This window comes from Cervus elaphus, chromosome 15, assembly GCF_910594005.1.
Source record: "Cervus elaphus chromosome 15, mCerEla1.1, whole genome shotgun sequence".
NCBI lineage: Eukaryota > Metazoa > Chordata > Mammalia > Artiodactyla > Cervidae > Cervus > Cervus elaphus.
The window spans coordinates 51,954,888-52,076,977 of record NC_057829.1 but is presented as its reverse complement, the minus strand read 5'-3'; the positions used below and the strand labels follow the sequence as shown (position 1 = coordinate 52,076,977).

At 37.5% G+C, this 122,090-nt stretch overlaps 1 protein-coding gene across 6 annotated transcripts; it reads right to left on the bottom strand.

The window, feature by feature from the left end:
- Positions 1-548: 548 nt before the first annotated feature.
- A1CF (APOBEC1 complementation factor) lies at positions 549-83,193 on the bottom strand. Of its 6 annotated transcripts, XM_043926623.1 has the most exons (13): positions 83,118-83,193; positions 65,867-66,062; positions 56,488-56,631; positions 40,440-40,574; positions 38,509-38,639; positions 33,219-33,457; positions 27,227-27,391; positions 21,610-21,707; positions 16,706-16,979; positions 14,534-14,739; positions 11,497-11,633; positions 10,648-10,799; positions 549-7,728 (listed from the first exon to the last, which is right to left on the bottom strand). In XM_043926623.1, exons 3-13 carry the CDS (start codon positions 56,584-56,586, stop codon positions 7,577-7,579), a joined length of 1,788 nt encoding a protein of 595 aa, XP_043782558.1. In that variant the 5' UTR covers positions 56,587-56,631; positions 65,867-66,062; positions 83,118-83,193; the 3' UTR covers positions 549-7,576. The 6 variants fall into 6 exon arrangements, with proteins under 6 accessions (XP_043782558.1, XP_043782559.1, XP_043782556.1 ...); XM_043926624.1 differs by lacking the exon at positions 65,867-66,062 and having other exon boundaries at positions 83,118-83,183; XM_043926621.1 differs by lacking the exon at positions 83,118-83,193 and having other exon boundaries at positions 65,867-66,173.
- Positions 83,194-122,090: the final 38,897 nt, after the last annotated feature.

Below are 122,090 nucleotides of genomic sequence, written 5' to 3'. Positions count from 1 at the left end.
AAACTTTTTGTAAAGGGCCAGAGAGTAAAGTCTTTAGTCTGTGTGGGCCATCTATGGTGCTTGTCACAAATTCTTCCTTTTTCTTTTTTTTTTGTTATCAAAACAACTTTTTAAAATGTAAAAACAGCTCAGTCCTTTAAACAACAGCAACCACCCATAGCTCAAGGTCCAACAAAACACAGGCAGCTGGATTTGGTCTCCAGAGATGGTGTGCTGACCTCTCTGCTCTTGTCCTTTAAGGGAACAGTAGGAACCCCAGGGTAAATGTTGACTTCAGGGTTCACTTACCTTTCTGGAGCCATGTTTTCTCATTATTTTTTGTTTCTGAGTATTCTTGTTTTCTTTATTGATTGGAAAATAATGCATTCAATCATTAAAAGTTACGTTTACTCTCAGAAGTTGCACCAGAGGAAACTTTTATAAAAGATGTCAATGTAAAGAAGTCACCAGAGGGACACTGCAACTGTGGATCATTAATATTAAGGTATTTACTAAAAAAAAAAATTTTAATTTTCAGGAAAGGAAAATGAATCAGCAACACACGTTGATACTTTTTAAAACTTTATAATGGTACTTGAAAATTCAATTAAAATCATTTTACCATCCTGGAATTATACTAGTCATTACAATATCACATTATTAATTATCTTATGAGATTTATGCTTCTATAGTGCACATTATATCTTCCAAACCAATGATTACTTTCCCAATGAATGAATGTTGTAATTTTACTCAGTATATTTAGATAGATCACAGAGTTTTATAAAACATTGTACGCAAAGTACAAAAATAAGTGCCTTATGCACACTCTTTAATACTGTTTTCGTTTCTTTGGTACCTCAGCTAACTAACTTCACATAAATAATGTCAATAATAGCAAGAAGGAAAAAAAGCAAGAAATTGCTTAACATCTAGAAACTAGAGATACATTTTGCAGACATCATGCTTTTTATCAAGAGAAGAGATAATATCTGGCTATATTGTAGTCAGAAAAGTAAAAAAAAAAAAATGAACTCATGAAGAAATAGGGATAAAATGCCAATAATTACATCACATCTTTCAACCACTGATAATGACAAATTGATTTAAACAGACTGATCTTTACCCTAGGAGCTCAAATATCTCTTATGAATTAGATTGCAGAAAATGCAAAGTTTCAAAATTTACATTTGGAAAAAGTATGTATACTTCATTGTAAATCGTCTACTAGAAAGTAATGAAGGTATAGACAAGGCTTGTTAAACATTGTTAAATTTTATAAACACAGGTATATTTAGAAAATAGAAATAGTTAATAACCACAATGTTCTCAAGTAAATAAAAAGTATGGATCCCTGCTCATTAAGATCATAAGTCAATATGTGAATTTGTCAACTCCATGTATTAAAGCTCCTCTGGATATCTAACTGTATTGTTTTCTTCTTTTAAAATTTTTGGGTAGTCTGTTATGTTTCTTTTGGGGAAAATATTTGAAAACTCATTTTTACTTAAGTAGAAATAACAACAGATCGAGTTAAATTTGTCTTTAAAAAGGTTTACTCTACCAACCCTAGTGTTTGGCTGTGATAGTGGAAATGAAGTTTAGAGCAGAGTTGATTTATTTTGGGGATTCTGACTAAATGACAAAACCTACGAGCTGATGCACTTAAATATATGCAATTATATTCATTTTTAAAAACTGCATATGGATCACTAGACTGTGTACCCCACTGAGGGAAAAAATTTTTTTAAAAATTTGTATTCACAGTTTCTGGCATAAGAGTAAGTGCATAGTAAAAACAGACTGATCATACATTCTATGAATATTTTTGTTGGCTCATAGCAATAGAGACTAATAACACTCAATATTAGTAAAGAGAATAAAGGAAGAGTGAAAAACTTTCCTTTTTAACAGGAATTTCTGTCTATTAATATTATTTTCCATTACAAATAATAAAATCTTTATATGGGATTATATGAGGATTGGGGGCAAAGAATAGTTGATGAATAACCATAATGGTGAATTTAATGCAGGGGAGTTAGTGTTTGAGCAAGTCTGTAAGACACAGAAGGAGGGGAAAAGGCAACATGCCTCTTAATGTGAAGCTTTATAGAGGAAATCCTTTCTGTTTTTAGGTGCAGGTAACTTGGTGAAAGAAAGAAACCAGCAAGGGCTCTAAGACCTTGCTAATGCCCTCCGGATTTTGACAGACCAAGCACATGCCTCTAAGGGCTATTTTTCATCTTTTCTGCTTCACTCTTTGGCTAAGTGGCTGTGAGCTCAGTGAATGAAAGGCAGAACTCAGAACCCAGCACCCAGGGGCAGTGGGAAGAAAGCAAGGGCCAGAATGGGGTCATAGAGACTCAGCTAGATGGACTGTAGGTCGAGGGTAACCCTGGAGGAGAAGATGATGGATTCTTGTGTTCACCATGCTCCTACCCCAGTCAAAAGAAGTGGTCAGGTCTTTTAGTTTAAGCTATATCTGCTCTGGAGAGAATAAAGCCGTGTTGACAACATTAAGAAAACAAAAAAAGCCATAAAGATGGTCACTGTATAATTTGTTGTCTAAACTGAGACACACTTGAGAGTAAGGGGGGCAATTGTTTAATTGTTGATAGTTAATATTTATAATGGGACAGCAGACGTAAGCCTACATTGTCCTGGCAAACCAGGATGTACGGTCACTCCAGGGAGATGCTATTAAACAATGAGTGGCATGATTGCTCATTGGTCTCTAAGAAGTTCCTGCTGGCAGCTTACTTTCTTTAAAGAGCTGTGTCTTGCTATTTCTCCTCCCTTTAGGCAAAGTAACATATGTGAAGAGAGAGTGGGGGCATCTTCTTTTCTTGATATCTCCCTCAAAATAGGGGCAATATCCACAAGAGAGAGGTAGATGCAGAAGTGTTCTATATTTTATTCCAGGCATTTTTGAATGAATGAAACCTTCTGGTTTCATATTGTTTTTTATGTCAAGATTGGTTATGAACTTCTCTTTACTACTAGCTGAAGTATAAGGTATTGTTTTATCTTTCCTATGAAACTGAGGGCAACTGAGGATGTGTAAAGCCCGCTATCTCCCATAAATGAGTCTCTGTGTTCAAGGTATACATTGCTGTCCCTATTATACCTGTTCATTCTATATTCTATATAACATTGCAAGAGAAAGCTGGCTTTTAAAATGTTGGCATTTGAGGGGCAATAGAATATTCTATACCCATTTTTTATTGAGTAAAAAAATTTTTAATGTTTTACCCCATAAGTAAAGAGATACATATGGGGGCAGTCAAAAAAAAATCTTATTTTCCTAGTAGTTTCACTAATTATAGCAGGATATGTTTGGCTTTGTTCTAATGTTGGCAAATACAAATATACAGCCTGGTGAATATTTGACATGTTTTATGACTATGTCCTCATTAAACTGAGAGTATTTTCAAGATATTACTAGAATGAAGTGAAATATCAACATCAGATTTGAAAAATTAACAAAACCACCATACAACTGTTGCTTGTCAGGTAGGAATGTCTGTTGCCTTGCTTCTCTTTCAATAAGTATATTAAAATTCCTAAGTTGTGCTATTAATATTTTCTCTTAAAAGTGTTCATCACAAAGTTCACTTATGGTATCACATTTGAAAATTAGTTTGTCTTTAATAGATGTCTTTACAATATATAAAAATGTAGCTACAAAATATAAAAAGTACAGATTCTCTAGTTTAAACTGTAGCTACGTTTTCACCTCCTGGAAACTTCTGTGTGAGTTCAAGGGTGTAGGGGATACATGACCATGGCCTTGTATTGTTCCCTTTTAGTTGTAAGTTACTTTTGGGAAATCTGGGATGGGGCTGGAGTTGCACAATAATAACAAACTTTATCAAACTTTGTAGCTTTGAATACAAGACAATTTACTGAAAAATCCTAGCTTTCTTTATTGACACTTATTCTGCCAAGGTACCCTGAAAAAATCTCCCTATCCCCATGAATTCAAATTGTGACCCAGTTGCCCAAGAAAGAACTATAAAATAGTCATTTAAAAATACAGTGAAAAAGAACACAAGTTAAAAATTACATCGAGGTAATATTTCTGAAAAGCTGATCTATATGATTGGAAGAATATTTTGTTTTATTTTTTAAAAAAAACTTTTAACTTTTAAGTAAGATAAAGTAATTTCCTGCATATCTGTTATCAATACATAGCTATAATTTAATTTCCATCCACCATTAAAAAGTTAAGTATCTGTGGTTTGGAAATATGTTCTCATTTGTTAGATATTTTTTGAAGTTGATGTTTTCTTAACATGAGGTAGCTTCGTAGCAGCATTTTGGGTGCTGTCACCCGAATAACAGTGTGCTTTGGCATGATACTAGGTTTGGGCAGGGTTGGCTGGGTGTGGGTAGTCATCTAGGAAAATTATATTTTGTGGCAGTTAAGGGCAGTTCTCGCTGTATTAATGGGGTCGGAGAGAAATTCAACAATTTAAGAAGAGGAGTATTTTTACAGAGAAGAAAAACTGACATCTAATCTCACTGCTATTTCATTTCCTCCTAAGAACTATAGGACTGATTTTAATTCTCACTAAGCTATTAATACCCAAATTTAGAAACCCAATTCTAACTTACTAGAAATTTCTAAATTATTGGCTTGGGTATTTTGTTATTATCACTTGGTAGGTTGATTTTAAATTTTTCCATGAAGACTTTTTTTCTACTAAGCAATAATTTAAGAAATGGGAAAATATCAATACACAAAGAATGATAGGTATTAGATAAGTGCTAATTTCTGTAGTCCAAAAACATAAACATGCAAAAAGAAACTTTGGTTCTACATTTGCTTTTTTTCAAACCTCAAGTTTTAAAGTTTCAGATTCATCATAGTGGGACTTGTTCTACATTATTTAATTTGGGCAAAGGAAATGAAAACATATGGCATGGTGAACACACTGAAACTTTCATGATTTATGTTCTAAATGGGATTCCCTAAATTTTACTAGAATAAAGTTTTAGCAAAAAAATAAAACTCTATCTGCTTACTTAAATAAAATTAGTACTCAGGAAGTAAATGTCATGAATACTTATTTTCCCTTGAGCAAGAATGAGGTGATATTCCAGTGGCAATTTTCTTTATACTTTGGTATTATTGTATATATACGTTTCTGCTCTTAACCTTTAAAAAAGTGATTATGATTTCATTTGGAATAATATTTTTTTTCTCATGAAGAGATTCTTGTATTAACTAATTGTCCCTTTTGATTACATTTTAAACTACTCTGAATCAGACCTTATATTGTACATTGACTAGCCATGCAGAGTGATTTTTTACGTTTATTTTCAAAGATTTTAAAGAGCATTAAACTTTTGTCCTTGGAATTTGAAATGATTCTTTGGACTGAGTAGAAATTTGCCTGCCTCACTGTAGTTACTCTCCTTGAGTATGAAAGCAGGTCCATGGGGGAGTATAAATTTAAACCTAAGAATTGCTTAAGGAAATGTTTTTCACTTTCTTCTATTTAGAATTGGTTTGGCCAAAGAGTTAGTTTGAAGCCAGTATGAATTATAGTCACATCCATACTTCTCATGAGGTGAATATATGTAAAAATAAGATCTGGCTATTTGTTTTCATTTAGACTTTTTTTTTCTTGCATCTTTCTTAATGAAAGTGAAATTAAAAAAAAATTAAAACAGAGTGGAAATACAAAGAATACAGCAGTTCCCAGATTTACCTGCATACTTGAATCACCTAAGGATCTTAAAAAACAAAATGAAACAAAACTACTGATGTCAGGCTCCAATCCCAGGACATTCTGATGTAATTGGTATGAGGTGTGACCTTGGCTTTGGTGGGTTGAAAAGCTCTCCAGGTGTTTCTAATGTGCAGTCAAGTCTGGGAAACACAGTCCTTGGAAACAGGAAAAGTAAAATATAGAACTGAAAGCACAAGACCTTTCAGTGTTTCAGCTGTAGCCTTGAAGCCTTCGATACCTGATTGGAGTTAACAGAACTTTCAGGTTACAAGGACTCTTAATTGTTGTTGGAATTTACCTGATTTTGACTGGAATCTGGCCTGATCATTTGGATCATAGAATTCCATTCAAGAGTTGACAAATTTTTCTACGCTTTGGTGTCTATGTTTGTCCTTTAGTCTTGCAGAATTTTACAAAGGCCAAGGGATTTTTGAAATGAAAATTGAGTATTGAATGTCTTGCACCACTAATGAGACTAATGGTTCACAATAGGTATTCTGTGTTTGGACTTTGCTTATTTCTGTTTTGAACAAAAAGCCATCATTTACAAGTACAAAAAGAGAGCAGCGCCTTCTACTCCCATCTCCATCCCAGAGTCTGTAGCACTCTCACCTCGGGTGTTCTAGAGAAGAGGCCCCACACTCTGGAGATTTTGATAACTAGCACCTTTGCTGAGTATCTTTAGACTCAGCTTCTAATATTCAGTGATGGACATGAGGTTCTCCTGTGATAATTTTCAAGACCAAAGGACTCAGATATGGTAAAGCGGTCTGATACTTACTGAAAGTAAAAGGAAGAGAAGTCAGTGGATTTCTCAGCAGATTTAGTACAAGTGGGTTAGAGAGTCCATGGCTGAACATAAGATGATATAACTGTCTCTGAATGCTGGAGGGTGGGCTAGGTGCTGCAAAAACATCAAAGAAATATGAGTAAATCTTCTCTCCTCTCTTAGTTTGAAGTGACTTTTCAGCCAATTTGAATAGGAAAAAGTATCATAAATGGTATTCTGTAGATTTGATTTAAGTTTTTACAATATTGGAGATGAGCAAAATGAGACTGAGAGGAAAATAATATGAACAAGTCAGGATGTTTAAAATGAGAAAAAGTCATTTCATGTTGGTATGACAATTATCTTCTGGGGATCCTTCGGATTGGTAGGAGTTCTAGGGAAAAAGAGGTGTGAGCTAATGAGTTAAACAATGGGCCTGGATTTGTTTTTAACAACAGCTATAACAGATCACATCAATTACCAAGTCCCCAGGGGATGGAGGGGATGAGAAGATCCTGACCTACAACAAAATGACTGGATGGAATTTTCAGACTGACATGATGCTGATTCCTCTAAACCATGGACAATCTTTCACAAGCTCCAGGCTGTGAACATGCTCCGTGCAGTGGGCAATGGGAAATGTACTTGGAAAGGCATCTCCTACTGTCCCTCTGCCTTTTGTGACTGTGCCTTAAAGCTGTAAGCCAGGGGCTAAGACTCTGGAATTACTTGGCTCCCTTGGTTGTTACTGGTTGCCCAAGTCTTTTTAGCTCCTGAATTCTTGCTGGCTAAAAGGTGTCTCTCTACTTTGTCAAGGTTTGTAAACATGCTCCCCAAACCCTCAGGAACCCTGAAAGAAGAACTTTTGGGGACAATAACTCCTTAGCTATCTGTTAGATAAATGGCTCCTTAACATTGCATTTCATTTGGAATAAAGTTCTCTTAACATAATTTTACAGTTAGTATAAGCTGTACAGTCTCAGGACAGGCATCACTTTGGGACAAGTATTGTGATCACTGGGGGACTGAGTTAGAGGTTAATTTCTTCTGGACTGAGTTTGTGTGTTTTACTCTTAAGACAAAGATGTCTTCAGAAGGTTCCATATCCATCCCCTCGGGCAGTCACTGCAAAAGTAGGGTAGACCTCATACGCTGCATATGCTGCTAAGTCTTGTCCCAGGGTCACCGCCTGCTTGAGCTGGGCTGCGGACACAGATGCAGTTGGACTGGGGACAGCGTAGCCTGGAGGAGGAGGCAGAGAAAACTTCATGAAAGGGGGTTTAGATTTGCTCACTTTTGGCTTGTTGTCTTCTTTTTGAAAGATAACAATTTAGCATGGTTGCTTAAAGCCCAAAATTAATATGTACATTTTAAAAGGTGCCCTCTGACGACACAATATCTGGACTCATGCATTAGGGAACAGTGTTTCTCAGAGTAGGGTCAACCACCTATGTCAGAATCATTTCACTCTTAGAACACTAGACACATTGGGGATAGATCCCAAGAAACAGACACTTCACAGGATGCTGAGTTGAGCAAAGCTTGAGGTTCAGAACTTTTTCAGAGGGTCTCAGAACTTGTAAAGGAGGGTAGGCAATTGATGGGTTGGCAAGGCATGGGGGGTGGGCTCTGTGGGTCCGGTTCTGCTGCACCCCACCTCACCTAAATAGAATATTAAAAACCATTGCTATACTCAGGATTGTAAGGACTGCATAGACCAGTAGGATAAATATTTAACATTTTAGCACATTTCTATGTAGCAGCATAAAAGCAAATACCTAGTGTGACCACATTTTGACCTAACTGGACAGGACCGAAAATACCTAACCCCACCATCAGTCTGTCTTTGGTGTATGTGGAGGCCATGATGCTCATCCTAACTGTCAGAGAACCAAGGGATTTGAGTAATAAGGACATAATCATGTATGTTCATATTACTGTTTTTCTAGCTGATCAATATTCCCTTTTGAAGAAAAGAGCATAATGACTATTATCTACAAGCAATATTTCCCTGTTATGTTTTAGATCAAAACCTGGTTCTTCCTGAGATGATCCCCAAATTGTGAAAGATAACAAGAAAAAGGGAAAAGTGTGCTTAAGCAACAAATGGGGACCTGATTTTTTTATTTTTTAAAAAGCCCATTGGTTTCTGTGTTGTGGAAGTCTGCCCAACCCCAGACACATTGATTTCTTTCTGGTGGCTTCTCAGGAAGTGGTGGCAGGAAGCTGGCTGGACTAGTTTTTAAAAAATTGAATCCACTCCTTGGCGTGTGCACTTGGGCAGTAATGCTGACTAATGCACGAGTGGAGTTTGGTACATTCTCCACGGATATGAGAAATGTGTTAAGAATTACTTTCATAACTTTGGAAACAGTATTTCTAAAGTAAGTAAGTAAAATGTGTGTGTGTGTGTGCGTGTGTGTGCATGGAGCATAGATTTTATCTTTAGGGATTTTGAGTTTTCTTTTTCAATTTGGCTAATTTCTAAATAGCAAGAGTATTTGTGTTCCAGACAGAGTCTTCCCTTGGAGCCTGTTATTCTTTGCTTGACTTCATAATGAGTTATAAAAGATCATCTCAAATTCTTAGGCATTCCCAAGATGATTCTTCTGCTCTAAATAATTTTTTATTTCTTGTAGGGACAAATAAAAGTGAGGATAAGATAAAACATTTTTGAGTAAAAAGCAAATCCTTTCCAGTGTGAAAGCAAACTTTTAAAATTCTTCTGGCAGTGGCTCATTTATTTTCACAGTACATGAATTAGATGTCTTTGGGGTACAGCTCTCTGTAAGACAGGGGTTTAACTTGCTGCAAGAACTGAGAAGCCTGGCACAAGTCCCCAGAAGATGGATGAGTCAACACCCTGTTGTATGGAAAGCGAACACAAAGCTTATGGCCCCAGCACAACCCAAGAGGGACCTGGCCCTTGGCAGTGGCTGCTGTTGCCTTGGTAACCTTGAAGGCCTGCATCACACATCTTCTCCACATTCTACAGAACAAAGCTGGAATTGAGATCATACTTGTGCGTGAAGCGTGATTAGTTTTAGCCTCACTTGCCAGAATGGAAGACATATTGGCAAGTTTTGAGAAATAAAAGGAAATGAGAGCAGGCTCAGGTGTTATGGATGTGAGGAATACAGCAGTTCTCATACCCACATGCGATCAGCATATAAATTAATCAGTTGATGGGCATGTCCTATTTCTAGGTCTAGTCTGATTTGGGCTTGTTGTAAGTATGCCAACAGTGACAAGTCAGAATGACAGATTTCTTTGAAAGATACAAACTTTTATTATTAAGAGTGGAATTGCTCAGACTAACTGCTGAAGGAAAATTTCCAAAAGACATTTCTTGTCTGGTCCTCTTTAATCTCTAGAGGATTCATTTTAATTATTAGTATTTGTTGTGGGTATATAATAAATGGGGGAAAGTCTTAAATGTGACCCTGAAGGCATGTTGATCTACAAATAGGCTTTACTTTAAGTGATCAGCATACGCCCCAGACCTAAATTATACAACAGATAAAATGAGCCCGATTATCCCGTTATTGAAAGGGTCTCTCTCTCTCTTCTCTCTCCCTCTCTTTCACATACAGAATTTACTTCAAATAATATAAAAAAAAAATCAGCTGTACATGTTTTTTTCAGAAAGCAAAGTAATAAAAGTAGGATTGAGTAGAACTGAAGATTAGAACTGGGGAGGGAGTCCCAAGGATTGCTTCAAAGCTGATTGACCTTGGCCAATGGCTTAATCTTTCCAGTACTGGGTTTCTCCATCTGTAGGATGGGCATGATGGTAGAGTCTGTCTCTTGTGGTGTCATGAGCATTGCTGAGATAGGTGAGTGCCTGGCACATAGTTAGACTTCAAATAAATACAGCTATTCATAGACAGTTCTAAACTCTCCTACTAAAAGTAAAAGCCAACACAAAGCCAGAGGCAGAGCGACTGCTTCATTCTGCATCACACAGATGCTTATAGCCGAGCTAAGACTAGGTGCCCGCACCCCCGCCGCCCAGCTCTATTCTCTCGCCTAGACATTAAAGGCTCCCTAATCAGATTTAGAGTAGGTGTAGTCCACAGACAACTCTGTCAGTCCATGGTACCCAAGAGGGTCTCCCAAACACTCTGTAGGGCGTCATTTCTGGCGCTATTTTTTCCAAACCTGGAAACGCAGTAGCAGAAGCGGCGGCAGCAGCTGCCGTCTGGGCGTCGGCTCCATCAGTGGGGATGCCCAGAGCCTGCAGGGTGTACTCGGCCGCGTATGTCTTTGCTTCATCCACGTAGGCACTTAGCTTCGGAGGTGTGAAAGGATGGCTGGAAAGCACATGTTATTAATAAATGTGTGGTGCTGAGACAGATGAAAACCTAAGGTGCTGTATGCTTTTTAAGATGATTGGATAATGGAATTTTGTGTGGGTACTTATCTTTCTTTTTGCTTTTAAACCTTTTAAGTATCTATGCATGTCGGAATATTTGTGAACTTATTTAGAACATGGGTGAGATGACACTCCTGGAAGGTACTTGCAACTCATTATAAACCTTTTCTAATATATATGTGAAACATGATGGTTCCTAAAACGTGTAGAAATGCAGGTTCAAGGTAAAATTCTGAAGGTAATAACCACTAACAGAGAGGTTATGTTTTTCATCCAAGATTTAAATGGCAGAGTATGGTGTTATTAGGTGTAAAATGGTAATTTCGAATAGTTCAACCCAAGTACTACACAGATAAAAACATGGGCTATAGTTTTCATTTCTATTACACTTAATATCCACAGGTTTCCATTGGTTGATGAGAGTACCCAGTCTTAATTGTCTCTGAAATTTAGGGGCTTTGAGATGCTAGTCTCATAGCTGGCACATATATCCCAAATACACATCTCAACGTATGCTTTGAATAAAATGAGTCAGTAGTAAGCTTGAATATTTATCTTCTTTAGATAGTGATAAATATATACTACATTTACAAGAGACTCTTATTCTAAAATCTAAATGATGAGAAGTTACGTACATGGCAGGATTCTGGCTGGCCAGGGCAGGAATGGTTATTTTGTATAAGAAGAGTTGTCTTTGATCTTGTCCAATGGCAGAGTGAAGCTGATACACAGGTTGTCCCCAGTTATTTTTCTGACAAATTTCTTCCAATATCTACAAGAGTGGTGGGGGGGGGGGGGGAAGTGACTTTTCTTTCAAATGTCACATTTGCATTATTTCTCCAGCTTTCAGGTTTTTTAATTGAATCTTCACAGTTTAAGCAAATATAAGAAGATAAAAAATGCCAAATGGTTTAATGACTCATAAAATTTAAGATGAACTCAATTTGAACTCCATTTAAAATGTTATGTCTATTAATTCATAAAAATCATTTTCACACCATTTATTCTAATATGCTTTTAGTTTAGTCCTTTAGCTCTTTTTACCAATACTTTACGATTTGTTTGATATATTCTTTTTTTTTTTAATTGATATTCCAGCACCGTGTGGCTGGATTTACTCATTATTACTGTGAATCCTTCTGTTTATAATGGGTTAGAGAAAATAACCTAAGGATTTATTTCTATTTCATGGCATTTGTCATCGGGTTTTAACTTTACATTTTCACAAAAATAGAGTTAAAAAGTTTGATGGGTATTTCTTGATGGACGTGAATAGATGGGTGTTGATAGTTGCCATGTTTTTGTTTGGCAAAACACCACTTCTGGATATTTTTACAATGATCTGATTTTTAGAAGCTGCCTTCTGTCATTACTCCAAACCAAATCTTTCCTAACGGCACATATTTTCTTCATCCTGAAACCATTTTTGTTGGCCCACAAGCCCTGATGCTCCCACTGGGCAGCAGATTCAGCAAACTGTGCAACAGAAGGCATAAATCTGAAAAAATAACTCCTGGGGTAGAACTGTTCCCTAGGCTGTGTCCATGGATCTTCTTATCTCATTTGCGCAAACCCTCGTCCAGCAGCAACGGCACATTTTCCTGTTTATTAAACTTTTAGGTTGTTTCTGTTTCCTCTACTAACTTTTGCTTTTTAGTACTCTTAGTTTTGTAACATCTTTTTTCATCTACAAAGTGTTCTCTTGGGTTCTGGGGCAATAGTCAGTTACTTGAGCTGGTAGATATTTTGCCTGCTTGTTTATGCCTATTGTGCAGACACGTGTAAAGGATTTTAACTCTAACTCCTGACTCTTCAGGGCAGCCCTAGTACCTCTGCTCTTCTTGTTGGAAGTTCATAACCCCTCCAAGAATTTGTCAAGGCTCCATCTAGGCTGGTTGGTGGTGGCATGACCCTTAATTTCTAAGCCACAGTTGCAGAAATTCAGAGAGGTTAATTTTAAAAACTTTCATTAGTTCATAGAGACGGTTACTGATGGTACTATAAAGCATGATCAATTTCTCACCTGGGTTAATATAAAAGCAGAGATGATTACACATTCTATAGTATCTCTTAGAACTATTACGTAGAATTTAGGACAGTGATGGGGCTTCCCAAGTAGGGCTACTGGTAAAGAACCCACCTGCTAAGCAGAAGACATATGAGACGTGGGTTCAGTTTCTAGGTCAGGAAGATCCCCTGAAGGAGGGCATGGCAGCACATTCCAGTATTCTTGCCTGGAGAATCCCATGAACAGAGGAGCCAAGAGGGCTTCCATCCATGGTATCACAAAAAGTCGGACACGACTGAAGTGACTTAGCATGCAGCATGCACATGACAATGATTATTTTTTTTCCTTAAAATGTTTCTGGATATCCCAATACTTTAATTAGATTGCTTATTTTAGGTTTTAACCCAAGATATATTGGATGACTAGCTTTTGTGTTTCTTGAACAAAGCTCCATCATTGTACTTAATTAGATTTTATTGTAGTTATTTATGTGTCAGGATCCTCTCACTGGATTGCCATATGATTTTTGATGGCAAGGATTATGTTATATTTGCTTTTCCATCTTTAGCTCCTAGCATAATACTTGGTGCATAATGCTGGCCCCACAAATGATTTTAAACAGACACATTATTACTGTTTACTACTCTAATAGGCATCCTTTTAAAAAAAATTACCTGGGGAGGGTTGTAGAAACTATAGATGAGCTCCTTTTTATGTATAAGAAAACTATTAATCCTACCAAAAATAATCAACCAAAAAAAACCAAAAACCCACTTAAGATGAGCTTTTAGAAAATCAAGTTTTCTACTTCATTGTAATCATAAGGCTACTTCCATAAATTTGGGGCTTATACCTTTGGGGTGGGAGTCAGGAAGTTTCCTTTAGGATGTGCAAACTGTCAACTGGATATTGATTATTCAGCAAAAGTATCTTTGCAGAGTCCAACATGAAATGCACATCCAGAGGGAACAGTTTGAGGGTTAACATTGATCCTGTTTTTTATTTTTAACCCTGTGATTCAGTTTCCATACTGGAACAACTTTTATAGCTTTAAATTTTCCAGTAATAAAAATCATACCCTCGTGCAGGAATATGGAAACTTAGAACTGTGACTTGAAAGCAAAAAAATTTACCATAAAAGCCACTGCCCCAATATAATCACTGTAGAAGACTTGATATGACTGATGGCGTATCACAGCTAATATGAGTAATGACACACCATAGATTACACAGTGCTTTCACTTCAACAGTGTTTCCAAGAAAAGATGTTCTAAGGAATCTATTCATTCCCTGTTGTGAGTGCTCTTCATTTGCTAACTGACCTTGCTTTATTTTGTTTTCATTTAAGGTACTGGTTGATAATTCTTAGTAGTCAGGATTTTTGCATTTCAGTGGATGATTATTTAAGATGTCAAAGTATATAATTAAAAACAAGCAAACAAAAAAGAAAGAGTCTGAAGTGGACCAATGGTATTCAGTGCCCACTGTTGTCTCACAATGTTATATTGATTGGTCACTTTATCTAGGTAATAAAACAAAAGAAAACAAAACAAGACAACAGCCCAAGTAAGGATCAAATCAAATCCATTGATGAATGGTGAATGATGGTCTTTGACCCAACTTATGCAAACTATCCCAGCTACCTCTGGAATAACATTACATACCTGGGGAGCAAGTTTAATTCCTTGGGGCTTTAAAGTGACAGGATTCATTGGGGTGAGCTCCATCCCAGGTAAAAGGTCATAGAGTTTGTCTTCTCTCTTGTCTCCTTTGACCTGGTATCCCCGGCCCAGGCCTGTGTAAGCCAAATAGCCACGGCCGCCCAGTCCTCTCACTCCCGCAGCCCCTACAGGTACATTCATGTAAATTTCTAGGAATGTAAGAAGGCATTAAACTGAATCAAACCACCAGAAAATCACCCTGAATCTTACTGTAATGGAAAAGTTAGCCCAAGTCACATTGATTATTGCCCTGAAGATGGATAGAAAACTCCAGGATTCTAATGTAATGAAACTCAACATAATATGGCATTTACCATAGGCATCTTTTTTTTTTTTTTAACTGCATGTAGAAGAAAGCAATACTGTCAAAGCTATGGATAAGTACACATGCCACTTTAAAACTTGGATATAGAGAAAAATTTTGCAATTTCTCTCTTCAGTTAATTTTGTGTTGACATTTTTTTTACACTAATGTTGAGAGATATATATATTTCACATTTCACAGTGTAATATGACCACATGTATTAAAATAAGTCTTGCCTTTTTGTCTTTGACCAGTGAATTGGAAATGAATTCTAGTTTCCCTAATGTTCCATTCCTGATGACCTGTTGGAAAACCAGTGTTTAGAAAATGTGTTTTAAAATACACCATTTTCTTATATTCTATCAACGTGAGGCTTAAATGTCCGTTGAGTTTCATTAATAGATTACTTTTGATTTTTTGTTTTGCCACATTACTACTTTGATTTCCTATTAGTGTTGTAAAGAGATAAAAAGCTGATTACCCTTCATCCATGAATATCATTCATTGATTTCTTTCTTGTTATAAGACAGGTATTTTTCCCCTTGGAGTAGAGTTTGTTTTTTTCCTACATTACAACTGGTTGACAACTTATACTTAATGTAGGGATTGTTTAATGACGTGATTTTAGATGATAAATGTACAGTGGTTTAATGACATAATTTGTCATCAAACATATAAATAGATTGCCCTGAATGAATTTCCTTCAGGAAAAGGTTCCTAAAGGTTTCTTTTATATTACGACTTTGGGTGAAGTGATTGTATTATGAGAATGGAACTTTCAAGGCAGTTGCAGACTAGAACTCCTAGGATGGTCAATTCAGTTCTCCTGAAAAATAGTAAAACACAGTAAGATAATTGTTTCCACAATAATCTGGACATGCCCCTTGCTTCTAGTCAAACCCAAGAATAGATTTAAGTACACAGTTTGTTGTTGAATTGCCCAGACTGTTGTCATATTTGGAAGACAGAATTGAGATTCTGTTGGCATTGATTCCTAGCAGAACCATTCTGAAGGATCCCATTAGGCAAAATCAAGACAGTTTCTTGAAAAAATGCTTTCCTTATCTTTGACTTTTTTTGAAATAACTGAGCTCAGAGAACTGCTTGAACATTTGGAATTCTCATAGGATTCAGTAGGAAAGATTTGTTTGGCAATGAGATTGAGAGTTGTTTATTTTATTTTTTTTTCTATTTGGACTTTTACTATTTAGTTCCCCATATCCTGGAGAAACAAGTTGATTTACCTAGTAATGTGGCTTTTTGGAAGGCATTATACATATTTCTCAGGGGAGGTCAGATGAGAGCATCTCATGTATCTGTTAGAATATATTTATGATAATTTGTGATTTATATCTGGACATGATGGCACTGAGTCACCATCCAATACACATGTGTCTTGACATTTGAGGTAGTTGGTTTCCACTGAACCGTACTGCTCCCATTTGAAAGTTTTGTAATGAGTCACATATGTTTGTAATATGGTAGTACAATGATAAGGAAGAAACTAGTAATTGTGAATCTGAGTTTTAGTGTGTGCATATTTTATGGGCCTGTGCAGAGAGCAAATGCATACCTTAAATTCATTTACACTGTATTCTGACCAAGTTTTTCAATAACCAGTTGTAATGTGAAAAAAGATTCCTAAGGAAGGAAAAATATTAATGTAATATTTGATTTTCAATAAGCAATTTTCCAGTTCTTTTCTCCCAGTAGACTCATCCAGTTAGACATAACTTAGACACAAGTCTATTGCAATACAAATAATTTGAAACTGCAGAGCTTCATCTAAGGCAAGAGCTGATTAATGTTACCTCTAACAGAAGGGGCCCGGATAATGGCCCTGTTGCCAAGATGTCCTTTGGTGGTTGGGAAATGAAGGCTGGGAATCGCTGTATAGGCCTGGGGGGCATAGAAGACAGGTGCTCCAAGGTAGGTGGTGGTGGGGTCGTAAACATGGCCCAAAGAGTAGGTATACTCTCCCTGCAACATGGTGCCCCTTCCACCTGTTCCTCGGGTGTACCTAACGTAACTGTCCTTGTCCACTGGTTTGGCTAGGGTCACTTCAATGGGGGACCCGTCCAGCACCTGTTGTAGACAGTAAGGAAAAAGCAATGTGAGAAGATATGAAGACAACCAGGTGTGGCTTTGTCTTAGTAACACGCCTCCTTCTAAGGGTTAGTCTATTTGCTGCTATCTTTACTATTTCACTTATCTGTTTGAATGGAAAGTGTTGCCTGGCATGTCAGTAAACAAAGGATGTTGCAGCCATCAGGCCATCACATTACAGCTCGAAGGAACTCAGGATGGGAAAGAACAGGACACTGGCTGTAGATAGCTGAGGTGCATATCAAAGGAATGATTTCAATGAGCCCAGACTCTTGCATTTTCCCATATACTGAAAAGTGCTAAATTCCTTAACTTGAGATATCTGGTTTTCTTTACCAGTTATCTTTTGTTATTTTAACTACCTGGTCTTTATTGCAAAACTCCTATATATCTGGGTTCTCTCTTACCTCTTCAGAGCAGTCCTTTATAACTATTGAGAGGCTGTCTCCCAGGCTTCAAGTCCTCAGAATATCCTCAAAATGAAACAGTTCTCAACTTTTAGGTTGTGTAATTTTTCCAGTCAACATATGCACCATCTTTTCATAGGTTCTTGTTTTCTGTGCCCTGTGAGTTTCCCCTGAATGGTTTGTTGGTAAATTGCATATAATCTGTCAACAGGCCAGTAATTGGCCACTGTCTATTGACATATTAGTTACAAATCTATTAACTGAATACAGTCACTGAGACAGAATTATGTAATATTTTTATGTGATGTATTTTAAAATACATACTTATATAATTATATAATTCTAAGAAATTTTAGGTTAGTTATGGGTGGAATATAATCTCCAGTACCTAGCACAGTGCAATGAAGATGAAAGGAGATCAATAAAAGATCTTATCAATTGTTCACACTTTGTTATGGGCAGCCTAGTCAGGCCTTTCCAGTTGCCAGCCAGCTAAGTGTCTTACTCTTTGGAGCTACATAATAGCTGAGTTTTTAGTGGAAATGAAGAGAGGCTTAAAAGTAGGACCCAACTTAAGGAAGTGAAATCATTGAGGGTGCTGCATTTGTCCTCTATAGATACTTCCTTAAGAAGCAAACTTTTGATCTGCTAAACAAACAGGAATAGCAGGTCAGTACTAATGTTTCTCAAGTCAGGTGCTACTTAAAACTTGTCTTCAAACATTTTTGAAGTGGTTCTTTTCTGATACAAGTTTTTTACATTTTGCAAACAGATCTGATGTTGAAAATAATGGCCGTGTGTAGATCTACAAGTGTGACTTGCTTTCTTATGTGTTGTTTGCATACATACGAGACAGAAGATGGCTCTCAACAATTACTTGATACTTTGATATATTTACTATCAGAGACAAAGTGTTTTGAGGAGGCATTTGTAACTTCTTTCAAATAAGAGTATTATTTTTTTAATAAAGAAAAGAAATATTAAGTGTTCCTGCAAATATTCCCTTTCACAGCGGCTGATGATTTCATGGGTGATTCAGTGGTTCCTGGATCACTGATGTCTGCTGGATGAAGTTCATGCTTTATGATCATCCTGATCATTTGGGATCAGCCTCTTGTTTCTAGTTACATGTATCTGCCCTCCTTTTTAGTAGCAGGAATCAGTATCAAATATCTTCCGTCGAACACATGGAGAGAGAGAATTCAGCTCATATTCTACCATATTATATTGATGTTGATGTAATTAGAAGAAACAGACGGAGTATTAAAGAAACACCTTGGATGTAATCCTTTGTCTTTGTTCCTGTGTTAAGAAAGATAAGATACCTAAATAGGTCTGTACTTACAGGCACTTCTATATCAAGAGATGTTTTTAGTGGAATGATTCTTTACTGAAAAGTCAGATTTCTTACTGTAATAGACTTTGTTCTGCATGCCTCTGCTCCTTTACAGTTTTCTAAACCCAGTATTGTATTTTACTTATTTTGTTTAGGTGTTTCAAAGTCTAGGACAATATCATATTAACCTGTATATCCCCAAGCCCAGCAAGATTTCTTTCTCATTGTAGACATTCACAGGTATTTGTAGAATAAGTGAATAATCATGTGCAAAGCTCAGTTCATCACCCTTCTGTCCAAATAGGTTTCCCTGCTTGACTTCCCTAACATCATTATCCTGGTCCTCTATATTGAAAACCTAAAATGACTTATCCTTCTTTCCCACTGCTCTAGCCAATCAGTTCCTGGATCCTTTGAATTCACCCTGCATAGTTCTGTGTAGAGCTTTCTCCTACATTCCATTCTCACCCTCATTCAAGCCCTTATTTCTTCCCATTTGAGTGACTTTAATAGTTATTTAACTAGTTCCAATTACATCTTTCTCCCTATTCTATGAAACTTCAATTCTTTATAGGTTGATTTCCCTAAATTGTTAATGGGATCATTACTTCACTGCACAAAAAACATCAAAGCCTCACCTTGTCTAATAGATTAAATTTAAATATCCTTATGGATACTTAAAAACTTTCATAGTTCTAGGCAAACTTACTTTTGATTTTCCCATATCACATTACAGTTAAGTATTATAATATTTAATAATAACTTGAATATGTATTTAACTATATAATACATGTATACATTGTTGTAAAAATATTTAGCCATGGGTTTCCCTGATAGCTCAGTCAGTAAAGAATCTGTCTGAAGTGCAGGAGACCCAGGTTCAATCCCTGGGTCAGGAAGATCCGCTAGAGAAGGAAATGTCAACTCACTCCAGTATTCTTGCCTGGAAAGCCCTAGGGACAGAGGAGCCTGGCGGGCTACAGTCTATGGGGTAGCAAGAGTCAGACACAACTTAGTGACTAAACCACCATAAATATGCCAGCTGCAAAAATTAGAAACAGTTTGAATACTTTTCCACTATGATGATTCCAATGCAATTATTTAGCATTTAATTGATGATGGTCCCTTCTTTGCAAGCATCATGTATCCTCAGAAATGTTTTCAAATTGAGAAACTAATCTCTCAAATATTTTCAAAGAAATATTATTATGACACTAAATGTAATTATCAATGAAGAAGAAATAATATTTTGCTTTCTAGGCATATACTTAATATATATGCATTATATATATTTTTATATATATTTATATATATGCATTAATATTTTGCTTTCTAGTTTACTTTATGTGTGTTGGAGTCGGTAGTCTCCCCCACTATGCAGCCCCCACACCACCCTCCCCCCACAGCAGGATTCACACACTTCTGTAGATCAGAAATAGCTCCTAAGCCCAGGCCCCACTATGTCTGAAAGCCTTGTGCTGGAAGACCCTCTATTTGCCCTGGAGATCTGCTCCCCATTGGCTGCCAGCCTCCAAGCTCCCACAGGGAGTTCTGCAAGGCTCCCCTTCAGGGCTCCTGGGCCTTCCAGATTATGATTGAATTTAGTCAGTGGGGAGGGCTGGCCAGAGGTTGGAGGAGAGAGAGCAGCAAGTGTGAGCTATTACTTCTCTTGGCTCCCTCCCTATCAGGTGACCTTGGCCTGAATATGTCCATTGGCCAAAGTTCATTACTTTTCTCAACAAGATCTGCTCTTGACAATCCTCTCTCCTTTAGGTTTCCTGTTCTCTAGTCCTTTGTCTCCTTGGCTCCAGGACTGCCCCAGGCTCCTGCCCTGTCTCTTTTAATTCTCCTGCCCCAGGCTCATACCTTTATCGTTAGTCCTTTTGCCAGCTGTCTCCTATTAGGACTGACCAGTGTGAGGCCTGGCAGGTGAAACAGCCCTGTGCTCATTCGATTCAGAGCAAGGCAATCCATCTTTACTGTTCTCCAATTATACTTTGTTCTTTACAAATTCTGTGCCTCTGTCTGAGGTTACCTCTCCTTTGCCATTTTTTTTTTTTCCTTTTGAAATTCTTCCCAAGTATCATGGCTTCTCTTAAATATTATCTTTCACATCTATGAAGATTTTCTGATTCTTAATAACCCACCTCTTTGAATATTGTCACCACTTCTTATCCATTTTTTTTCTTAAACAAAATTTATCTGACTGGACTTTGTAAAGGTATTTGAGTACTTGTTTTAATCCTCAGTTGACTTTTAGCTCTTTGATAAGCATCTTGGTTTGATCCTTTAAGTATTCCAAACAATATTTAGCATGATAAATGGTTTACAGAAGATTGTCAATATTATGGGATTAATAAGTAAACATTATACTGGTTTCTATATATAAATCATAAGTTAGAATATAATATTACTAGTTGTTTTCCCCAGAGCTTACTCTTGGCAAGGTGAAGAGATTCCAAGCTTTCCATACTTGTAATATCAAACTCTAAATGCAGAATGATAACTTTGACATCTTCTCAGGTCATCAGTCTCCAAAATACTGGACTACAAAGATTACAATTTCTTTGAAATAATGAGAGAAAACTGAAATTTGGAAAATCACCTTGGGATACTCCATTCCAACTCTGTATTTCTAAAAAAATTGAGGGCCAGTGACTTGTCCAAATCAGCCAAAATTAAAGATAGAATTGGACATCTCCATTGAATTTTCCATCACCCTTTTGTTTGTCTTAGATGGACTAAGGCAGCCATGTCAGAGATGGAGGAAGCCTGAGTGAGATGGACTTGCAGGACTGTTCTCCTGGGTAAAACCTCCACAACAAACTTTGGTGGAATCTACATAGGTTTCTTTGTCCTACATTACCTTCCCATTTAAAGCTTTCATAGCCTCCACTGCATCTTCTCGGTTAGTGAAATGCACAAAAGCATAGTCTCGGATTTTCTTCACCCTTTCCACAGCACCTGGAAGCAGAGTGAAAGTAGCTCCATTAGCAAACCTGATGTACTTAAACATTTAGCTTGCAAGAATCTTTTTTTTTGGAGATTCACTATTTAAAGAGCTCATTGAGAATATTTCCTGTGTTCAGGTTTAAAATTCTGCACATTCAACAAAAGATTTTGTTTGTAATTCTGTAATAACACTTATGTTCTGCCTTATTATTTATAGATTTATTTATGGATTTGTTTTTCCACTTCCTAGATTATTATCTTTGAGGATAGAAGGGTATGTTTTTCAGTATATTATATAAAGGATAGTAATTTATTCATGGTAAAATATTTGTTGAGTTGAACTCAATTATTGGTCATCTTATATATTTAGGTAATTACCTTTTTAAATTTTATGGCTCTTTCCTCAAAGACATCTTGACTCCTTTGATTTGTACAATAAAATTTTAAAGTTAGAAGAGACTTAGCAATAATTTAATTTTTAATTCATTTTACCTTTATTTGTTTTCAACTTAAAGATTCTGAATCTAAATCTCTGACAAAGTAAGTGAAATTTATGAACTCACATAGCTAAGAACTAGAACTCAGATCTCTCATCTGCTTCTCTCGTTTGATCAAAACAAACAAACAAACAATTCTGAAAGTACATCTGAGAACCAAGATAGTTTCTTACCATGCTGGTTTAAAATATCAAAGGTTGGAAACAATGTACATATCTACTAATCCTAGTAGAGGAATCTCTTTAATAGAAGTATTCACACATGTGCAAAAGGATCATGCTTAAGAATATTAATAACACTAGTCAGTTGAAATAGCAAAATAAAACAACTTAATGTCCATTTTCATGAGCATGATTAAATACATTTGTATTAAATAATACTAAGAAGTCTTTAAAGAGAGCAAATAGGCTCATGTATACTTACATGGAAACCTTCAGAACCTGTTGTTAAATCTAAAAAGTTACAATATAGTAAGTATAATATTATAGCATTTATATTTATAAAATCCCAACCCACATATATATTGCACATAAATATAAATATACACACAGAAAGAGAACTGAAATGATCAAGATTGAATTGTTAATAGGGGTTAGTTCAGAGGAAGATCCTGATGCTGGCAAAGATTGAAGGCAAAAGGAGAAGAGGGCAGCAGAGAATGAAATGGTTGGAAAGCATCACCGACTCAATGGACATGAACTTGGACAAACTCCAGGAGATAGTGAGGGACAGAAAGGCCTGGAGTGCTGCAGTCCATGGGATTGCAGAGTCAGACACAACTTAGTGACTGAACAACAGCAACGACGGGAATAGGGAAAAAAGTTGGGGAGAATAAAGGGGACTTTCATATTTTAATGTGCATTCTTTGGTGTTTTTACAAATATTTGCAATATTGATATATATTCTTTGTGTAATAAAAAATAACAAATCAACCTAACCTATTATTATGTAGAGGGATTGCTGTACGTGTTGATGGACATTTGTAAAAATAAAGTTCTACCAAAACGGTTGAACTTTAGATTTTACATTTTATTATTAAAATGTCCTTGCTTACTCAATTTTAAAAATAGAACTTTTGCCTAAAGATAGAAACTTGCTTAATATTAACTTGTTAGTTTACCATGCAAATTATCCTTTTTCAGTTAGTCACTTGGGTATATTTTGAGCACTCAGGTTTTCTTCCATCCTTAGTTTCCAGGGACAACCGAGGATGGGACCCTATGCCAGGGAGGATCAGAAAAGGATATATCTTCTCCTTTTTCCCTCTCACTGTCAAAGTTCAGTTATTTACCCTCTTAGATTCAAGGTCATGAAGACAATTTGAGTTTCTATCCTGCTACATGTTTCAATGGCTATAAACTGTCTTCCTTTGGAATAATGATAGGGTGCTAATGTAAAGATAATTTTAAAACATTGTGATGCTTCTTTTCCCCCCTCAGTATTTGATTCTTTACTTCTTATGACAGTGGGTGTACAGAACAAAGTTATATGTCTAAGTTGAGAAAATGAAGGTATTTGAGACCATGAACCATGCAGACATGTAATTAACAGCATTGCAAACATGGTCTCTTTATTCCTTCAGTATCAGGTTGGAGTAATTATTGTGACTTAACTTCGTGCTTCTCTTGGGTATTAACAGGTAAAAGATGGGCCAGTGAGGACCTCTACCTTCCCGGTCTTTGCCCCATTCACCCTGCAGTGCCATCCTCCAGCCGGCTCCACTAGTCTGTTAGCCCCCAGAGGCATCTTGGTATTGTCCTTATCTAGTTCCTGCATAGTATTTTGTGCACAGGGGCTATTCAATAAATATTCCTGGAATGAGCAAATATTTTATTCAATTCATATTCTGTTATCATTCACATCAGTTAGGTGGCATTTCAGATGATAATAGATTTTGGCATACTCAAATTCTATTTGCAGATATTGAAATCAGCTTGCGTTTTTTGAACAATAATGTTTAGCCACACATGTTTTTAGAAATCATGGTATGTGAAAATGTAACCTCATTAAGCAGAAAGATTAGAAAGTGAGAATTTTTTAAATTATAAAAGCTGGTTTTCTTTACAATGCTGTTTATCATATGGCTTATTTTAATATGTTTCTTCTTGTTTATTGATCGATCATCATTTTACAGAGGGTGAGACAATAAAATATCAGTGGTCATCTGTAAGACTCTAATACAGCGAATTGGAAAACAAGGACTCTGTTCATTATCAACTTGTCAGCAGCCGTTGAATTACCTGAAGACAAACACATCTGCAGTCCCAAGGGGAGACTATCAGAAGGTCATGTTTCCCAAAGTGTGGTCCTCAGACCAGCGGTATCAGCTTCCCCAGAACTTAATGGAAATGCAAACGCTTGGGACCCATCCCAGACCTATTGTTTTTCAGTCGTTCAGTCGTGTCCTACTCTTTGCAACCCCATGGACTGCAGCATGCCAGGCTTCCCTGGCCTTCACTGTCTCCTGGAGTTTGCTCAGGTTCATATCCACTGAGTCAGTGATGCTACTGAATATGAAATTCAGGTGGGTGGGGCCAGTAATCTTTTAACAAGCCCTTCAGGTTATTCTGAAGGTAAACTGTTTTAAGAAAATCAGATTTTGTAAAATGATTATAATTGGAATTTTAGCAGATACTTTTAGGCTACACTGGGGAAGAACATACATTTTCTGGCTCTAGTTTTTATTTTAATTATCATTATTTATCTGAATAGCAATATAATCTTTTCAGTTTAATAAGGGTTAAAATAATATATTGATAATTATTTGCAAGAATACTCAGGGTCCTTTGAGGGATCCAACTTTCAATAGAATTTTTAAAAAGTTATTTTTTTCTCTAATTTTTCTAGGTAAGTATAAACTTATCATTTCCACTGGAAAAGAAACTGGTTAGCTCTTTTGTCCCCCCAATACAGCAGATGTCTGTGAGCCAACAACCCTCTGCAATTCATTTTTTCTTTTTTTGCAGAGTGCCAAGAAGCAGCAACCACATATCATTATGGAGTCCTAGGAGTTGTGCCACCAGCCTCAGAGAGAAACAGACCTGGCATTTATTATTTTCACTATAATTAAAAGGGCCTAGACACTTGTCTCTCTTCAACATGCAGACTAGAAAGCTGATAGCCAGTGACTATGAAAGGAAGCAGCCTTTTAGTAGTTTCTCATTCCAGCCTTTCTGCCTCCCTCCATCCCTAAGAATAATGTTTTAATTACACAAAATAAATATTATTCACTATGGGAAGGAAGAAAGTCAATGCTAAGTCATGGTGGAACAATGTTTATACATGCACATATCAGTTTCTATGCTCACAATTGCATCAACTTCCAGATCTGCAATTACATGTCACTTCTCCTAAATAACCTAACCCTAGGAGTTAGGTTGCCATTGCTGTTTAACTCCTTCCACACACACACATCCTACCTGTTAGTTCCTCCCACCGTGCCTGGCACCTAGGAGCTACTGAAACAATGACAGGTGAGTGAATGAGTGGGTGAATGGAATATGTGTAGGTCATGGGGGTCTTTGACTTGTTAAGGACAAGCTCTTAACCAGACCTGGATTTAAGCCCAGAACCTGCCACTTTCTGGTTGTATCACCCTGGACAAGCAACTTAGCTGCTCTGGGTCCTGGTTTCTTTAAAATAATGGAAGTAGTAAGGTACCCTACATCGCAGAGTTGTTGAACACACCATTATACTCAATTAGCAAGGAAGGCAGAGTTCCTGAAGTGTGGAAAAAGACAAGTCTCTGGTGAATCTTTAAAAAGAGAGAAAAGAGATCCTTACTAATTACCTTTAGAATAAACCATCCATTTATGCTATTACATTTGACAAAGCAGTCAGAGTTAGAAACAGTCAGCATAACTATGTGAAGTGATTATTCTCAGGCAGTTTTAAGGTGATGGTATTATGGCCCATGCTTATCAACAACCTAGGAAATTCTCATTTATGGAAAGATGTCACCACAGTGATAAACTTAGACTAACATGCTCTAAGGCATGCTAATCACACAAGATGGTCTGCCAAAAATATGGGATCCATGGCCCTCAAATTGGGAAGTGAGTCATTCTACATCTCCTCTTTTGGAGACTTTCAAAGCAAATTAGGTTAAGAACTATGATAAGTCCCACAGACAAATTTTTAATTTTTTTGAATCTGGTGTTAGAAAACTTATTTGACCATGGATCCCTTTTAAAAGTAACATCTATTGATAGTTTATAGAATTAGTGTCCTGCAGAACTGGCTTTGAGAAATACTTGTTTGGACATTGTTCCTGTAAAATGTTTACCTGTCTCAGTGTTGCAGTTCCTATATGAGGAAAAAGAGATAGGGAGTCAATCTCATGGCTTAAAACTGACAATGAAAAGTATTGACAAAATGAAGAGTAATCAGTTCTCCTCCACCATCCTTTTCCTTTTCTATTCACTCAAATGAGCTTTCTAGAACAAGCTGTTACTTCCTTTCTTAGACATCTAAAGTCATAATCATATTCCATTAGACAGTGGTTCTCAACTGGGGGCAATTTGCTCTCCCAGGCACAAAAAATTCTAGAGACATTTTTGGTTATGAAAATTGCAAAACATTACATTCTGGAATGCACAGGACAGACCCCCACAACCAGGAATTATTGGCCAAAAATGTCACAAATACCGAGGTTTAGAAACCTGCTTTAGATCTTTAGTTATGGTCATGCATTCATTACCACAGTAAATATTTATTGAACATCAACTAAGTCCCAGGCACAGAAGTAGGAGCTGAGGAGACAACAGAAAAAGAGCTCATGGAATTTATAGTTCAGTGAAGGAAATATGTATCAAGTAATCACACATAAGCATGTAAAATTATAATATTGATAAATGTTGTAGAACCTTACATCCACATTTTCTAATCCAAAGGTCGAAATATAGTTTTAATAGTCTGTATGTGATTATGAGAATGATACGTGAAAGCTATCTTATTTAAAGTTACGGGAAGTCAGCTCAAGCAGAAGTGTTTTAAATATATTTTGAAAAAGTGATCCTGTCTGGCATGTCCTACCTGGTTTAATATTATTGAATTCTTTCTCAATCATCTCTTCTGAGGTAGACAGCATTAGGTTTCTTACGTACAGGATTTTCACCGAGGACATCGTGTCTTCGTCAACTTCTACTTCTGGTTCTGCCCAGTCTACAGCAATAGGATGGCCCCATAACTGAATTCTTCCTGTTGGGAAAGATCAAATATGATTAATTATATAGAAATTAGGACATCATCTCAGTTCATACTAAAATGGCCTTTTAAATTGAACCTTGAGATGTTGATTGAGCAAGAATACTAATATTAAAAGAGGTGATGGTTGATCTTAAAAGGCATTTCAGGTAAGACCTAGCTATAAGCAAGTTCTGGGCTTTCCAGGTGGCATTAGTTGTAAAGAACCCCGCCTGCCAATACAGGAGACATGAGTTCAATCCCTGGGTCAAGAAGATACCCTGGAGGAGGAAGTGGGGAGGAAACCCACTCCCACATTCTTGCCTGAAAAAATCCCGTGGACAGGGGAGCCTGACAGGTTACGGTCCAGAGGGTCACAAAGAGTCGGACACAACTTAGCAACTGAGCACACACACAGACAGATGAGTTCTGAATGACAAGTGGCTTACTGTAATGATTGGGTATCAAGGGAACTAGAACATGATTTGAAGTGGAACAGAAAGGAGGCAGCAGATGTCCTGTTTGAATCTTAGAACAGTTCTCACAGGATGAAGGTAGTCACTGAAGATGGCAAAAAGGGGAGAAAGGAAAAGGATGAATTTAGGGCTCAGACATAGAGTCTGGCTTCATGAAGCATTAGAAAGGTCACTAGAATCTTTGTGATTAAGTACCACCACAGAACTGTCCAAAAAAAATGGTGCATGTGAAAGGGGTGTAGGTCTCAGGTACATTATCTGTCCCTTATACTCAGAGCTCTGATCAACAGGATTCTCTCCTAGTTCTTTGCCAGAACATAGAAAAAATTATTATGTTTCCAAATTAAGATAAAGAGCAATGGTGGAGTCTATGATGGGAAACTGAACTCATCTTAAAGAGGTAGCAGTTATCCTACATATATTTTGGTATTTCTATAATTGTGATTAATTGAACGTCTTGCACTCTATGTTTCCCATATTCTGTCTCACAGAGACTTCTCACAGTAACTCTGTGCGGAGGGGTATGACTTTCTCAGGTTTACAGAAAAGGAAATGAACTTTTGAGAGGATACGTTGCCCAGATCCACTTTACTTCTCCCCTGCTCCCTTTTGCTTTTCATTACTCAATCTTGTACCCCTATATAGTGAAGATCCATGCTGAAGTGATAAGAGGAGAGTGAGGGTCAACTCAGTTTCTAAGTTTGATTGGAAATATGTGTATTTTTTATTAGTTTTGGAACAAGTGATATCCTGGAAGCAATAAAAAGTGTGAGAAAAGTAAAATCAGAAATCCTCAGTATTGGTAAGAGTTTAGTTGTTTAATTATTACATGTTTAAGGCAATTATTGTCAATCAAAATGCATCTTTTTATCCTTTAAAAAGCAGTCAATGAAAGCATCTGTGGCATTGACATTCTAAAACCCAAACAAAAGATAGACGCGGCCTAATGAGTCAGCCAATCCTGGGGAGACTGTCTCCTATTCTTCCAGGTCTTCCTTGCATCCTAGACAGTTTTGTCCATCATCCTCTTTCCTCCCCACCCCCCACCTTCCACTCCCCTTCTATACCTCCGTCCCTTTTTGTACCATTCCCTTCCTTTTCTGTGCTTTACACAGACTTTGCTAAAGGTCTTATCCCAAGGTTCCTAAGGTTCCCAAGTGACTCTGGTTTCTGTAGCTCAGTGGTTCTTAGTCTTGACCCCACAGTAGAAGAGCTTAAAAACACATGGGTTCTACTAGATTTGTTGGACTGAGTTCCTTTCTACCTGCAGGGATAGACTGTTCAATTTTCACAGTTTTTTGAGTCAACTGATGTCACCTTGGTAGCTGGAAATGAGCCGTAGTGGGAGTGTTATACTAAGGAATCCCAAAATACTGCAACCAAGGCTTTTGATTTTCCCCTAGGAATTGCCTCATCTCTAATCCCAGGATCCTTCTTCCAAATTCTGATCTAAGTGGCCCAGTCTTCAGGATTTTGAAAAGCATCTCAGTTAATTCATCCAAAATTGAGAACACTATTCTAGCTCATTGACTTTTGCCTACCAAGACTGAGACCACATTAAGTCATTCATAGGCCTGAAGATGTGGAAAAGGTTAAAATAGATAGAGGTGGGAAGGGATGCTGGAAACAGTGATTTCCATAAACATTCCTGTGAAAATGAGTATTGGAAAGTGATTTGTGAATATGAACTTTGAAGTCAGACAGGTTCAATAATCAGATCAATGATCTTGGCTAAGAAACAACCCTACTAGCTTCACTTTCCTCATCTATAAAATTGGGATAATTAAAAATACCTACTCATTAAGGTTGTTGTGAAGACAAAGAAGATGATGCATGGAAGGGAGAATTTTCTCTTTTAAATGATAATTCAATAATGTACTTTCCTCTTGATACTTTTTGGTCTATTTTGGAGATGTATAGTTTATAAAGAATATGCGTTCTTTGAGTCTAATGTAAATGGTATCAAATTACAAATGATGTTTTTTTTAGAATCTCCCTTGTCCTTTAGAAGAAAACAATGTACATTGTAGATGCTTAATAAATGTTTCTATCCTGAGTCATTCCCCAGGTTTTCCTATATCTCCCATGCAAGTAAATGGCTAATATCATCAGTTGATGGATATAGCAGTGGATCACAAAATTTGGTGCCACAATAGAATTACCTTGAAAACTTAAAAATATCAGTGAGTGAGTGAAGTGAAGTTGCTCAGTCATGTCTGACTCTGAAACCCCGTGGACTATAGCCTACCAGGCTCCTCCGTCCATGGGATTTTCCAAGCAAGAATACTGGAGTGGGTTGCCATTTCCTCCTCCAGGAGATCTTCCCAACCCAGGGATTGAACCCCGGTCTCCCACATTGTAGGCAGATGCTTTCCCGTCTGAGCCACCAGGGAAGTCCACAAAAATATCAGTGCCTCAATGCTTCTCTCTGCTTCCAGAGAATCTCTAATTGATTAGAGATTGATTTGGATACTGGCATTGTTTAACAACCTCCTCAAGGGTTTCCTTGGCAACTCAGTGGTAAAGAATTCACCAGCCAAAGCAGGGACACGGGTTTGATCCCCGGTCCAGAAAGATCCCACACGCCACAGAACAACTAAGCCTGTGTGCCACAACTACTGACTGACCCAGCACTCATGGGCCTGTGTTCTGCAACTATGGAAGCCTGCATGCCTGGAGCCCATGCTCTGCAACAAGAGAAACTACCACAATGAGAAGCCCAGGCATCGCAACTAGAGAGCAGACCCCGCTCGCCACAACTGGAGAAGGCCCTCATGCAGCAATGAAGACCCATCACAGCCATAAATAAAATAAATAAAATCCTAAAGCCTTCTTAGATGATTCAAATTTGTAGCCCACCATGGACAATCCTTGATTTAAATGATCAAATCTCAAGCTTGAGGTCTCAGGGGCAGTCGCATCCTGGCAACTTGTTATAAATGCAAATGATCAGGCCCCACACCAAACCTGGGGTCACCAAGAGTCTGACACAACTTAGCAACTAACAAAAAACAATAACAAAACAAACCACCCCAGACCTACTGAATCAGGAGCTCTGGTGGTGGGGCCTCCAGCACTGTCTTTAACAAGCCCTCCAAGTGATTCTGATGGAGACTAAAATGGAAAAAGCACTCTTGGAACTCTTTTTCAGAGCATCCTTAGAATGCTTTGATAAACTCTGTGCTGGATGCATCATCTTTGCTCCATATATGCCTCGGCAAAGATGCAGTGTCAGGAGAGAGTTGCTACTGTTGAGAAGGTAGGTGGGGGGGAGAGGGAGAGTCAATACACCACTTCAGACCACAGTTTTCTCTCTGTCTCAAGTCTGGATCAATTAAGAAGGAAAAGCTTCTTGTGGTCCTCACTTATCGTGTTTCTGAAAGATCTCCTTATCCTTTCAAACTAGGCTCTCCAGAGGATTGCCCATTACTGAAATCCTGTTTTGTCCTTTAACGGTGAGGTCCAAATGGGTAACAGATTTTACTCTCAGGCTTTCGTAGAAATAAAACAGTTTGCTCTGACTGGCTTATTTGCTGCATCTTGTTAGTCTGCTGCTGAGGCACTCTGACTTAAATCCAAGGACTGAAACTCCAACAGCTGAGGCTAATTAAAGGGTCAGGCAAGGAGGGCAGCCTCAGATAATGAGGAAATGAGGAACACCTGGAGAGAGTGGGGCTGCCTCTATGTTGCTGCATCCTGGCCAGAGAATCATAGGGAAGAGTCAGGATCTTGGGTGGAAGCTTAACATGGTGCTTGAGAATTCTTGCAGCCTAGGTGCTCAGCCCTGACCCGACTAGTCAGCTCAACTCAGGAAGAGACGGAGGCTTTTTTTGTGACTTGGTATGCTGTTTTCTTTGAAGAAAGGAAGCTGATGGGAAGTTTTAATTCCCCAGGAACACTGGTTGACTTCTGAAAACCCTTTCTCCTATTTTGGATTCTCTTTCACTGCCATTCTCCCGCTACCCCTCCCAAATGATTGTATATATCTGTACAGGTAATAAAGGAGGAAAATAATTAGTGTGGGCTGCAACAGTGTAAGCTGGTTTCTTCACAAAGTGATGGCTAAGCTGGGCCTTAGAATCAGTGAGTCAGGAGACAGGGGAAAGGGTAAGTCATTCTAGTAGGAGACATAGCACTGGGAATAAAGGATACAAAACGAGCAAGGCATTGTCTAGGACATTGAGTTTGTCCTGGGAGAAAGGAGGGGTTTTTATTGGGAAACAGAAGGTACAAAATATGTTTGAAAAGAACTGGAACCCTGAGTGAAAGGTCTTGAATGACAGGCTCAGAGGTTTATGCTTTATCTCATATGCAGCAACAAGACAGTTCAAATAATATTTTTTAACTAGTGAGTGAGTGACAACATTCAGCCTGTTAACAAGGAGAGGCTGAATTTCTGCCAATACTAACAAATATTCCTCACGCTCAGAAGCCATATTTCAATTTTGAAAATTTTCAGAGGGCTAATCCTGTTAGTATTTTTTAAGAATGTGTATAGGGCAGCCTACATCTAGGTATTATTGCTGTTTTGCTTTGTTTCAAATTAAGGTGGTCTTCCATAGTGCTTAAGAGAAGCATTGATTCCAGTGTGTTCAATCAGTTATTCTCGAAATCCTTATCATTTTAATGTTAATTCATTTCAATACCTTACTTTGTGTAAGTTTTGGCAAATATTTTAAAATAAGCACAAGACTTTCAATAATTTTTCCTAAGTTGATCTGACTGAGAAAGTGTCTTGGTGGAAATTTCTAAGCCTAGGAATTTATGGTTGTTGCTCAGACAGGACCTACCTTGTTTTTATAGCACCTAACTAAGGTGTCCTTTTATGGACATCACCAACAGGGCCTCCCTGTCCATCACCAACTCCAGGAGTTTACTCAAATTCATGTCCATTGAGTTGGTGATGCTACTAGGGAGTCATAATAAAAGTATGCCACTTAATTGTCATTGGGATAATGTTTCACTTACATATTTATTATTTCCTCATTTTGATGGATAATATACCTTATTTCTAATAAGTCTGATAATGAAAATGATACATAAAGATACCTGTTGATTGATAAATTTAAGGAGATTCTTCAGTTTAAAAATTCAGTATAGGGTTTCTATAGCTCGAGGTTCTAGATTTCTCCTGTGCATGTGTATTGGATTTAATACACAGTGAATAGTTTTCAGAAGCTAATCTGTGAAAACTCTAAGGAACAGAATTAACTGTGAGAAAAGAAAGACGGAGAGTTTAAAATGTTACCTAATGAGAGATAAAGAGCAAAGAAACAGACTGCAGGGTTTTCTTCCTCTGCTAAGGAGCCCAGCAGCCGGAAGCAGGCAGAAGGGAGTGAAGCCTCCTCTCTGAGGATGGTCCTCACCTGGGAGAAGCTTCCTCCGGGCCATGGCTGCTGCCCGGTGATTCTCGTACTCCACGAAGGCAAAGCCGCGGTTTTTGGTTTTATCTGCAGCACTTGGGTAGACGATGACATCCACGACTCCTTCGGTGACCTTTTTCATCTCTGATAAGATTTCTTCTCTCTTTTTGGTCTTTGGGATTCCCCCAACAAACAGTCGGCAGTTGTCCACACTGGCACAGACCCCTAAGAGGCGCCCATTTCTGCCAAAAGAGCAGGTGTTTTGATTGGTGAGAATCCTTGTGTGGTTAAGGTGTAAGACAGAAGTCGAGCGCGTCTGGCCTTGGAACTTTTATGGTCTGTGGATGTGTGATGTTTGGCTACCTTTAGGGTTTAGATTGCTTTTGGAGAGTGGTAAATGCTTTTGAGAAATTCTGCTTTAAAAAAAATTTTTTTAAAATTGGAGTACAATTGTTTTACAATGTGTTAGTTTCTGCTCTACAAAAAATCAGATTAGCTGTATGTATACACATATCCCCTCCCTCTTGAGCCTTCCGCACGCCCTTCTATGCCACCCCCTAGGTCATCACAGAGCCTGGAGTTGAGCTCCCTGTGCTATGTAGCAGCTTCCCATTGCTATCTTAAAAAAGAAAAACAATTGAAGCTGGGTAGTATCTGCTGTCTTTAGACTCATTGTAAATTCGCTAGCTATTGCCAATCCTCAACCCTCCCAAATATTAATATATCACCAATCCTGAGGCCTTTACACCTGGCCCAACCTACACATGTAACTTGCCTGGCTGCCCTGAAGGTATCTGAGGTTGCAACCCCTGGTGCTCCCTTTCTTTTCCAACCAAATAGAAGCTATTCTGACAAGGTCACTATTCAAGATAGGCCATATACAGAATTGATTTTCACATATTATCTTATTTGATTGATACAAGGAGAATGTGAGATAGGCAAACTAGGTATTGTTTCCGTTTTGCAGTTGAAGAACTTGAGACTCCAAGAAATGAAATGACTTGCTTAAAATTTTGTAGGTTTTAAGATATAAAATTGGCCTCTGGGCTCAATTCAATCCCCATTTCTCACACTGTACAGTGTTGCTTATTAGCAAGTTGATGGGTATGTTTGCCAAGATGAGATCGGTTCAACTTTTCCAGGAGCATTTGGCAAAATGCATACAAAAAGTCTCCATTGTGGGAACCATAGGCCATATAATGGCCCTCTGGAGGGAGTGTCCTTAGAAATAGAGATGAGCACTAGAATTTTGTGTAAAGTTATTCGCTGCTACTATTTAAAATCTCTCCCAAATTGGAAATGAGCAAAATATTCCATCATAGAGAACTGGTTTAATGTATCTCAGCTGAGACGACATTGATTCTAGGGCTGGATATTTCCTCATTGTATACTGTGGTGTGTTTGTCCTCCCTAGTTCTCACCCACTAAACACCATTAGGTCATCCAAGAAAACCTCTTCACCATCTCATATCCCTTAGGGTAGACAATACAATACGGCTCCTGGCTGAGATGCACTGTTAAATAAAAGATGAGCATTCGTAACATAGAATGCTCTGTAGTCAATAAACACAGTAACATAGGAGAGTATTTGATAGTTGAAAACACCAGTTCACTCTGTGCTGTTGGGTTAAAAAAAAAAAGACTATAAAATGAATATATGAGAAAGCCACTTTGATTAAAACTGTATAGAAAGTCTAGAATGACTATAAGAATTCAACATAGTTATTATCTTATCTTTGGGCAATAGGGCAATGAAGGAATGGTTTGAACTTTTATTACTTTTTTTTTTTTTTTTGGCTGTTTTTGTGTGTTGTGTATTAGGCTATGTGACTTTTGTAATAACACAAAATTATTAAAAATGGGTAAATTTCCCGTAAAAGAAACCACTAATTCATTAGGAATAAAAAGTGCTTAAGGGGGAGATTGCTCTTAATTCTTGCTTCTAGTGGTTCTCAGTTGTGTGGCAGATGTTTGACCAGGGTCTATGCTTTGCTGAAGAATCAATAACTGCGTATCAGACCTGTGACAGGTCCGTCTCTGTTTGGTGAACATTGTCCTAGGAATGTGGTTTTTCTGGAGCGGTGAAAGTGCTGATAAAACGAACTTTCAGTTTTTTTTTTAAAAAACAACTTAAACCTTTTGCTTCAAGATATTATTTATTTAGAAAATGTATTATTGATCATTAAGGGGCTGGTCTTATCAGTTACCAGTAGGGGGAGCCTGGAGTCTCCATATCCAGTTTTCAGAGCTGTGTGATTTGTCAGGCAAACCACTGCAGTGTTCTTGCCTGGAAAATCCCATGATCAGAGGAGCCTGGTGGGCTAAAGTCCATGGGGTCACAAAGAGTCCAGCATGACTGAGCGACTAACACTTTCACTTTCCCAAGAATTGCTTGGAGATGAAAAACTATCTCTCAAAAGCTGAAGGCATGACTTTAATGTCACCAGAAGCCAGGCATTTAGAAGATACTCAGGGGATATTTGATGATGAGGAGGGTGACATGACAATTTTGAGTCTCTGCAAAGGTTATTCTCCTCTCTATAAGAAAGGTTCTCTCTCTGGCAGGACCCAGGCAAAAAGGATCTGGTGTCTATTGAACTATTTCACATTCCCTTTATCCTACTCATTAAAATTTAAAGTCACTCTGTGCCTTCACCTTGCTTCTGGCATCCAACCTGAACTTCAGAATTTTGGCCACCACTTTTCTCTTTCCAACTACTTTGTCGTATTTCTCCTCTTCCTTCTCACCCTCCTCCTGTCATCACCATAACCATCAGCAGACATTTATAGAGCATCTGACATATCAGGCACTGAGTTTTACATGCATTATCTCTCTCTCTCTTTTTTTTTTTCATTATGCCCCCCATGAGGTACAGATACTTTTATTTCTATTTTACAGATGAAGACACTGAAATTCACTGAGGAGAGTGTTATTTCTCAGTGGATCATGCTTATTGTTCATACCCTATCTATTTTCAAAAAGTATTGACAGGCTCCAGTGTGTAACAGTATCCTAAGGAGATCCAGCAAACATTGATTCCCTACCCAGTCAATTCTACATCAATCTCAATTTAAAAGCTCTTTTGGCAATAATCCTGACTGTCAAGATATCCAGATACCATGAGAGATCAAGGAATGGAGAATCCTCTAATTCCTGAGAACATATAACTAATATCAAAAGCTATACTAGGATATAGCTTTTTATAGTCCTTTTTGAAACAATTTGGTATGTATTATTTCATATGATGGATGCCCAGAATAACTCTGTGTGATCACATGATGGCATAACAGTGATGCTAAAAGAGGTCAAAGGATTTGTTCCAAGGAATCTGGACTAGACCTCAGATCTTCTGATTCTCATCCCCCAAAATTCTGCGCATAGCAGAAGTCTTTTGGATCCCCGGAGCCATATGTTGGGGGAGCCTCCTTTATGTTTTTTCTAAGACTCTGTTCTAAAATCCAGTCTTGAGACTGAATGGCTAGACCAGTAGCAGCTGCCAAGTCCAGTCAATCCCATTGTGGTCAAGGGGTTTAAGAAAAGTGATCCAGTAGTCGATTGACTTACACAATTACAGGGATAATGTGGAACTTATTTTGGGCCTATAACAAGTGAGAGAAAAATAATGGTAGGAAATCTACTGTCTTTGTACTCATCAAATTTCAGATTCCGTCACTTTTAAGGTGTGACTCTGTTACAGGAAGGAATGTCTTCCTTCCTTCCTGTGAAAAACAGCATCTCACAATTAATGTTGCTAATGTGTGACTTCTGTCATTTATTGACCTATTACTATGTTCTGAATACTGGGCTAAACATTTAAAAATCTTGATAACATCCCCATAATAAATCTATGAAATAAGTATTATTATTATTCCCACTTTGTAGATGAGGAAATTGAGGCTCAGAGAGGTCAAGTCAGTTTTTGACACTCAACTGAAACCTGTCTGACCCCAAGCTATTCCTTTTTCACTCGGTACACTAATCTTTGCTCTGGGTGACCCTGGGCTTCCTTAAAAAAGGATTTATGGCAGTTCCCTCTAGTTTATGTTTTGGAACTCAGACATTTTCATGAAGTTTAGTCCTATTGCCAATTTATTGACTGTATAGGGTCAGTTGTGTCCTGGAACCTTCTGCTAATTTCAAGTCTTCCAATATTACCTTTATTTGGCTGACCCCCAAGTTTATGCTCCAATCGTGACCATTCTCCTGACTCTAATGTCACACAGTCATCTCCTCAGTGTCTTCCCTGGGACATGTAATGTTCATCTCAGGTGTTGCCTGTCCCAAACATAGCGCTTCATGTTTTCCTGCTATTCTCCCAGCCTGTTCCATCTCAATGACACTATCACATCCAGAGAAACTTCAACCAAAATCCAGTTTTCTTCTAAATCCAATACTTAGCCAGTCTTGTCTATTCAACCTCCAAAATATCTCTCACATCTGCCATTTTACCACCTACACCACTAACCAGCCCCTTTGTCTAACCACCAGCATTTCCTGCCTCGTTCTAGACACAGTGGCAGCCTTGAAACTGATTTTCCCTCTTTTAGTCCTTACCCTGGGTCCTTAATAGCTGGAGGAATGTTTTAAAACGTATGACTCTAGTTAAACTCTTCTGTGATTTCCCCTTTTGTTAGACTAAAATCCAGATTCTTAAAGAGGAAATATGACTCTCCAACTAACTGTATTGCCCTCAATCCTCCTCGCTTCACTCTGTTCTGAACATTGGCTTTTTTTCTGTTCTCTAAAACATCATGCTTACTGTCATTTTGAGACCCTTTTTACTTGTTGCTCTTTCTTTCTCTGCAATGATCTTCCTCTAGGTCTGACTATCATGGTGGATTCTTTTCATTCAAGTCTCAGATCAAATTTTGCTTCCCAGAACTGTATTTTCTTAAATACATCAAGTTAGAACAGCAACCTCTTCACACAGCTTTATCCCATTTCCTGGTTTTATTTTTCCAAACTCTTTTGAATACATCCAGTTGCTTACTATGACTGGAGGAAAGTGCTCCCTGATACTTCTAATGGTTTGAACAGTGGCCAGCACATATTTATCAAATGGATAAATGAATGAATTTTGTTTCTTTGAATAGTTTACAGAACTTAGTCTGGCACCTTATATAATGTTGGCTAAATAAATTTTTCATTAGATTGATTTCCAAGGAAAAGAACTAACCTATTTTTTCCCTGATTTTGGCTATCTTTTGCATATACTAAAATATAGATAAACTTGATAGAACAATAGATAAAGGTACATTTATTCACTTTTAATCTAGAAGAGATAGATCTTACCTGATTTCATAATTATTAAGTTGCTTGATTGCATTCTTGGCTTCCTGTTTATTTGAGAATGTTACAAATGCATAGCCTCTATTGTTGCCATTAAAATCCATCATCATTCTCATTTCATAAATTTTACCAATCTACAAGTAATGAAAAGAGAGAATTCATATTTAAACACACATACACACACACATAATGTTTTGTGAAGTCTGCCTCTACCACATTTGGTATTTGCATCCCATATGAATGGTTCACATGTTTTCATGCTGGGTTCAAATTTGTCTTCTGACTCATCGGCAAAGTCAAGATAAATAAAGAAAACATGTGCGAGTGGCATTTCAGCCTGAGTTGCCAGAATATATATATTTTTGACAGAGCAAGTGACCTTTCATCACACAATTATCTGGGGATTTATACACTGTTTTAGGGACCAGAAAACACATTTGTCATCAGAAGTACAATTTTTCGATAGATTTGTCCTTATTCTCTACATTGACCTCTGAAGTCTCCATAGTTTTATCTTTACTTGGTTGTACTCTACCCTTAGTGTTTAAAAACCAAAACTAGGAACATTTATTTGGAACATTGCAAAACTGACTTATTTGCTATCTTTCCCCGCACCGTAATGCAAAGGTGAACAGAGCAGTGTATTTCAGAGGATGGTCTGGGAAGCCCTGTTTTCTGTAGGGCTGTAGGCGTCTGTAGGTGGAAGGCAAATGCTAGTGTTAATGCAACTGATCCGGGGCCAGACCTCCCTGGCCACGGGCGCGCCCTCTGTCCCTCGGTGCAGCTCCTGCTTTGCCTCTATGCTACTCTCTCCTGCTTCCCCAACCATTCTCCATGATCCAGATACAGTCGTTCATTATTGCTGGTTGCTGTAAAAGGATGGCCGACACAGATGTGAGGAACATGTGTGAGAAGAGGCACTATTCAGCAAATGCTATTATTGCAGTGCTGGCTCCCGCTCAGCTCAGCCCCACCCCATGCCACCCCAGGTATTTGCTGATGGACACCTCTTTCTCCTGGGCTCATTAGAAAAAAGTTCAAGCATGTCTCATCTGCATTTCAGGTGGCTTTGGCACTTATTTTCATGTTCGGTATATAAGATTCTTACAGGATGAAGTCCTCATAATTTGTGCATGTGCCAACTGATGTTGTTTGTATAAAATTAACAGTAGTTCTGAAACAGGCTGAATTCCACACACACACACAAACACACACAGCTGATTTGGGCATTAGGAAAAGAAATAGCTAAACTCTCGTTTTCACTACATTTTCTAGGAATGTAATTGTTTTAAACACCACCTGGTAAATTATCAAGAACGTCAATTTTGCATTTTCACTTTAACTTTGGGTTCAGTAACAAAATATAATTTAGAGTTAAAACTGAGGAAATTTATTCCTCAATTATGTAATAACTTTGAAAAACCATGTTATTAATCTTGCTCATCACATTCAAAGTTTTAGAAAGAAATTTTTTCATTCTGGATCAGTATATACAGGTACATGGTTGAGGCATGAGTAACACATACACATTTTTTTAATGCGACAGTCTTACACTTTATAAAACCATAGTAACATTTCAAGTTGAAACAATAGTTTATTTTAGACAGGTTGTTGTAGTGTTGTTCTAGACTGACAGATATGTTAAGCTTGCAGTAAGATGGCTTTGCCAGTGGAGATGGGGGGTTGAAGTACAGATTTAAAAGTCATCAGCAATGGTAGTTTCAGCTGTGAGTAATAGAGCAGAGAGAATTCAAGGCATTGATAATTAGAGGCAAATCACTAATAGCTAGGAAGGTTTTAACTTTGTCCATGATTGAGGAATGGCAATTGGAAAAGAAATCATCACTGACCAAGAAAAATGAGGGTGAAAGCAAGGTGAAGAGAATAGTATCTTTTTCCTTAAAAGATTAAAAAAAAATCATCTTCAGACTCACTTTTTCACATAGTGGGATAAGCTCATCTTCAAAAAGGTCTCGGGGGAGTTTTCCAATAAAAATTTCACAGCCCCTTTCTGGGGGTGCAGCATCCCAACCAGGTGGGGGACCACCATATTTTCTTTGTCCATTTTCCTGCAAATTCCATATGGAGTATAGGAGGGAGAAAAAAGCAATACAATCTTTAGTTTGAGTTCCTTGAGCATTTTCAAAATCATTTCTTAATAAGGAAGATGCTTATTGGCAAGTAATAGTAGTAGACTGGTCAGATAAAAATTGAAGTCTTCTCAATGTGGATTTTAACACCATGTTCTTTGTTTCAGGGACTTGCTCCAGATAAGCACAGTGAAAACTTATAAAGTGCTGGACAAATATAAGGGGTCATCATTATTTTTTGATTGCCATTCAAACTCACCAATGCCTGATCATCAAAGAATCTGACCATAATTTGAATCTGGGGTTCTGATTTAATGTTGAAGTCTCTGAGGGTTCTGGACCTGGACTATTTGGCTCTAGGATCCACTAGCTGTGGGCCTTTGGACAAATGTCTTGATTTCTCAGATCCTGAGTGTTTTTCAACTATAAAGTGGAGACATAATCAGTTTTTTATTAAAGGAGATAATGCATCGGATGTCCATGGCACAGGTCTTGGCATGTGATATATATAATAGTTACTAATCCTCTTCTTGCCTGCCTAGATGGAGATTGTTTCATGAGCAAGGCAATGTGAACCCCTAATTAGAAATATCATGAAGGTTACCATTGGAACTAGTTAATTTGGGAGGTCCCCAGGGAGGGACTTAAATCTGTCTTTGAAGTTGACAAGACTGGTGAGAGGTGTTCACTAATGTTTTATCTTTGTGGGGAACCAATGCTGTTCTCAGCCCAAGTATAATTAGCTTCTATTTTTTCCTTTGTCATAAAAAGACCTTTGGTAAATTCAGTGTCCTTTTTTTTTTTTTTTAATTGGAATATAATTGCTTTACAAAGTTGTGTTAGTTTCTGCTATACAACAGTGTGAATCAGCTATATAATGTCCTTTTCAGGGAGGAGTAACACAGGGTTTTCTGCCAGTGCTGTCTTTATTTTTCTGAAAGTTAATGACCTAAAAATAACTTCAGGGGCCCCAAAGTGAAAGATAGGCCTAATCCACCACTTCTGAGCTGACAGTTCATTTGCTAAAGAGGGATAAATTTACTGTTCACTTAGGCATAGCCAGAGCTCTTTGTTATTATACTTTATTGTGATTTTTGGAAAAAGGAAAATGTAAGGGACCAAATGTCTGTATTCATTACTAACTTCTACCATGATTACTTAAAAAATTTTTATACCATAAAATGATACATGATGTTGGAAAAAACATGGTAATGTATAAAGTAAAAAAGAAAAATTTCTCAATGTGCCACCCTACCTGTTTGTAGAAGCAGTTGTTGTTTGTCTGCCTTTCCAAATACTTTTCTATGTATATTTCTAAAAGACACATTTTAGTTATTGAAGGACATTGTTCTACGTGGTAGTTGTTTGTTAAAAATCAAAGTAAAGCAGTTTCTAGTTTCACTGTTAAATCTTTGTGAATACTAACTTGAGACTTTCTCAATTATTTTATAATTGATAATACAAAAGCTTTTTGGATTACAGTATTTAAATAATGTCTTTAATTGTAATCATGGCTAAAATTCCTAATAATTTAATCATGTTGCTTTAAATTAAAAAGATGTCATATGGGTGTTCGACCTTGCCTTGATTACTTTTTGCTATAAATAAGTAGGTGCTTCTCATTTTATTCCACAAACATGGAAATATTTGCCTCAAGGGTTCTTGTATTTTTTTTTCCTTCCCCTATATTCTTTTAGGATTATTCATTAAAAAAGCTTTCACTGAGAAATCTGAGAAATGAACTGTTTTATACTTATAGGAAAAAACTTAAGAATTCAATGATCTATGTCCAACCAAGAATTTCCTAAAAAATGAATTTGATATTTTTGGAGACATATTAAAGCTTTTATTTACTTAACAAATATCTATATAGTGCTTACTACATACCAGTATCTCTTCTAATTCTCAAACAGTATTATAGATTATGGACTATGACTATCCTGATTTTACAGAAGACATTGAAGCCCATAAAAGATTAAGTAATTTGCCAAGATCCTGTGGTTGGGAAGTGGGGAGTCAGAATTTAAAGCCAGGCAGTCTAGTGTCAGAGTCTATCAGCTTAATTTCTACTATATTTTGCTTTGTTATATGAAAGCCTATTCACTTATAACAGATTCATACATTCAGTTACTTATTTATGAAAAAATTGTCATGCCATTAAATTGCAGACTCTCTGTTGCTTTTAAAATCATTCCAACTTCCAATCATTTTACTACACAAATTTTGGAAAGAACATATTTAATACCTGCTTCTTACAGAGAGAAATATTTCTATTGCCCATTCTATAGTCCACCTCCTAGGACTTACTGTTACCGCTGAATTGACGCAGATCCCTCTGAGGCCATTTCTATTTAAGTATCTGGCGATATACTTCCCAATGGATTATTGGAATAAATTTACTATAAACTTGGCAATATTTGTATTATTCAACCTAAGGAAACAAAGTTTCATTGCATAATAGTGAAGTGGCTATTTCAGAATTTCTCATTTGACAAGTTTTGATAGCTTGAAAAAAAACAGGCAACCAGCAGATTGACCTTTAGAATTTCCTCCTCAAGTTTCTTGCTATTGCTAAAAATGTCACCAAACTGTTTTGTGCATATCATATATATCGGAGAACTCATGTGATTATGAGTCAAAATGATTGATTAGGAGAGATTATTAATTCTGTTGTTTCTGTAACACCAACAGTATTTTGGGGAATTGCCAAGAGTCTGACTGGTGCAGAGATGCCATGAAGTTCAGACACTGGGGGAGATTTGCCCTATGAACAACCCACTGGGCTCAGAATGCACCAACTAGTGGAGGTCCAGGCCAGTTTAAAACAGGCTCTGGGCATTAGTCATGGGGTTAGAATAGCTGTCCATTACTTGGACAGTTGGAAGCTGAATTGCTGGTATTTTAGGCACCATGCGTATAGTTGAGTTTAAAATAGATAAAGCACAGTTAGAGCTGCTCCTCCCTCTCCTGGCTGATGTCCTTCTTATGGGGTGCATTCTTCCAGCAGCATACATGTATAAATAGTTAGAGATTAAAAAATACAGGTTTTTGTTTTCTATGAGAGAGTGTTCATTAAACTTTGAGATCTTTTATTTTTCCATTCAAAGATGTGAATGTCACATATAAATAGATGAAAATCTTCAACTACATGAATTTCAAAATAAAGACCTAATTCTAACTATAAATCCAGTGTCTTTAATTTAGATACTGAATACTGAGCTTACCCATAACTCAGTTATATGTTAAGAGTATTTGGAAGTCCCTTCTGCCACAGATATTTTAAGCCCTTTCATGAAGGAACCTCAGAGTCTTTAAGAAATTTTATATACCATCTTCTTCTCCTTGGTTAAAACCATCCAACCTTTAATACATGATTCTGAGCAATAAATCTTTGCTTGAAGGACAAGCAGACTGAGTTAATTTGGGCCACCTGGCATCTGATCTTTGACTACATCTGAGAAATCTGGGCAAAACTACCTTTTTCCTGTAAGAGTTAAAAATGCCCAGATACTTGCTTCTTTAGTGTCCCTTGTAGCTGGGATAGTTCTGGTTATAATAAAGTTAAATTGGGTTCTGGTGCAGAAACTGTCATGGTGCTAATATTAGCATTGACGGTGGATATGTCTTATTACCATTCCAGATTTGTGTGTGGTTTGGGTTTCATTTCTAAGAGTTTACCCTTTTTGAAATTATTTTGTTTTAATATTATTATATATTTTTAAAGTTGAAACAGTTAATTTCCAGTGTTGTGTTATTAATAGTTTTTGGTGTATAACAAAGTGATTCCGTTATACATGTATATATATTTATATATATATATTTTTTTTTCGTAAAAGCTTACATCTTTTTTACTCTTGAATCTAGTTCTCCAAATCCAAAATTTCTAGAAACCAGTACCCTTTTAATAAACTTTTCTGCTTAATCAGCCAGAGTTTACTTCTAACACTTGCCCATAATAGTAACAGCAACTGGAAAAACAACAGCTAACCCTGAGTCAGGATCTGTACAAATGCTTTCCATGTATTAATTAATTTAACCTTCTCAACAAACATATGAGGATATTATTATTACTTTCATTTTGTGGGTAAGAAATTCAAGGCACAGAATGTGTCCAAAGATATACAAACAGTAAGTGACAAAGACTAAATTTGAATCCTGAGTTCGTGCTTGTAGTTTTAGCATTAGTTTTCTTTTTTAAAAATATTAACCTAATATGTTCATTTTACAGATGAGGAAGCTGAATCCAGAGATATTATGTGGCTTCCGTAAGGTTGCATTGGTTTAATTTATTGCAGAAAATATAGACTAAAAGTCCTCTGGTTCTCAGTCTGGTGAACTTGGCATATGTACTGTTCAGAATTCATGAGGACCTTTCTTCTCAGGCTTAGCAGTCTCACAATTTTCCATATTGTGTGCCACACTCACTTTCTTGTTCAACTTCATCAAACATGGATACCAGATGGTTGGTTGTCTTGATAAATGGACCCATTCATAAGGACATTAATTAATGAACCCTCATTCAGTCTATTTTCCTGAGTAGTAATTTCAACTCCTTTCACTGGTTCTTTGGAAATTTTATATTCCAAATCTGTAATCATCTTTGTGGTTCCCTCTGGTCCTTTGTTTCTTGCCAAGAGGGAAGAAACTGTGTATGTTTCCTTACTAAACTGCTTTCAGATGTTCCCCAACCCATTGTCCAACTGACTATGTTTGTATCTATTTCTGTTCCCGTTCTCTTAAGTGCTGGACAATCTCCCCAAGTTTGGTGGCATTTCTAGCCTTCACAAGCATGCCAGTCACCAGCGTCATACCAAGAACAATGGTTCTGTGGCTAAACTCCTGTGGTCTGTCCTCATGGTTGATGCCTACACATGGAGAACAGCTCTATGGACTGTGTCTATTGGGGTTCATACATCACTACCATTTTTCCTAGTTGCTGATTTGTGAAATTGAATAAAGGTCTTTATTAGACCTTATCATTATTATCTTCCACCTGTAAAGCATCTATATACCTCAACATGTGATAGGGTTCAAGGCAAATCTTAGGGGCCTTAAATAAGAGGTACCAAAAGAATCTCCTTAGTTGTGATTTTACCTTTGGTTTGCTAATGCTATTATTGTTGTGGAGGACAACAGGCAGTGCTATAAGGAATGTTTATTTTGTTAATTCTGTTTGAAAGATAACAGTCTGTTTTGTGTATTGTTTGTTTACCCACACATCTTAAGATCAGTGACTTCAAATTGGTAAAATCTACTTTAGGCTGAGAAGTTTTCCAAGGCAGAATTTATCTAACTTATATACTTTGGAAGTTGGCATTACCCTTGTTCGGTTTTTTTTAACAATCTTTGCAAGGCATACACAATATGAATGCCAGATATTTTTCTTAAAATAGAAAAATAACAACTGTAGTATAAAACTGAATAAGTGGGATGTTGGAATTTGTAGAAATATGGTACTATAGTTAGTAACAAAGAAGCAAAACCAGGGCATGACTATAATACATGGATATAAATTTAGTTTTTTTATCATACAGCCCAGAGTTTCTCAAAATATCATATGTGAGGTGATATTAGGTAGTTTATAGTCAATGTTTTATTTTAATAGTTATGTTTTATTTTAATAGTTATGCATTTATTTTATTGCACATTAGGAATGTAAAACTTTTCCTATTTACATAAGTTAGAAAAAGTCTACTTTTAAAACTAAACAGTATTTCTGTTCAAATTTTTTATTAAATTCTAAATATTATTGGTGGTGGTATGTGTTTATGGCAAAAATCACACAGATGCAAATAGATTTTGACTTTTGAAAATTTATCTATTTGTTTCAGTCTTCAAAAGGCTCTCACATTTGGTCTTTAAAAAGTGTATGGTTTGTCCATAGAAACAACTGTTAGCAAATTATGAATCATGTTTCTGATGTATCATTTTGGAAGAGTGACGGTTGAAATCCTATTGCCTAGGAAGAGTTCTGATGTCAAGTGGTTGGTTGTCTTATGAAGGTAGAACTAATTTGTTATCAAATGATGACTTTAATGGTATCTTCTAATATTTCCCCTTTATTTTTAAGATTTATGTGTGACAACCACCCTTTAGGATTTCAGTATTTCAGTAGTGGAAGTATTTAAAAGCAAACAGGTTTTTAAAAAATAACTTGTGTTTTATAAAGCTTCCTAGACATTTTTGGCTAATTCATGGGAATATGAAATTCAAGGTTATCCTTATACAAATTTAGAAATCAGAAAATATATTTTTTGGAGTGTATATGTGTGTTTCTGCGTAAGAGAACAAGGGAAATGCCAATTCACTTCTAAGACACTGTTTACATTTGCCCTGAGGTTCACTAATGTGGACTGCAAAGCATATATTATCTTGCGACTAGGATTTACTGTGCTCATGTTCACTTCTGGCTCTGGGTATGTGTCTCATCTCACCGCTCCAACCTGCAGGAACCTACAAATTATATCTAAGAAATAACTAGATGAAAGCTTTGGTGATTTCTTTATCTGTTTTGGGCTTGAATCATTTTGGAATGTGTAATTCATTCAATAGGCCCATCCAGCTTTTTATTATAGATACAGTTTGCCCTTTTGCATTGACTTAACTGGTAGTAGTTGGAGATCTGGTTAAACGACATAAAGATATTCACATGCAGATTTGACCTGATGACCTTATGTAGATAAAAAACATTTGTTTCAGGTTAATTGTTCTTCTATCCTTTTCTAGTTCAACGTATGCCAAGGAGAATTCCGAATGTACTTGTTCTTTTAGCAAGTGAGAAATCTTATACAGTAATTATTCTCCTTACCACACCCAGAAGAATTTTTGACAAGCTAAGGGACTCAGCAAGGCACTAAATCTTTCCTCAGGAAATTCTTCATTTAAAAGGGTAAAAGATTAATGAGGTGATTGCAGAGGTCTTGGGAGGGTATTAGGATGCTTGTGAAATGGAGTCTGACTTATGCCATATTTAAGTATGGAAACATATTCATAGAATGTGTTTTGAGTTAGTTAATAGGATCCTTAAAGGAAATATAGGGATTTTTAAAATCCAATTGCATATCCACTTAACACTTCGTCCATTAATTATTCAATACTTAATAACGTTCTTTGCATTGATTCACTGTCTTTAACTTATGCAAGAAAGTATCATTCTCTTAAGTGGTGTATAATTTCCCACAAATAGAAGGTCATTATTTAACACTACAAAAGAAGGAAACCGTGATCGAATTCTAGTCAGACATTGTTATCTACTAAAAACTGATCCCTAGTCCTGTTCTCTGTTTTAAAAGATTAGCAGGGGAAGGAGAGGTGTTTAAGATGTACCTCTAAAGACTTTCCTCGTCAGAAAACTTAGAATTGAAAGTGGAATAATTCTCTCATGGTGAAATTCAAGGTTATTGAATGCTCTGTCAATGTATTGTTCAACATCACTTCAGCTCTCTGCCCTGCATCTCTGAAACAATGTTTAAAAAAAGGATCATGGCTACTGAAATCCCACCCAGCTTCATGATTATACGCTTTTGTGATCTCATTTTTTTCTCTTTAGCTTATGTTAGAGAGTTCTCTTTGCATGTCATAATAAGACTTTAGGTGAAGATTAAGAGCCAATTATTTTTTGTTGCTGATTGATATTAAACCAACACGTAACAGTTTTAAAAGTCCTGAAGTTACCTGCAAACAATGTCTAAAGTTCAAAACTGCCATCAATGCTTCTGTGTGAGTCATGAAATTTACACTATTTTTTAAGGCAACAAAACAGAAACCGTCATGTCTTTCTATTTTAAGGGGAAGCACTATAGTTCATATTTTGCAAATATTTTGAACCTTATATCGAAGACCTCATATGTAACCCACTCCCTATTAGGCGAGTGGAGAAGAAATTCATTGCTGTTTGAAAATAGCTCCTGGAATGCATTTCTATTCCTTGGGATGCTGAAGTTCCCATCTCATGTCAGGTACATGCACTCTCCACAAAAGGATTCACAGAGCTGCTCCTTCATTTGGAGCTGTGGCATTGCTGGCTAGTAAAATCAAAGCTTCTTAGGACCTTGAAAATGAAGTTAGCCTATGGGTGGCTAGAGTGGTGACCTTAAGGAATTACGCCTGTGATGATCTAATGGTACCATCCTGTTCTCATGGTTACTGCCACCTATTTAAGGAATTAGCATTCATGCACTTGATGAATGACATAACTCCTTGAATAATGGGGACCGAAGCAGGTGGTAGGAACAGGCAACAAAAGAAAAAGGAGGACCCACGAGCTATATTTTGTCAAGGAGTCAAACTCTTATTTCTGTCCCTGGGATTTTTGTGTGGTGGTTGGAAAAGAATGTCAGTGCCACAGGGTTTTTCCATCTGCTTCTCGCTTATCTAGTCTAGTTGAAGCCAGTTATAAACTCTGGGATCCTAAGTTACTTATTTTTATGGCATTGTTTTTAGAAAAAGTTGCCATTTCAAAAGTACCCAAGGAAAGTTACTAAAGCACATTATACCAAACCAAAGAGATAGGGGAGTTAATTTGAGGCACATAAGCAGAGAATGGTCTTCTAATCAGATTAATGTTGATCTAGTGCCATCTTTTGTACCTTTTGGCTTGTAGATATTTATTTAGGAATTGAACAAATTAGAAAATTAAAATGTATAGTTGCAGTGAAACTCCAAATAAGAGAACACGCATGGAAAGGAAAGTTTGAGAAATGGGAATTAAAGTCTGTATTTTGTTCCTAGTTTGAGGGAATTGCTCCTAGGAGCAGACTGATGACTGATTGAAAAGGGAAGAGAAAGATGAAGCGCACTGATTTCTTATTTATCTGCTGTAATCTTACTGAAATTGAGGCACTCTATTGTCTTCACTGCAAGTCGTTGTGCGTTTTACAAATATTTTGGTTAATCAGTACCCCCCAAGTGGTCCCCTCTGCCAAAGATGCTGCTTTGTTTTTGGCTCCTGGCCACGTTTGTTTGCCCTCATCCTTTATGTCTCAACTTCAATGTCATCTTGTCTGAAGAAGGCCTTCTACCATTCTGTCACTTGACCTGATTTATGATATTCATAGCATTTAACATGCTATGCTATTATTTAATTTCTTGCTTACTTTCTGTCTTCCTTTGAGTAATTTTCATGAAGGTAGGCACCATGTCTCTATTTGTGGAATAAATAAATAAGTGAAGGAATGAGGGTTAGGCTTGAATTGGTGGGTAGAACAAGGAGGGATGCTCCTACTTCCTTTAAGGAATCTTAAACCCTCATCTATGTTATAGGGCATTTTCTTTGAGAACTGTGAATTAGAGAGCAGACTTGTGGTTGCCAAGGGGGAGGGGGAACAGGGAAGGATTGGATTGGGAGTTTTGGGTTAGCAGATGCAAACTATATATATATATGCATATATATATATATAGTGGGTAAGCAAGGTCCTATAGTATGGCACAGGGAACTATATTCAATACCCTGTAGTAAACTATAATGGAAAAGTATATGAAAAAAGAGAATATATATATATATACACACACACACACATCTGTATAACTGAATCACTTTGCCGTACACCAGAAACTAACATGACACTATTAAACACTGTAAATCAATTGTACTTCAATATTTTAAAAACCTATGGATTAACTTATAGAGTACTAAATTAAGGATATGAGTTGGGAGTTAACGAACTTTTTCTGTAAAAGGTCAGATAGTGATATTTTAGGATTAAAACAAAAACAACATTTTTAAAACTGTGAGAACCACTCATGTCCTTAAATCACTGCAAAAACAGGATGTGGCCACATTTGAGTCATGGATCAGTTTGCTGACCTCTGGCTTATGTCTATACTGAACTGTATAACTCTGGAGCTGGTTTTCCAACAGTGAAATGGGAGCGTTGGACTATATCAGTGTTAAATATGCATACAGCAAACATATAAAGAATTAGAAAGAATCGCCTAGTGAACCCAGGCATCTATCATCCAGCTTCAATAATGAAGTTTTCTTCATGAAAATTTCCTAGGTTTTTTATTCCTAACTGAATGCTTCTTAGAAATATTTTCTATTTTATGAAATTTTTTTCCTTGAAATAAAAATAATCCGTATTCATTATAAAGAGTTTGGAAAATAAAGAGCACAAGAAAGAAAAAGCTATCCTTATCAGAGATTACCTTTTATTATCTTCTAATATTTGTGTGTGTGAATAATTTCTTAAAATATGATCTGTAAGCTGATACATACAGGTTTGCTTTCTTATTTTTAACTAAATTTTAAAATTTGAACATTTTCCCATGTCTTTCTTTGAAATCACAGTTTTATATTACCATATAATTTGGAAATATAAAGGCAACATATTTTATATGACCAGTAATATTTTTTTGGACATTTATGATGTGTCCGATATTTCTAAACATTATAAATTCCACTCTGATGAACATCCTTATGTCTAAATATTAGTCCTTATTCCTTAGATCAAAGACTATGGTCAATTTTAAGGCTCTAAACAGAAATGTTATACCTGTTTAATGCAGTCTTATGTTGTCCTTTTAAATTCTAGATAAATTAATTTTCATTGCAATTACTTGATATGCATTTTAGGTCAGCTGCTATAATTTATACTTCTGTAATCTCAAGGACTAATACTAACACATTGTGTTTCATAATAAGGATTAGGGGGAAAAAGCAAAGAAAATTTTGTTAAAAACAACCACTGCATTAGACAAACAGTAAGAATGACAAACCACATAAATATTTGTGTTGTAATAATTTTTAGAAAATAGATTATCTATAGGGTAATTGAGCAAAGTATTAACACACACCATATTTTAAATCACTGAAAAATACTATATAACCATCGGGTCTTCTTTAAAATACATTCAGACTACTTAAGAGTGATCTTTATTAACTATATATTTAGATTTCATTGTAGTAGAACTGGTGTAAACTGACTCCACATTGGGTAGAAAATTATCTGAAAATATTCATCTATGAAAATGTGTTATTCTAGTTTTAAGGAGAAAATTCTGGATGAAAGGAGCATCAGATGTCACAGAGTTGATGACCCACACTAGTAATACATTCTGGAGGAAACGATCATCATAATGTTATTTTTTTCCCCTTTCGTGTCTGAAATATATGGTAGTTTTGGAAGATCTGGGAAGTACAGTTAAGAATGGAAAAGTGAAAAAAAAACTCCACATCTAATTCCATTGCCTAGACAAATTTTATTTACAAGTTAACATTGCAGCACACATCTGAAATCTCTCTATGTGGCATAATGTGACTAAGGTGAAAGTTTAGCTTGTCAACATTACACAATTTTTATAATAATATTTATTTAACCTCTATTCATTAAAATTCTTTTATCATTTAAAGAAATTTGATAAAAATTTTAGTTATCAATTCTAAAGATATCCAATTATTATTTAAAAAGAATATCACAAGGCATATTTTCAGATCCTCATGAGCACGTTTTATTGCATCAGTTTGGATATAAGAGACTGACTCATGTTATTAAGTAACCTGCAAAATTCTATTTTTGGCAGTTGTATTTGTCCTGCTAGTGATAAGAAAGCACAGATTAGTCACACTCTCTTTTTGGAATTCTTGTTTTGCAAGTATTCAGCATTCAATATCAGAGACTGCAAACGTACAGCTGAAGCAAATCCTTCAAACCCTAACTTAGCAAATACTGTAATATTTTAAAATATCATTATATAGGTACAACTCCCTCAGTTGCATTAATATACTTATTAATATCTGCACTTTTGAACAGAGACTTTTTAAAAAGTACATCTGATGTTCTTTTATTTGATGATGATGTTAATGTTTTCTCTAATCCAGAGTAGGAAGGCTGAAATAGAAGGCGGAAGGGTTTTCCCTAAACTGCAGAGTTTGAAGCTATGTCTCAGTACATGCTGGTTTGCTTTTCCAATTAAACAAGTTTGCTGACCAATAACTAGACTGAGCATATGCTAGAATAACAAAACCTTGTCTAAGAGTGGAGCAGGTCCTAGCCAATCATCTGGGAAGTTAAGGCCGAGAGCTGTTAAGGGACTTGAGTTTGGGGTTAACATATACACACTAGTATATATAAAATAGGTAAACAAGGACTACTATATAGCACAGGGAGCTATACTCAATATATTGTAGCAACCTACAAATATATATACTTACATATATTTTTATATATAAATCTTAATCACTTTGCTTTATACCTAAAAGTAATACAACATTGTAAAGCAATGATAGTTCAATTTAAAAAAAGAACTAAAAGAGAAAAAAATGATTATTGTGTGTGGTAGACACTGGGTTAAATAACAGGTCTCTGATTTGAAGTCTTGGGTGACTTTCTACACTTTGCAGTCAAAATCAGAAAGGATTTTCCAAATCATTCAAAATGATTGAACTGAATCATGTGCATATTTACATCTTGATTAGAGGCTTTTGATCTACATAGCAAAGGTTTCAGAACTTTAGGTTTCTACATCAGGAGAAAATTTCTGGTCCAGTAGTCATTCTGCTAATAAGTGATTACTTCAAGCGAATCATGTTACAAAGTTTAAGCTCAACCAAGTGCTTTTAGCATGCTCTGGCATGCTAATCTCTCAAATAGCAATCTTAAAGATAACATTATAATAGCACTTAGTTCTGTAAATCTTGCTGGAAATTTTAGCCAACTGCAGTGGAATTATGGCCCATAAATCTTGGGCAAACTATCTAACTCCTTGAGCTTTGTTTTCCTTATCTAGAAATTGGAGATGATCATAGTAACTACCTCACAGTGTTGTGGTTAGGACTAAATGAATTAATAGACATAAGCAGTTGGAATATAAGTGCCCAATAACTGTTTGCTATTTTGTAATTGCTATTAACTTGTGATCTAAATCCTTATTATTAATATTTTCTGAATGTAATTGATTATGTAAGACCAAAATGATAGGCAAATAGGCCATATATTTTTAGGTGTATTTTATTTGAAAATGCTTTACACAATAAGGGTAAAATAGCCCTATTATTTTTTTCCTTTTAAATGAAAATGTTCTTAAATTATTAGGTTTATGAAAAGGTCTCCATTGCTATTTGAGCCTTTTAAAAAAATGTATTATTTGCAAGCTTTTTACATTGCTTTAATATGCTAAAATTTTCTAAATGATTACTTAGTGACTTTTTAAGTTTCATTTGTAACAGGATTTAAAGATGGAATGGAATTCTTCTGGCCTCTGATGTGGATATGAAACTTACTGGACCAGCAAGCAGGACAAGGAGGTAGGAAGAAACTATTTAACAACTTTAAGTGAACACCTCCTACCCCTCCCCATCTGTGAGTTAGAAAAAGTATTGAATAGTTTAAGAGGAATTTTTGGAATTGATTCAAAGATCTCTGAGCCCACTGCTGGTGTGTTGTGAATCCTAGTTCCCCCTAAGTGGGATGAATCTTGAGGTGCCTCTCAGTTCACCTAAAGTAGAGGAGGGGAGTAAGGAAAAAGCTCATGGAGCTTGCTATGTACTCCCTGCAGTTGGGAACACCCCAGAATGGTAGGTCTAACTCACCCCTGGAAGTATCTCATGGTGAGCAATAAGCTGGCCATTTGCTTTGATGTTGGTGAGAAGGAGAACTGGTTGCTTCATCTCACCTGCGCTTGCAGGTTTTACTGGGTCAGAATGTGAGTTTCCAGGGGTCTAGAGTTTGGCCACATGTAGGAATTAGGGTTGAAGTTCCATTTCCTCCAAGAGGGAGGAGTGTCAAAAAGAGCTCTGTCGGAGGAGACTGAGTCTCAGGGAAATAGCCTCTACCTAGAGGGACCCCAGGCAGTGGAATTCAGGGTGTCTCTGGTGACTCTCGAGAGTACCTAGGAGCCTAACACACCTGCCAGGCTCAGAGACCAATGCCAAAAATAGTCAAGAGAAAACTTTCCTGTCCCTTCTCCTTTACTTTCATCCCTTTCTTCTGCTTCACTTGAGTCAGGAATTCTAGTTAGTACACTGGTATAGGGAACTAGGCTTCTGAGAGCATAAAGAGAAAAAAATAGAAATTGCCTTCCACCCTGATATGCGTGGGAAAGGGAAATAGCTTTCACTTTGAATGAAGTTAAGTTTTTATTCTACTGGACTAGACATATTCATTATTTAGTGGCTGATCTTTTATTAGCTGAAAGTTACCAGAAAAGTCATGAGACTTGCCCTGAATTTCATCTAGGGGAAATGAAAGAACAAGTGCCCAGAATAAAGTTAAATGGACAATTTATATTGTTTTAGGGTAATTTCTCATAAACTTCTGCTTATTGAGGGTAATTATATATTCACAGTTAAGACATTGATATTAGAAATAGTGTCACACTAGAAATATTTATATATATTTTCATCATTATATTTCAGATCATTAGAAGTTTGTTTCCACAAGGAGAATACCCTTATGTATGAATATTGACAAATTGCTTTTCAAAAGGGTTTAAGTGCTTTTCACTACCACTGTTCTTATATGAGTGTTTAAGACACAAAGAAGTTAAAAAGATAAGCTGATTTAAAAAGTATTGATTTTATAACATTTATGAGACTGCTGTTTACAAAAGAAAAAGAACATTTTTTTCAGCTAACCATACATACCTGAGCAAATGTAAAAAATTATCCTAAATATTTCTGTTTTATAGACTGTAAATGCTATCACATTTTCTCTTTGGCTTATGAAAACCCCTTTATGTAGGAAAAGACTGCATAAAAAATTTGTCAGGCATTAATTTTGAAGCACATTAAATTTGGAGGTAAAGGCATTTAGATTATTAATGATCCTAAAATAGACTAAGTATTAAAAACTAATAATAGATTAGTATCCCCCTTGGCTTAAACTTTTAGGAGTCTTCTGTGACATAATACTTTCTGAAATCTTAAAAAAGACTAAATAAATACTCTTCATTAGGATGAAAAATTAGAAATAACTTTGAGCATTATCTCTAACAAAGTGTGTCATGACTCATAAGATTATTACAAAGTGTGCTGCATTTAGTTTTCAATTGATCTGACAAATGAACTTGCAATAAAGGACACTACTGTATATGTTATTGTTATCCATTTATGACTTTCATTCTCATAATAGCACAAAGTTTTGGTTAAGTTGGGGAAGTATGTAGGAAAAAGATAATAGCTGAGAATTAAAATATTAACACTTTGTTGTACTGTAAAAAGAGCAACATTAAAAAAAAGAGCAGTGTTATTTCTTCAGATAATTTATATGTATAATACTCATTTGCTTTTCAATGTATCATAAACTCTCTAACAGAGGTTATCATAAAGATAATAATATGCAGATAATTCTGAACAACTAGTGACTATGAATAGTTTTAGGATTTTTTTCTTCTTTCCTTTTCAAAAATGCTGGACATGGAGAGAAATTATTATATATCCTAAATGGCTTGAGTAGTTATTTTGAGAAAACATCCTGGAATAGCTATGCTGACCAAATGGTCAGTTCTTGGATCCTTCATCTACAAGTTGTCATACATCCATAGTCAGAAACCTCTCTGGAAACCAAAGCAAGTCTCTGGATAGTTTGCTTTTTGCTGATTTCTTGAAACACCAACTTGGTTCTACTTCACTGACTGCTCTCAGTGGTGAATTCCAGCTGCATTTTGTTATTCTAAATTGGCCTTTCAGAACTGTGATAGTCTTCATGACTGTGAACACTAGTTCAGTTTCCAAATGACAAGGCAAAATTGAGTTGATAACCCAGAGTAGAGAGAATATCACCTGTAAGGTCCCCTGAAAGACCGAAAGGATCCAACTTCCTCTGCCCCAGGAAAGGAATGTCCATTTTAAGAGTTACACAGCTGACCAGTCACATTTTACATGCTAGGATCACCGATATTCCCACCACTCTGAGTTCAGTGGTGAGCCTCAGCAGATGGCACGAGAAGCTCCTACCTGGACCAAGCTATATCCTGTGCGCTGGACCAGTGCGCGGAGGGCTGCTTCCTTCTGGGTTCCGCTCAATCCATCCCCGGATTTGTGATTTGATTCCATTGAGAGTGATTATCAGCAAAAAATCAGGTTAATTAGGGTTGCTCACTGAAACCAAATTTAAGATAAATTAAGTAAATTACTATTACCTAGTCCAAACGTGTTCCCTTCATGAAGGACATCTTCAGGAAACATTTTCTATAAATGAGTCACTAAGGATAGAGTAACTGACAGTCACCCACAAACCAGACCAGTTAAATGTCCTCGTTAAAAAAGAGCTTTTTAAAAATGTTCAATTTTAGTTGAAATTTAGAAGTAAATATTAATAACTTTTTTTTATACTTAGAAGGCAGACCAGTAATTCTCAGTCCAATTATCCCAGAATGTCACCAAATGCTTGGAAACAAAGTCGTTCTTACCAATTAAAAGAATACATAGAATGGTCCTTGCAAATGTGGGGAGAGTGCACTGTTACTAAGTCAAATCAACTAGGATATGGTATGAAGAGCCTGAAAGTTTCAATTTCATTTATCTGTTCTGTTACCTAGGACATTTACCAACTTATTCTTCAAAGATAAATTTCTAGACCACAGTGTGCTGGTACCAGATATACAAAAGTCATGCAAACTACTCTGTAATAAAAGTGTCATGTAGGGTTTAGCAGAACAAGGACAATGGATCCTTTTGAGTGGTGCTGGAAGTGCCTACTGACACCTGGATCATATACGACATGGACCGCTCAGGAAAGGATGTGAGGCCTTTGTAAAATCTAAGAAATAACAAAAATTTGCATATGTCAGTGTTGATCTATGTGGGCTTCCCTGGTGGCTCAGTGGTAAAGAACCTGCCTGCCAATGCAGGGGACATGGGTTTGATCCCTGGGTCGGGAAGATTCCTTGGAGAAGGACACGGCAGCCCACTCCAGTATTCTTGCCTGGGGAGTCCCATGGACAGAGGAGCTTGGTGGTCTACAGTCCATAGGATTGTGAAGATACGGACACGACTGAGTGACTGCATATTGCTGCTACAAATAGGAAACTTCAGCATTTCATTGTCTATACTTTCTATCTGGGAACAGGATTTGAGCCCCATTCCCAATTTGATAGTTGCTCAAATCTACAGGTTCCCAGGGCAAGGACACATCCATGGTGAAGGTCCCGGTTCAGACTGGTGAGAAGCCCTGGAGGTTTTCATGTGCAGAGAGGGATGAGCGGGAGTGACTCTGAAGCGTCTGTGCTGGATTTTTCACTCTGCCTGATGTACTCTGCCAACCAGGACAGAGGAGGCTTGTTTTACACTGATTTGAATTACATGCAAATATTATGCATTTCACTATAGGCCCTCTAAAAACTTCTCTGTCCTATGTATTGGGGTTTCCTATACTACTTTGGTTTTCATTTAAAGATTCAGAGTAACTGTACCATTAACAATACAGGGAATGGGTAAAAAATTAGGTGACAAAAGTGAAGCTGAGATAATCATTGGAGTAAAATGCAGCTTCAAAGTATTCTATTATTAAAAGTAATAAAATAAAAATGTTCCCAAACTAATAGACAAATATCATCTAGAATGTAATATTTTTCATATAATTTAGAAAACTCAATCGAGATTCCAGTGAGAATATTCATTAGCTGTTAAAGGGATAGAACAGTTTCTTGTTCTGTATATAAGCATGGCCATCCTTGCCCAGAATTTTCTGATACTTCTTGCCTGCTTCTGACCCAGATCGATTCGGTCCTCAACCATTCATTCTCTCAAGAAGCAATTAGTTAGTGCTATCTGTATGCCAGTTTCATTTTCTGCCCAGCTTTAGGGCATTGTGTTCTATGGACAGTTGACTAAGTTTCTGTGTCTGTTACTTTACAAAAGGCAGAATTTTGTTTGTTTCCATTTTAATTTTGTATCTTGGCTAAGACAAACTGGAATGTATTTTTTTATAGTGGTGGATTGATATATATATATATATATGCAGCAATTCAGAATGACTTGTAGCTTTACTGAGACATTTATAGTATAAATAATTTCTATGCATACTACAAAGAAGGCATAAAATGATACCTATATTTAGTTTATAATTCTAAACTGCTGGTGAAATAGTTGTAGAAGTTTCTATGAAACAATATAAATCATCTTAAAAAATAAAACTACAAAGGCATTTTGTATTAAAAAAAAAAAAAGGCATTTTGTGCCATTGGCAGCAACATGGATGAACCTAGAAATTATCATACTAAGTGAAGTAAGCCAGACAAAGACAAATATCATATGTTATCATTTATATGTGGAAGCTAAAAAAAATGATACAAATGAACTTATATTCAAAACAGAAATAGACCCACAGATGTAGAAAACAAACTTATGATTACCAAAAGGGAAAAGAGGGGAGAGGGATAAATTAAAAGTTTGGGATTAACATACACTACTGTATGTAAAATAGATAACCAACAAAAACCTGCTCTATAGCAAAGAGAACTATACTCAATATTTTGTAACAACCTGTAAGGGAAAGGAATCTGAAAAGAATATATATATATATATTCTATATATATTCAGTCATATATATGTGTGTGTGTATATACATAAAACTGAGTCACTGTGATGTATACCTGAAACTAACAGTGTTGTAAATCAACTATACCTAAAAAACTTGTAAGTTAAAAAAGCCCAAAAGGGATTTTGAAGATTTGAAAGAAAAAGCTAGTTGTTAAGACTAATTCTAACTTGTTCACTTTTCCCAAATGTTACTAAAATTGCCTTTTCATCAGGATATTCTCATGATCCCACAGTGCTAGATTTAACCCATAAGAGCAAGGAGGTCATGGATGGACTGGGGTCTGATGAGGCTAGTCTTGTGTGGGTTACAGATGTTAGAAGGCAAAGTCTGTTATCTTCTTGCCAAGTTGTAAGTTTACTTTTTGCTGAACTTCATCTTCTCCATCAGGAGATAACAATCTGTGGTGAAATGACAAGTTTTATTTGCAAAACTTACCTTTAGTTTCGGTTAATTATTAGTAAATGTGATTAAGCATTTTGACATCAGAATGGCCTTTTGATCACATACATGTTCACTCTGATATTATTGAGAAAATCTGTAGAATATCTCAACATAGTATCAAGTGTTTGGAAATTAGGACATGAAAATAAAATTCAAAATTTGGACTAGAGACACTTGATCTTCAATGTTTATTCCTCAAAAACAATCCCCTTTCAACACTGACCTAATCTAAGGGGTGAACTCAAATCCAAGATAAATATATTCTTAAGCAAGTCAAACTTTTGTTTAAAAATTTGGTCAATTTGAAAAAAAGACTTTGCAATACATTTTCTAATTTTATACCTTATAAATACATCAGATCTGAGCTTCTGAATTTTCAAAGAGTAATTTCCAGTATTATTTATTGAGGCAATAGAATTCAAAACCTATACATAGCAGACATTCAGAGCTAAACGAAAAGCACTCAAACATTTATCACTTATTCATTCAAAAGTTGTATACTGGGTGCATGTATGCATCCTAAATCACTTCTGTCATGTCTGACACTTTGTGACCCTATGGACTATAACCCATCAGGCTCCTCTGTACCTACTGTCATCCAAGAATTTTTGAGACACTAGGGATAAAGCAGAGAACAAAACAAATCCCTCTCTCCCCCAAATCTCATGAAGTTTTATAGTGGGTGTGATAAGCAATAGTAGGCAAGATAAACAGGCAAAATATGCACTGGGCTTATGTTCATTTCAGAGAAGAAAAAAAGAATGGAAAAGGAATGTGAAGTATATTTGTTGGGAAGGGCATGGAATTTTAGATGGTACAATCCTGATATAGTGAATTTGGGAAGGGACCTGGCTGAAGTGAGGGAGGTATTTGGGAGAGAGCATTCCAAGAAGAGGACTTGGCAGGTGTGAGGGCCTTGAGGTGCGAGCTTGTTGATGACACAGTGGAGGTCTAGGTGGAGAGGGTGCAGCTGAGTGAATCAGTAGAGAAATGGGATCTGGTGTCAGAGAGATGATGACGGGCCAGGTTGTGAAGGATCTTGCAGTTCACAGGAAGGACCTTGACTCTTGCCTCGAGATGTGAAGATGTGACTCATGTTTAATGGAATAGTTCTAACCATCAAGAACACATTGATTTGCATTCCTCTAATAATGAGCAATGTTGAGCATCTTTTCAAGTGTTTGTTGGCCATCCGTATATCTTCTTTGGAGAAGTGTCTATTTAGGTCTTCTGCCCAGTTTTTGATTGGGTGTTTTGTATACAGTGAGCTGCATGAACTGCTTCTATATTTTGCAGATTAATCCTTTGTCAAAGAGGCTCAAGAGGAAAGGGATATATGTATTCATATAGCTTATTCACTTTGTTGTATAGCAGAAAGCAGCACAGCATTGTAAAGCAATTATACTCCAATTATATTTTTTAAAAAGTAAGAAAATACATTGAAGGGAGTCAGGCCTAGGTGAGGGTGAAGCAAGGGAGGCAAGGCAAACAATCTGGTTCTGTTTTCATTTAAAATCTGCCATTTTGTTCACCATGAATTCTTTTCATTAATTCTTTATTTTTTTTTAAATATTCTATTAATTTATCATTTGTCTTAACTACTGACTTTTATGATGCCTCTTACATTTTGCATTTAAGACAGGGCCTTGCTTCCCTTGCTCTGGTTGGAAAGGTTGAGAGGCGAAGCAAGGAGACCAGTTAGAAATACTGCGACATCCAGGTGAGAGAGACCAGTGGCTTGTGGTAGAATGGTGATAGTGGGTGTGGTGAAAAGTGATCAAGTTCTGGAATATATCTTACAGATGAGTTGTATGCACTGGGAGAGAGAAAAACAAGAGACTGAGGATGATACTGTTCTTTGGCCTGGGCAGCTAGAGAAATGGAGTTGCCATTTTACCGAGATGAGGAATAAGGAGTTTGTGGAAAAAGAGCAGGAACTCAGTTGGAGGCATTTTGATTTCAAGATGCCCATTAGGTAGCCATGTGAAGAGGTTCAGTGCACAGTTAGATATATAAGTCAGAATGTTATAGGAGATTTATTGACAGAAGATACCAATTTGGCTGCAATCTGCCTGGAGATGATGCTTAAGCTGTGAAATTGTATGAGATCAGTAGGGACTGGGTGTTAGAAAACAGGTCAAAGGACTAATCTCTGGGGTACTTCAACTTTTGGAAGCCAGGAATCAAAGAGGAATCGGCAAAGGGGAATGAGATGAAACAGCCAGACAGGTAGGAGGTGAACCAGGTGAGAGAGGCGAATTGGAAGCCAAGGAGGAGACAAAAAGGATTTTGAGATCAAGTGCCTGGTCAGGTGTGCCAAGACCTGCTAAGGCAAGTAAGATGAAGCCTGAATAGGGATGCAGACCCTGGAGCTAGACCTCCTGGATTCCATTCTGCCTTTTACTCTGTGCCCTGGAGAATTTCCTTAACCTCTTGGTCACTCAGAATCTTCCACTGAGGGGAGCAGTAGTCTTTCTCTGGGGGTCATTGGGTGAGTATTACATGAGTAAATATTTTGGGAGGGCTTCGGAAGAGTTCCTAGAATGTAGTAAGTGCTGGATTCATGTTGGGCACAGATAAGTAAAAATAGAAAAGGGAAAGAGAAGAGGCCATCTCCCCAACTTCTCAGAGATTGTACAGTAAGAAATTCCAGAGGTTCGTGGAACAGTTGGTTACCTAGATGAGAATAAAGAAGAAAGGGGCAAAGAAATGGAAGTTGGATAGAGAGAGAGATGATGGGAAATATTAGGAAAGAATAAAGGAAAGAATCATGGATTCCCCTCCCCACAGCATCAGTTTGCTTATTTGTGAATCAGGATAAAAGGCAGGTTGTGACATTGCTCTTGTGGAGATGAAATGAGAAAACATCTGTGAAGTGTTGAGTTAGGTCTAGCATGCTAGGTACTCCCACCTGCCTTTCTGTCACTGCTAATTACTCATGTTGGAGGGGAGAAGCAGAGGAGGGAAACAGCGAAGAGATTGCTGAAAGGTCTTTCTCGCCATGACAGCACTTCCTTCTCCTCCTTCCTTATTGATTATGAAAATTAGGTGAAGGAGGGGCTAATAGTATAAAAAACCAGAGGTCTCCTCCAGCTCTGCCAACTTTCATTAATCTGCCCTCAAACCCCCCATCCTGATTTTTCTTAGCAAAGGAAGACTTTGTTCAAGCGTATGCTCACCACCAAACCTGCTGCATAAATATGCTACCCTCTTTTGTGCTTCCATTCTGTGGAAACTGAGTCTCAGTTTCCTAACATTTAAAATTTAGGATAATATTAGTTCCTACTTCATAGGGTTTGTTTTTAAGGATTAAGTATTTTAAATGTATTCATATTTAAAATGGCTACTGACATTTAAAAACTGCCCAGAAAGTGTTTGCTATTTTATTATTTAATTGTGATTATAATTGATCTCTAATTCCAAGGGGTAGCGTTGCAAGACCACTTGCTGGGAGAATAAAGTCCCAAGTCCTTAGGATGATACGTCATATATTCCGGACCAGCTCCCAGATTCCCTTTCCAGTGTCACTCAGAGACCCTGCTGCTGGGAATTCCCATGTTTTCTTATATTAATACTTCTGAGCTCTCTGTTTCAAATGCTCTTTCTTTCTCTTCCCTTCTCTTCCCTACCATTCCCTTCTCGCATTTCACCTGACTACATCTGCCTTGTTCATCCTTCCAGACTACTGAAATAGTGTCTGCTCTGTGATGATTTCTTTGATCCTCTCTATTGATAATGTTAGATGCCACATCCTTAATTCTCTCATGAAAGCTGATACCTTCCTTGGTTGTTGGAGATAGTACTATAACTATTTGCTTACTTAACTAAATTGTGAACATCCTGAACATAAGGAGTATGTTGTACTCATCTTTGCCTAGAAGAAGGTTTAGCCTGACTTTATGCTTAGTAAATACCTGTGGAACAAAGGAAGGACTTTTCATGGGTATTTTATAAATTGTAGTGACTTGCACTGATCAGAAGTAAATTGAGTCTGCATCTAATTTCCTAATACTTATTATTATGCTTGTTCCAGTCACTTCCTGAAAGTTCTATCCTAGAATGAATTTGCTTTATGTAAGGAATTGATTTGCAAGTTTCTCTGCATTTATGAATGAGTCATCATATCTGGGAGAATACAGTTTTATAAAATTAAAAGTTTGAGTGCAAAGTGATTGAAAAATAAGAGCTTATGTTTGGATTTAATTTTTTTCTCAAGGCCTTTCTGGTTTTATATTTGCAATGTGAGTGCCTATTTGATAAACATAAAGTGAACCTGGAAGTTACTGGGGATCAAGATTTCTGCCTGCCTGAAAGTCACAGGTAGATTGGAATGAGCAATCACCTTATCACTTGGCTGAGACTGATTGATAGAAATTTCCAGAGTTCACTATTGGACAAGATCAGAGCTGCTGTTCCTGACCTTTGACCCTGATGGTCTCTAATGCCAGTGGGTCCTGGCTCAGGGAAGGTTGCAGGGAACAGAGGTAAGAAGGAAGCTGGAAGAAAAAAGAAGGTTGGAGGGGAAGATCATGACTTTTCCAAATCTAGAGCTGTCAGAAACATACTGTACAATGCTCTTTTTTTCTCCTTGTATGCTGCTTCTAAATCAGAACCCTAATCTGTAAAGAAGAAAACCATACATAAAAGTTGAACATAAAAATTGGGCTCACATAGAGAACCTAGTTGTTGAAGGGAAAATATGAGAATATGAGGGGAATTTAGGCGATATTTGTATCCAGATTTGCCTGAAGTTATAACGATATGGGAAGATCTTAATGCCCCGGTGGCTACTAGGGAAACAGAGAAAGTGGGAAAATAAGTTTTTTGTTTGTTTGCTTTTAAAGTCTCTCAAAACAGTAAACTGAGCAAGACACGAGACAAAGGTAAGAGACATGCAGGATGGAAAATCACACTTACAGGACGAAGAAAGAATGGCTTTGCAAAAGCTGGAATGGTAGCTATGAATGAGAGGCAGAGAGGAACAAAAAGCAGGTGAAAGACAAAGGCAGAACTAAGGTTAGAAGGTTTCTTGGTGAAAAACTAATTGAAGTAATTGTCCTCAACTTTAACCAAGAGGCCAACAAATACTTGCTATCTATTGCAAATGTATAATGCCAGGCATTGGGCTAGACAATCTAGAGTTAGCAAATGTAGTAGTTTTGTTAATTTATTTCTATCTTATTTGTTTTGTATTTTGCTTTTTTCCTGAAGCGAATGGATAGGGAAACTGAATGGAAAGTAACACTATTCCTGACTTGGTAAGCGCAGAAAAGCTGTTCTTTGTGACTGAGGATACTTGGGGTCCTGTACTAGCAATGTGCCACGTGCATGTCAAATTGACGGGAGCTTCACTTGCTGTTGGGACCTCTCCAAACCAAATCCAGTCTTTCCCTAAAGTCTTATTGTTGCATGATGTGGGCCTTGTGGCTCAGATGGTAAAGAATCTGCCTGCAATGGGGGAGACATGGGTTCGATCCCTGGATTGGGACGATCCACTGGAGAAGGAAATGGCAACCCACTCTAGGATTGTTGCCTGGAAAGTCTCATGGACAGAGGAGCCTGGTGGGCTACAGTCCATGGGGTCACAAAGAGTTGGACATGACTAAGCTACTAACACACCAGGTTGGACATAACTCTTAGGCAACATGCAAGTTGTACAAGTGATTTTGTCATGAATTTCAGCCTTCTAATATCCCTCTGGGAATCTTACACAGGAGTTTCAAATTGTACTGAAATGGTTTGTGAAGGGTTTATGCCCAAGTTTACACGTTTGCCTGATGAGATTCAGTAAAAATTACTCTGTAGTACTTGATAAAATAATTTAAATTAACTCTAAAGTCTCTTTGGAAAAGTGTTAACAATTAGTCTTAAGCTCATTTTGGAAGCGAATTAATGTGATAGCTCTTTATTTGGCCATAAATCATGAATAGTAACAAAATTAATGCAGAATATGCATACATAAAATTCCAGAGTGTAGCCACAACAACATCTCAAAAAGTCCTAATACTTGGCGTCTTATTTTTAAAAAACAACATATATAAACAAAAAAAAATCTAATTAACCAGAATACCTTCTATTTTTTTCAGGCACTAGTAATGAATTATGCATTAAGTTGGGCATGGTCAGTTTGAGCAAAAATTAGACAAAAATTAACTTAAAATAATAAACTTGTTCATAGTAGTTATATTAATTTTGCTGGTAAATACTGACAAAATCCTCCTTTTAGAGTAGCCTGCACATTTTTAGAGAAAGACAAGTTTGCATTTAAATTTCAGTTCTGCCACCATGATTTTCATTCTTCTGAGACACTATTTCCTATTTTAAGAAAAGAATAGGAACATAGATACTTACATGTTTTTCTTTCCTTTTTTTTTTAAACACAGGATTAAATAAATCAGATCATGGACATGAGAGCATCTTACAATGTGCCTGGCATATGGAAGACACTTAATAATCATTCCTTATTTGTTCCTTATCTGCTGCTTTGGCTGACTTTTTAGCCATCATGGTCTGTGGCTCTCTGAATGGTTATTCTCCTTTCCAGAAACTGAGGGGAAGAGAAGTGCAGTTTTGAATGTACTATATTATCTTGACTTCTTTCTTACTTCTTTAATAATCTAGTTATTTCATTTACTTGCCTTCATTTATCAGTAGGAAAAATCTCTAGGGTCCTCAGTGTTTGAATGCTTTTGTGTGTATGTATGTGTGATGTCTTATAAAGCAAATTAATTTTTTAATAAAAATTAGAAATAATATAAATATCCAATGATGAAGAAATATGTTAATAAGCAGTGGTACAGTATAGCTAATAAAGTTGTTGTTCTAGTAGAGCATGTCATTTAAGCAGATATTTGTAAAATATAATAAAGTAAAAAAAAATGGTGGGTTACAAAACTCTGTATAGGCTGATTTTATTTGTGTTAATTTTTGTACTGTACATTTTTGTTAATGTACATTTTTGTACATTATAATCATCAGACTGACTATAAAAGGCTAACTGATTATTATTAATTAACTGGGTGGTTAATTAAAAATTATTTCATCATTCTTGCTTATTTAACTACCTTAGCTCTCTATAACATACAGCTCTTACTCTAATTTTAAAAAGTTAAATTATATTAATAAATGAATGTCAATGTAAGCAAATCATCAAAAACTATGAGATATGGTCAAGATTCTGTTCTGAGGAAGTTGTTTATTTTCAGCATTTTTCTAAGTGATAATCATTTCACTAAAGAGGCTAGGAAAAGAGCAACATAGACTAAAAGAAATCTGAAGGAATTAAACATAAAAGTAAATTAATAAGACAAAAATTTGTAGATAAATACATGTAAGAGCTGATTGAAGAGATGGTAAATTAGCACATCTCTGGCAATCTTGACAAGATAAAATGAAGAAAACTGTTTTAAAAACAAGGAAAAAATTGAATATAACCACAGATCAAGAGACTTTTAAAGAAAATGTTTTTATCAATAAATTGAAAAATGCAGTAGTCAATTACTTGGGAAACTGTGAATTTTTAAAATTGCTTCAAGGGTAAGTTAAAAATTTGAATATACCAATGACTGTAAACTGTATTGGAAAAAATCATTGTATTCTTCCCAAATAACAGATCCAAGTGGCTTTATTAGGCAAGTTTTATAAACTTTGTATGTGTCTGTGCATGTCATTCATGTCTGACTCTGTGACACCATGGACTGTGTCCACCAGGCTCCTCTCTTCATGGAATTTCCTAGGCAGGAATACTGGAGTGGGTTGCCATTTCCTACTGCAGGGGATCTTCCCAACCCAGGGATCAAGCCTATGTCTCTTGCATCTCTTGCATTGGTAGGTGGATTCTTTACCACTATGCCACCTGTTGTAAACTTTAAGTTTTCTTAAATGAGTTTTACAGACTCATTTAAGAAATATATATTATTATAGAAAGATTTTGAAGCATAGAGTAATAACAGAAAACATGTGAAATTTTGACAGATTTAGCATATCTCTTATACAAAGCCAAATATATCACAAAACAGAAAACTATAGACCAGTATCACAAGTATAGATATGAACTGCATACAGCAAAATATCAAAACATTAATATACAATAAACATGGGTTTATTACAAGACTACAAAGATTATTCAGCATCAGGGATTCTATTAGTTTAATTCATTTCATTGATTTAAAGAAGAAAAAATATGAACGTCCGAGTAAATGTAAATTCAACACACACTATTGGTTTAAAAAAAAGGAAAAAACTCTTAGTAACAGAATAGTAATTCTTAAATTAATAGAGTATCTGTCAGAGATATGCAGCAAACATTATACTAGTTAGTGAAATACTGCAATAATTCATTCTCAGTAAAAAGAAGTAAATCAACTATATAACACTATTAGAACTAATAAAGAATACTACAAAGACAGTTATAAAAATATTTCATACTTAAGCAGAAAGAAACAAATGAGTATCTAAAAAATATTAACAAAAATTTTAAAATAACAATGAATAATGTGAAATATCCAAAATCCGTAAGAAGAAAATATGAAATTCTACTGAAGGATCTAAAAGCCTTGGTAAATGGAGGTCTTATTATAAAGATTAATTCTTCTAAAATTAAACTAGTGCAATACCAATTTAAATTGCAATTAAATTATTTTGAAATTTGACAAACTGACTCTAAGTTAATCTGGCAAGAAAAATGGCAACATATATCACAGCATGTATTGAAAGTGTGAAGTTACTTGGAGCTAGCCCAGTCAAAAGTTAAAACAGGCAATGGTGATCATTTGGTATGCATAGAAATATTGAATTACCATGTTGTGTACATAGAATTAACATAGTGTTATAGATCAATTATACTTCAACAAAAATAATTAAAATAGGCACAGGAATAAACAAATAGATTAATGGCATGTTAAAAAAGAAATCTAGCCCATAGTTAACTGCCAACAGGTGTAATCATAGGGAGATCATAGACAATTTGAGACAAAGATGAAGTTGGCATACCATCTCACAGCATATACCCGAATTCTAAGTGGAAAAGAAATAACCTTTATAAACACTGTATAACTGCTAGAAGAAAGTATGGGAGAACATTTTTATAATCTTGCAATGTGGAAAGTCTTCCTAACTAAGCATATTGAAAGCCAGAAATGAAAAGACTAATAGATGTGACTATGTAAAAATTACAAATATCTATAATGGCAAAATAAAGTTAAGAAGAAGCCACAATCTAGAAGAAAATGATTGCTACTACATAATATACAGAAATTAATATCTGTAATATACAAAGTACTTAAAATCAATAGTAAAGAGACTCATAAATAAGTGGGCAAAGAGCAAAGGACACAAGCAGTCAATTCACAGAAAAAAGTAGTTTATAAATTTGTTTAAATATATTATTTATGTTTAGTGACAGAAAAGACAAATCAAAACCAAGATACTTGGTTCTGCCTTTTGTGGTGTTTAATCTTTAAGTCGTGTCCAACTCTTGGCGAGCCTGTGGATTGTAGCCCGCTAGGCTCCTCTATCCATGGGATTTCCCAGGCAGTAATACTGGAGTGGGTTGCCATTCCTTCTCCAGAGGATCTTCCCAACCCAGGGATTGAACCTGCGTCCCCTGCATTGACAGGTGGATTCTTTACCACTGAGCCACCAGGAAAGCCCTTTTGCCTTTTATGGGGCAGAATTAAAATTTCCAAATAATACAAATAATAATAAACATAGCTGACATTAACTGAACAATTACTATTGGCTATGTTCTAAAAGTGTAATATATAATTTATTTAATCCATATTAAAACTCAGTGGGGTAGGTATTATTCCTATGATATAGGTAATAAACCAAGTAAGGTTAATGAGCCCAAGGTTACTTGGTAATAGGTGGAAGAACTATGACCTGAATCTGTGCTTCCCTGTTGACTTGGGTGGTAAAGAATTCACCTATAATGCAGGAGACCTGAGTTCAGTCCCTAGGTTTGGAAGATCCCCTGGAGGAAGGCATGTAAGCCCACTCCAGTATTCTTGCCTGGAGAATCACCATGGACAGAGGAGCCTGGCTGGCTACAGTCCATGGGGTCACAAAGAGTCAGACATGACTGAGGGACTAAGCCTAAGTATGACTTGAATCTAAGTAGCCTGGGTCTAGCATCTGTGCTCTTAATTACTAAATTTGACTTCTCACCTACTTTGGCCACATGATATGAAGAGTTGACTCATTGGAAAAGACCCTGATGCTGGGAAAAATTGAGGGCAAGAGGAGAAGGGGACGACAGAGGATGAGATGATTGGATGGCATCATTGGCTCAGTGGACATGATTTTGAGCAAACTCCGGGAGATAGTGAAAGACAGGCTAGCCTGGCGTGCTGCAGTCCATGGGGTTGCAGAGTCAGACGTGATTTAGTAACTAAACATCAGCAACATCTCAGAAATAATAGGCAAGTTGTGACAGGGGGAAGAGGGAGATTATATCTACCAGCCTCCCTTAGAGTGTGAAAACCATGATACCGTGATGTAACGGATGAAGGTGATACTGTGAGTCTATGTTCTCTTCCATGGGGACAGATGTTATTGGTCATTTAAAGCAATATGGTAAGTTAGCCTCTTTGCTTGAATGAAATGAGTTATTGTTATAATTTTTAAATAGTGCTGTGGATGGACAGTCTGATGGTTCAGTTGGATGCATTTAGAATCTAACACCTGCTGGACATAATCCAGAATGGACACATGGTCCTTACCAGCCCTCTATTATGTCCTTGGTCACACCTCATTCAAACATCACTCTGTGACAAAGTGTGGAGTCTTCACAGGTGACCAAGTTATGTGTCATTTGACAGCATGTTAATTTCTATTCCTATATTTAAATTAAAGCATTATTTGTTTCTCATTTATCTTTAGCTTTTTTGGATTGTAGAAAGTCAGAGAGGAGGGTGTCAGCTATGGACCAAGTATTTGATGCAGTAGTGCAGTTTTGGGTAACCAAAGCCACAAGTACTTCTAATGGGCAACAAACACAACTATTTTGGTAACAGGGTCTTCTCTCTTTCTCTTTCCCTCTCCCTCCTCCTCCTTCCTTTCCTTTCTCCTTTAAACATCCATTTAACTACAGTTAAAAAACTACTGTTTTCCTTCTCCTTTCTCTTACTGTCTTCCACTCTTTAATCTTGTACTTTATTCTCTCTCCTGCTCCTTTGGTGACACCAATGGTGAAAGAAGTTGATGATTCCATCCAGAAGGTATACCATATTTTTAAGACAAGTTATTAACAGTTGTAGAGAAGCAATGCTGACAGACACCATCTCTAAATAAATGGCTATTTTTGCAAAGATGTATAGGACCAGCTGATACTTTGATTACTGTTTGTTGATGTTTAAATCCATACACCATCCTACTTGGAATCATTCCGAGTCCTAAATAGAGTAACTTGAAATAGCAAATCCTAAGATACCGGGAAAATTGCACCACAGTAAAAATATCTATGGAGAAAAATAAAACTGTACCAGAGTAAAAATACTGTTGGGGCTACCAACTAAGAATTTATAAAAAAAAAAAAAAAAAAGAAGCAGCAGAAATATAATAGACAAATGATTGGATTACAGTTTGTGTACATTTCTTTGTGTATATACTTACACCTGGACTAAATTAGAGCATTATGAACATTTGGGTGATGAGAAGGCATGTCTCTTCAACTTTTGTTTTAATAATTAAAAATCAGGAATCACACACAATCTCTTTTGGAAAGATAAGACTAGCCAAACTCTTGGGAAAGCACATTCATCTGGCCCACGTATCATTATTACTGCAAAACAGTCCTGACATCTGGAAATTCTTCTTGTTTTGTTTGAGGAAAAAGTCCTTTCAAATAGTCAAAATTTTTATTTTCACTTTAAAAGTCTGTTTAAAACTGCAAAATTTATGGTCCAGTAGAAACACCTGCTATTTAGCATATTCTCATTAAGTGGTTATTACAAAGGTACATTTTATCTTCTTCAAAAGATACTTCACCATTTATTTGCTTCAAATGACCTTTAAATATCAACAAAGAGCCTTTAAATCCCTGAAATTTAGCTTGAAACTATAAATTACATGAGGAAAGACAGGAGAGGAAGTGTTAACCTATGTGTGTCTTGTCAAACTAGGACTTTGAGATTTAACTGCAAATGTTCCGGAATTTTAGCAGAAACTATGAAGAAAGAACAGATTCCCTACCTGGCCTCATGGCATATTCACCTGTATTGGGGAATCATCCTTACCATCTCTAGAGGAATTATGATTCGACTGGTCTGGAATGGAACCCAGGATAGTCTAAAATGGTATGGTCTGAAGCCTCCTCAGGTGATAATATGCAACCAAGTTTAGAACTTCTGAATTAAACTCTAGTCTATATTTGTAAAATGTCAAACAAAATGAAATACAGAGAGTAATTTATTCCACCTGCCAAATAGTTGGGATATACACATTTTTAAAAATTACTAAAAAATTCTGTAAAAGAAAGGCAGCGACTAGGTTACAGGAGAAAGAAAATAATTCAAAATTGTCTTTAATATTTGTCCTGTCTACATTCTCATTACTTTCAATGAGTAAATGTTTTCATAATTGCTAGCATTTAGAAATAAAGTCCTTGAGTAAAGAAGATTGCTCTTCTAATGTGGGTGGGCCTCACCTAGTCAACTGAAGACCTGAATAGAATAAAGGCTAAAGGCAATTCTGCCCAGCCTGAGTGCTTGAGTTGGGACAGCAGTTTTTTCCTACATTCAAAGTTGAACTGAAACGTTGGCTTTTCTTGGGTCTCTAGGCCTCTGGCTTCCAGATAGGAATTACATGTGTGCTGTCCTGGGTCTCCAGATTGCCAGCTGGAGATCTTGGGACTTATGTGCCTCCATAATGAGATGAGCCAGTTCTTCACAATAAACCTATTTATCTATTGACAGATAAACAGATTTATGTATATCTTATAGATACGAGAACTTTGACAACACTAAAACCATGTACATGTATGTATTAGCCAATTAGGATTCCAATTGGAATATTGGTTCTGTTTCCCTGGAGAACTCTGGCTAACACATATACATACATGGATTTGGTGTTGTCATTGTCGTGGTACATGTAACATCAGGGTATCAGCCATCATCAGATGGCTATCATGTTACCCTCACTCAATAATAATGTTCAACTCTGACCCTATGCCTGACTTTCTTAAAGATCCCTGGGAAAGAGAACTGGCAGAGTTTAGAAATTCTAGAATCACATAACCTAACAAGAGTAGAATTTTCTTGCAGTTCAGTTCAGTTGCTCAGTGATGTCCAACTCTTTGCAAGAGTCAGTCACTCTTTGCGACCCCATGGACAGAAGCATGCCAAGCTTTCCTGTCCATCTCCAACTTCTGGAGCTTGCTTAAACTCATAGTCATTAAGTTGGTGATGCCATCCAACCATCTCACCCTCTGTCGTCTCCTTCTCTTCCTGCCTTCAATCTTTCCCAGCATCAGGGTCTTTTCCAATGAGTCAGATCTTCGCAACAGGTGACCAAAGTATTGGAGCTTCAGCTTCAGCATCAGTCCTTCCGATGAATATTCAGGTCTGATTGATTTCCTTTAGGATTGACTGGTTGGATCTCCTTGCAATCCAAGGGACCCTCAAGAGTCTTCCCCAAGACCACAGATCAAAAGCATCAATTCATACACGCAGAAATTGAATCCAGGTCTCCTGCATTGCAGGCAAACCATTTACCAACTGAGCTACCAGGGAAGCCCCGAATTTCCTTGCATGTATGTTTAATTTCTAAGTTGACTTAGAAATTGGTAAAGTGGTAATCAGCATACAATGTAGATATCCCTCAGCTTAAAGGCAGATACTTACCCAGTAGTCCTGGGACCAATAATTGGTATGGCAGATTACAGAGATCTGATTAGTTGTTGAGGTCTGGTGTTATCATGTGTCTTTTTATTTTTGTTGAGATTTGTCCTTTTGAACTTATTTGCTGCATCTGTTACCCTCAGACCAATTTGGAAAAAGTAAGTTGAAAACTCAATTCTTAACAAAGCTGCCAATCACTGACTAATGGGATACATTCAATCCTGGAGAGAATCTTACAAAATCAACTATCTAAAGCTCTGTACTACAGTGACCCTGAGGCAATCTGACACTTGCTATAAAGGACAATCTTATGCTTCCCTTTAAAAAGCAGCTTATATAAATTCTAATTTTATTCTAACTTACATGCATTGGTGTAAAATTACCTCATTAAATCGTTGTCTCCTTATTTCTAATCAGCCATTGTGTTCTGATATTTAGCTTTCTTTTGAATTCCCATTGCCATTTTTATCATTTATGCAACCCTTATCTATTTTTTTTCATTTATTTTTATTAGTTGGAGGCTAATTACTTCACAACAGCAACCCTTATCTAATATTGGGCTTCCCTTGTGGCTCAGCTGGTAAAGAATCACCTGCAATATGGGAGACCTGGGTTCAATCCCTGGGTTGGGAAGATCCCCTGGAGAAGCGAAAGGCTACCCACTCCAGTATTCTGGCCTGGAGAATTCCATGGACTGTATCATCCATGGGGTCACAAAGAGTTGGACATGACTGAGTGACTTTCATTCATTTCATTCATTATTTAATATCTAGATCACTGTTACAATTCAGCCTCTAGTTTGTTCTAACTTTAATGCCATCTGTAAAACACTGGTTAATTTTCTTAAATATTTCTTTAATATTACTCTTCTATTAACATAATTCCAATAGCCTCATATAACTATCAATGTCAATTTTTCTATTTTGTTACCTGTCAAACATCTCTAATACTTCATATTAAGTTGCACTTCATATTTCCAGCATATACCTTCCCTCACTCAGGCCAATTGAAGGATGGCTAGGAGTTAGGTGAAGGGAGAAGAGGAGAAATGAACTGTAGGGGACAGGATGTAAGTGAAATAATATGGATGGTTGAGAAGTTGAGTATGATTAGACTTTGAATACAATTTGGGGAGGGTTTTCTTGAGGTATGTCTTTGAGGATGTTTCTGGATGATATGAATGCTAGAATCTGTAGACTGAGTCAAGCAGATTGCTCTTCCTAATGTGAGGATGCCTTATCTAGTCAACTGAGGGCCTGAATAGAATAGGGGAAGGGAACGAGAGTGACAGTAGATCAGGCTGGTAAGGCAGGCAAGAATTAAATCAATCTATCCATTGGCGTAATAGAGCATTCTTGTTGTATTATGAAGTCACTGAGATCACCTCGGAAGAATTCTAGGACCCTGTGTACTTTAGAAAGAGAACTCTTGAGTTTTCTTGCATGCATGCATGCCTTGTTGCTCAGTTGTGTCCAACTCTTGTGACCCCATGGACTGTGGCCTGCCAGGCTCCTCTGTCCATGGAATTTTCCAGGCAAGAATACTGGAGTTTGTTGCCATTTTCTACTCTAGGAGATCTTCCTAACTCAGGGATCAAACCCACATCGACTGTGTCTCCTGCATTGCAGGCAGATTCTTTACCCACTGAACCATCAGGGAAGCCTGATGCATTAACTTGAGGATAGTTTAAAGGCAGAAAGACTAGTTTAGAGACAGATGGGGGAAAGGGGGCAGAACGATAGTTGAAAATAAATGTAGCATGAAGAGAAGGAGGGCCCTAAACTCTCCAAGGACATACACTCATCTTCTTAGCCTTTAGCCTCATTCTTAGTTGTCATTTCATACATATTTGCTGAACAGAATGGAAATTTTATATAACCTCTCTGACTATTCCAGATTTTGTGCTCTTTAACTTTATAGTTTCACCACATGATATTGGAATATACAATATTTTGCTCTGTGTTATTCATTATTGGTTCATAAGTCTTAAGGGTGTCATAGTTATGAACAAAAAACTATGGGATCACAAATTCATACTGACTTAGGTTCAGCTGTTGAGTTCCATCCCTTAAGAATTTTGCAAACTTGGTTTAAGTTATTTAACCAAGTCCCAGTTTATTAATTTCAAAATTGAGGATGATGATACCTGCCTCGTAGGGTTGTTATAGTGATCCAAAGTGACTGGATGAGTGCACATTCTGGTACATGGCACTCACTAATGTTTTCCTTTACCTCTTCTCCTTCTCCCCCAGTTAGGTGGCTGTTTTATTCAATAAACAGTATTATGCAGCTGTTATGCATATATTACACTTTTAGGTTTGGAAATTAAATAGGATACTTTTCTTGCCTTTCGGACACTCCTAATTTTGTAAATAATATTCATTTCGAACAAAGTAAGAGGCTTTGAAGAAGGGAGTGATTAATTATCCCAGAGCTGCTGTGGGAGCTCTAGAGAATCCTTCATGGATTCTCCTAAAATCCTTGATTTTAGGGACAAATGTACAATGTATCTTTGTATGCAACACAACATCTAGAAGAATGGTGAACTCAACAGTCTCAATAAATCGGTTCCCAGTGGGTAAGTTAACATTATAGTCTCCCTGATGCCCTTTCATCTTGCCACTTCCCTTAAAACGAACACTGACACCAACCCCTTCCGTGGCAGTGCTGGTGCCCCAAAGCTCCTCCACATACGATTTCCTCTTCAGGGGTCTGTTATCATGCCTATGCAGGGGACTGGTTTGGGGGCAGTTTATATTAGCTCATGCTTGCTTTTTTGCTGTGCTAATGACCATCATTCAGCAATCTGCACCTTTATAAGTGCCTTTGAAAACTTTGATAATTTTGTTGTTGTTGTTGTAGTAACTATGAAAATAATAAAACCTGAGAAGTTTGTTCTCTGGGGTGATTTCAGATCAGATTTTTAGGCTCCTGCCCTTGATAATTACCCAGGTCCCTTTGAATCACTCTATCCTGACTTTGGAAATGGCAACCCACTCCAGTATTCTTGCCTGAAAAACCTCATGGATTTTCCTCCCGTGGAGGAGCCTGGTAGGCTGTAGTCCATGGGGTCGCAAAGAGTCGGACACGACTGAGCAACTTCACTTTTCACTTCACATCTTGACTTTGTTAGGAGGCCCTGCCTGTGATAGAAAACGTCTCTGCCTTGGAAAAGATATCACAGAGTCAGGGAGAAAATCGCTCCCCATTTACAGAGCAAGCCAGTCGTGAGGATAGATAATTTCTAAGCCACTGACTTCCCCACTAAAATACTTTCTACATGTTGACTTCATAGCCTCTCTCTCTCCTAACCGTTTTCTTAGTAAAGCATTGTGTAATCAACACAGAAATGAGATGAGAATTACAGCTGTAATAGCTGAGGTTTGTGTACACTTGCTTGGCATCATTCTGAGAGCTTCATGTGTAATTTCTGATCCAATCTCAAAGCAACCTTGATTTTACAGCAGAGGAAACAAACGCAGAGAAATTACCTTGCTAAAAGTCACAAGGGTGTAAGTGGTGAAGCTAGGATTTGAGCCCAGGCCTTCTGGGTCTAGAGCCCTCTGCTTTTCATCTTCCTCTTGGCCATGCCAGCACCATGAATCAGCTTTTTTGTTTTCATCAGAATTGTGGGAATACTTTGAAATCTTGAATTATTATTATTGGAAGTATTAAATTGAGTTATTATTATTATAGTAAATATTTGATTTTATGGCTTATTTTGAAAGAAATAAAAATGAGAGTTTGTAGACATTATAAGATTTTCTCTTATCTTTATTCTCCTCTGGGACCACATAATGGCATTCTCTGATTCCAATGTAAGTAAATACACTTGTATTAAGTAACTGTTTTGAAATGAGGGAGAGATGGAGGAATTAGTATCTGGTAGGCATGATGCTCGAATGACTTTAATAATACATCAAAATTGTTTAATAAGTAAATTCTTTCTCAAAAATCAAATGCCATTCAAATCCCTTGTTCTCTGATTAGCCATGACACTTCCACCCTGAGCTATATCTCCTCAACATCTTCTCTTCCCCACCATTGAAACTGACTTGTCCTAAGTCCTCTTTCCATAAGACTTGACCAGGCTGGTGACTATGCTAGGTGATTTTAGTCTCCCCTGATAGCTCAGATTAGGTAAAGAATCTGCCTCCAGTGCAGGAGACCCATGTTCCATCCCTGGAAGATCTTCTGGAGAAGGGAATGGCTACTCACTCTAGTATTCTTGGCCTGGAGAAGCCCATGGACAGAGGAGTCTGGTGGGCTACAGTCCATGGGGTTGCAAAGAGTTGGACACAACTGAGCGACTAATACTTTACCAGGCTGGTAACTATGCTCGATGGTTTTAGGCTAGTGTTCCTGAATGTTAACACCTCAAAGCACCCTGCTCACTCTCACTCTGTATCCCAACTAATTTGTATCTTAAAAAGGAACTTCTGGAAACATACTCTTTTTAAGCTAAATGAAAAACTCTCTTGAGGCTGGTGGAACTGCTATTTGGGTGCATCTGGGTCTCCATTTAAAGCTCCAAATTAGGTCAGTTTAAATATGGGATTCCCTCAGCATTCATAGACCCAATTATCCTGTCCCTGGGGAGAAGGGTGTGCCCTCTAGGTGGGAGGTGTTATGTCCTCTTCAGACACTAAGAGAATTCTAGTGTTAAGGCAGCCAAGTCCTTCAGGACAATTACTGTGTATTTCTAGAGAGATCTCCACTGTATTCCTGGCCTGTGCCTGCACGTATTTCCTCTGTGATCTGGGCCTTGCTGTCTCTTCATTCACAAGATGGGTCTCCTCTGACTGAGTCTCTGATGAATCTGAGCAGAGTGGGGAGAGGACTCAGAATGGAGGGAATATTTCTCATAATCGTGGAAGTCCTATTACTCTTTCTCCAAGAATGTGTATAGAGAATCCGGCTGCATTAGAAATGCTATCCAGTGGGTGGTGGTCCAATGGGAAGGACCTGCCTGAGGACTGGAGTCCTGCATATGGGTTCTCACTCTAATAAAAAGTGTCTTTTAAAACCTTGGGACACTCACTTAGCTTTTTCTCTGTCAAATAAAGGACCTCAAAGTTTTCTTCTAACTCCGACTCGAGGCTTCTCGTTCCACTTTTACTCTTTTTACAAGGTCCCTGTGCCAGACTGCTGGAGTTCACTCCTGTTTCTACCACTGATTAACTGGGTGATCTTGGGCAAGGTTTTCCTTGTCTCTGAGACGTCACCTCTTGTTTGAAAAGGGGGTATTGATATAAGAACTGTTATTATTATCATTGTTCTCATTCTGGGACCTGCATGCCACTGATTCTCCCCTCGCCTTCCATGGCGTTTCCTATGCCTTCTCTTCACAGTTTCATCAAACTTCTTAATTCATTCACAGACAAATCAGTTAATGTCCAGGACAGTAGTTGAAGCTCCCAACATAGTCTGCATTATTGCTGCATTAACAGAGCTGGGCTTATAAACTCTAGGTGAGAGATCATTCAATGATGAATAATGACAATAACCTTGAAGAAACTAAGATTACTAAGTTGACTGTGAAGAAATTTTCTTTAAAAAATCTAAATTCTTCTGTATTCAATACTAGAATAGTCTATAGAAATAAGGTGTCATAATTGTTAATTCTGCTATGTATCAATAAACCTCATATTCTTAGGTCAATTCAGCATTCCAAAAAATGGTGGCTTTTTAACTGCTACAGGAATAAAAGACATTATTATGTCATTGAAGGAAGGAATGTTTTTTATAGAATTGCAAGCCAGTTTGCTCACTTAGTCATTCTATGTGGCCAAACTGTCATATGCTAATTCTCCTTAGCCATATTATTGACTGGAGCAGAACCCTGTATATAATCTTGCAAACTAGAGGGAGTTATCTTAATTCTTCTTCTTACTTTCCTCTTAGTATTAGCAGGGATGAATCTGGAAAATATTTTCCATATGACTGTTAACACCTACAAATATAAAACTCCACATATATATCCAAATAAGGAAAAAAAAACAGTTTATACATCTTTAAAAGAAAATAAAATTAGAGAGCTTAAGAAACCAGCATATTTTAGTCAAGACAACCATGTTTATAAAGGGAAATATTTTAATTGTGGATTTGGATCCATCAAAACTATTCACCACAAAATGTCAATGTATTAAATTAAAAATTTAAAATAGTTTTTAAAGCTGACAACCTGGTTAAATAAGGTTTAATGGGATAAAATGAAAAACTGCTGATAGAATCAGCAGTAAATATTTGTTAATTACTGCCTGGATTTTACCTTATCAGGCCAAGGAGCAGATGGGACTTAGATTTCTGTATGGAAGGTCACTGAAGTCCTGCTGCTCCCTTTCCAGGTGCTTTCCCTGGGGGAGTTTGGACTGTGAGGACTGCACTTTAGAGGAGCCTGGTTACTGTTTCCATGAATAAGATAAAATGGTGTTTATCCTCTGTGGATCAATACCATCTTGTTTGAACTTATTGAGTCATTTAGAGACACAGAAAGTAATGAAAACCATTGTGCAATAGTACCCAGCATAGTACCCAGCGTCCTGAGGGATGACAGTATTTTAAAAGACAGTTATTGAACCAGATTTGTAACATCAACTGGCTGTATGATGAAACGAACATGCACTGTGACAGGGTGTCCTGTAGGTTTCAGTGGAAAAGGCTTTGGACTCTTGACTAAGAGTCTTCTTGAGAAACATTCTCTAAAATAGAAATGGTATAGGATGCTTGTTTTTTGGAATAAAAGAAAATAATAAATTCTCTTATTTTCTAAACACATATGATTTGTCTTTGTGACTCATCAAAACTTCATTGTTTATGTACAGTGTTTGATTTAAATGATATTAGCATTGTTTTGACAAAGAGGAGCTAATGGGGAAGTTTGGGAAGTTTTAAGAAACTCTGAAAAGTTTTAGGAAACTATTGGAGGTTTATACCAATAGGGAAATGGACAGGGAAGAGAGTTTTGCTGAATTTTTGAATTCACATTGCCAAGGACTATGCTTAACTAGTTTTGCTTTATCATCTCCTGTGATCTTTACTAAATTCTGCAGAACAAATTTAACCCCCATTTTATATTTGAAGGGGCTTCCCTGGTGGCTCAGACGGTAAAAAATCCACCTGTAATATGGGAGACCTGGGTTCAATCCCTGGGTTGGGAAGATCCCCTGGAGAAGGGAATGGCAACCCACTCTAGTTTTCTTGCCTAGAGAATTCCATGGACAGAGGGGCCTGGCAGGCTACAGTCCATGGGGTTGCAAAGTGTCAGACATGAGTGAGCAACTTTCACTTCATTTTTACATTTGAAGAATCTGAGATTCAGAGTTGAATATCATGCCTAAGGTCACAAACCTAAGGAATTTGGGAACAGGCATTCCAGCCTAGCTCTGTCAGGAGAAAAGTCCAGTGTTCTGTCTATAATTAATTTGAAAAATCTCTAAGATAGACATACTCCTGTTTGACGGAAGATGGTTAGACTCTAAGTTGCCTTAGAGGTTTTTGATCATGATTATTGAAATAGTGATGGTTTCAGTCAATTCTTGTTGCTATGGATACTGGACATGGACTATAAAAATGATTTGTTCTGTCTTCATTTGTGTTCTGAAGAATACCATTTCTGAGATAATAGATGTCATCAAAAGAAGATGCACTCTTGTAAATTAAGCTTAGGAAACAAAACATTGCCTACTCTCCTAGATAATCACAATGAATGAACATATTTGCTTGCTGCTGTTTAGTTGCTCAGTCATGTCCTATTTTGTGCGACCCTGTGGATGGTAGCCCACCAGGCTCCTCTGTCCATGGGATTTCCCAGGTAAGAATACTGAAGTGGGTTGCCATTTCCTTCTCTAGGGGATCTTCCCAACCCAGGGATTGAATCCAAGTCTCCTGCATTGGTAGGCATGTTCTTTACCATTAAGCCAAGAAGGAAGCTACTTATACATAGAGTAAATCTCCTTGTGAGGACAGTCTCATGGTTTTACGCCTGGGCTCTGGTGTCAGAACACCTGATGGGGTGCTTAGCTCTGCCACCTCCTAACTGGGTGATGTTCAGCCCATTCGGTAACTTATTCATGCCTCAGTTGTAAAATGTTATAATAGTATCTAACATATATGGCTATTCTAAGAATAGCTTGAGATAAATGCATGAAAAGTACTTAGACTTGCACTTGGCCATATGCTTAATAAATATCTGTTATCATTATTATTACTCAAAATACTCATGTAGTAACAAGATCTGCTTTAATTGTCTAATTGCCATTTCCTCAACATACTTAACAACACAGTCCCCCTTTGGAAGCCACATGTATTAACATCCGCTGAATACAGTGTAGGAAAGGTTACATTTGGAACAACACAAAACCAACTTGGTATTAGCCCAGGTGAACATAATAACTAAATATTCAGTGTTTTCATATCCACTATATTACTTCAGGTTTGTCCATAATAACTAATTTCTTTTCTTTTCTTTTTGGACAACCATCTTTCCCCTTCCTTACATTTGATAAATAATAAACTGAAACAGTAAAATGTGACAATTTTCTCAAATGGAGAGTATCTATACTATTCCAGAAAATATGGTCCTTAAAAATGAACCTGTAAGTCATTTGTTTATTACCTATATTTAGCAGAGGAAGGCTTCAGTGCTTTAAAATAAGTGATTTTACTTTTATTTCTTAACCTATGCTCTATTGTATGCATCTCAGCACATATAATAAAGAATTTTTCAGGCCACACCACCACATCTTTGATGCTCCTAAATTATAGCAAGAGTTAAATTTGCCAACACATGTTTTCCAAAACAGTAATCCTGCCCAATGCAAAATAATGCTATGTTAGTCATCTTCTTGAAGACACACAGTACACAGCTGAACAGTCCAAAAAACTTGTTTGACTTGGAACACACTTCTTTAACCATTCTCCATGGAACTTACTCTGGCAATTATAGAACAAAACTATTTCAATTAGAATATTTAAGAGATTTCTGGGAGGAATGGGATATTCCTGGTAAGTGTCCTGATTGATTTCCTTTTTTAGATAGAATACCATCATAGTCTGATTGTGAATCATCTTTTCGGAGTGAACAAAATGATCACGTGAAATATATCCACTGCAGCACAGCTGCCCAAACCATCCTGAAAGGAAAAGATCTAATAATTAAGCCATCTGAAGGTAGAGATTTAATACACTCAAGACCAAAGATTTTCCATGACTTTTTTTGTTTCGTTTTCTTGTGTTTTTGGTGGTGGTGCAGGATAGAGGAGGAAAGGAATTGAGAGAAATGATTATGTGAAATCTAAAGCATGGTAGAAATTATGACCCCCACAGAGAACGCAGAATCTGTCAGTGATGTTAATGCCATTTCTCTTGTTAATTACACTTTTATGCTTCCCCAGATCCGAGGACCAGAGCAGACAGTCAACCACAACTCTCCCGGCTGTCTGCCTATTGCTGAATACATTTCTCAGAAACATTAGCCTGGCTCTTGAACCTGATGTGATAAATCTACACTATTTTTTTACCCTCAGAAATTGATTAAATCAAAGAACAAAAGCTGGTTGTTGTCTCATTTTGAGATTATATAATCATCCTAATATTTTCTTTTGTTTTCAGATGGCTTTATCAGTATAAAAGCAAACTAGAAAAATCCCTGAATTCAGCTCTCTTGTGGAAGCGCGTAAAAGCTGTTTCACTGCATTTCCACTGATCCACACGGCACAGTTTCACAGAGTTGAAATAGAAAAGTCAAAACACATGGACCATACCTGAGTGATTTCAGAGATCCCCACCCGGAAAAGGTTTCCTTGATTATGGCGAATTCAACGTGTCACTCTGGTTATGCTCTAATCATCATATCAAACTCCAAAGGTTCAGTGGCTTTAGGTTTGGTTTACAATTCCTGGGAGTTAAACTTTAACTCACCCTGTCTCTTGCATCCATGCAGCCCTTTGACCAGATAATTGGGTCACTACAACCCAAGCAGAATCTACAAAATTACTGTTGTCATTTGTTTACCATATTAAAATGAATTTTGTATTAAAAATCATTGAGGTGAATATTATTTTGATGTGTTTTAAGTGACACATATTTTAAAAAGTAGAACTCACTGCAATTTGGATAACTAAACTTTCCTTTATATTAGCCCCCTTGTTTTCTGCTATCCCAAAATGATATTAAGCCTATGGTAATTTAAGAGAATGTTTCACACTCCTTATATCATTGTATTACATGGAATAAAGTGGGGAGTTTTAGGTCAAGTATGCAGATAAGTGCATGCTTAGAAAAGTAGAACACACAAGATATTTACATAACCAAATAAATAATGTCAGATCATGTTGGGTAAAGCAGGCTTCTTTTTTATACAAGCTGCTCATTCAGATTTTAAGATAGCTATATAATCAGCCATGTACTGAGGTTATATGAGAGCCAAGGCTGTTCATTACTTGAAATCTCAGTGGCAACTGTGTTTTTATTAAAGAATAGGCAAATGTATTTCCAAAGATATAAACTCAACATTCTCAATTCTCTGATAAGAGCTCCAGTCTATGGAGGAAATTTCTAAGAGTCATAAAGCCCACTGAAAAAAATAAAATCCCTCCTAATTTTGAGTAAATTGTAAGGGTTTATAAACCACAGGCCCCAACACTAAAATTAGAGGACACACTTAGCTTCAGCTCTAATAAGAGGAGTTTGCTTTCCTAGGAACCAACTACTAACAGAAGTACCTGCTCATTCTGTGTTTTATTTTTTTTTACAGCCAGTTATTCCATAACATGGCATAGAGGAAGATAAGTCGATTGCTGACATCTGGTAATATAGAGCGTACTGTTGGAATGCTAGTTCTGCCCACAGTTTTCAGCTCTCAAATACAAGAAAGTCTAGATATTCCTAAACTTTTCCCAGAGCAATGCCTGACAACGTTAAGCAAAAACACTCTGGGAACTGTTGCTTTGCCCTGGAACTGTGACATTGGAATGAATCCTGAGGGAGGCATCAGGCCCCTCCCAGCTGACAGCTCTCTAAGGAGTGCATCTCTCTACAACCTCCTCAGGAGTGGATGCCCCTCAACAGGCAGTTTTTTCAGTTTTCCTGGTGAAGGCTCAGTCTGGGTGTGTGTGATTTCCCAGTGTGTGGGGAATTCTTACCCTGAATTCACCTGGTGCTGCAGAGAACTGTCGATACTGTGAGCTGGTCAGCCTGGGAGGATTTTGTTGGTCGCTTGGTATGGTTGGTGCCTGGATGGTGAGGAGTGGAGAGGATGAAAAGAAAGCCAGGGGTTTGAGGTATCTCATGGAGTAGCAAAATACGACAGTAAAAGAAGGCATTATATTAACTAATTATTTAAAAATGTATCAGTTTCCTATTTGAGGGGTCCTGGCATTCTCTGTGGCCTTGGGACAAAGAAAAACCAACTGATCAGAATGAGATCAAATAGATGACCTTGATCTCATCTGTCTAATCAAGGGAAATGAAGTTCCTTGAATGGCAAGGCTTGCTTTCACTATGTAAAAATAAACCTAGGTTAGCCCTCCTGGGGCCTCGTTATCCTGGGAGAGAGAAAGCAATGATCAAAATGTTATACAATGTAAACAAACAAATTCGGTTTAAATAATGACTGGTAAATATTTTTTATTGTTTATTCTTCAGTTACCTAAGGACCTACAATTTGCCAAGCATAGATGGACATTTATTTATTTAGTTTCACACATTTTATTATAAGTACAATTTTCAGAATACCATAAAACTGCTATAAATGGGCATGTATGAGTACACTGATACTAGTTAGTTGATTTCCATGGCTAGTGTAGGACTCATTGACCAAGGTGTCTGAGTTGTTATTTTTTCACATTTAAACTTGTAAATTTTTAAAAATTAACTTCTTTTCCACCCTTAGTGGAATATAAAATACTAATGATAATAATGATAAGGCTAATTATTCTTAAGACATATCATACCGTCTTTACTTTTTATGATCCATATATGTAGTTTTTTATATGTTAAGCATAGAATGTTGGTCTTTTTCTGTTTTATACAAGGCAGTCCAGTAGATTAGATGAGTAATTTTTTAAAATGAGGGTTGAATTTATTAGTAGACTGTAAAGTCAGGATACTGAGTCGTATACAACATATTCAAGCCAGAATATAATAGAAAATACAAAGTGAATTGCTTCTAGAAAGGGTATGGAGTGTTCCTGAAACTTTTGTTTCAGTTCTATATATATGTGTGTGTGCTGTTTTTGATATAAATTTTATGTTTTATATTGTGAAGCACAGTTTGAAAAGCTTGCAGAATACTGTGTTAGTCTTTAGGTATTCAGTGGTTAACAAACCAGATACAGGGTTTATGCACTGAGCAAATTTTCCCCCCAATGACTGACTGAGTTATAAGTATCTTGAAAGAGAAGTGCAGGATGCTAAACAGAACAAAACACAGGGAACTGCAATTATACCTAAAAAACAAGCACATTCCTAGAAAAACAGATCAGATTTGTGCTTACTAGAGGCAGGCATGAGGAAATTGGATGAAGGCAGTCAAAAGGTACAAGCTTTCAGTTATAAAAGTACTAGGGATGTAATGTACAACATGATAAATACAATTAACACTACTGTATGTTGTATATGGATGTTGTTAAGAGAGTGAACCCTAAGAGTTGTCATCACAAGAAAATTTTCCATTGAATTTTGTACTTATATGAGATGATGGATATTCATTGATATCGCTTGTTGTAATAATCATTTTAAAAAGAAACAGAAGCAACACCACCAACATAGAAACCTAACCTAGTGTGGGACTGGGTGGCACTGAGGAAGGCCTTTCAGAAAAGCAACTGTTTAAACTGAGACCCAAGGCATGTGTGAGTGGAGGGTGGGCATTCTAGTCCGGGAAAATAGCACGTGCCAATGCCCTGAGGGTTGCACAGTCAAATAACTGGTGGAAAGCCAGTTGTGAGGGGTGAGAGGGAGGTAGTGGGGGAAAGTGGCCCATAGAGGGCCATGTATGTGGTGTTTCAGATTTCCAGCATTATCCTGGAGCAAGGGGAAGTCACTGAAGAGTTCTAAAATGAATCCCATTCTCTATTTGTATATATTTTGGGTGTAGAGTTGAGAAAAAAATTGTCATGAGATGATACTGTCTACCTCTCTTTTCTTTAATTAAAAAATTGAGGTATAATTGAGATATTGCTGCTGTTCAGTTGCTAAGTTCTATCCGATTCTTTGCGACTCCATGGACCTCAGCACGCCAGGCTCCGTTCTCCTCCATAATCTCCCAGAGCTTACTCAAATTCATGTCCATTGAGTCAGTGATCTCCTTTTGCCTTCAATCTCTCCCAGCATTAGGGTCTTTTCCAATGAGTCAGGTCATATAAAATTGATATATGATATTATATTAGTTTATCCTTTTTAAAATCAAAATATGCTTGTCTTAGAATTGTTTGATTCATGTATGTATTTAAATAAGAGTTAGTCATTTCGATTTGAGGGAGGCGCAGCATCTAACAGACTTCATGGTGGTAAAGATTAGGACGGTGGCTCTGGAGCAAAAAAGAATGGAATAAAGTAAAAGCTTTGCGAAGTGGACCGTAGCCATCAGGCCCATAGAAATGCTCATTAAATAGGAGCTGTCGTCCATCATTTGCTCTTTGGCTTGTGGATTTTAAATAATCTTGCCTTTAATATCAGATGACTTTGCCACCTAGCAGAGCTGGCATACTTAGGCAAAATTTGCTGATAATTGGTAACTTAGGTAAAATGAAAGTTTTAAAAAATTTAAGATACAATTCAAAGCCAAAGGTTACCAAGTGTAAGAAGCTTTAGTCCCAGTCATAATCTTCCCTCTCCTTCCTTAATAAAAATGTTCTCCATTTCTTCAGAATGCAAAATTTATCGTGGATGTCTGATAGGTTGGTGGAGTTGCTTAATTCCCTGGAAGGGAGCATTCTAGATAATACAAGAGCCATGTTGGTCACATTACCTAGGGCACAAGCCTAATTGTCTTTTTTGCCTATGATGTAGAAAGAGCTTTGAGCATGGAGCTGGTGCCTGAGGAATCCAGGCCTGATGCTATCGCTCATGAGCTACTTGACCCTGAGCAGGCTCCCGCCCCTTGTCTGAGCCTGCGTCCCTGCCTTTAATGAGGCAAACCTCTACCTCCCTTATCTACCTCACTGATTATTGAGAGGGTCAAAGTATATGTGAAAATGATTTAAAAATAGAAGAGTACAGAGGAGAATGATTACAGAGCAGATGAAATTACACCCTCGAGGTTATGTCAGTGCAGCTTCTTGTTTTAATCTGTGAAATACATGGTCTTCCAGGATTTTAAGCCTACTTTTTTAGAGGTTTAGAACATGTCAGGCCTAGAAGCCTGATGCTATTATTAAGGCGTGCAAGACTTTAGAAGACAGTAGAATTTGATTCAATGGGTTAGAACCCATCTGTTCTTTAAATGCCATGTTCTAGGATTTTAGACTTTTGACGAGTTATTGGTTTTGTAACTAGAGCCATCTAGTGTTGAACTGATTAAAACACACACTTGCACATACACGCACACATGCATGCACGTGCGTACACACACACACACACACACACACACACACACACACACACACACACACACCCTTCTTTGGTTTGTGCTTGAGGAAATTGCATTAGGTTCTCCAGACATATTTGAATGGTATTTTCAGTATCACATAATTGTAGGATTAAATGAAGTCTTGAGAATTTGTAGACTAATCTAAAAATCACGTCAGCCAATGGGAAGCCACACACAGGCCTTGTCCTTTAAGCATGAATGGAGTACCTTCCACTTTATAATCCTTGGTCCTTTTGGTAGCATTCCTATATTGAAATAAATGTTCTTGAAATTTTAGTTTGCAAAAATCATATTGCTTTTTTAAAGCAATATTACTTAGTTCAACCCCAAAGCAAAAGCAAATATTAATTTTTTAAATAAAAGAACAATTTTAGAAAAGGAAATCCAGCTGGCAGCCTGGTGTTTTCCTTTCTTGATACTAGAAATTTCTGCTCATTAGATTTTAATCTGTTTAAGGTCCTGTGCTCAATTTTCTTTAAAGAAAATAATTCCCACAGAAAAATCTCCACTAAGCTCTTAGATAACTTCTAGAGGGGAAGTTATTATATAGTCTCTCTTAATGATTATGATATTACCCATTTTCTTGAGTTAATTTTACCAAGTTTTGGGAAAAAAGATCATTTCAAAATGTAGGAGATATTCTGGGGGACGCAAAGTTAAAACACATATGTACACATACACATATACATTCCAGACAAGATGATTATGGCATAATCATATTTTCCCTCATTTGCATTCGGTGTACCACTTGTTATGACCAACTGGTATACTGAATTCTTCAGGTTCACAAAGCATCTGAGAAGTATTATATGGCAATTTGGGCAGCATCTTGAATTTTTTTCCTATAAAACTAGATCTGGCTAATTTAGCAAATCTAGGTTTCCCACATCCAAGCAGGAAAACATTAAGTATTAGTTGCTCAGTCATGTCTGACTCTTTGTGATCCCATGGACTGTGGCCCACTAGGCTCCTCTGTCCTTGGAATATTCCAGGCAAGAATACTGGAGTGGATAGCCATTCCCTTCTCCAGGGGATCTTCCCAACCCAGGGATCAAACCTGGGTCTCCTGCATTACAGGCAGATTCTTTGCCATCTGAGCCACCAGGGGAGGTGTCTCAGATAGAAAACAGTATTGGATAAAGAGGGACTTTTTTCTGATTTTCTTAAATACTAGAATAGCTTTGGGGTTAAGGATAGCAGAAATGGGAATGGGATAATAAAGTGTTAATTATTTGCATTAATCATTTTCAAATGGTAAAAGAAACCTGAAATTAATGTTGAGACAGTTAGGAAGATAACATTAACTTTTCAAACAACTGAAGCTGCTCTTTAATGGGCCTGATTCCTAATTTGTGTTCATTGTGGTTTATACAAAATGAAAACTTACATTTCAAATGCACTATGTATTTCCAAAGCACTTCTAATGGATCTTCACCACAACCATATTGGATTAGGACTTGGTAGAGTTTAATGTTTAACAGCATGATGTTAGCAGTCCATTCGCTTGGGTTATAATCTCAACTAAGCACTCAGTATCTGCCTCCCCTCAGACAAGTCTTCAGATCTCTCAGTCTCTATTTTTGAATCTGGAGATGAAATCATGGTAACACCTGCCTCAGACTTCCTATGAAACTCAAAGGAGAGAAGGTGTGGAAAGAGCTTAGTCCAATGCCAAATGCATAGCAAATATTTACCTATTAATTGTATATTGATTTTAAAAGGAGCTTTGAGAGTTAACTGTCCTTCCATCATCCCAATCAACAGAAAACTGCGATTCTGTGTGGTCTCAAATGTACTGCTCTGAAAATTGTTTCCTGTCAGATGCTCCAAGATCATTCACATGGTTTGGTGAACAGCATGCATCTACAGTAGAAAGAGTGTGCATGTGCTTTGAGAATCATAGATCACTGTAGAAATTAATATGTCATATGCATTAAGATGTACGTTTTTCTTTTATAGCAGCTCTAGGAATCGATGAAGGCAAGAAGGCAATTTCCTGTTTTTAGGAAGAGAAGATGAGCTAATAAGAGGGTAAATGTTTTAACAAAGTGATGTTATACCAGGAAATAGTACAAAGATGAAGCAAAGCATACAGGCTTTTGCCATTTACTCACCAACTGGCCTTAGAAAGTTTCCTAATGTTTCTGAATATCAATTTTTCCTCATCTGTAAAATGGAGCTGGTCATCTCTAATTTATAAAATTCTGTGGACAGAGGAGCCTGACCGGCTACAGTCCATGGGGTCACAAAGAGTCAAACACAACTGAGCAACTCAACAGCAACAACCAAAGAGTTAAGTGAGCTTTGTGTTTGTACCATGCCTGGCACATGGTAAGTTCCTGTCTCATCTCTGGGTCTCTTGCTACCACACTGGAGTCCATCCAGAGTAGGGTTCTTATCCTGCTTCTTCACTAACAAATCAGAATTTTTATTTAGACTGCTTGAGAAGCCTTCTGTTTCCTGAATCTAAGGATCTAAGTCTTTCATAGCTTACTCTTGATCATTGTTTCTTTAAATGTTGCCCCTGAACTGATTCTCTCTCATCTTTCCATGCATGTAGATATTAGAAGTTCTATTTGTTTTTTTAACAGAACTGTGTGTTATTGTTTATTTTTCTTTGTTTTCAGTTCCATCTTTCATTTTGTGTATCATGATAAACATTTATTTATTGTCTGTATATGATTATGGTATTATAAAGTGATGCACGTCCAATTCTTTTTGCTGTTTTTGAGACTCTCTTTTAAAATGTCTTATGTTCTTGTAGTTTTGTCATTTTTAAATTGTTACATTTAACATATAGAGGTTATATTTCGTATGTGCTTTTATAAGTACAAATCACGGACCACCTGGGTTTGCCAACTGGGCTGTGTCTTCCAGAGAGGTTTTATATTTGCATCCTCTAGGGACACTGTTCTACATTAATTTTTTAGCTTGATACTTATGATATTATGCAATGTATATTATACACATGTTTATACACATACATCATATATGTGTGTGTATACCTTAAAACTTGCATAATGATATACTAGGTTATACATATTAGAAGAAATTTTATCTCATTTTGATCTAAGATTGAGACAAACAAATTCCACTTTAATTTTCCTTTGCCAGTGGGCAAATATTTTCCAGTCTGCATTTCATTTTGGATGGTGCAGTTACATTCAAAAGTCCTGGCTTTATGAAGGCACTCAATACCAGTGCTAATACCATGCTTATTTCTGGTCCAAGGTCCCCACCTGGTTACAAAGATCCACTTCACTTGGTTACTAATAATCAGCTTCTGTCAATTTTTTGTTTTCTTGTTGTCTTTATGCATTTATATGAGTATGTTATATTCTATCCACATTTCTAGTTTTTTTAGTGGAAATTATATATATTTGAATTAGGTTTTGGATTCATACAATAGAAAACCCAAAATAGCAGTGACTTAGATAGAAATTTATTTATGTAATGTCAGTCCACAAGGAGGCAGTAAAAGCTGGCCAGGTAGATATAAGCTTTTTTCAGAGACCTGGGCTCCTTCCTGCCCTCAGCTATATGATGACCCTCATCTTCATACACCAGAATCCTGATTAAGCTGGCCATCATTTCTAAGATCCAGGCAGCAGGGTACAGAAAGGGGTTTAGAAGTCATAAGCCTTCTCTTTAGTGAAACTTTCCCCAAAATCCCACTCACCACTTCTGCTTACATCTCATTGGCCAAACTTTGGTCAAATGGGCTCATTTAGATCCTAGTTGGAGGAGTTATTCTTTTAAGGCTGCCCCAAATAAGTGCTCTTGCCTGGAAAATCCCATGGACGGAGGAGCCTGGTAGGCTGCAGTCCATGGGGTCGCTGAGAGTCAGACATGACTGAGCGACTTCACTCTCACTTTTCACTTTCATGCACTGGAGAAGGAAATGGCAACCCACTCCAGTGTTCTTGCCTGGAGAATCCCAGGGACGGGGGAGTCTGGTGGGCTGCCATCTATGGGGTCGCACAGAGTCAGACACGACTGAAGTGACTTAGCAGCAGCAGCAGCAAATAAAATCAGGTTTCCTTTACTACGTAGACAGAACTGAGGTGAGCAACTAGTCTATCACACTTTTTGAAGAGGTCTAATGTACAGGATTGTACCTAAAGGAACAATATTCATTGAGCACTTGGGTCACACTTGATATGGGAATTATTGAAGCCAGCATGGTCTCTGCTCTCATGAACTTTTGTCTAGAGTGATAATTTGTCATATACATAACTTAATAATTATAGAGACAATTTCATGTCTCTGAATCTGTTTTATCACTTGAAAATTTATATCCAATTAGCTTTTTTTGGTGATAAATTTTATGTGTCAACATAGCTGGTGTGTAGTACCCAGATACTTGATGAAACGTTATTTTAGATGTTTCTGTGGAGGTATTCTTTAGATGAGATTAACATTCAAATTGATAGACTTTGAATAAAGCAAATTATCCTCCATAATGTGGGTAAGCCTAATTCAATCAGTTGAAGCTTTAAGAGAAAACGACCTTCCCCAAGGTAGATGGAACTCTGTCAGCAGACTGTCTTTGGGCTTGAAATGTGACTATTCCCTGAGTCTCCAGCCTGCTGGCTGACTGTGCAGGTTTTGGACTTACCAAACTTCCAGGATTGAATTACATGAACTAATTCCTTAAACTCTATTTGTCTCTCTGTCTCTGTCTCTCTCTGAATAGACACACACACACACACACACACACACACTCACACTCAGATGCTTGCTAGAGGCAAGCTACTATAAAACCTACATTAGAAATTTGATAATTATCAAAAAGTGATGATAAAATCAGAAATGAACAAAGTCAATAAACATTTATGTATGTTAGTCGCTCAGTTGTGTCTGACTCTGCGACCCCAAGGACTGTAGCCCGCCAGGCTGCTCTGTCCATGGAATTCTCCAGGCAAGAATACTGGAGTGGGTTGCCATTCCCTTCTGCAGAGGATCTTCCCAATCCAGGGATCAAACCTGGGTCTCCTGCATTGCAGGCAGATTCTTTACCGTCTGAGCCACCGGAGAAGCCCCAGTAAGCATTTGGGGAAAGGCAAATCTGTGAAACATAAGTAACAAATTCAGAACATAGTCTGTCTAAGAATTATTATCCTCAGATACTTAATAGGTATTGGTATTTATTTAAAAAAGAATTTGTTGTTCTTTAGTCGCTAAGTCGTGTCCAACTCCTTTGCGACCCCATAGACTATAGCCTGCCAGGTTCCTCTGTCCATGGAATTTTCCAGGCAAGAATACTTAAGTGGGTTGCTATGCCCCACTCCAGGGGATCTTCCTGGCCCAGGGGTCAATCCTACATCTCCTTCATTGGCAGACAATTCTTTACCACGGAGCTGCCAGGGAAGCCCCCACAACAAAAATGAAAAGAATAGGCTACTATAAAAAAGAAATCTTGGGCAAGTGAAAATACTTAATCATTTGAATTTCAGCAGTAAGAGTATATTTAGGTATAATTTTTAATACTAATTATTTTAAAAGTGGAATCTGTATACTGCTGTTGTAAAGAGTGTGCTAAATTGGTTGGTAAAGAGATGCTTCCTTTGTAAAACTGTATTTGATATGTTGGAATGAAGCTGGGTCAAAAAAAGAGAAGACAGGGTTCACTTTAAATTTTATTCCCATCATAGGAATGGCAGTTACGCGATAAAGAAGACCTTGGAGAGAGGAGGTTTCTTCACCATCTGGTTTATCATCCATACCCTTAAGCCTTCCCTTCTTCTTTTTCTTTTTTTTTTATAAAGGGACTCGAGTCCCAGAAAGAAGTGAGCTGTGCAAGGCTGACAAAAAGTTTAGTTTAGTGGAGACCATCAAGTTCTAGGATAAGCAACTCCAAAACTTGAATTCCAACTTTAAAACTTGGTTCTAGGTTTGAATTTGGAGGTTGAGACTAGAATTCTCTGGATGATATGGCTGCGTAGTAATGTCTGGTGACATGGTGCAATGATGAAGCATTTAGGCTCTCAAGCTTGATTCCCTGCTTATTTACGATATAGCTTCCCCACTCAATACTTGTGAAATCTTGGTGAACTTATTTGAAATTTTGGTGCTTGAATTCATTCTCTCTAACATGAAGCATTTTGAGGATTAATATATTTATGTAATATGACAATCAAGTAAAGCATGTAACCCATTGCCTGGCATACTTTAAGGATTCAATGAATGTTAGCTATAGGTTCTTGAAGTAAAACTAAGTTCCCATGATATGAAGAGGTCACTATACAGAAAGATTTCTCAATAAATGAGGAAGGGAAGACTTCCTTTACATTGTTATTTGACAGAAATATGCAAGAGAGGGTGGGAGGGCTCACAGCATATCAAGTCTTGGTCAAAACGTGAGTTAAAATTTGTGCTTGGTGTTCTGGGAAGCGCTATGATATCTGAATCCTGGAGTGAGAGAATTGGAGAGGAAGACATAAAACGCATCCCAGGTTGTATTTGTTTTGGCCAACTCAAATATTCCTGGATTCGTTGTTGGAAATATTTTGACCTGGCCACACAAATTACTTCTACCCCATTAACTTCACACAGCGGAGCACCGCTGAAAAGAGAACAACCAAACTTTACAACATCACCCAATTCCGTTCACTCAGTTGGAAAATGAGCTCCATGTTAATGGCAGTTATTGTGGATCCCTTTGCTGCAAAAGGGACATTCACCCAAAACACCAATTAAAGGCACATTTAATTCAGCAAGACCTACTTTGCTGAGATCTTTTGAGCTCAAACATCTGACTGCTGACTTTATGCCAGAGGAGTTGTTATTGTTGTGGGTTGTTTTTTTTTTCCATTTTTAATAGGGAAGTAGATTGACATTTTCACCATTCTGTGATTTTTACATTCCCATATAACTGTGACTAGGATAGGCCTTTAAAAATGACTCATCTCATTAGGGCTGTGCTCTCTGTGTTATAAATACAAAATGAGCAATTATTTTGAGTGGCTTCCCAGGTGGTAATAGTGGTAAAGAATATGCCTGCCAACACAGGAGACGTAAGAGACATGTCTTTGATCCCTGAGTCAGGAAGATCCAAACAGACAGCCAGAAATAGTTCCATTTAATGAGTCTGAGCTCTGGCCAATCTGGTTGTATGCTTTCTGAGCCTTAGTTTTGCCCATCTGTAAAATGGGAGTTTTCAAACTTCAGAAGTCGATGAAGAGTAGGTGAAATTGGTTCTATTTAAAGAGCTTGCTACATGCTGAGCACACGAGCATCTGATACATGTTAGTTTCCTTCTTAGACTGATAGAATTATGGCAGCATCTTGGACTCTCAGTTGAAACTGTCATACTTAGGGATCTTGTCCCCTCTCCCAGGCAATGGCCCTTAGGTTGCATAACTCAAATTAGTGACTCCAACAGAGTAGATTTCTGACTTAGGAGGCAGAGTTCTTTTTTAAAAAAATCTAGCAAAATTTGTCAGAATAAAAAATTAGCTACTGCTAAATGAGTCCAAACTCAGCTCTTCCAGTACTGCCTCAAGAAAACTGTTCTACACACACATATAAATCCAGAAGCTGGATGTTAAATCTAGCGATTGCCTACTCTACAGGTTCCACATGCTTCTATTTAGGAGCATGTCTGAAAGTTTTTGAAAAATGTTTATTAAAGTTTACAACAGCACATTATAGACTTTTAAAATATTTCTTTAAAATAAACTTTATTTTTTGAACAGGTATAAATTTACAGAAAATTTGTGGAGATGGTGCTTAGTTCCTTTATATCCAGCACCCAGTTTTCCCTTTTATGAACATCATCTATAGGCATAGTACATGTGCTACAATTAATAAACCGTATTGACATGTTATTTCTAACCAAAGTGCATACTTTATTCAGATTTCCTTAAATTTTACCTGATATTCTCTCCCCATCATAGGTTCTCATCCAAGATATATTGCACTGAGTCATCGCATCTCCTTAAGTTCTTCTTGGCAGTGAGAGTTTCTCAGACTTTCCTTGTTTTTGATGACCTTGACCATCCTCAGGCATACTGATGAAGTGCTTTGTAGGGTATCCTTTAATTGGTTTTTATCTGATGTCTTTGTCATGATTAGACTAGAGTTATAGATTTTCCGGAAGATCACAGAGGTGAAGTGCTATTTTAATCACGTCATATCAAGAGTACCTACTATCAACATGATTTATGACTATTGATGTTGACCTAGGTCCCCTGGCTGAAGTAGCATTTGTCAGGTTACTCTGCTACAAAGCTGCTCTTTATCTTCCCCTTCCCACACTGTACTGTTTGGCAAAGAGTCACAATGCACAAGCCTGTGATTTCAAGGAATAGGGAGCTATGTTCCCTCTCCTTTAGAGTATAGTATTTACCTACATAATCTATTTGAAGTTCTTCTGCATAGGAGATTTGGCTCTTCTTCCCTATTTATCTATTTGTTTATTTACTAATATATATATTACAATGGAATCATGGGTATTTAATTAATTTTTATGACGGATAGTTGATTTCCAGTGTTGTATTAATTTCAAGTGTACAACAAAATGATTGTTGTCCCTATACTATACAGTAAGACCTTGTTGTTTATCTGTTTTAAATATAGTAGTTAGTAACTGCTAATTCCAAACTCCTAATTCATTCTCCACTTTCCCCTTTGGTAGCCATAATTTTACTTGCGTGTCTGTGGGTCTATTTCTGTTTTGTAAATAAGTTCATTTGTATCACTTTTTTGGATTTCACATATGAGTTGTATCATGTGATATTTGTCTTTCTCTGGCTTATTTCACTTAGTATGATAATCTCTAGATCCATCCATATAACTGCAAATGGCATTATCTCATTCTTTTTCATGGCTAAGTAATATTCTATAGTATATATTAATATGCATATAACCCAAAAGGCAAAATGGTTGTCTGAGGAGGCCTTAAATAGCTGTGAATAGAAGGGAAATGGAAGGCAAAGGAGGAAAAGAAAGATATACCCATCCAAATGCAGAGTTTCAAAGAATAACAAGGAGAGATAAGAGAGCCTTCCTCGGTGATCAATGCAAAGATATAGAGGAAAACAATAGAATGGGAAAGACTGGAGATCTCTTCAAGAAAATTAGACATACCAAGGGAATATTTCATGCAAAGATGGGCTCAATAAAGGACAGAAATGGTATGGACCTAACAGAAGCAGAAGATATATACAAAAAAGATCTTCACGACCCCGATAATCATGATGGTGTGACCACTCACCTAGAGCCAGACATCCTGGAATGTGAAGTCAAGTGGGCCTTAGGAAGCATCACTACGAACAAAGCTAGTGGAAGTGATGGAATTCCAGTTGAGCTATTTCAAATCCTAAAATATGATGCTGTGAAAGTGCTGCACTCAATATGCCAGCAAATATGGAAAACTCAACACTGGCCACAGGACTGGAAAAGGTAAGTTTTCATTCCAATCCCAAAGAAAGGCAATGCCAAAGAATGCTCAAACTACCACACAATTGCACTCATCTCACACGCTAGTAAAGCAATGCTCAAAAATCTCCAAGCCAGGCTTCAATAGTATGTGAACCGTGAACTTCCAGATGTTCAAGCTGGATTTAGAAAAGGCAGAGGAACCAGAGATCAAATTGCCAATATCTGTTGGACCATCAAAAAAGCAAGAGAGTTCCAGAAAAACATCTATTGACTATGCCAAAGCCTTTGACTCTGTGGATCACAACAAACTACGGAAAATTCTTGAAAGAGATGGGAATACCAGACTACCTGACCTGCCTTTTGAGAAATCTGTATGCAGGTCAGGAAGCAACCATTAGAACTGGACATGGAACAACAGACTGGTTCCAAACAGGAAAAGCAGTATGTCAAGGCTGGATATTGTCACCCTGCTTATTTAACTTATATGCAGAGTACGTCATGCGACATCCTGGACTGTATGAAGTACAAGCTGGAATCAAGATTGCTGGGAGAAATATCAATAACCTCAGATATGCAGATGGCGCCTCCCTTATGGCAGAAAGTGAAGAGGAACTAAAGAGCCTGTTGATGAAAGTGAAAGAGGAGAGTGAAAAAGTTGGCTCAAAATTCAACATTCAGAAAACTAAGAAGATCTGGTCCCATTACTTCATGCAAATAGATGGGGAAACTGTGGAAACAGTGACAGACTTTATTTTTCTGGGCTCCAAAATCACTGCAGATGGTGACTGCAGCCATGAAATAAAAAGATGCTTGCTCCTTGGATGATAAGTTATGACCAACATAGACAGTATGTTAAAAAGCAGAGACATTATTTTGCCAACAAAGGTCCATCTAGTCAAAGCTATGATTTTTCCAGTAGTCATGTATGGATGTGAGAGTTTGACTGTAAAGAAAGCTGAGTGCCAAAGAATTGATGCTTTTGAACTGTGGTATTGAAGAAGACTCTTGAGAGTCCCTTGGACTGTAAGGAGATCCAATCAGTCCATCCTAAAGGAAATCAGTCCTGAATATTCATTGGAAAGACTGATGCTGAAGCTGAAACTCCAATACTTTGGCCACCTGATGCGAAGAACTGACTCATTTAAGAAATCCCTGATGCTGGGAAAGATTGAAGGTGGGAGGAAAAAGGGATGACAGAGGATGAGATGGTTGGATGGCATCACCGACTCGATGGACATGAGTTTGAGTAAACTCCGGGAGTTGGTGATGGACAGGGAGGCCTGGCGTGCTACTGTCCATGGGGTTGCAAAGAATAGGACACGACTGAGTGACTGAACTGAACTATATACACTAAATCTTTATGCATCTTTGTCCATCTGTTGATGGACACGAGTTTGTTTCCATGTCTTAGCATTTTATGTAGTGCTGCTAGGAACATTGGGGTGCATGTATCTTTTCTGAATATGTTTTCATCATTTCTGGTTATATGTCTTAGGAGTGGGATTGCTGAATCATATGGTAGCTCTTTTTTTTAGTTTTTTCTTAAGCAACCTCCACACTGTTTTCTGGAGTGGATACATTCCAGATACACCAATTTACATTCCCACCCACAGCGTAAGAGTGTTTCATGGATATTTTGGAGGTTATTTATTTTACACTTTGAGTTATAGTCTAATGCTACTTTTTTTTTTCTTGCTCAAATTGCTTTAGTTTTGACCGCCGGGAGCTCTTTCAGTTAGCTTCTCTGTCTAGGTGTACTTTTCACAGTTGTGACTTTATAAATATATTTTTATGATTCATTGATTTAATGCAGTTCCTCACAAAAATTGTATACTTTATGAGGACAAGTTTGTGTCTAACTGAGTTTGGTTGTTTACCTCTGTGTCCTTAATATTTAGAAGTGTGACTGGAATAGAGTAAGTGCTCAGTACTCTGAAGGGCTAAATACTGAAGGGCTAAATACATGAATGAATGAGTAAGTGAATGTGTTAGACACTGTAAAAGGCATATAACATATAGTATTTGTAAACTTCAAAATAATTCTTAAGAGGAAGCATTATTATTCCCTATTTTACTAGTGGAGGAACTAAATTCAGAGAAGTTAAGTAACTTGACCAAAGTCAGACAGCTGGTAGGCAAAAACTGGAAACCAAGATTGCCTGACTTGATGTGCATGGCAGCCCTGAATGTTGCAGTTGAGAAATACATTAAAGATCTTCAAAAGTCTAATTATAAAGTTATATATATCTATAATTGCACTCTCATTATTTATCTCCTTACCACTCTCTATTCATACTTAAAACCAGATATTATCTATTGTCATAAATAGGACCCAAAAAAGTCATAATTTTCAAAAAATTTAAATTTTGCTAGTCCTTCACTCAATGTGTAAATTACATAATTCTCAACCAATTCTTACATATCCCAGTTTGCAGGAGAAATTCCAAAATTTGAGTAAACTATATATTTAAATCAACATACGTTACTCCAAAATACTGATGAGAGTCAAATACAGCATCCTTCTGATCTTCATGGAAAGGCTCAGAAAGGACCCCTGGTTTTAATATTGCCACCTTAGTGGCCAAAATTAGTGGCAATGGGCAGTGAGTGGAAGGCAGATAGTCTTAGGGGATGGAAGGGCTGGGTTTGATGCATGCCTCTGCTGTTTCCCAATGGGAGACAAGTTCCCAAGAACTTTCAAACCTTAGAGTTCTTGTCTATAAAATGGTGTTAACACAAGTGCCTATTTTATGAGTGAAGATGAAATGGGGGCCTTGTGTATTAAGTACGTAATATAGTGCCTATAACATACAAAGGACTCAATGCATGGTGCTGCTGTTTTCATTTTTGTTATCATTGTTATTCCTTTCTCTGGAGGTTAAAACATACTGGAGTGATTTTTAAGTGTTGTTTTAATGGAGCACTCATATGAAATATAGGGAGACTCAAATTGAGAACCCATAAACTACATGTGACTAATTTTTGAGGATATTTAGTTTCAAGATGAGGCTCTACTTTTCTGGCAAAAGTATTATTAACTTGAATACATTTACTCTTAAATTACAATCTAATTTATAAAGATATCTTCATGTTTCAATGCTGTTCTCTCAAAACATCCCACCCTCACCTTCTCCCAGAGTCCAAAAGTCTGTTCTGTGCATCTGTGTCTCTTTTCCTGTTTTGCATATAGGGTTATCGTTACCATCTTTCTAAATTCCATATATATGTGTTAGTATACTGTATTGGTCTTTATCTTTCTGGCTTACTTCAGTCTGTATAATGGGCTCCAGTTTCATCCATCTCATTAGAACTGATTCAAATGAATTCTTTTAACTGCTGAGTATTATTTAGGATGAAACACATCATTAGCCCAGGTTGGATGCATGAGACAAGTGCTCGGGGCTGGTGCACTGGGAAGATCCAGAGGATCGGGTGGAGAGGGAGGTGGGAGGGGGATCAGGATGGGGAGTACATGTAAATCCATGGCTGATTCATGTCAATGTATGACAAAAACCACTACAATATTGTAAAGTAATTAGCCTCCAACTAATAAAAATAAATGGGAAAAAAAAAGATATCTCCATGGCTCTGTTCAGCTGTCTCATACTCCCTGATAAACATGTTCCACACATTTTTTAATGACCCTGAACACAGACTATCACTTATTCCACTTACTTAGAATATTGTCATCCTCTAAACCAATGGTAGTAAATCTCCCTTTGTATTGTGACAAATAATATTTAATTCAACTTGGGTGGATGGGTGTGCTGGACAGTGAATTATAATGTGAATGGTAACACCTGTTGCCAGTCTGTTTCCATGCCCTTTAAGAATTGCTTTCTAGGGGCTTCTCTGGTGATCCAGTAGTTAGGACTCTGAGTTCTCACTGCCAAGGGCCTGGGTTCAATCCCTGGTCAGGGAACTAAGATCCCCGTAGTCACTTGGGCACAGCCAAAACAAACAACAACAACAAAAAAGAATTGCTTTCAAATACTGTGTAAAGTCTCACCAGTGACTCTCCATCCAACCCATAAATCCCTGTTGCCTTAGAGAATCCTCAGCACAGACCCTGCTGCTGGCCCCATGTCTCCAGTTGTTTAGTGTGATTCCAAAGGAGTAGTTAGTAGTCGTGATAGTGGAAAGTCGGGTAGCCTCTCAGCAGGCATGTTCTCATATCAATGGTTAGGATCCAGATGTCCATACATGGACATTTACAGGCATCTATGGGCTGCCTAGGTGGCTCAGCATGTAAAGAACCCGTCCCAATGCAGCAGATGTGGGTTCAATCCTGGGGTCAGGAAGATCCTCTGGAGGAAGGCATGGCAAGGCACTCCAGCATTCTTGCCAGGAAAATCCCCTGGACAGAGGAGCCTGGTGGGCTACGGTCCATGGGGTCGCAAAGAGTCGGACACGACTGAAGCGACTCAACACCAGCACCACCATTCTAACTTTTGCACAATTTCCATATATTCACCTCTGTGTCTTAGAATCACTGTTGGCCAGGCAGTGAGTATAATACCATTGCCTCCATGTGCATATCAGTATTAGAACAGGTGTTCCTGGGTTGAAAGGAAATCCTGAAGATGGTAGTGGACCATTCTTTATACAAGAGAAGAAAACGCATTGCCAGTACCCTTAATGGCATAGAGTTCAGGGTACAGGATCCAAGGAGAGCCAGACTGAGTGTGAAGTTTTGAGAAGATCTTAAAGTTGTTTGGTGTGCATCCTTTTTATTATGCATAATAAAGTGATACAATATAAATCTACGCCCAGGTAAGTCTGAAAGAGCTATTTCAGAAATTAAGTTTAAAAAAAAAACCCTTGAATGTAAGAAACCATTCTGTCTCAGGGACAATTTTTTCTTAGTGGTGCATGTCATAATGACATGTCTCATGATGGATGGCTTATTAGATTTGATAAAATATGACAGCCTAATGCCCTCAGGTTTTAGGTTTGTTCTGGAACTTCTGGTTCTGTATTTCAGTTAACACTCTTGGTCTAATGGGTCAGCCCCTCATGGTTAATTTGCTTCAGGACTCACATCCTCACGTAGCAAAGTCTAGAGGAAGAGAAAGATCTTCACAGGTTCATTTTTCAATTAACCTCTGTAGAGACAAGCTATCCATTGCATGGCTTAAGTCTGATTTTCTAAGTCAATTATTGGCAAAAGGGAAATTAGAGTCTCATGATTAAGATTCAGTTCAGTTCAGTCGCTCACTCGTGTCCAATGCTTTGTGACCCCATGGACTGCAGCACACCAGACCTCCCTGTCCAGCACCAACTCCCAGAGTTTACTCGAACTCATGTCCATTGAGTCGGTGATGACATCCAACCATATCATCCTCTGTCGTCCCCTTCTTCTCCCACCTTCAGTCTTTCCCAGCATCAGTGTCTTTTCCAGTGAGTCAGTTCTTAGCATCAGGTGGCCAAAGTATTGAAGTTTCATCTTCAGCATCAGTCCTTCCAATGAATATTCAGGACTGATTTCCTTTAGGATGGACTGGTTGGATCTCCTTGCAGTTCAAGGGACTCTCAGGAGTCTTCTCCAACTCTACAGTTCTAAAGCATCAGTTCTTCAGTGCTCAGCCAAACATGAGTACTGAACAAACCATAGCTTTGACTAGATGGACCTTTGTTGGCAAAGGTCCATCCATACATGACTACTGGCAGAACCATAGCCTTGACTAGACAGACCTTTGTTGGTAAAATAATGTCTCTGCTTTATAATATGCTGTCTAGGTTGGTCATAACTTTCCTTCCAAGGAGTAAGCATCTTTTTATTTCATGGCTGCAGCCACCACCTGCAGTGATTTTGGAGCCCCCAAAAATAAAGTCTGCCACTCTTTCCACTGTTTCTCCATCTATTTGCCATGAAGTGGTGGGACTGGATGCCATGATCTTAGTTTTCTGAATGTTGAGCTTTAAGCCAACTTTTTCACTCTCCTCTTTCACTTTCATCAAGAGGCTCTTTAGTTCTTCTTTACTTTCTGCCATAAGAGTGGTGTCATCTGCATATCTGAGGTTATTGCTATTTCTCCTGGCAATCTTGATTCCAGCATGTGCTTCATCCAGCCCAGAGTTTTTCGATGTACTCTGCATATAAGTTAAATAAGCAGGGTGACAATATGCAGCCTTGATGTACTCCTTTTCATATTTGGATCCAGTCTGTTGTTCCATGTCCAGTTCTAACAGTTGCTTCCTGACCTGCATCCAGATTTCTCAGGAGGCAGGTCAGGTGGTCTGGTATTTCCATCTCTTTTCAGAATTTTCCACAGTTTATTGCGATCCACAGAGTCAAAGGCTTTGGCATAGTCAATAGAGCAGAAATAGATATTTTTCTGGAACTCTCTTGCTTTTTCAATGATCCAATGGATGTTGGCAATTTGATCTCTGGTTCCTCTGCCTTTTCTAAAACCACCTTGAACAATGAGTGAGATTAATCAGGGTCAAATTTGAAAACCACATGGGTTGGTGCATTGAAGAGAAAGGTGGAGAGAATGTTGTGAGGCAGCCAGAAGGGTCCACCACAGTGCTTTTCTTTCTCTTTATTTAAAACTGTGTCAAGATACTCCCTCCCCCCCTGCCCCGCCAAGGCATACTTTCAAGTTTAATAATTTTGTTGAAACAAAAATCTCTTCCTATTCCAAGCATCAAGTTTTCTAAGAAATTCATGTATGAAGTAAAATCTATTTGCAGTTGTCACATTTAAATATGGGCAAAGCTGTAAAATACTTTCTTGGAATGAACATGTACAATATTTCACAGATATTTGTTAGAATAATCAAGTACTTGAATATTTCTATTATATCACAAATGTTATCAACATTTCAGGGAATCAAAGTTGGATGGGGGTATTTTAGCAGAGTACTGTGAAAATTGAATGCTGCTATTAGGGAGGGTATTTGCCTAAAGTTAACTGGTTATAGACACACAAGTGTCTATAACCTGAGTGAGAGAGCAGTTGTCATTTTATGGATTTGAGAGAAAAGGTAGGATCGGTTCTATATACCCTAGGTGTGTGTTTTAATTTACTATTTTACCTCTAGGAAAGCATTCTAGGAGTTACTATTGGTGATTTGTAGTAACAGAGAAGCTGGTTACTTTCTTTTTTTTTTTTTTCTTTTTAGAAAATATGATGGATAAGATGGTCAATTTTTTATCCAGTAGGGAGGCAGTTGGACCTTCTGGGTTAGGTGTAAAAAGTTTGATTGTTGTTCTTCCAATGTGGTATGAGAAGCAGAGGGTGGGTAAATACATTGGAAGTGGAGGCAGGATCAGAGTTTGAGAAATCTATCCAAACTTCTCAGGGCAAGAAAACCTGGAACGGGGAACAGAAGGGTCAGAACACTTGAAAAAACAAATGCAAAAGTGCCATAGGTGACCAGAAATGGGGTAGGGATGAACCCCCTGGGCTTTCAGTGAAGCTGTGTTAGTGGAGTAGTTTAAGACCATAGGCTCTGTTTTAGGTTAAATACTACTCCATCCTTTACTAGCTGTGTGACTCTCAACTAATTGTGTAACCTCCAAAATCAGTTTCTTTGTCTGTAAAATAAGAATAATGGGGGTGGGGTGGGAGGAAGACTCAAGAAAGAGGGGGTATGGCTGATTCATGTTTTATGGCAGAAACCAACACAATATTGTAAAGCAGTTATCCTCCAATTAAAAAAAAACTTAATAATACTAGCACCCATTTCATTCTTATTATACTGTGTTTATTTCCTTCTTAACCTATCCTGGTCATCACCTATTTCATTTGTTGGCTGTATTTACTATCTTTCCTCCCAAAGATAAATTCTTTGGTGGTAGGAACTTTGTTTGACTCATTCACTGCTGAATTTCAAGTACCTTGCCCAGTGACAATATAAGAAAATAAGGAGGTGCTTTAACAAATAGTGTCTTTGAATAGATAAGAGAGGATGGAATCAAGGAAACAAACTGAAAAGCTGAATGTAAGAATGGGGTAGCTCAGTGCTTCTCCAACTTTAAAGAGCATGCAAATACCTTAGGGTTCTTGGTAAAAGTACAGGTTCTAATTCAATAGGGCTAGTTGAGGCCTGAGATTCTAAGTATACACCAAGCTCCTCCAGTAGCAAGGTCTAGGAAAATTACTGAGTCAGACACTTTTGGGATAGGAACAGGGAACTGTGTTTTTAATAATTCTAGAAGTAATTATGCATATCAAAGTTGGAAAACTTCTGGGCTGAATGAAAGAAGAAAAGAGATTTTAGGAAGTATGTAGGGACAGCTGAATTGGAATTGAGTGAATATCTCATGACAGTCAAAGAGGCAAAGATTAATGTACAATAATGCTTAAGTGGAGTTTTGAGGTCCTCTAAGTTTCTATTATATTAAAAAAATGATGCCTTCAGCACTGATTTCAAAAATGAGGAATTACATATCCCATCCAAATTAATGCCTACATTTACTGGTTACCTTAACTTGAATGCCTCTGAACTTACTAGCAAACACTTTAGACAAATTGAAGGGTTTTCTTATACCTGGTGCTGTTTTGCAAAGAACCAACTATGTTGAATAGATGAAATTTGTCTCTTTGGCAAAATAATGGACCCCTTATTGAAAATAATGAGAAAGAAGTAGCTAGTATGTGTTTTAGCTTAAATGAGCTTTCGATTCTTTTTCATATTTTCAAATTAAATTTGTTTGCAAGGCTATATTTAGACTGTAATATCAGTGGCTTTATAGCAATATTAAAAAAGGAGAAGGGAACTTATTAGGTAATATTTTGTAGGCCTTGCGCCTTAGGCCACTGCTGTGTAACTATTTTTACATGACTAATGATGAAACTTAAAAGGGCATGGCTCAGACAGTAAGGGATCTGCCTGCAGTGCAGGAGATCCAGTTCGATCCCTGATCACTGCGTCAGGAAGATTGCCTGGAAAAGGGAATTGCAACCCACTCCAGTATTCTTGCCTGGAGAATTCCATGAACAGAGGAGCCTTGTGGGCTGCAGTCCATGGGATTGCAAAGTGTCAGACACACCTGAGCTATTCACACTTTTGTAATAATGGAAGGGAAAACATAGTTATTAAATCTGCAAAGTTGGTGGACCTGGTATCTTAGGGATGAAATCTAAGAGAATCAAATTGTATTGAAGGTGATACAGAAGTGGTTTATTGGTCAATCAATAAGTATTTTATTGTCTGATTATACATCCTTCATGTCTGAAAAGAACTTCCAGCAGAGTCAACAAATATTTGAGTGTCCGCTGTGTGAAGTAGCTATGCCATGTTCTGAGCAGAACAGAGACAGAGGACTTGAGTGCTGACTTCAAGGTGCCTACAGCCCCAGGAAGAAGATGAGACCAGTACCTGAATAACTAAAGCAAGATTCCAAAGGGTGCCTCCTTCTGGAGTTGTCAATAGGCTCCCTCTGAGAACTGAAGGTGATGAGAGTGTCCATCAACATGGATTATAGATTTGATTTCAGACTTCAGCAATATTATTCAAAATGTAAAATACACATGCACATTGACTCTGTTGCCATAGACAATTTATAGTACATTCAGGTGCTGATCCAGATTTTGTGGATCTTGAAGCATGTATAATTTTATGGTTTTCTTTTTAAGGGGAAAAGTACACTCAAGGGCCCATGAAAGTGAGGGACTCTGATGCTTGAGCTTTGGTAGCTTCACTGTAATCTGTTCTTAATAGAACTAGATGTGTAATTTAGCATTATTTTTAGTAGCAAAAGGCTAGACTAATCAAGTTGTTCATTAGTAGAGTAGTTTTATCATATATTTATAATGGAATATCAGACAGCTGCTAAAAAGGGTGTGGGAGATCTATCCATGTGTACCAATATAGAACAATCTCTAAGACATTATTAGATGACAAAAGCCAAGTGCAGAACAGTGTGCATAGTATGCTACTATTTATTTTAAAAAAGGGGGCGAGTATTCATCTACATAGGGATATTGCTTATCATGCTTATAGATGAACTGGATAGCTCTGACACTGATAGATCGTTGCCTCTGGGAAAATGTACCCGATGGGAGTCAGTGGCAGAAGGAAACTTACTTTTTTGCCTCATACCCTTTTGCACTGTTGGAATATTTACTAGGAGTGTTTACAACATTAAAACATACATTGCCATATGTGAAAGAGATAGCCAATGGGAATTTGCCGTACGACTCAGGGAACTCAAGCTGGAGCTTGGTAACATCCTAGGGGGTGGGGTGGGAAGGGAGGTGGGAGGGGACACAGGTAAACCTATGGCTGATTCACATTGCTGTCTGGTAGAAACCAACACAATACTATAAAGCAATTATCTTTCAATTAAAAATAAATGAAATTGTAAAAGTAATGTTAAAAAGCAGCCACAAGCCACAGCAACCAAAGCAAAGCAGAGACAGTCCTTGGAAGAAAACAGCATGGAGAACTCTTAGGCTGTTGCGCAGGGTGAAGTCAAGTTCCAGTGTTGAGGAAGCTCTTCCATGTAGGCGTCAGGGAGCCACTGAGCAGATGAATTACCTAAGACTAGCTGCGCTTTTAAAGTGCTTATCACAAGATGGTAATGATAACCCTATATGCAAAACAGAAAAAGAGACACAGATGTACAGAACAGACTTTTGGACTCTGTGGGAGAAGGCGAGGGTGGGATGTTTTGAGAGAACAGCATTGAAACATGTATATTATCTATAGTGAAACAGATCACCAGCCCAGGTGGGATGCATGAGACAAGTGCTCAGGGCTGGTGCACTGGGAAGACTCAGAGGGATGGGATGGGGAGGGAGGTGGGAGGGGGGATCGGGATGGGGAATACATGTAAATCCATGGCTGATTCATGTCAATGTATGACAAAACCCACTACAATATTGTAAAGTAATCAGCCTCCAACTAATAAAAATAAATTTTAAAAAAATGAAAAAAAAATAAAGTGCTCATCTAGCCACGCTGGTGGGATGGTTTGGAGTCAGTAGGCTGGTTCTGAGCCTGCTACTGTGGATCCCCTACAGTGAGGATCTGGGTGGTGGTCTGCAACTAAAGCAGAGGCATAAAGATGGGAGTGGGAGGTACACACAGAGTCAGGGAACACATTAGGTGTGGAAAGAAGGATATAGAAAGGGGCTACAGGAGACCTGGAAGAAGTAGGATTCATCTAGTTAGGACAATTAGTGCCCAGTTTTGTGTTCTAAGTTGTTTTCCTTTGGTGTTTGGTGATATGTGTAAACCATCTTAGAAAACTCTTTACTTGGGAAGACTCCTGTTGCCATCAGCCTTCTTTCCCTTTCTTTTCAGGGATTCAGGGAAGGGTGGGACTTCTCAAGGACTCTGGCTTTGGTGATTATTCAGAGGTTATTTTCAGACCTTATCTTCTGAAAATATGGAGGGAAGCATAAAATTCATTGGACCACAAAGAAAGGAAGACTCGTTCATCATTCATTTTGTGTAAAAGCTAGCAAGTGTGGATAGAGTGAGCAGTGCACAGAGGAGGATTGTCCCGGAGCAATGGGGTACCTTTTCTCATGAGCTAAATAAATGGTCACCTTCAAGGTCTAATCTTTTTGGTCAGTAAAGTTCCCTGGCACTTCTGCAAATAATCCTGCCTCCCTGAGGATATTCACCTTCCCTTAATTGAAGACAAAGATTTTTCTTCTTCAGAGGTCAGGATAAAAAGCAAATTTATCCTGATCATGGTAACTCAAGAGGTCATGGTATTCTCACTTCACATTGGGATATGAAGGGTGCACTTTCCAGAGAACATATTTCCATGCAGGAGAGCACGTGAGTGACTGAGTGAAGAGGGGCATGATTTTAAAAGGTTGCAGGTAAAAGAATGCAGAAAAGATAAATCAATTCAGTAATGATGACTTTTCTAACTGTGATGCTGCCTACCTCAGATTAGGAATAGCACAGTTGAGAGTGAGGCTGGGCTTGGCTTGGCTTGGGTAAAAGTTTCCTCCAGATGGGGTTCAGGACCACTTGAGATAGAATCATCTGGGAGTGCTTGTGAAAAATCAGGTTCCTGGGATCCACCCAGGTCCCAGTTTATGATAAACTTGGGAGGCTGAGGAGTGGCCTGGGAATCTGCATTTTGACCAAAGCTCCCTGGTGATTCTCTTGCTCACAAAAGTTTGGGAATCATTGCCCTCATAGTTTAGGATTTCACTCCTCTTCTCTTCTTCCCAATATCTTTCTATCCCTGACCTTTCCTTCTGCTCTTGAGCCTTGTCATCTGGGATGGCAGCCCATCTTCTCTGCTCCTACAACACACGGGCTTAACTCCAATACAGGACTTCTGGCACTCTCTTGTAGATAAATTTACTTACATGAGAATGTGCATTCTTTGGAGCCAAGAGCCATGCAATTTATATTTATTGTTCTAGAATTCTAGGCCTGGAACATCTAACCAAGAAGCTTCTCAATCCCGGGGCGTTGGAATGGTGAGATTTGTGCAGTGCAGTCTATCAGTACAGAGCTATGGCTTTCAAAACTGTTGAATGGAATCAGGTCAGTTCAATGATTTTCTGATTTATCCGTAGCCTTGTATATCCTCAGCAGGAATCTGGTGGTAGTTTGTGTATGAGCTCATTCATGGAGGTGCATCCTGTCTTCTCTGCTTGAATCGCTCCCAAGTATCCTTTAACCCCACACTATTAGGCTCTTTGCTGTTGTATAGTTGCTAATTCATGTCCAACTCTTTGTGACCCTGTGGACTGTAGCCTGCCACGCTCCTTTGTCCATGGGATTTCTCAGGCTAGAATACTGGAGTGAGTTGCCATTTCCTTCTCCAGGGGAATCTTCCCAACACAGGTATTGAACCCTGTTCTCCTGCATTGACAGGTGGATTCTTTACCACTCAACCACCTGTGAATCTCTTACCCACCTCAAACAATAACTACAGGCATAGACTGTACTTAGTAGGCTACTATTCACAGAATTCAGATATGAAACACAGAATTGGCTAAATCCAAGTTTCGTGCATAGACAACGCCAGAGTGCTGGGCTTACGTTACCTGTCTATAGCAGAGATGTGAAAAACAGGTCAGTGACAAATTTAGGTCCTGATCTAATCAAGCAGCCTGGAAGGCAGCCAGCGAGTCAGGACAGCTCAGATAGCAGACAGCATCTCTCTCCAACATTCTGCTTGTGGGCTTTTAGCCTCCATGCCTCAGAAAGAATTGCTAAGTACTTGAGTGGTTTACAAAGCACTTTAAAATTAATTCAGATCAGGCTGTAGGTGGTTATGATGGAAGTTGTTGAACCGGTGTCAAACAGTGTCCCGGCATCATTTCTATGATTTATTTCCCTCACTTTTGTCCCTTCAGAAATCAATTGGTGTTCTTCACAGCCAGAGGCTTTATGGGATCTGAAGTTAGTAAGCCTTTGAAGTGTGCCTAGCATTTGGAAGTGCTCAGAGCCCATGGTAGGCCAGCTTCCTACTCAATATATACGGCCAACTTCTGGAGTCTGGAGAAAGAGGATGGCCTGGCACTGAGGCCCACATGGTGGGTTGGGGCTCACCCTCTGAGACCCCTCAGCTTAGGTGAAGCTGATTTTCTTCTTCCTGCAAACCTCAAGGCTTCAAGCCCACTACCATCCTGCCCTGCTGCTCACTCAGAGTTCTGTCTCTGCCTGAGGGTAGGATGGGAGTTCAATCCATGATTAAACTTCCTTCAATCCACTGGACAAGCACACTGGAGCCCTAGAAACCATAACTTGAGTTCGATTTGTGTCTTTTAACTCATGTAGAATCCACAGTTGGAGGGGAGTGTGTGAGGGGCTCTGTTACTCTCATCCACTTGCCCTCTGACCTCAGCAAAGGTGGGCCATTCATGACTCCCACTTCACAGTTAATTACTCTTCTTAAGGTCCTGGGGCAACATTCTGCCTTCCTCTATGCTTTTAAATTTCTGCCTCCTCTGCTGCCTCTCTTGGAGTCTGTCTCTTGGGGCCTCTTTTCCAGTGTTGGCTCTCAATCATTCAGTTCCATCTCTTCCATCAGGTTGGACCACAGTGGAGAGCGGTCCTAAGGAAGATGCTCAGAACATGCATGTACAACATCATCATGACCGTCAGACTCGCACTGTGCTGTGATGCTCAACCTCAGAGTGCTTTTCTGTGGCATATTCTTTCTTTGCTTTGAGTTGCCTTACCAAATGTCCCTTTTACCAAACGTGAATCTGCCTCCTTGACTGTCTCTTTGTAAGTAAGATAATCACATTTTCTGGCATTAGTCATAATCCCAGAAAATATGGAAGTTATACCTAAGTTATATCTAAGAAGAATAGATATCTTTAAATGACAATAAAATTAAAAAATTGAAGGAAGAACTATTTGGATTGAAAGTTTTGAAATATGTGGTTGGGTCAGTATGTCCAAGGACTATAATAGCAGATTTTCCTTTGACCATCAAACTGATTATTCTGAGTCTCATTCCTTCAAGTCCCTGATAGTAACAGTTTACCTCATTCATGTTCAATGAATGACTATAATTTGCTCATCTTAATGATTTATCCATGCAGAGTAATGTGATCCCTGGGTCAGGAAGATCCCCTGGAGAAAGAAATGGCAACCTACTCCACTATTCTTGCCTGGAAAATTCCAAGGATGGAGGACCCTGGCAGGCTACAGTCCATGGGGTTGCAAAGAGTTGGACATGCCTGAGTGACTTCACTTTCACTTTCATGCAGAGTAGTATATGTGCATTTTGGGGAAGACTTTTAACTTAAAGATGAAATGTCAGAATTAAATGACAAATTGTTGTAGATTTCAATCAAACCTGGACTCCGTCTCAGTTTTGGCAAATACTAGCGATTTTACTTTGAGTATCTCATTTAACTGATCCTCAGTTCTCTCAGGCCTGAAGTAACTGGAGATACTAATAGCTGGAGAGTTATGCCCATGCCTTACTTATGTGTGGCCTAGTACTTACTGAAATATATTATGCAAAAGAATCACATGAATAATTTGTTAAGACACAAGCTTCCTGGTCTCTACAACCAGGAGAGATTCGAATTGGTAGGTTTGGGGTAGGCTTGAGAATGTACATTTTGGAAAGACCTCAGATGATGTTGCTGAGAGTAGATCCCATTTTGGATAGTATTGTCATAATCTCAAATTAGCAATTGTCAAACATGCCTGTGGGATCATGTGCTTGTCTAAATGATAGATTCTTATATTCTGTCTTTGGAAAATGTGTTTCTATAATCCCGGGAGGAACCTAGAAACCTAGGAATCTTTGTTTTTAATAAAACACCCAGGAAATTCTTTGTGCCTGTTTATGTCCTCAGTGACATTCTATTGTTTTTCACTAATTTTAGACTCATAGAAAGAAAGAAAGTGAAGTCGCTAAGTTGTGTCCGACTCTTTGCGACCCTGTGGACTGTAGCCTACCAGGCTCCTTCCATGGGATTCTCTAGGCAAGAATACTGGAGTGGGTTGCCATTTCCTTCTCCAGGGGATCTTCCCGACTCAGGGATGGAACCTGGGTCTCCCGCATTGCAGGCAGATGCTTTAACTTCTGAGCCACCAGGGAAGCATTCATAGAAATGTTACCAAAATTATAAGAGTTACAGAGGATGAAATGGTTGGATGGCATCACCGACTTGATAGACATGGGTTTGGGTAGACTCCGGGAGTTGGTGTTGGACAGGGAGGCCTGGCATGCTGCGGTTCATGGGGTCGCAGAGTTGGACACGACTGAGCGACCCGAGCTGAACTGAACTGACATATATCACTTACCCAGCTTATATAATTTTAACTTAATTACTCAAACTCAGAAATGAACATGGACTCAATACTATTAACTACTCACCCTTTGGGTAATTCTGACACACCAGTCTGTAACAGGCTGAGTAGTGGCCTCTGTAGATGCCCACATTCTAATCCTGAGAACCTAAGGATGTTAGCTTTTATGGCAAAATGGACTTTGTAGTGTGATTAAGTTAGGGATTATGAGGTGGGGAGATTGCCCTCTATTATTTGGATGGACCTGCTATAATCACAAGCATCCTTATTATTATAAGAGATGTATGCAAAAAATCAGAATTAAAAGACAAGGCAATGTGCAGAAAGAAACAGCAAGAAAAGGTATTCTGATGCAGTGCCATAAGCCATGGTTCAAGGACAGCCTCTGGAAACTAGAAAATGCTAGGAAATGGATTCTCCCTTAGAGATTCCAGAGTGATCCAGCTTGTCCCAGCACCTGTAAGCTTGTTTTGGGTTTCTGGCCTTCAGAACTGTTAGAAGAAATTTGTATTGTTGTAAACCACTAAATGTGTTCTAATTTATTACAGCAGCAGTAGGACATGAATACACAGGGTATGGAAAATATTTGAGAACTATTGAAACTCACTAGCATTGTGCAGGGAATTAAATAAGATAGCTAATATGAAAGTGGCTAGCTTTATTTTGGGGGCTTCCCTGATGGCTCAGATGGTAAAGAATCTGCCTGCCTTGTGGGAGATCTGGGTTTCATCCCTAGATCAGAAAGATCCCCTGAAGAAAGGAATGGCTACCCACTCCAGTATTCTTGCCTGGAGAATTCCATGGACAGAGGAGCCTGGTGAGCTACAGTCCCTGGGGTTGCAAAGAATCAGACACGACTGAACAACTTGACATATATACAATATGGGCTCACTAAGTGTATTTTGGTTACCAAAGAAACAAAAGCAAACTCTGAGAGCTGTATGCTTGCATGATTGCTGGGGCTGTTTTCTTTTCTTTTTTGGTAGAATATTTACTATTATTATATTTTATTTCTGTACCATTTGGCATGTGCAGGTCTTAGTTCCCCAGTGAGGGATCTCACCAGTGCCCTCTGCATTGGAAGCATGAAGTCTTAACCACTGGACTGCCAGGGAAGTCCCACTGGAGTTGTATTCTGAGACAGTATATCTTCAATGGGTAAGAAACTGAGGAAGATAATTGTCCTAGGAAGTTATAGATGGTCCTTTGTCTGCTTCTGTCCCCTTAGCCTTTGTTCATGGAAACCACTCCAAACTTTCCATAAAGAAAATGGTTTGATTTTTGCTGTCTGCTTCAGTTTGTTTTTCTTAGCTTTACTGAGAATGGAGTTATACTATTATTTAAAATGCACACACATACACACATCATTGAGAGTTTTGCATCAGTTTGGTACACTTTGTTACTTTGAACTAGGTTTTTTCAAAAAAACTTTTCCCATTTGGATTTGTATTATCTTTTGGAGCTCTGATTTATTTTCCTTTTCATTATTCATTTTCATCTTATCTTTGGATTTCTCTGTATCTCTTAGCTATTGAATCTTGTAGTCTTCTTTTACTATATTATAATCTAACCATCCTGATTCCTGTTTTCTTTTTTTGTACTTGTGTGTCTGGCAGAGAGCAAGGGGTACTAGATGAAATGGGGGGATTCTATGTTCTCCAGGTGCTTCTGGGCAAGAACCACTTTCAGTCCATACCTGCAGGGCACAATCTGTTACATATTATAGACACCCTATGTTTATGGAAAGAGCATGTAAAAATTAAAAAGGAGCTCCTTGTCAAACTCCCTCATCTGACAACTTTTCAAATATGTCTCTTGGCTGAGTAGAGATCCTTTTTTATTTTTTATTTTTTTTAATTTTTTTATTAGTTGGAGGCTAATTACTTCACAACATTTCAGTGGGTTTTGTCATACATTGATATGAATCAGCCATAGATTTACACTTATTCCCCATCCCGATCCCCCCTCCCACCTCCCTCTCCACCCGATTCCTCTGGGTCTTCCCAGTGTACCAGGCCCGAGCACTTGTCTCATGCATCCCACCTGGGCTGGTGATCTGTTTCACCATAGATAGTATACATGCTGTTCTTTTGAAACATCCCACCCTCACCTTCTCCCACAGAGTTCAAAAGTCTGTTCTGTATTTCTGTGTCTCTTTTTCTGTTTTGCATATAGGGTTATCGTTACCATCTTTCTAAATTCCATATATATGTGTTAGTATGCTGTAATGTTCTTTATCTTTCTGGCTTACTTCACTCTGTATAAGGGGCTCCAGTTTCATCCATCTCATTAGGACTGGTTCAAATGAATTCTTTTTGATGGCTGAGTAATATTCCATGGTGTATATGTACCACAGCTTCCTTATCCATTCATCTGCTGATTTTTAAAAACTGAATCATTTATTTACAATGTTGTGATGATTTCTTCTGTACAGCAAAGTGATTGTTATACATATATACATTTATTTTTATATTCTTTTCTATTATGTTTTATCATAGGATATTGAATATAGTTCCCTGTGCTATACAGTAGGATTATGTTGTTTATCCGTTGTGTGTGTGTGTGTATATATGTGTATATATATACAAGTAGTTTGCATTTGCTAACCCCAAACTCCCGTTTCATCCCTCCTCCACCTCCCTTCCCTCTTAGCAACTGCAAGTCTGTTCTCTATGTCTGTGAGTCTGTTTCTTTCATAGTTAAGTTCATTTGTGTCATATTTTTTATTCCACATACATGTGATATCATATGGTATTTGTCTTTCTGACTAGTTCACTTAGTATGATCATCTCTAGGTCCATCCATGTTGCTGCAAATGGCATTATTTCCTTCTTTTTTATGGGTGAATTTTATATCTATCTATCTATATATATGTATACACACACACACACACCCCACATCCTTTTTATCCATTCATCTGTCAATGGATTTAGATTTTTTTCTTTGTCTTGGCTATTGTGATTAGTGCTTCTTGGAACATAAGAGTGCATAAAGTGTTCTTTTTGAATTATGAGTTTTGTCCAGATGTATGCCCAGGAATGGGATTGCTGGATCGTATGGCAACTCTGTTTTTAGTCTTTTGAGGAACTGCCATACTGTTCTCCAAAACCAGCTTACATTCCCACCAACAATGTTATTTGTAGGCTTTTTAATAATGACTGTTCTGACTGGTGTGAGGTGGTACCTCTCTGTAGTCTTGATTTGCATTTCTCTAATAACTAGTGATATTGAGCATCTCATGTGCCTCTTGACTGTCAGCATGTCTTCTTTGGATAGATGTCTACTAGGTTCTTCTGCCCAGTTTTTGATTGTGTTGTTTGTTGTTGTGTTGTTGAGCTGTGTGAGCAGTTTGTGTATTTTGGAAATGAAGCCTTTGGTTATATCGTTTGCAAATAGTTTTTCTCATTCTGTGGGTTTCCATTGTGTTTTGTTTGTGGCTTCCTTTGCTATACAAAAGCTTGTAAGTTTAATTAGGTTTCATTTGTTTATTTTTGCATTTATTTCTATTGCCTTGGGAGGCTATAGAGCTCATTTCTTTTTTTTTTTAAATTTTTTTTATTAGTTGGAGGCTAATTACTTCACAACATTTCAGTGGGTTTTGTCATACATTGATATGAATCAGCCATAGAGTTACACTTTTAGTCAATTTATTTATTGATCATCTTCTCTGTCCCAGACATTAAACTAGGCCTCAGCAGCGCAGTACAAAACAGATGGGATAGCCCAGTGATTTCAGGTTTGGTCTCAAACCTGACTAACTGATAACAGGATAAAAACCATATGCTCACCTGTTTTCTTTTTTAACAATAATATTTTCGCTTTTCTTTTAGTCATTGTATTTTTTTACCAACAACGTTAACCTCCAATTATCTGCTCATTTTTGTTTTGATATAGCTCTCATTTATGTTTTCCTTAAGTTTTATTTATTTTAATTTTTTATCATTATAGCAGGAAGTTTGGTCTTTGGGGGAAACAGGGAATAATTCCACCATAAATGGAAACTTTGTAGACCTCTTTTTCTCTACCCATTTCTGCAGGGGTCACACATCGTAAGAGTTATACTCTTCTCAAACACACATTCCTCACTAAGTATATTCAGAAATACATTTGAAGGACAGTGACAACTCTCCCTAAAAGATGGAAGTAAGAAATGAGACCATTTGCTTGTACCACGAGTAACCACTTGTTCTAAAGTCTTTGGGGCTGGGGGTGTTGTGCTCACAAGAAGGGGAACAGCAGAGATGCTTAGGCCCGCTTAGGGAAGTCCGGCTCACTTCTCTGCGTCTCCCAAAGCTGATGTCCCTCTTTTGAGAAAGATAGAAGGTATCATAACATTCCAACTGTTCTTCCAACACTCCAGCTGTTCTTCCAAATTTTATTTGTGCAAGTTGGTATGAAATCTAGACTTTTGAAGACACATTTTTTTCCACATTCAAGATTGTAGAAGCACTAGATTGGCCAGGCCTTAGCCATCTTCTCTTACACTGGCTGCCAGGCATAGAAAGAGGTCTAATATCCCTTTGACTTCCATAGTGGGAGGCAGATTCCTAAAATAGAGGGAGGGTGTCCAAATGATGGGCAGTCAAGATATTACACAGGGTGCTAGAGATGCTTCTTCCCCCAACCAAGGAACAAAGGCAGTGGGAGATATTTGGGGTAAGTTCAGAGCTTGTGCTCTTTAAGTCACGTTGTTATCAGCAGTTCTTTGCTCTCACTATGCTGCTGCTAGGTCACTTTAGCCGTGTCCAACTCTTTGTGACCCCAGGACTGTAGCCCTCCAGGTTCCTCTGTCCATGGGATTCTCTAGTCACGAATACTGGAGTGGGTTGTGATGCCCTCCTTCAGGGGATCTCCCCAACCCAGGGGTTGAACCCGCCTCTCTCATGTCTCCTGCATTGGTAGGCAGATTCTTCAGTGCCACCTGGGAAGAGAACCTTTTTTAGAAGTCTCTTTACTATTAGTCCTTAAAAATCAAGATTTGTGTTTACTTTTCTTTTTAATCAAGGGGAAAATTTTCCTCCCTCCCACCCCTCTCTTTCTTGTTGGCTCATATATTTTTAAAACTGGGAAGGGTCTTAGAACCCCTTAGAATAACATCTATTCAATAAGAATGATTTTGGCTATAGGTAATGGAATATTCCCCCAAATGGCTTATAAAATGAGAAACTGTTTAATGAATTCTAATATTGGTAATTCAGCACCTCAATAATGACAAGGAAACCTGGGTCAGATTCCATATAATTCGTATAGCTTCCATTTCATGGTTGCATGATGGCTACCACAGCTCCAAGCATGAAAGTTCCAAAGGCATGTAGGAGGGAAATTTATTATTGATAGTGAGGAAACACTTTCCAGGAATACCCTAAGCAAAATAATCTCTTTCCATTGGCTGAGACTGGTTAGGTGTACATGTGCTAGCCACATAGAAGTGAGATGGTGTTTTCAGCTTTATAGTAGGAGATCAATTCTACCAGCAAGGAAAAAGTGGGGAGAGTGACTCCTGGAAACCAACATCATTTGCCTTAGCATCTAACTCAGCACTTGATTTTGGAGGGAACTGAGCCCCCGTAGGAGTTAAACAGTTTGTCCAAAGTCACAAGGTTAGTCAAGACAGATCCAATAATAGACCCAGGGGACTAAGTTGAGTTCTCCTTCTAATCTCTTCACTATTCCTCTGATATTCAAGCATTCCTATGCATCAGATAGTTGTATCTGAAGGACACAAAATAATATTTACTTTGCAAGTTTCCCATGTCATCAAATACATCATTATTAAATGAAATTTGTGATACAGGATGGTTGAAGCTGTGGAATGAGGGGGCATTTCATAAAGGATTTTTGTATGAGGGTAGATGGTTTTATTTTCTATCTTCCATGGCATAGTTTCTTGGACTCCTGTGTATTGTGTGCAAGGGGACACTTTGCCATTTGTAGTAAAACGTGTTTTCCCTCCACAGCTGAGATTATGGATAACATCCTGGGTGGACAGAGGATGAGAAAGGCAAGGGAGGTAGAGCTTTAAAGAGGCCAGGTCAACGTAAAAAAGAAACCAAATTATTTTGTTTTGAGGCAGAACCCATCCATTCTTGTGAACTAAAAAGAGGCAATGTAGAAGCCCCTTCATTCCTCTTTGGATCCATTGTAAAGGGCACTTATGAATGTACCCTTCTTGCTCACTTATCTCTATGATACTCAATATTACGGTCATAGTGTGTTGCCGCAGATGGAGAAAATTTGAGCACCCTCTTATCATGATTGTTGTAGAAGTGGACAATCATGGTCGCTGGATAGATGATCTATGTGGGTTTTGCCTTGTTTCAACACTAAGTAGATTCTGAAGGCTGGGGGCTTAAAGTGAAGGATAATGAAAGAGATGTGAAAAGCTAGCAAACAAATGTGAAGTGGACTTGAATCAAGAAAATCTTTAATAATCAGAAAGAAAGAAGAGAGGAAGGGCTGAACATACTATAAAACAACCCATGGATATCTTAAGGTAGGAATACAGAAGTTGAGTCCACTAAATATGTTTCATTGCCTGCCCCTATCCACAGACTTCTAAAACATTCTTCCCTATGCAGATTCCACTATAGACAGACCTACATACTTTGGTATCTTTTTTCTTTTCTCTTTTTAAAATTTTATTGGAGTATTTACTGGAGTATATATATGGCATATATATCCTTTCTTAAAATTTCCTTTCCATTTAGTTCACCACAGAGCATTAAGTAGAGTTCACTGTGCTATACAGTTTGTTCTTACTGGTTACCTGTTTTGCACATAGTAATGTATCTATATCAATCCCAATATCCCAATCAATCTCACCTCCACTTACCCCTTGCCCCCTTGGTGTCCAAATGTCTGTTCTCTATGTTTGTGTCTCTAGTTCTGCTTTGCAAATAAATTCATCTATACCATTTTTATAGATTCCACATATATGCATTAATATACGATATTTGTTTTTCTCTTTCTGAGTTATTTTATAGAGGGAACCTACCTCACCGTAATAAAGGTCATGTACAGCAAACTCACAGCAGACATTATCCTCAATGGTGAAAAACTGAAAGCATCTCCTCTAAGATCAGGAACAAGACAAAGATGTCCACTTTTGAGACTATTTCTTTGGTATCTTTTTTTCCCTCTCTTTGTATCTTGATACTTTCTGGAACCACATAACTGGGCCAGGAGTAACCACATTATCCAATATCTGTCTATGCACTGGCTAGCCAGCAAATTTTATAGCCTGGCTTGAAGAGATGAGTTAGATCAGTCAGACTGACTCATATTCTCTCCTTGTTTCCCTCCTTCATATTTAAACTGAAGAACTAAGACTGGTTATAGTTGGTGATGGGCAGAAGGGCTGAAACTTTTTGACGTAGAGTTGGAACTGCTGGTCACACTGAGTCATGTGCAGGGTGAAGTAGAAAAAGATAGTTGATAAAGGAAATGGATCAAATTCAGAGGAATGGAAGTTAGAAATTGGGTAGTCCCTAATTTCTAGTTAAAAGTCTACCAAATGCCCATTTATTCTTCACTCTCTGTTCTTGGCCCATGAAATGCCTGTACTCTTATTATCAATCCTACTTTGTATATATGATAATGTATTTCTGCTTCTTGTAAGCAAAATTAGTGGAAGACCCCCATAGCCTGAAAGTTCATTGCTGAAGGCTTCATATCTTGAGCTAAACTTTATCCATTCAAGTGGTTCTCTTTAAAAATATATTATTCCTTGAAAGACTATGCTCATATATTATTATAACTTCTATTATAGTAGATTCTGTCTATGGGGGAAGGTAAATTGAAGGCAAGGGTTAAGAGAGGGAAAGAAGTTATTGATAGACTACTCACATAAAAGTGGACTATTTTTCAAGTGACATTATAGAGCAGAGCCTTTGCAGAAGGCAGAACACTAAAAGGAGGGTGGGAGAGTCCAGAAATAAATGATGATGATCTTGTCATTCTAAGAGGGGCATTGAAAGCTCAGAAAAACTGTGCTTTGACTGAGCTATTGTATTGAAAGTAGCGTTAGGGTTAACATTTCACTTAGATCTTAGCAAAGTGTGTAGTCTCTAGCAAACATGCAACAGTTTAAAATGGTAATTGACGATAGAAAAAATAATGAATTGGGCGTAGTTATCATGAATCATGAGAGTTTCCTGGAAGACCTTTAAACAAATAATAAACAATGACCCCAGGAACTGACTCCTGTTTTCTTCTCTTCAGAATCAAGAAAGTTTAAATAGCAAAGGAAATCTTTATGAAATGTTAAGCCATAAATCAGGGACTTTCTACTTGAAAAATTTGCCTTTAACCATTGAGATAAGCTGATAGTAAATAAGATTTTGCTGTTATTTCCTACTTTTTCTACCTTTAGTATACAGAGAATATAAGGTGGCCTCTTGAAATAAAAGATTAATCTTGGTCGTCCTGCACATGGCATAGTAATTATTAATTTTTTTTATAACTTTGGTGTTCTTTACTTATAAGACCTTTGATCTAGGCTTAGGAAAGATAGCAACACGTTTTAGTAGTATTATTAGCTCCTCAGTACAATCTCATGTTCTAAAATTATGGTTCTAAAATTACTAGTACAGAATTTAGGACACTGATGAGATTTTTAGGTCATCCCTCCCTCCCTGACTTAGAATTCTTTCTCTAAGAAATATTAGCAGCACAGATTACTGTAAGAGAGAAGACAGTTTTGGCTGGACTTCAGGTATGAGGATGTTAAAAAGCAACAAACATGAGCACTACTTTCTATAAAAATAAAGTTTATATTTATACAAAAAACTGTTTTATTTATATCTGTTTATTCAGTCAAGAGCCATCCAATGTTGGCTCAAAACTACACAAGGGGATGTGTAAGGAGATAAGAGAAAGCTGTATCTCAGCCAAACCAGGTTGATTAGCAACAATCCACCCATAATTGCACACACTTGGATGTGGTAGACTATTAAAAATATATCTAGGCAACCAAAAGGAATTTTATTAAAATATAGAATTTTATTTTTAAAAAGGCTTTCCACTTCCAAAGGTTTTCTGGGTTGGGAGTG

What these genes read in the sequence shown, in the direction of transcription:
- A1CF (XM_043926623.1), bottom strand. Translation starts at nt 56,586, where the DNA reads ATGGAATCAAATCACAAATCCGGGGATGGATTGAGCGGAACCCAGAAG. An exon ending in TGAAAGCTTTAAATGGGAAG is followed by an intron (nt 16,980 to 21,609) that starts GTAATGTAGGAC and finishes TGTCTACAACAG; the next exon opens with GTGCTGGACGGGTCCCCCAT. An exon ending in GAATTAAACTTGCTCCCCAG is followed by an intron (nt 11,634 to 14,533) that starts GTATGTAATGTT and finishes CCACTCTTGTAG; the next exon opens with ATATTGGAAGAAATTTGTCA.